This window comes from Myotis yumanensis, unplaced genomic scaffold (assembly GCF_028538775.1).
Source record: "Myotis yumanensis isolate MYYU_CA2020_CCGP unplaced genomic scaffold, mMyoYum1.0.hap1 SCAF_3, whole genome shotgun sequence".
NCBI lineage: Eukaryota > Metazoa > Chordata > Mammalia > Chiroptera > Vespertilionidae > Myotis > Myotis yumanensis.
In genome coordinates, this window is record NW_027223754.1 from 166,376,057 (window position 1) to 166,499,906 (window position 123,850).

Sequence of the window (123,850 nt, forward strand, 5' to 3'; positions counted from 1 at the left end):
AGTGATAGCAGCAATAATTACAAGCAAAACATCACTATCAAATTTCTAGTTTAAGTTGATGCCAAAGTCTGAAAATAGGAACACTAGTTGTTCTGTCAATCAACACCATCTAATGAACACTTCTTAAGAGCAGACCTGGAATTAGCAGGGGAGAGAAGAAAAAATAATGCAAAAAGTCTTATAGAGATACAACACATTAAAAAACAACTTATGGAATTACTTATAATCAAAATATGAAGAACAGAAATAAACTGAAATATATAAAGATGAAGTTGGAATATTAAATGCAAGATCCATGGTATATAATCAAAATATAATTTTACTTTTTGGCTTTTACTATATTTTAAAAATAGTTATTGGGAGGTGATAATCTTCCAATGCCCCTGAATGGAAAATTGAGCAGATTCCCTGACTTTTTAGTTCATTGTTCTATAATTGACAGTTGCTTTAACTAAAAAAAAAAGTCTTAATTTAGTAAATAGAATGTTTCCAGTCCCAGATGGTAACCAAATACTTCAGTGTTCATTCTAAGGTACTAGTCTAAGACTTTTCCTTCTCCCCCGCCCCTGCACAAGGCCTTCTGTGGCTAGTGGCTGCCAGCCTCCGGCTTTCTCCCCAGTTTACTTCCACCCCCATTAGCTAACTGCTATCTGATCTGCTGTGTAAAAGTGGGAGGAGGCTGGACAGCTGAGGGGATAGGGCAGATCTGTTTTGATAGAATGGGTCTGTACTGCCTGGGTCTGGCAGACTGTTCAAGTTGACTTTCTTGTAGAGTGCTATTAAAGGTTCTTTGGAGATTACCATCATCAAAGACCTCTCACTTGAGTCCCTTTGTCCTAGATAGACACAGATGGTTGCTTGTGACAACCTCTATAGGTTCTAGGATTTCTGTGTTCATCTCTAACTTCTGGTCACTGGGTCCCTCCACATCTCCAGACAGCCCTTTTGAATAGACCAAAGGCAACCCCATGCTGACTGCCTTCTATGTGACCCACATCTGGTCCAGGGAAACATTTACTCATTCATCATCCTGATCAAATCTGGGAGTATTAGTGGATCCCAATGCAGCCACCTCTGCTTTATGGCTACTGCCTTCTTCAAGTTTGTAGGTAAGAGTCAGTGCAGTTCTTGTGTTTTACAACTATAGGGAACAATTTCCAAGCTCTCTAGTCCCACACAAGGCCCTCTTTATACTTGAGGAGAGAGTACAGCACAAGTACTGTCTCTTCCTCTGTGTATGAGGAGAGTGGGAACTCAACAGCACAAGCAAATTTCTCCCCAAGAAACATCTTCACAGACCCTCCCTCTCTACACTATCTTGATCTCACCATGAAGTAGAACTGTTCTTCAACATTGACTTTGTACATAAAAACTTCATTGAAATAATCATCTTTAATGGCAATTATCCATTTGCAACTCTCTCTCCTAGCCCTTGATAGAAAGGGAATTATCTTTCCATCTTCATCTTCCCTGCCTGCTGAGCACAGACCTTTGAACAAAGTAGGTGCACAGTAAATGTTTGATGAATGGATGAATGAATGGATCTGAACTCTCTTTTGGTTGTGCAGTGGATTCTCAAACACTGTAAAATAATCTGTATAGATGGCCTATTTTATCACTCTCTGGGAGACTAATCATTCTTATATTTATAATATGCTTGGAGTTTTCCAGAATTTATATACTCTAGCATTTATCATCCAAAAAATTTTGAGAGATGACACAACACAGGGAAAATGTCATCTTTTTTCAAGGGAGAGATGAATAAATAAACATGAGATAGCTTAGGTTTGTAGAAAAGTTATGCGATGTCAAATTGAAACACATAAAAAAATTTAATCAAACCTGTGAGAACTGCAGATATTGTTTGAGTAGTTCATTTCAAAACCCTAAAGCTGGAAAAAAACAACAGAGAAAAAATTAGATTAAAATATTTAGCAACCTGTTAACATGTTAAACATAGGTGATGGATATAATGAGTTCACCATACTATTCTTTTTAGTTTTTTGTATGCTTAAACATTTTATCTTCTATATGACATTAAAAATTGGAGCTGGAAATCACCAATGTCTTTACCCTATTTTAGAAATGAGGCGCCAGGAGAAGCAAAAATATAACAGAAACTATGGAGACTTGGCCATCTTATAATGAAGCCTTCACAGGTCCCATTAATATACAGTATTAGTATTACAACAGCCACAAAGCTGTTCTTATTTGGACAAGGGAATGAAAAATTTGGAAGCAGGAACTTTTGCTTAGGAATTAGGTAGATTCAGAATTTATAGAAATAGAGGAATATAGAAATAAAGGGATACTTCAGCCTGTGCTCTCACTTTACAAATGAGAATACTGATATAAACCCCCACGTCCTCCAAAATGGAATGAAATAACTACCAATCTCAGAGCCAGGGCAAAAATCTAGGTATTCTATATTATGCTTTTTCTTTCTATCATCCTGGTTGGCACATGACATTGAACAAGAGCTACTTTCTTTTGCTGGGTCCTTTTGGCTCTATCATTTCTGTTGTGTACAGGCAGGCCTCCTTCTTTTGTGCAGTGGATTCTCTGAGACAGAGCAGTAGATCCACTAGAGCTAGACTTAACAAAATGAAGGCCATTTATTTCATCTCTGCCTCTCATCACATTAATTCCCCCAGCCAAAGAGGATCTAAAGCAGCGGTTCTCAACCTGTGGAGAACCGTTCTCAACCCATTGGGGGTCGAATGACCCTTTCACAGGGGTCGCCTAAGACCATCGGAAAACACATACATAATTACATACAGTTTTTGTGATTAATCACTATGCTTTAATTATGTTAAATTTGTAACAATGAAATTGGGGGTCACCACAACATGAGGAACTGTATTAAAGGGTCGCGGCATTAGGAAGGTTGAGAACCACTGATATAAAGGGTTCAGGGGAGAATATATCACTGGGGTATTAATGTGAGTCACACAGTTCTGGACACAAAAATGGGAATTTGAGAGGTACTGACTGAAATGAGATTAGGTCCGGACAGGACATGCAGGTGGTTTGATTTTCCTTATGATTGTCCCTGTTGGTGGTCAGGAAAGACTAAGTTTCTCAGGTAACTCCTCTATTTTGGATCAGCATGATCCTGTGTTTAGAGGTCTAATGTTCTTTAGGGCCCTAATATAGTTTTCTAGTTTAGAAGCAATGGACATAGAATCAAACTATTTCCAGGTTAGTGATCTGATCCAAAGGCCTTAGAGCAGTTTGGTGGGTAGGGGTGAGAAAGTCTAGCTTCCGTAAAGTCTCATTCAAACATTCCCAAGTAAACCTATGCATTAAAAAACAACAGACTTAATATGTAGCTACTCCTTCAAATCAAGTCTCCAGACTCGCTCCCAATCAGAGGCCTGCCCCCACAGAGCTGTCAATGATCAAAACTGCCTTTAATCCTGAGTCTGGAATTGGTGGTTTGCAGGCTGAATGTTGCCTGCTTTTAAAAACAATTATGAAAGAAAAGAAAGAAAGAAAGAAAGAAAGAAAGAAAGAAAGAAAGAAAGAAAGAAAGAAAGGAAGGAAAGAAAGAAGAAAGAAAGAAAGAAAGAAAGAAAGAAAGAAAGAAAGAAAGAAAGAAAGAAAGAAAAAGTTGCAGCCCTAGCCAGTTTGGCTCAGTGGATAGAGCGCAGGCCTGCAGACTGAAGGGTTCCAGGTTTGATTCTGGCCAAGGGCACATGTGCCGGTTGGGGGCTCGATCCTCAGTAGGGGGCTGCAGGAGGCAGCCAATCAATGATTCTCTCTCATCATTGATGTTTCTACCTTTCCCTCTTCCTTCCTCTCTGAAATCAATATATATACATATAATTTTTTTAAAAAAAAAAGTTGCCAACATTTGCAATTTGGGAGAATTCACTTTTTAAAAATCTGGGATTTCAGCTTCTTTTGAAATATTAGGCAATCTCACGGTAGCGGAGGGGCGGGAGATGGGAGACATTTCTGCATGGCAAAAATCCTTTGCGTTTGGCATTTAGAGGAGGCACACTCAGACTGGGCGTGAGCTTTTCCAGTTCACCACCCCCTCACTGTTGTACATGGATGGTCGCGCCCCACTTTACTTTTAAATATTGTTGCTAAGAGCAAGCTTTGGAAAGTGGGTGCTGGGGCACTCTTGGTTAGAAAGGCTGCCAGTGGACCACAGCACTTACAGGCTGTGTAGGCTGCTTCATTCTTTGTGTGCATCACTATACTATGTGCTACTGGCTTCGAAGTGTGTATGCTTTATATGGAAAGTACATCGCAGGCATCTCTCTTGGTGCGACCGGTTATTGTTAGCATGAACCTCGTTTTCAGGCCTCAGCATTTGGGCTACTGCACTCCTTAGGTGGTTGTTTACCTTTGCTCCTTCTGAGTGAGGGCTGACAATATTCAGGAGGGTTCCGAGGAGCATGAATGCGTTCCAATGTTATGAATAATTCTGGAAGTCTCTTTGCCAAAGACACTTCTTACTAACTGGTCCGTCTCCTAGACAACTGAACTAGTGTGGCGACTTTGGGAATAATCTGGGAACGAGGTGCTCAGGACTGATCTCAGATGGAGCAGTGGGAGGCAGCGGGGGGGCATGGAGGGACCCACTGCAGGCCAGGTCTAGGCAGGTGCGGCCCCACAGAGTGGGTCCCACAGCCCGCGAATGAGCTTGTCCCCACCGCGGCGGACCCGAGCCCCGCGGCTGCGGCCGAAAGCGCCACATTGCGCCTGCGCGCAGAGCCTCCGGGCCGGCAGAAAGAGCGACGGGTTCATTAGGCCTGGGAAGGACCGGCTGCTTCACGAGTCTGCGCAGGCGCGGCCCTCCTACGGACACTGGTCTGTGCGCAGGCGCCACCTAGTCGCTCTTTAAGTCCTGTAAACAGAGGAGCCCTCTGGTGACAACTTCTGCTTCCGGGTCACTCCTTGACAGCCGCTCTCACGACCCAGATCTACCCCACGGTTCGGTGAGTGCGGCCCTCGCTGCGGGAATGCTTGCATCCAGGTTCCCTAACCCGGGCACCAAGCCCGGTAACGCTTCCTCTACTGTCCGCTCGGGGTCCGCGAGCCCTCGAGCCTGAGATCTCGTCCCGGCCTCGGGAGACCAGGGAAGGGGTTGATCTGCCTCTGGGGCTCCCGCGGCTCAGTTTATGCGACCCCCTCAAAGTACCGACTCCGGGAGACCTGCCGGGATCGCTGCAATTTAGGGGGAAGACATGCGGAAAGTGACACCTCACGTCCTCGCATTTCGTACCCTTACCCTCCGCCCCCTGGTCTCGGAGGGACAAAGCTGCCGCGAGCCCTCCCCCAGCAGGTGCGGCGGGGTTGGGGTCCCCTCTGGCTGGGCCGAGGGTCTCCCCTCCCCGCGGAAGCACCAGAGCTATTAAGTGTCGCCTCCGACGTTGCTTCTAGCTTCGCAATAAAACCCCCTTGGTGTTTTCTCTGGATTTGAAGTGCACGTAAATGGGGGAAAGAGGGCTTTCAGCTCCAGGAGAGGAAAGGGGTCACTTGGGGGTCAAACCGTGCATGGCTGCAGACTGGAGATAGGTCGAGTTTAGATTTCCTGGACCCTTCCTGACAGTGAATGTTGTCAGCGTGCCCCGGAGTTTCACTCTTCACCAGGAATTGGAGGCAGCAGCAGAGAACCCCTGGTCGTATGCTGAGTTAGGAGTTCCATGAGCACCTCCACAATGATTGCAGGGCTTATTTAGCATCTTCAGATGATCGTGGCCCAGAATCGGTTAACAGAACCACTCGGTCTAAGCCAGTGGTTCTCAACCTTCCTAATGCCGCGACCCTTTAATACAGATCCTCATGTTGTTGGTGACCTCCAATTTCATTGTTACAAATTGAACATCATTAAAGCATAGTGATTAATCACAAAAACTGTATGTAATTATATATGTGTTTTCCGATGGTCTTAGGCGACCCCTGTGAAAGGGTCGTTCGACCCCCAAAGGGATCGTGACCCACAGGTTGAGAACCGCTGGTAAGCCTTCCACTTCAGATGCTCTGTCTTCTGTCTGGATTCTTGGAAGCTCTGATTCAAATGCACCTCTGCCTTTTCCTTGCAACAAAGAAATATAAGATACTGACCCTTGTCTCTGAGGAGTTTAGCGGCTGTTGGACAGATTATGCTAATTCTAAACTATCTAGAAAATTTCAGAGACATATAAAAAAGTGTGTGAGTATATTCATAATAACATAGGGGAGAGGAATTCCCAATTTGAATCATTGGTACCTACGAATTGAATAATTTTAACTTGCATTCTATTAATACTGTATGTATTTAAACAGAAATGGCTAGTGATTAGCAAAATAGAAACTATTAGAGTTTGTAGTATGTTACATAATGTATGAGGGGATAGAGCAAAAATTATATAGTATGGAATGACCAAAATAATTTTAGGATTTTTCCCTTAGTAATCATCATATGCATAACGTTGTTTAACTACAGGTCTTGAATTTTTTAAGATCCAAAGTAATAAGCTTTACATTGGTTTCAACAAATATTTATTGAGAACCTATCATGTGCCAGGCACTATTGAAAATAAGACTATATTTACTCCCAAGGAACTTACAGTTTAATAATATGGATTCTAAATAGTTGCACATAGAGGGCTGATACTGCATACTATATTTTCTCTATAATTTTTGATATATGCTTGATATATACAGCCAAAACTTTGATCATAGTTGAATTTAAGTATATTACATTATTTTCTTCTTCCATCCTAGAACTCTGTCATATGGTTTCAATATATATTTGCCCAAATCTGTTTCTCAGTTGTCACAAATGGCCAGTTATTAACATTTTTAATTCATTTTGCACTCAAATCTGCTTCTTTCCCTATAACTGCATGTGTCATTGGTGCAATCTTTGAATTATTTTCTAATTTAATATAATTGACTCTAGAATTCTACTTTTGCGTTTCTTTCTTATTTTAGAATATTACCTCAAATATTTCCCATTTTTTCTGTTAAAAACATTTTAAACTTTTTCACAGATACTTTGTCATTAACAAACTGTAGTTGTTCGAAAGTCTTTTCCCTCTCTTCTCACAGGTAACAATCACTTCCATGCCCTTTGGTCAATCAATCAACCAATATTTATTAAATACCTACTTTTTGCAAGTCTCTGTGGATAGCCTTACATGGGCAAAAAAAGTGGAACACAAAGGTCTTGCCTTCCAATTGATTACAATTTCTTTTCTTTTTCTTAAAAAAATATTTTTATTGATTTTAAAGAGGAAGAGAGAGGGAGAGAGAGAGATAGAAACATCAATGATGAGAGAGAATCATTGATCGGCTGCCTCCTGTATGCCCCCAACTGGGGATCAAACCAGCAACCTGGGCATGTGCCCTGACGGGGAATCGAACCCATGACCTCCTGGTTCATAGGTCAATGCTCTATTAAAACCCCTTGGTGTTTTCTCTGGATCTGAAGTGAAAGTAAACAGGGGCTGGGATAATTACAATTTAGTTGGAGAAAACATATGACTATAAATATACTTCAAAGCCAAATAACCTAACGGTGGTGCTGATAATAAAGACACAAAAGTCAGAGGAGGAAAATAATGTTTTGTGGCATCTTTAGCCTTTAAAAAAATTCCCTTCCTTGTGTACACTTGTTTCAAATCACACCGAACTCCATGGGGTTCTTGGGGAAATCTTGTGCTAGGTTAGGTCAGAGAGTAGAACTGAGGTTCTAATGGTCAGGTCATCTGTGTCCAGGTTTACCCAGCTCCCTAAGCAATTATTATTAATTTTTTTCTTTAGATTAAGAGAAAATTATATTAACTAATCATTGATCTCTTTGAAATCTGCTTTTGGTATTAGGAAGGCCTCAGAGGACTCCTACCCCTAAGGACAGGTAGCTCAGTGATATTGTGTATGCCTAAAACTTCTTTGTTTCAGGCAGTTTGGAGCATGTGAACATACCCTGAGCCTTGATGAGTTCCAGTATGTGGTATATTATGCAGAGCATTCAGAGCAAATACTCTCTCTCAGAGCGCTTAATCCGAACAATTGCTGCCATTCGTTCCTTCCCACATGATAATGTAGAGGACCTCATCAGAGGGGTGAGTGTGCTGTTACTGACACAGAGTCCTTGGGGAGGTGAAAGTTCCTGGGAAATCCTAATAGATTATAGATTTGTAGCTTTGACTCAGCTCAAGATCACAAAGCAATTTTACAGTATTTTTAAATGTATTAATTTGACCATTGAAATATATTTTCCCTATTTTTTGCTTCTCTTCCCCTCTCCTTTTCACTTTGAGCATCTGATATTTTCCTTCAGAAAATAGGTTCTAGATAACCCTGGTCTCATGTTCTTTGTGAAATCCCTGTCTGGATATGGTGTCTATCGGATCCAGCAAGCTCAGTCTTCTACACATGTACTGAGGGAGGAAGGAGACCAGCAAAGCAGAAGTGGTTTTCAAATCTTTGTGTTTTATGATTACATGGAGAGATATCACCTGCCTTCTAACAACAGCTACCACTTCTAGTTCTGTAAAGAACAGTATCAACCCCTAAAACACATGGTAATTCTTGACTTAAGAAAACACCTTAATATCTGATATTTAACCACTACTGTTCAATAATTCATGACTAGTGTATCCTAGAAGGTCTCTGATACTTTTTTCTGCATATTATTCCTGTTGAAAAGAAGTTACAGTATAATTTTTTAAAAATACATTTTTATTGATTTCAGAAAGGAAAGGAGAGGGAGAGAGAGATGGAAACATCATGATGAGAGAGAATCATTGATCGGCTGCCTCCTGCATGCCCCCTACTGGGATCAAGTCTGCAACCTGGGCATGTGCCCTTGATGGGAATGGAACCTGGGACCCTTTAGTTCACAGGCCAACACTCTATCCACTGAGACAAACCGGCTAGGGCTACAACGTAATTTTTCAATCACTAGAAAATATGTCCAGATGGTTACTTCTGTACATTCTTTTTAACAACTTTAGAATCCTTACTTACAGCCTAGAGCTCTGTAGCTGCTTCAGAGTTGTATGGCATAGCAGTGAGAAGAAAAAGTCATACGGTATTAGCTTGTTCTCAGCAAAAGTGATATCCGAAGGTCCACAGTAGAAATTTTGTCACGTTCTAATTCTAGCTCTGCTGCTGAGTCATTCGGTGACTTTGGTCTGACTATAGTAGCTCTATCTCCTTGGTCAGATTTGGGGGGGAAAAGTACCAGCAGGGCTAGATGGCAGAGAATGCTGACACTAAGAGGCTACTTTGAAAATGTTTGTAAACAAAAAGATAATGTTAAGGTGAGCTTACTGCTAGTGATGGTCATCTGTTGAATGGCAAAAGGAGCGTGCTCGTCCTGCTGGCTTTAGTCTGACCTCCTGACCTTTTCAGAGCTTAGTGCTCACAGAAAGCTTTTCCAGCTTTCCTGCCTGCTGATGAGGTTCCCACCGCTTTTACATGTCAGCTTATGTCCTCAGTGATGTCCAAATGACCTGGCAGGCTCTCTTGTGAGGAAATAACTTGATTTAAGGAATTGACAGTCCCTTTTCTTTATCATCAGTGCTTTTGTTTGCTTTGTATATTAACAATATTATTTAATTAATAGGAATAGAAACTGGGACCACTAGTCTGTTTACAGTTGTTAGAACCCTCTTCCCCCTGGACCCAGTTCTGAGATCTGTCCTGCTCGATGAGCCAGAGCTGAGCACACTGACTGAAGTTTCCCTCTGCCGTAGGGAGCAGATGTGAACTGCACCCATGGCACGCTGAAGCCTTTGCACTGTGCCTGCATGGTGTCCGATGCCGACTGTGTGGAGTTACTCCTGGAAAAGGGAGCTGAGGTAATATTCTTAACACTGTCACATAAATGATTTACTAAAACTGGAGCTTCACATTTTCTTAAAATTTCTCTCTCCTCCCATCTCTTCCCACCTTCTAGCTCCTGGTAATATTGGCATAGCCAGTATGAAAGCAAAATGCAATGGCAAATATATGAAATCATCCTAAGGATTTCATTCCTTTGACTTTCTTTTTAAAGTTGCCCAGAAAGAAGGAATCTTATCTCCCCTTTCTCTCCCAGCCTCCCTTCTGGTGTTGTTTATACTACCATTTAATCCTTTTGCTGCCTATTGACTGTCCAAGAGCTGTAAGTGCAGAGGTCCCTGGACTCTGATTAAATCTAAACCACGTGAGACCTGTTGCTACCAGACGTGCACTCTTTTTTTTTTCCTTTCTCTATTTGTTTTTATCTTTTTTTTTATTGCTTAAAGTATTACAAAGAGTATTACACAGGTATCCATTTTTTTTCTCCCCTTGACATTCCAGAAGTGCACTCTTAATACCACTGTCACTGGGAGATACATATCACTCAGCAATCCCTTCCTCAATATTGGGTTACTTGTGCTATTTCTGCCTACCAATTATTTTGTTTTAGTATATCTTGCTTCTGTAAAAACCATAGATTAATTCATGCTGGCATTAGCAAGAAGCAGCATAGTATACCGAGTGATTAAAAGAATAGACTCTGGAGCAGGACTTCATGGATTTGAATTCTAGCTGTCACTTCTTCCTGCTGTGTGACCTGGAACAAGTTACTTAACCTTTCTTTACCTTAGTTTCCCCACCTGTAAAATGGGGATAATAATGGTATCTTCTTTATAAGGTTGTAAAGTATTTAGAACACTGGCATGTCATAATTGCTAACTGCTTGTTAAATAATTATATAAGCAGTTTGGCTCTTGGTGAGCTCTCTTCACGTGCATATGCTGAGGTACTAATTTGAATCAGACATGCCATGAAGCTGGTGTGGAGGCTCCAAACACTAATCAGTGAGCCCAAAGGGCAGCCCCAGCATCTGATCTCCACACAGCTGTGTTGTTCTCTACTGTCATTATATTTTCCATAACTTTTTTTTTGGTCAGTTCTCACGGAAGGATATTTTCCCATTGATTCTTAGAGAGAGTGGAAGGGAGGGGGGAGGGACACAGAGAGAGAAACATTGATGAGAGAGAGACACATCGATTGGTTGCCTCCTGCACGCACCCCAACTGGGGCCAGGGATCAAGCCTGCAATCAAGGTACGTGCCCTTGACCGGAACCGAACCTAGACCCTTTAGTCCATGGCCTGATGTTCTATCCACTGAGCCAAATTGGCCAGGGCTCCGTAACACTTTTGTGAGTGACCCTGAAATAAAAGCCAGTGATTAATGTCAGTGATGAAAATGAAAATATCTTGGGGGAGAAAAAGAGAGTTTTTATCTAAATACAAGGTTGAACTCAGTTTAAATGTTTCCGTTTTTTCTTTATTGCATATAGGGGCAAGGAGGGGCAGAGGGAGAGAGAGAGATTGAGTAGTTGCCTCTAACCACTGAACCTTAGTAGCCAGGGCATATCTTTCTTTAGCCCTTATTCTCCGGTAGAGATTCTAGTGCATAATAAATGATAACAGCAGCAAGCACCTAAAGAACGCAGGCCAGTCAGGAAGTACACATAATAGTGTTGCTTGGGGACAGTTCTTTTCCTATTTGCTCCTAATCTCCTGTGATATCTCTACCTTGATCACTAAGGCCCCCCTGGGAATTGCTTGTTGACTCTCTTGTTCAGAACAGTACGAGCCAAGGTAGTGGATAAACATGCATGCTTCTTTGCCCACCTATCGTCTCAGTAGTCCATGTACTGTAATATAGTTCCTCCCTCTCTTCAGGTGAATGCCCTGGATGGTTACAACCGAACAGCCCTCCACTATGCAGCTGAGAAGGATGAGGCTTGCGTGGAGGTCCTCTTGGAGTATGGTGCAAACCCCAATGCACTGGATGGCAACCGAGACACCCCCCTTCACTGGGCAGCCTTTAAGAACAATGCTGAATGTGTGCGGGCCCTCCTAGAGAGCGGGGCCTCTGTCAATGCCCTGGATTACAACAATGACACCCCACTCAGCTGGGCTGCCATGAAGGGAAATCTTGAGAGCGTCAGCATCCTTCTTGATTATGGTGCAGAGGTCAGAGTCATCAACCTAAAAGGCCAGACACCTATCTCCCGGCTGGTGGCTCTGCTAGTCAGGGGACTTGGAACTGAGAAAGAGGACTCTTGCTTTGAGCTCCTCCACAGGGCTGTTGGACACTTTGAATTAAGGAAAAATGGCACCATGCCACGAGAAGTGGCCAGAGACCAGCAGCTATGTGAAAAACTGACTGTTCTGTGCTCAGCCCCAGGAACTCTAAAAACACTCTCTCGCTATGCTGTGCGCCGAAGCCTGGGACTCCAGTATCTGCCAGATGCAGTGAAGGGCCTTCCCCTGCCAGCTTCTCTGAAGGAATACCTGTTACTCGTAGAATAGCCTGGAGGAGATGTTTGCACCATCACGCAGGCACCTCTGGGTCAGGTTTTCCCTGCACTGCTGTCTCTTTGTCTTGGAAAACAGGAAAAGCAGCTGTTCCTGTTGTGTTGTTTATATTTTGAGGCAACATGTCACAACAGTAACCTCCACACCACCTCCTCTCCCCAAACCAAGCAACCAAACAACAAGAAAAAGATATCTCACTTTTGTCTTCTGTTTACTTATTACATTGCACCCTGTGAAGAGGTCTCCCATCTCTCCTCCTCTTTAGGGAAAAAGCCAACAGTGCAATCTAATTTTCTCTAGGAAGATGAAAAGTACAAAGTACTCAAAGAATGTGTGTTTGGTTTTCCTTTGGGGACATAATCAACACTTTGGAACAATCCTCTAGAAGCATTTTAATTGATCTGTGAAGAAGTTTAAGGAAATTCCATCTAACTTTTGCCCAAAGATGAAGGTATTATATAGCCTCAAGTAGTGTGCAGATGGAGAATTGGGCTGGATGGTATCCCTAGAGTGTCACCTCAGGGGGCATTCAGAAGGGACTGGCTCCCTTTCTCACCATCAAAAGAAACAGCAGTCTTTGCCTCTTTTCCATGGTTGTGCCCAAGGATTACAATAATCCAGCAATTTAATTCAGAAAGATTGTCTCGCTGCTTTCCACATAGTAGAAGAGATAGCAGGTTCTACGCAGTCCTAAAAATTTTCTTGTAATGCCGTTCTTTCTCTTCCTGAAAGCCAGCTTGCTCCAATGGTGTAGCAGGCATTTCCTGCACTATAGGCGAAGGTGTTTGCTCTAGTAGGAGGAGTGGGGCTGCCTTTCCTCGTGGGTCTTCCTTATTCCCTATGTGAAGCTCACTTTGCTAAGGGCTTGGAATTATTTTTCTTTCATTTGTTTTGGAAAATTGGCTCTTTACTGATCTATACAAGACATTGGTGGAGGGGATGGAGTGGGGGCTGGGGGAAGAGCATTATACAAGCCTCTTTTGAGAAGGTCCATCTACCCAAAAAAGACCTGTTTTAGTGAATAATACTTAGTCAACAATACTCCTTTCCATGTCCCTAACCTAGATCAAGTTATTTTTTTAAATTTATTTTCAGAGAGGAAGAGAGAGATAGAAACATCAATAATGAGAGAGAATAATTGATTGGTTGCCTCTTGCATGCCCCCTACTGGGGACCAAGCCCACAACTCGGGCATTTACCCTTTACCGGAATAGAACCTGAGACCCTTCAGTCCAAAGGCCGACACTCTATCCACTGAGCCAAACCAGCTAGGGGTAGATCAAGTTATTATTGGTCTTAGATGACCTGTATGCAAATTTGAAAAACCTTTTTAAAAAAACAATTGGGAACTACAAATAAAAATGAACAATCTGCTGACATAGCTAATTTGAACAAGTATACTATCTGCTTTTGCTCTTTTGCTATTGGTGTTTTTGCTTCCTTAAAAAATAAACAGTTCTGAAAGTAATCGGTAATTTCTGCTGTTCTTACTTTTCTCCACATTATTTAATCACCCTGAACTCATCTCTGAAATGGGACTGTCACCCTCCCTCATAGGTTATTTTGAGGATTCAGTGATAATAATGCTTGATATTTATTGTTAGTTCCTGTACTAGTATAAAGAGCATTTGGCTGCTTTAATTCTGGACTCTGACATGCCTTCTCAGTCACTACACCTAGATGATTTTTTAAGGTAAAGAAGTAATACTTTGGACAGCCAGCAAAACTGACTTATTAGAGATAATTCCTTCCTCCACCCCTTGTAAACCTGAACCTGCTTCACCAAGCAGGTGAGGAAACTGGGTTGGGAGGAACATGTTTGCCTGTGCTGTGAGCCAGGATCTGGTCATTGAAGGCTAAGCTTACACCAGGGCACCATCCTGACCATTTTGGGTATAATTTGTAGTCCCAATCCTGAAGACCGACTGCATTACATGGGCACTTGGCTAATGAGGAAGAAGAAGCTGTTGTTATGGGACAGAAAACAAACTAAGCTGAATAAGAACGGACATCTTTCCAAAACAGTATTGCAACCAAATCAGGTCCCAGATTAGCTGTCTAAATTTCCCAAGCTTTCCAAATATACATGGCTCCCCACAAATGGAGTCTGGCTTTCACCCAGGAAGGAGTACAGGGGAAGAGTTGAAAAGGGAGAACCCTGGGTTGTCAGTGGAGGAGTAGAGATCATGGGATGGCCGGGGAAAGCAGCTCTGGGTAATGGGTATATGATCAAAAAGAGAAACACAACTTCAGCTTAAGGGAGTCGGGAGCATCGTACTGACTGCAGAAGCAGCTAGTGCAGATGAAGGTGAGGACCAGTGAACTATGCTCCTAGGATCTGGTGTGCAGAGCCAGGAGATGCTGCACAAGTCCATGGGCTGTTCACACCGGCCGCATGTCCCATGTGTCCGGTCTGGGCAGAATCTGGTAGTGCTATGCTCTACTTGTGAAGATGACAGCAGGAGACCCAAAAGCACAGTGACCACTTGGCATTTATTAGTGTAGTTACTGTCTGTCATTGCAGCAAACACAGTAGAGGAACCAAGACTTTGTTATCACAAAGAAATAAATAAAGCTTATTTTTAGGAAAATTCTAACCGAGTAACTGAAATCTAGCAGTAGAGGAGCCCAGCCTGTGTGATGGATGAAGCTGGGGTAGAAGTCTTGATAAATTCTACCTGAAAGGAGCTTTCACTCATTGCCCCCTAGCCAGAGCTGATCTTGGCTGCAGTTAGAGAATAAAAGGAAACCTAATGAAAAATGAGCTAAAACACTTGAGAATATGTGGACTTGGATCTATCAGGGGGTGAGCTGACCATGATCAGACAATCCACCCCCTTCCCTCCAAAGATGTTTAGACAGGAGCTTCTCCAGACCGCTTCCGATTGATGTGCTCCAGGTGCGCATGCTCTGAGGTATCCAGGTCAATCTCATATTTGGCTAGGATTTTGAGGATGGGCCTCAGCTTCAGCCACCACTGTTCCTTGGGGATGCGGTGCCTACAGAGGAATGAGGTAGATCAGGGGTAGGGAGTGTCCAGCCCGCGGACCGTATAAGGCCCACGAAGTCACTTGGTCTGGCCCTGCCAAGGCATTAGGGTGAGTTAATTAAATGTTTGGCCAAATATCGCAGGCTAATTTTTAAATTGATAATTCTGTATGGCCCATGAATGATGTTATAAATATCCAAATGGCCCTTGACAGAAAAAGGGTTCCCCACCCCTGAGGTAGATGATGATTTAATCTATGAGCAGGGCAATCAACTATCAAATGCTTATGGGAAGAAGTGGAGCAAAAGAGGCTGGATTTAGGGCATGGGCATCGGATCCTAGGTAGGTACAGCAAAGATGTTACTCCTAAGAGAAGGACGGAAGGCAGTGAGCAGACTGGGAAAAGCAGACCATAAAACTACCAGGGAGGGAATCACTCCAGGAAGCAGATGTACTCACTCAAAATCGGTCTGGTCCTTCAGCTCAGCCACTGGTTGAAAGACCAGGGCCCTCTTACGCATCCCTAGAACGCAGCCCGAGTCTGGAGTATTGGCAAAAATCCGTCCTGCAATAAGACATGGTCAGTCAGCTTCTATACTGGGGAGCCTGCCTCTTTGGAGGGGCCTTACCCTCTTACCCCACCTACCATTACGGTAACTCTCTTTGATTTTCCCAGTCATCCAGTTCATGGCCTTGGCACCCATCTTAGTGGCAAAATTCCTGTCAAATGGAGTTGGGCTCCCACCCTAGAAAAAGAATCATAAAAATTACTGAGGGAAAGGCTCTAAGTAGCAGAGATATCTGAAAACAGAAAAAAAGGAAAGAATGGACCCAGGTTACTGCCAGAAACAGAAATCTAGAAATCTAATTATGAAAGGAAATCCTGAAATAGTTCTGGGAACCAGGGAGAGCTGGCCAGGGATATTTGGCCATTTGTCAGGTATAAGAGTTACTAATTAGGTAAAGGGATGACCGGTGTCACAGTGGCCACTCCTAGCTCCACAGCTCCCAGATCTTGTTCATGTACTTCTAGTCTCATTGGCCACTCGGTCACCTCCCTACCCCTCTTCAACCTAGCAGCTTTTGTCATCATCATCAATGACATTGAAGTGTTCCTTGTAGCCCAGTCTGGATGCTCTTGGTAGCTCCTCAGAATAATATAAAACACTAGAAGCCCGATGCATGAAATTCATGCAAGAGTAGGCCTTCCTTCCCCCCGCTGCCGGCACCGGCTTCCCTCAGGCCGCTGGCAGGCACCCGGGACCCAGGCTTCCCTCACAGCCCTGGCTTCATCCCGAAGGTCGTCCAGAAGGATGTCCAGAAGGACATCTGGTCTAATTAGCATATTATGATTTTATTATTATAGATTATTATAGATATAGATTTTTTTCTGAACTAAGAGAAAGTAGGTTGGAAAGTGGGAAGGAAAAACAGGAACGAGGTCTTCATACTTTCATATAATAGTACCCCATTCCTGCAGGTACTCATTCAAACTGAGATACTAGGAATTCATCTGTGGGTCGAGGAAGGTCAAAGGGCAATGCTTAGATAGCATCAGCTGGGGACATTTTGGATGGGGGAGGTCTCTAGTACCATAAGTGAGTGAGGCTGACCTTGGGTGGGGATTGAATGTGGGTGGTAGAAAGGAATTCCTTTTCCCTTGAAACTCAGTTAGTGGAGATGGAGCCCAACAGCAGCAAGGTGCCTGTACTCATATTCCACAGGCTCCGTCGGAAATGGTGTGGAGGGAAAAGCAATGGCTGACGCTCATTCTGGCTCTCATCCAAGCTTAATGAATGGCCCTGAAAAAAATGTTTCTCCTCTCTGGGCCTCATTTTCTTCATTGCAATTAGTGGTTCTCAACTGGAGACAATTTTACCCTCCAGGGGACATTGACAGATTTTACTTGTTATAACTTGGGGTGGCAGTGCTACTAGTGTCTCGTGGGCAGAGTCCAGGGTTGCTGTCAAACTGTTCTACGATGCACAGAACAGCCACTACGACCGAGAATTATCCTGCCCAAAACTGCAATAGTGCCGCGGTTGAGAAATCCTGCCCTAAATGAAGAGGATGGGCCACGTAATCTCTAAGGCCATTTCCAGGGTAAAGATGGTTTGGTTCTATGACTATAAAAGGCTGTAGGCTCATGCTCTATGTGGCACCGACAGCCTCCAGCAGGTCAGAGGCCAGTGGGAGCCTCAAGGCTGGGAGGGTTATGGTTGCCTGGTGAAGGGCATGACTGGGGCGTCTTCCCTACCTGCTGCATGTGGCCAAGCACATTCTTCCTGCTGTCGAAGATGCCCTTCCCCTCCTCAGAGTACAGGTTGAAAATGAAGTCAGTAGTATAATTCTCATTGCACTTCTCATTCCTGCCAGGTAGAGACCAAATGCCTGTGACTTTGGTTGTCTCCCCACCCCAGCACCCTCTTTCTGCCTCTGTAGGCTCTGCTCTGCCCTCTGCTATCTCCTCCCATGATTCAGGTTCCCTCCCTTTGTATCCAGATTCCTCAGTGTCCCAACCATGGACCCGTTCTGTGGGCTAGGGCCAAAGCCTGGCAATTTTCTCTCTTCAGTTAGGAGCACACCGTGGATGAGGTACCTTAACACCAAGCCCCTTTTCACAGTTGTTTTCATCTTTTGCACCAGATGTTCAACATTCGCCTAAAAATGAAACAGTAAATCCTAAGTCTGTGAGAGTGGATAAGGTCGGGCACGTGCAGAGACCTCTCCCCCACCAGGCTGCTCCCGGAGGGAACTGGGCCTGATCCCTTTATGAAGTTCAGTGCAGACTGAAATCTAAATGAAGACCGCAAATCGGACAGGCAGAGGAAGAAGTTGGAAACAGCTGTGGTGACTATCAGTTTTAGCCCCCTGGCCACCCCTCCCCTTGCCCCTTCCTAGGGGTTTCTGGTTCCCTCGGGGGGCTGACTCTGCTCTCAGCATCAGTCTGTACATGAGTTGCTTGTATGTACAGCAGTGATTCGCCTGGGAGGAACCTGTTCCTTCACTTGGGCTTTGAGTTGGGGGTGGGAGAGAAAAAGTCCCACCCTCCACTCCTGGCGGGGGCTGGCTGCAGTCTTGGATTAGGGAACTCCTTCAGTATCCACTGTGTGGCTCTTCTGCTCCTCCAGGGAACTGGGATCTTGGGAAGTAAGGGCCATATGGTCTCTCTGAGAGAGAGGAGTCAGAGCCTCATCCTGGAGGTGAAAGGGTATCCCCTTCTCAAAACTGGAATGAGAAGAGCCCATGTTGGTAGCAGGGGAAATTGGGAAGGGCAGCGCGATGTCCTAGAAAGGTCACCAACTTTCTCAATCAGTTCTGAGCTTAGAAAAGTTTCTAACCTCTCTAAACCTTTCTCGTCTGTAATATGAAGATAGTATTGCCCTAGCATGTCTGTTGTGAAAATAAAATGAAAAACACACATAAAGGTCCGAGCAGCATGCCGTCCTTCTAGATCAGTGGTTCTCAACCTTTCTAATGCCGCGACCCTTTAATATAGTTCCTCATGTGGTGGTGACTCCCAACCATAAAATTATTTTCGTTGCTACTTCATAACTGTAATTTTGCTACTGTTATGAATGGTAATGTAAATATCTGATATGCAGGATGTATTTTCATTGTTAGGAATTGAACATAATTAAAGCATAGTGATTAATCACAAAAACAATATGTAATTATATATGTGTTTTCCGATGGTCTTAAGCGACCCCTGTGAAAGGGTCGTTCGACCCCCAAAGGGGTTGCGACCCAGAGGTTGAGAACCGCTGTTCTAGATGAACGCTCCAACAGTAGGCGCTGTGGTCATGTATGTGAGGTCACGCTAAGGAATGCCTGCTCAGTGCTCTCTCTAGTCTCCTCGCAGGACTCCCAGACCAATCAGCTCTGTCCTCATCTTGAGCTCTCTCAGCTCAGGTCGCTGTGGGGACGGTGGGGACAGACTGGGGCAGGGGAGAGCCACCTAGCAGGCTCTGGGTGGTGTCTACCTGCAGGTCTCGAATGGTGAAGGGCTCCTCAAAAATGTAGGCGGCATCGGCCCCAGCCGCCAGGCCTGCCATGGTGGCCAGGTAGCCGCAGTAGCCACCCATAGTTTCAATGATAAACACCCGACGCTTGGTGCCTGCTGCTGACTGCTTGATGCGGTCACAGGTCTGCAAAGACAAAGGGTCATAGAAAGACACAGTCAGGGATCTGATTCTTGTCATTTTCGTGGCCCTTGTCGTAACCTAACCCTGGAGCTATCCCCTCCTGGGGCACCTTAGGTTCCTGCCTGCAGGACGGCAGGCACACTTGCCACACACACTGCAGAGCTACCCTTTCCATTGCTCAGAGAACGGAAATTAGGCTGTGACCTCAGAAAGGAAAAATACTTTTGTTATCAGAGTCTTGACGCATTTCTCGGTCAGAGGACTCACAGATGAGGAGAATAAACACATATGAATGGTTACATAGTCTGTGCAAATGCCTGGACTTGAAGAAGCATTTTTCAAATACTGCCACTTGGTTGGTACAAAAAAATATACCTCACTTTCCAGGACCAGACTCAGTCCAGGGCTTATAATGTTGGCCAGAGGCATGGGTGGGGGTGGGGGGCTCTCACCGTGCAAATGGTATTGAGCGCTGTGTCAGCCCCCACACTGAAGTCTGAGCCAGGGACATTGTTGGAGACGGTAGCAGGAATGATCACAAACGGGATGCAGAGCTCGTCATACTGCTTCCTGCCCTCCATCAGTTCCAGGCCCCCTGTGTAAGCCTGAGAAGATAGTGGTAGGGGCAGGATGAGGGGAGAGAGGGAAACGTAGGAGGGAGGGAGGGAGGGAGAGGAGGAAATGGGACTGGCACTCACCTCAAAGCCCCCAATGATGACAAGGCCCTGAATGTTAAACTTAGTGATGTTGGCACTGATCTGTTCTAAGCTCTTCTTGGGCAGAGTCCTAATTGGGGGTGGAAGTGGGTGGGAAGAGGTGTGGGGGTGGGGAGGGAGGATAATGAAATTTGGGGAAGAGACAGCAGAGAGAGAAAAGTTAGAGGACACTTTACTTTTAATTTCTTGATTTGTGTCCTCTTCCCTACCCCACCCCCACCCAAGAACACACACTGGGGCTCTAAACTGCCAGAGCTGGTAAAAGGGGTGGGGTGGCCTGTCTGCTCTCACTGAAGCAACTGTAAGAATGGGGGGAGAATCCCAGACAACAGCAGTGGTCCCAGCAGACCCTGACCTGACGAACTGACTCCCAGGAAGGGGGTGCTCCTGCAATGCCACTTACCTTTTAGTCCCAAGTTTAGACCCACCCTGGCCAGTCCAGCCTCCAACATAGCTCCAGCCAGCTTCCTCAATCTGCAGGGAAAGGTCAGATCGTACACTGACCCCACCTGAGTTCTGAGCCCACCCTGACACCCTCTGGTTGGAAGAGGAACACCAGGGATTGGTTTTTCCCCACCTCGTTGGACATCTTCCACCCTTTCTGCTCATTCCCAAATGATGAGCACCTACTTATGTGAGGCACTGTGTTGAGCTTTGGGATTTAGAATTAAATGAGACGTTGCTTGCAAAGGGTTCGACTCAGTGGCCCTTGCCTGTTTCTACTGTCCTAAAATTAAATATCTGCTTCTGCTCAAACTATGAGACAGAAAGGTAGTGAGGGGCAGGGGAAGAAAAGAGAACAGACAGATGACCCCCTGCTACACTTATCCCCCATGACTGCTCCGTGGCCCCAGAATACCACCCTCTTTCCTGTTGGCTCCCGTACCTGACCCTTGGCCAGGCCCTCGAAGCCGTCATGCACAACCAGAACTCGGTTGCCCTGGATGAGGCCAATTCTCACGGTGGAGCGGACGGCAGCATTCATGCCTGCTGCCGGGGCCCCCACATTCATCACGGCCACTGTGTGCAAGCCCGTCTGTGGAGAAGCAAGCAGAGAGAGAGCAGGGGGGAAAGGGGGGACAGGTCAGAAAGGAAGCTGAACTAAGTCCCTTGTGGTCCTTGAGTCAGGACATCTGCCTGACAATACACACCCCTCTCTCAGGGAACTCTTGCATAGCTTGCTCCCTCATACAATAGAAGCAAAATTCCGTATCACAAATCAGTCAATAAAGCTGCTGTCCCTGACCCCAGATATCCTATATAATAAAAGCCTAATGTGCTAGGTGTCCGGTCAACCAATCAAAGCATAATATGCTAATGATATGCTAAGACCACTCAACCGCTTGCTATGACATGCACTGACCACCAGGGGGCAGATGCTCCGACTGGTAGGTTAGCTTGCTACTGGGGTCTGGCTGATCAGGACTGAGCGAGAAGGGCCGGTCATGCCCTGGAGCCCTCCCGCGGCCCCTCCCCGGCTGGCCAACCTCGCGGGCCTCTAGTCATTATATAATGAATAAGACCTTCCAGAGCAGCATTTTCCAAAGTGAGATCCTCGGACCACTTGCTTCAGAATCCATCTAGGGAGCTCATTAAACCCACCTCTTCCTAGGCCCTGCCCCAGATCTAAATCCCATCTGGAGGAATGACCCAGGAATCTGCATCAGCACCAGGGACTCTGATCTACATAAATATAGAGAAACACTACTCCATGGAAGAGGTGGCTTAAAAGCACTTAGGTGTGACTAGTCCCAGATTTGCCCAGAGAAAACAATACCTAAGCCCTCTTTCCTGTTCCTTGCATGCTATCACGTTAGCTCTGAATTGGACACGGGTCTTGGTCAGAGATACCCAGGGCATGCTAAGAACACAGGGCTGGTACCTGGGCGTGGCTAACAGAAAACTATCTTTGTAGGGTCAGGGACTCGGCACTGAAGGTGATAGTGGGGCAAAGAAACTGGCCCTTGGTATCAGAGTCTTGACGCATTTCTCAGTCAGAGGACTCACAAATGAGGAGAATAAACACATATGAATGGTTACATAGTCTGAGGTACTAGGAACTGGGAGAAGCACTTCATAGAGGGAGACTGGGGGCACGCCAGGGTGAAGTAGGGTGAATAACTTGCCAGTACCTTAGACACTGGGGGTCTGACATGAGCCAGAAGCTTGTACACCTCCCAGTTGTTCATGAAGCTCCTGTAAAAAGTAGTGAGAGGTGTCTTCCATCCATTCCCCAAGCCAGCAGCCAATGGGATCTGGTCTGAAGTTTTGCTCCCAATGTGAAACACCACAGGACAAATCTCAAAGGACATAAGTGGGGCAGCAGCAGGGACTGGGCAGGGTCTGCAAAGGGGGCACTAATTCATCAAACCCTCCAGAGCACTCTTTTCCCCAGGTTCAGCAGAGACTGCCCCTTGCCTAGAATCTAGCCAGGCTCCACAGAGAGAAATACAGATTATAAAAGGCCAATCTCAGGGAGGGCATCCTTGGGATGAACTGAGCCTCATGGTTACTTCACAGCTAATTCTCTTGGGGAAGAAAGTTTGCGGAGACAATAAGAAGAGGAAGAGGCAGAGGCTCATATTTTAGGTCAGAAGCTCTGTGACTTTTGGCTTCATTTGGCATCTCACTGCTGTAGCTAGTGAGCTTCCGGTCGTCTCCTCACCGGCCTCTCAGCTTCAGGGCTTCATCAAACTTCTTCTCGCTCATGGCCTTGGTCACGTCTTTGGTCTGAGGGAGGAGCACAGCAACAATCACGAATCCAGGGCAGGTCTAGCACAGCTGGAGGCCCATCCCACAGGGAGACTCTGCCCATCGCTGGCGTGTGACTAGGTCTTGCCCACCCTGCACCCCACCTTTCCTCAAACTTTCACAGAAGAGGTATTTTTATTTTTCCCTTAATTTTCTGAGTAATGAGCAGCAATAGAAGAAAGCTGATCCAACGCTCTGATTATTAGAAGATGGGCAGAGTGGAGCAGTGCTCACATATAAAACAGCACCTTCCTCCACCACACACTCAGGGCCCAGCCTCCCAGTGGCCCCTGAACCAGTGAGTGCATGAAGAAGACCCTGCAGATGACCCAGATGGGGAGAAAGGCTGACCCCGGCCATGTGCTCCCCCACCACTGACTTCTGCTCTGGGAGCCAATGCTTTAGCTCTAAGGCTTTTAGAGATCCAGTTCCGAGCAAGGCTGGAGCCTGTCTGGGCTGTAGGTCACTGGAACCCTGAGGGCCAGCCCTGAGCATTCATGCCAGACACGTTAGCTCTCAGCCACGATGTTCGCTCTGTGGTATCAGTGATTCCTCTATAAGGGCCACACCATTTCCTGAGCATGCAAGTTTCCAGGCACTGCATCAAACCCTTCATGTAGCTTCTCTCCAATCCTTACACCAGCCCTCCAGGTGGGTATTAGTACCTCATGTTGGTTCAGAGAAGCATGTCCAGGGTAGAAATCAGAGGAAGATATAAGCTACCCAGCCAGACCTTAATAATATCCCCTGCTTTTAATAAAGTTTGGAGAGCCCTAGCTGGTTTGGCTCAGTAGATAGAGCATCAGCCTGTGGATCCCAGGTTCAATTCCGGTCAAGGGCACATGCCAGCGTTGTGGCCTCAATCCCAAGTAGGGGGCGTGCAGGAGGCAGCCGATCAATGATTCTCTCTCATCATTGATGTTTCTATCCCTCTTTTCCTCTCCCTTCCTCTCTGAAATCAATAAAAATATATTTAAAAAAATAAAGTTTGGAGAGCCTGGTTGGTGTTGCTCAGTGGTTGAGCACTGACCCATGAACCAGGAGGTCACAGTTCAATTCCTGGTTAGGGCACATGCATGAGTTGCAGGCTCAAAGCACAGTAAGGACATGCAGCAGGCAGCCAATTGATGTTTCTCTCTCATTAATGTTTCTAGCTCTCTATCTCTCTCCCTTCCTCTCTCTCTAAAATGAATAAAAACATATTTTAAATAAATAAATAAAGTTTGGAGAGATATTGCATTTCTCTTCTAATAGACACGATGAAGGGGTTTGAGGTTGGATGTCATGAGATAATGGGTCTCCTTACTAGGCAAGATGTAGAGTCTCCCATTCTTTAGGAACATGTCACAGATGGGGAAACTGAGGCTGGGTTGGAGAGGTTATGGCCGCTATGCAAAGCCCATGGCGTCCTTTCCCCAGACGTCTCTTACTCTGCCGTGCTGCCTTCCTTCTGCTCCTGCCCCCAGCAGCCTTGGAGTTGGTCTCCTTCCCCATAAGCTCCAGCTCAGAGACGGGTTTGGAGCATTAGGAAGGGGCACTGGAGTCAGTACTTACCACCTGGACACACTCCATGAGAGGCAGGCGCACAGCCTGGTTACCGGAGAGGCTCACCACACAGGCTGGGGTGTCTGGGGTCCCCTCCAGTAGTGCCATCACTGCTTCCACACCCATCCTGCTGCCCTGTAGGAGCCCAAGGAGCAAAGTCTGGTGCAGGCCTCCCTATCTTGGCCTGGCCTGGGGAACCAGGGCACTTTGCGCCCTTTCCATCTCACAGGGTGGAGTTCCACATTTAAAGACTGTAGCCAGGAACTTCCTGGGCTTTACCTCCCTACCCAGATTGCACCTAAAGCTTCATGACTTCATCCTCTTGTCATCAGAACCCCAAGGATACTACTTGATTCCAGAGAAACAGGTCCCACTGTAGTGGTCAAGGGGATCGATGAGGCTTAATAATATTCCTTTCTTATTGATAAAACAAGGAAGGATATTGCCTCTCTCTTCCAATGAAAGTAGGATAAGAGGGTTCAAACTGAGTGTCTGAGGTTAGATTAGATCTTAACAACTGCACTGATGCTCATAGCTCTAAGATAGGAGACCTCACCATTGGGGGAGCATATAGTTTCCCATCATTTTTTGCAACAGAAAAGAACTCCCGAGTGTAAGGGAATGGGTCCAGCCACTGCAGAGGCTGGTGGCGAGACAGCGTGACCAGTGGTTTAAGGCCCTGTGCTGGTGAGGTCCAGTCCTGCAGGGGAAGGACAGCAAGCTGAGGGTTCTAAGGCAGGAGGGCCACCAAGCCCCAGGACTTACCAGGATGCGGTCAAAGGCTGATGGTGTCCCACCCCGCTGCACATGCCCCAAGACAGTGACCCGGGTGTCATATCCCAGACGCTTTACCACCAGCTGAAGAGACCAAGAGAGGAACAGAGAAAGGGATATACAGAGTCAAAGAAAGAAGAGACATAGATAAAGCATGGACAGCTTATCTTCTTATCTTATAATGATTCCTGGTGGGAGGAAACCAGGGGGCGGGAACCCTGGGAGAGATGTGCAGAAGGATTAAGGAGAGACTCAGAAATCGTTAGGGAATGGGCCCGGGGTGGGTAAGGTGTTCGAGACATCTCTGACTTCATGCATACTAACGTTCTTGACGTCTTCTGAGGTGATTGGTTTCCCATGTTTGTCAATCGCACCCTCAGCCACAATGATGATGTTCAGACGAGAACCACGGGTCCTTGTCTGGCCAAGCACAAAGAGGGAAATGGTGAGTGAAACCCATGGAGGGGAAACGGAACATCAGTGAAACAGGGTGAGGAATTTTATTTTTTAAGGGCAAAGAAATAGTGCCAGTACCTCGCTGAGCCGGCGACAAAGGTGCTCCTCCCAGTCATCATCTGGTGGACATTCAGGAATAAAAACCCAGTCGGCGCCACAGGAGAGAGAAGTGACAAGGGCGAGGTATCTGAGATGAGAACCAGAGGCATCACGCTAGGAGCTACGCTTCACAGATAGCCTCCCCTGTACCCAACAGGTTCCCCAGTCCCCATAGTTGGTGAAAGCACTGAGGATCCTCAGTTTCATTCTTGGGGTGAGGGTAACCCTTAAGACAGCTTCTCAATAGATTCTGCCCCTGCAGGGCACTTTCTATTCATGCTCACCTCCCACAGTGGCTTCCATCTCAGAGCACTGCCTGTTCTTTCACACTGCGTGTGCCTGTGCACGTGCACACATGTACACTCATGCACGTGTAGGTATGCATGGGAGGTGCAGTGGGGACAGGGAAAGGGGCGCGTGTGCACCTCCAGGTCTGTACCACTGGAGGCCTCTCTGGACTCCACAGGGAGAAGGAAAGGGCTAGTGCTGGGTCCATGGAATAAATGAGTCAAGATGGGGATCTTACCCACAATGCCGGCCCATCACCTCTAGCACAAACGTTCTCTGGTGGCTGCAAGAGATAGACACTTACACTGTCCAAGCGTCCCTATGGTCAAGATCAGCTGTACCCACTTTTAGACCAAGTAACCCCTCTGGAAGATGTATTTATGCCGCTAGGCCTTCCAGCAGGTTTCCTGAGAGAACAGGAAGACTACGGGAAACACTTTAGCCACAGGGTGTCCTTCCTAGGCCTAAGAGAACACAGCAGTAAAAGGTGTCAGTACTGCCCAGTGGATAGAGTGTCGGCGTGCAGACTAAAGGGTCTCGGGTTCAATTCTGGCCAAGGGCACATGCCCGGGTTGTGAGCTCGATCCCCTGCAGTAGAGGACGTGCAGGAGGCAGCCAACCAATGATTCTCTGTCATCACTGATGTCTCTATCTCTCTATCTCTCTCCCTTCCTCTCTGAAATCAATAATATATATAATTTTTTTTTAAAAAAAGGTGTCAGTACTAAGGCTCTGTTCCAGAAAGGATGGGGCTCAGGAAAAGGAGAGAAAGGGAAAAGAAGGGAAGAAGAGAGGACTTGACTAACCTGGAATCCTCTAGGATTCCCCTGGGATGAACTGTTACCCTTAGCCCTCCCATTCTCCCACACTGCCTCGAAGCCCCCTAACCGCTGAGCGGTGGTGGTAATGGCCTCTACAATCTCTATGATGTGGTTGGAAAGGGCGGCTCAGGTTTTGGGCTCCCTGGATTCACCTCAGTCTAGACACTAATTATGTGGGAGACTCAAGAGGTATAAAGACTTCAGAGCTACATGTTTGGACAGTGGGCTAGACAGAGGCAAGAGGCAAATCTTGCAGCATTTCAAGAGCAGTGCAATTTCAATGCTCTAGGGATAATTCCTAGTTAAAAATGTGTTCTAGCCTCAGGAAACTAGTCATTATAGTCACCATAGCTCAAACACTCCATCTTCTCTAGCTCGGAGCTCTTAGCCTGTCTCAGCTGCCATCCTCCTACATTGCCCACCCCCAGCCCCTTACCTCTGAGCAGTAGTAGTGATGGCATCTACAATCTCTATGATCCGGTGCAGGGCAGAGTCAGTGCCAATGGTCATATCGGTGCCGCAAAAGTCATTGTCAATTGATCCAACCAGACCCACGATGTTCAGGTAGCTAGACTTCTTTGCTTCCTCAGCTGTGATCTTACCTGACAATGGAAAGCAAACCAGGAGCCCTGGGTGAGGTGCCCGGCATGCCAAAGAGCAGATGACCAGAGAGAGAGGGAACTGGAGCTAGTGGGAATTGTAAGCTACGGCAGAAAAAGGAGGGCAAAGACGGCCCATTTTGCCTAGGTAAGGACTTTCTCCAAGGGAAGGGAAGGGGTGTGTGTGCGCACGCACAAACAATACCGATGAGAAATATGTCTCACCCTCTTTCTGGAGGTCACTCAACAAGCCACTCCACTCAGAACGGAAGGTGTCAGCTCCAGTGAGGCTGCCATCACCCCCAATGACACACAGATTGGTGATCCCACGCTTCACCAGGTTGTGGGCAGCTCGGAGTCGTCCCTCTCGTTCCCTAAAGTCCTTGCACCGGGCACTGCCAATCACTGTGCCTCCCTTTGGGGAAGAGGGAGAAGTCAGCTCACCAGATGACACAGCCAAATTTGGGCTTAACATGCTCAGATTCCCCTATTCCAACTCTGTGATGGGCTGACATAACCATGTGGTCCCTGGGAAGTTTCCTGACATCCTTAAGAGTCATTTGTTTCTTTGAAAGGAAAGGGCAACAATGCTGGCTGGGATGTCACGGCATCATTCCTACTTTCTGCTACACCTCTTTTGGAAGGCTGCTAAGGTCAACCCATTTGTTTGAAGGCCTTGTTATCAACATGATTTTCCTCAAAGAGAATACATAGATGTCTGCTGGCTTTTGAAATAATCTCCACCCTTTGGAAATTCTCCCTACTGGCCCGACATTAAGGATTGTATCATCTCCATGTGCTTGGTAGTGTTCTCCTCTCTCCACCACACTGGGAGTTCTAATTGTAACCTGGCACTGTCAGTCTTTTCCCTTCGCTCTGTGGGATCTATGGTGCTAGTGGAAAGAGCCGCAATACCCAGGTATTCACAGGAAAAACAGCTTTGGATATAGAAAGCCTTAAATTTCCAGGGGTTTACAGAAACCCCAAGAGGTAAATACGCTTATTTTCAAAAATCATATAAGCTCCTGATATCCAGAACTTTGGGGCACTGATGGAGACTTCTGGCTCATTCCCAGACCACGTTATGGCAGGCACCATCACTTGCCTAGAACTGTCACTACGCCCTGGACATTAAATTTCTTTCCATGGTGTGGTAAAGGATTGAGGCAAAGGATGGAGATATAAATATAATTTGTAAATTTTTCAGTAAATCAGAAAATGAGTATATAGTAACTTAAAGAATGACTTAAAGGCACAGGGTTATGGATATGATCGGGGTATTTTTAGTTTTTCATTTGTTTGGTTGGTTGACTTTAACTCTGAAAGGCTCTCTGGGTTCCTCCCTCCCTTAAATGGTCTGGTTTCAGGTCACCTCATCCCATCACATGAGGACTAGCATATTTCAGCCTTACTTCTGGCTCTGGCTCCAGTCCTCTGGTAAGGTTATTTTCAGGGCCAGACCTTCCCCGTGACCCCAGAGCAGGTCTTGCTTACATGCCAGGTCCCCAAGTATTGCCTATGACCTTTATATACAGAGCAAACTGTCCTATGAGCACATCCCCACTCTCTATCCCACTTTAGGAAACCAGGGTGATACTTTCAAATGCAAAGAGTAAAGGGCAAGCATAGCCCCTACCTTGTCACTGAATCCCTTCCCATCACACCACATGGCAGGGAACTGGGGAAACCATGAGCCCAGAGCAGCATGGTTTGAAACAAGGACAAAACATGGGACAAACGTCTTCTAGAACGTACCAGCTGAAGCATCATCGAAACGCTCTCCCAGGTGGCTTCCCTGATGTTCTCGCCACCATCCACCAGGCCTTGATAACCCTGTGGGGCACATTAGACCCATTCAGTCTCTGCTAGGCTTCCCCCTAAACTCCCAGGATCAAGACAGAAACCTGGGAAGAGGTTCTCAGAGAATGAAGTCACCTGCTCCCATTACAGATTCCTGGATACTTGTAAGACCAAGATAGTCCAACTTTTTCAATACTCTCTTCTAGTTTCTCCCATTTTTTATGTCCTTCCTAATACTTAATCTTAATTCCTCTTGTTCTTGGCTCATCCCATTTCCTCTAATCCGCTTCCCAGGGGAACTAGATAACAGATGGTTTTGGTAACAGTGGAGGAAAAGAAAAGGGGATGTTGGAGGGAGGGAGAGGAATATGACTTGAAAAGACAAGAAGCTATTAAATTTAAGAGAAGACAGCTAGACTTTACCTAAAGAAGAGTGACAAAGAACAAGAGGAAACGAAAGGAAGGGAAACAAAGAGGAATTAGAACCTCAGAAAGTTGGGCAAACTACAGAAATCTAGTGAGACTCTTTCCTCCTATGGCTCTATCTCTGGATTTACTCAATTTGCTGTGAAATGCTAACTCATTTCAGCTTCTCTCTCTGTTTTGGAGGGAGGTGGAGGGAAGACAGGTACTTCTTCCTTTAAACTGAACAGGCAACATGAGGACCCGATCCACAGATCCCTGGGTCCTACCATCATTACTGAGGCTGAGAGTGGGGAGGGAGCCAAGACAAATCAGACACAGCAATGTAACTGGGAGGTAAGGAAAGAGAAAGTGGGGAGAGGAAAGGAGCAGGTTAAGCATATAGCAAAAAAAGAAATGGAGAACAAAGTAGAGAACCAACCTCATGGACAAAGAAGACACGGGCACCAGTAAAGATACCAACTCGGACCACAGCCCTGACAGCAGCATTCATTCCTGCAAGGAGAAAAGAAAGAAGTGAGAAAGAGGTTACTCCTAAGAAAAGCAGCCCTGGAATCCAAGATAGGAGACAGCTCTTTTCCCTATTTTATTGTATTTTATTTTGTTTTATGTATTTTATTGATTTCAGAGAGGAAGGGAGAGGGACAGAGAGATAGAAACATCAATAATGAGAAAGAATCACTAATAGGCTGCTCCTTGCCTTCCCCACACTGGGGATTGAGCCTGCAACCTGGGCATGTGCCCTGACCAGGAATCGAACCGTGACCTCCTAGTTCATAAGTCAACACTTAACCACTGAGCCACGCTGGCCAGGCTTTTCCCCTATTTTTTAAATATATATATTTTTATTGATTTCAGAGAAAGGAAGGGAGAGGAAGAGAGAGACAGAAACATCAATGATGAGAGAGAATCATTGATCGGCTGCTTCCTGCACACACCCTACTGGGGACAGAGCCGCAACCTGGGCATGTGCCCTGACGGGAAATCGAACCATGACCTTCTGGTTCATAGGTTGATGCTCAACCCCTGAGTCACACTGGCTGGGCTAGGCTTTTTTCTAAATCTAAAATATTCCTCTCATCCAAGTCTCAATGTTAATGTAGCTCCAGATACCAGCCTCATCCCCCCCCCCACCCCCCTATATGAATTACCTTAGGTAATTCAGTATTATAAAGAATAAAATATAAAATAGGAAGTGGTGAGCGATGAAGCTACACAGGTGACCAATTTCCCCCGCCCCAAATCCTATCTTTCCTTGCCAGGGCAATCTGGGGAATAATAATCTTGAATGCTTATTGTGTTAGACACTACTAAGTGCTTATCAAACATCATCTCAATTAATCCTATCCACAACCCTAGAGTTGCCTCCATTTTACAAATTTTGGAAACTGAAGTTCCAAGAGGTCAAGGTCAGAGCTAGTACTCTTAAAAAGCTCAGATTTAAATCCAAGTCCTAAAATGCTTAAACCAACATTACTGACCTCCATGCTATGCCCTCCTAATCTCAATGGCTGTCCTAGGTTTTTCTTTGTCTTCTCCACTGAATCTAGACATACATCCAGCTTTGGTAAGCTTTTCAGGACAAAGACATGACTCTCTGAGGCTCAGTGACCTGTCTTCACACATATACAGCTTTTTATTGTCATTTGAGTTGGTGTATGTTACAATGTGTACCACACAGTTGAGATTCTCTGGCTTATAATGTGAGGAGGGACTCAAGGTGATGTTCAAGGAGTGATAGCGCCATAAGAGATCAACTTCTTATTCAAGATACTCCAGTATGTGTTTTTGTTTCAATTTAAAATCTACTTGCATCTTCCTTAACCCTACCTGGGGAAATACCATCTTACCAGTGAGCACTAGAGAAGCCAGAATCCATCACAAACTACTGGAAAGGAAGAGAATCAAAAAGACCAGAATATCTTCTTCTGGTTGTTGTTCTGTTTTTTAGGCTGATATGGCTGTAAGCTCCAAATCATATTGGAGGTCCATTCACTCACTGAACAAATACTTAGTGAATACATATCATGTTCCTGGCGCTATGTAGGCACTGGGTACACAGTAGAGAAGAACACAGAGTTAGGGGATATAGAGATAAAGTGCTTGGTAATGGTCCTCAAGACCTGTGAAGAATTATAATATGGTGACAATATGGGTCCTTATGAAGGAGATTTGTACAAAGTGCAGTGGGAACAAGGAGAAGGAGCATTTCGGCTACGAGGAGGAAGTCTGTATAGAAAAGACCATTTGTGCTGAGACCTAAAGGACAATTTTCCATTTAATCTTTTTGTCAGGTGGACAAATTTGGGGGGACATGTTCCAGGCAGGGAGGATAACACAAATAAAGGTGAGTTTCAGTGAATAACCTTAGGTAATTCAGTATTATAAAGAATAAAATATAAAATAGGAAGTGGTGAGCGATGAAGCTACACAGGTGGGCAGGCACCTATAAGCTCTGAGAAAGTGGCCTTCATTCTGTAGGCCAGTGTTTGACTAAGGATCCATGAGTAATGCTTTTGCGGGCATGGGCACTTCTTTTGGGACAAGGTCCACAGCTTTCATTTGAATCTTAAAAGGATCTGTGACCAAAAAATAAAGTTACAGACTCTGGAGAATGATTGAAGCACCGTGACAGTAGAGGGACAGGATGAGATGGACATATCAGAGTATGGCTTTGGCAATGTGGAGGACAGACTGAAAAAGAAGTCACTAGGATTAGATGGCCATCAGATAGCCTAGACAAAAAAAATGATGAGGTTCTAGACTTGCGAGAGTGACATTTGTTGCAAAACAGAGATACTGGACAGGAGACACTCAGGAAATGGAAGCAATAGGACCTATAACTAATCAGCAATGTGATTAGATTTCCAAGTTTTGTGGAAGATGAGGAAATGCCCATGACTGACTTTCACAAAGGGTAAATTGTCGTGCAGTTAACTGAGCAGAGGCAGGTTTTGATTTGGGAAGATGGGGTGGGGATGACACACTCATATTTTGAGTTGAGTTCCTGTGGGACAGCATGTGAACTTGGAAGAGGCTGTCTCAAGAGAATATGAAGAATTTGAAGGGAAAAGGGCAAGGAAAGAAACCCTGAGGAAAAGCAACATTGAAGGAATGGGCAGGGGATGAGGAATCCATGAAGGAAACTCCAAGGAGCAACCAGAAAGACAAAAGGAGACCAGGGCTTAGCAATGTCTTCGAAGCCATAGGGGACAGTTTCAAGACGTGGAACAGTGTCGAATGCTTCTGATAATTAAAATAACAACCGCAAGGTTGGGCATGCCAACAAGAGGTCATTGGTGAGCACTGATATCAAAGCTTATTTATGACATCACTGAGGCAAAGCCCCGTGAAGGCTAGAGGTCTGAGTTAACAATCTCAAATTGAAGGAATCAAAACTGAAAAGTCTGTGAAGAGAGGGGGCTTCTCAGAAGCTTTAAGAAAAGCCTGTGTGTGCCCGGCCGGTGTGGCTCAGTGGTTGAGCGTCGATCTATGAACGAGGAGGTCAGGGTTTGATTACCCGTCAGGGTACATGCCGGGGTTGTGGGCTCAATCCCCAGCAGGGGTGTGCAGGAGGCAGCCAATTAATGATTCTCTCTCTACAGGGATGTTTCTATCTCTCTCTCTCCCTCTCCCTTCCTCTCTGAAATCAATAAAAATATATTTAAAAATAAATAAATAAGTAAAAGGTTTTAAGTGTAAAGGACACAACAGATGGTGGGTACAAAATATCCAAGTCCATTGAGCAGAAGAAAAATCCCACAAGAAAAGAAGATTCTTTCTCTTCTCTCCTCCCTCTGCCTTCTTCTTACCTCAACCCTACCAACTTCTAGAGATCATCTTTCCTGCTTCTAAATGGGATAGCTGAGTGTTTTCTTAGAAATCAAGGTTTAGGACCCTCTTTGTGTCCCTGGACCTGTGTCTAAAACTCCTAGTTCCCTAGAAATCACAGACCAGGATGTATAGATAGTTTATATCAGAGAGTCCCAGTAATTCTTTGGACTCTGGTATCCAAACTCATTGGCCTAGTCTGGCCCCAGGTCAGTTCTGGCCAGGCTCCCCTTGGCTGTTCCATGCTGTCCTAAATAGCTCTCTATGAGCAGCTGTCTGACCTATTAGAAGCAAGATGAAGGATAAGATTGCAGGCAGCATCCAAGGGGGTATTCTGGGTACAGCTAGGAGGGGCTCTGAAGAACGTCAGAAGCATGCAACTTTTTAGAGTCTCCAATTACAGCCTGCTGCAAAGAGGCTTTGGGAAGAAGAACTATGAGTGATGGTTCTCTACAAGATAGAAATAAAACTAATATATGACTTGATCCCTATCTTTTTTAAAGCGGAAACTAAAATGTTTCTTTCTACCTTAACTGAACTTTGAATAAGAGAAAAATTATTTAACTCCAAATAAGAGGACTAAATGTTTGTTAGATATGAATTACTCTTTCTGATGAATATGTCACTGAAAATTATAACTCCTAGAATAGCAATCAGAGAGATAATAGAATCCCTGCTCTTGTAAACATGTAAAAATAGAATGAGCATGCATTTATATGAACTGCCTAGCCCTGGCTGGTTGCTCAGTGGTTAGAGCATTGGCCCACAGGCTGAAGGATCTTGGGTTCAATTCCCAGTCAAGGGCATGTACCTCGGTTGCAGGTTCAATCCCCAGCCCTGGGCGGGACACAAGCAGAAGGCAACCAATTGATGTGTCTTTCTTACTTCATGTTTCTCTCTCTCTCTTCCCCCCTCCCTTGCCCTTTCCTTCCACTTTCTCTAGAAATAAATGGAAAAAAAAATCCTTATTCCTCAGGTGAGGATTAAAAAATATAATAATAATAATAATAATAATAATAAAATAAATTAATTAAATGGACTGCCGGTCTGAAGACAGAGGGCTAGAGCAGATGACTGAGGTCCTTTCTGACAGAACATGCCGATTTCCTAAAGCCAACGGTGGCATGGTTTAGGGGGGCAGGGCTGGGAAGAGAATTAGGATTTGGTATCTAATCATCCCAACTTTTGAGCTCAGGATGTCTCCTCACTCCTGGCCACTCTTCTACTTTAAGAGGTTACTAGCTTTGCTAAGGCTCAGGGAATGACAGAGCTACGACTTCCATGGATTTTACAGAGCCCAACCTCACTTTCCCATGTGATCCTAGCCTCCAGGGGAAACACACTTCTGTGCTCTCTCCCTGAGAGAATAGGCACCGTTAAACTTATCCCTGGGCAGGCCGCCTCTGTGTCTGTATCAGTTGGGACCTCTCAGCTCTACTGTGACTTTTCTGCTTTGCTTCCTCGCCTTCCTAGAATTTCCCTCTACCACTTTCAGTGCCTACTGCTATGCACCTGTGATGTTACTAGTATGTGGACTCGCAGTGAGATATCTCCTTGGGTACACTGATTCTGTCATAGAATCCCATGGGCTTTGTCCTCGGTGGGCCTTCCGGAAATCAGCCTGTCAACAGCCCCTGCCTTCACGGAATATGACCCTTCCCTTCACACAGGTTTAACACAGGGGATGGTCATTTCTAGAACAGGAGAGTCTCTCTGCTCAGGAGCAGATGCCGAAAGGGCTCTGTTGCTCTTAGACCCACGTTAAATCCTAAGCCTTTCCCCCCCTCTTACCTCTTTCCCTTCCCAGAGAAATCTTCTTTTTCATAATGTCACAACTCTGTGTGACTCACTTGGGACTTTTACCAGGTCCTCATTTCCTATAGTCTGACCCATTCCACAGGCCATCCTATCCAAGTTTTAGGATCAACACTCAAAGTTTATGTTGAAGAGCTCAGTACTGGCACAGGATTCTTTCCAGGAGAAAAGAGTGAAGCGGCAGGAGCCAGGTCAACAGTCTCTACAGCCTCAACTTGGGCTCTGCATTCTAATCTCCCCACTATTCCTAAACTCGGGCTTCTGTGCCCCCATTCCTCAGCTTCCTCATTCTAGCATTCTCCTATTCATAATATATATATCCAACTATAATTAAATAAATGTTAGTTTAAAAAGATGCTTACAGTCTAGCATACTAATAAGAAGGACCATTGCGCAAAGACAATGTGTGATTTCTTCATTAATGTAGCCTTAGTGCTTAGCATCCTGCTTGGCACACGGCAGATGCTCAATTATTCACTTTATTTAATTAGTAATACATTTATTGAGTACTTACTATGTACCAGGCACTGTTCTAAGCACTTTAGCTGAATGAAGAGTTCAGTCTCTTGAAATCTATCTTCTCTGTGAAGTTTCCCCTGGTTAATCCTATCTTTTCATTGTATAAGTGGAGTCTACTGGGTTAAGCCCACTTGATAATTGCTACTTATGTGTCCTACATAGGCGTTCTAGTAATGTATGACATCTTTTCTCATTAAACTGTAAGTTCCCAAAGGAAATCACCTTCTTTACAACATATGAGACAGGGCTCTATACAAAGTGCATGCTTACCACAAAGTCTCGGAAAGCCTAGGGAGAGTAGTGTGGAGGAAGGGGACACTAGCTAAAATCTCTTTCTTTCTCTTTCTCATCACAGTCTCCGTGTCCTGGTGTCCCTTTCAAAGAGATTCTGCCTCTCTTCAACGTATTAAGTTAGAATATACAAGATCATCAAAGGAGGGGAAAAAGTAAAATAAATCACAAATCCCCTATCTCCCACTTCATTTTCCATATTCCTGATTTTTCTTATACGTAACTCAGCAATGGGTTCCCTCTGGCTTTCTGCCCACTGCCCACCCCCACCATGGATCTGCACTGAATGACTGCTGCTGTTCTGTGTGTTCAAGGGCTAAAGGGATGGAAGGGGAGGAAGGCCAGAGAAAACAGAGAATGGAGCAGAACTCTGCCTCGTAGAAGGACATGTGCTGTAAGAGTGAGGTGCCTGACCCTGGTCAGTGCAGGAATTCTGTAGACATCAGAGTTAATCCTGAAACTCTAGCTGGAGCCCACCAAATACCAATTCTGGGTCTCCTCCTTTTCCCAACATTCCCATGGTACTTGAAGTGAATCTATTTACTGCCTCCTCAATCGCTTTATATCATCAGTCCCTTTCTTTCCAATGTTCCTTGAGACAAAACCAGTCTTTTAGATACCAAAGGACCAAAATGGACCACATTTTCAGAAAGAAGTTTTACGAAGATTTTAGGTAAATAAAAGTAGAGAAGATAAAATCCAAAGCAGTTGAGGGATTTTTAGGAAAACCCAAGATTCCAGTGTGAACCTGTAACAGGAGGATAGTTCATTCTACAGGCTAAGGGGAGTCAAGAAGCTCAAGGGGGCCCATCAGCCATGTTTTTGTCTCTAACCAAGCAGGGCCCTCCTCCTTACCTTGGGCATCTCCACCAGAGGTTAACACGGCGATGGCTTTGCCGACCCCCAGGGTTCTGGCTGCATGATGCTCTTCATGGGTCATGATCCAGTCTAGAATGCAAATAGAGATCAGTTAAGACACAGCTGGACCAAGGTACTATGAGCTCTGGAAGTGGCTGTTAGACTGGACAGAGCCACTTCAGTCAGGCTCTCTCACTAAATGGAGTCTGGGCTTTGCAGCCCTGAGAGCTTGAACTTCTTCCAAAAGAGAGGCACACACCCCCAGAGTGACAAGCTGAAATGTCACAGTCATCAAGCCCGAGACCACAAAAGTCCTGGCTGATCCTGCCAATTGCAGCCTATTTGTAGAATAAGCAAAGGTCAAGGAGAAGAGCAATTGACTGGGCAGAAATGAAAAAGGAAGGAGAAAGTTAAGTTAGCCTTAGGGATCCTTCCTTTTAATGAAGGGAAGGGCTGTTGCAGAGCATAGGAATCAGATGAGACCCAGCAAAGTGAAAGCAGAAAAACGAAGATAGGTTGGATTGTGCTTAAGATTAGGGCTGGGTGTTATGGAATTGGGCTAAGTGGAAACTGGACTTTAAGGTTTAAAGGTGCATTAGAGCTTGGGCATGTTAACAGTGTCAGGCTAAGGAATGGTTAGGGACTTATTTTTTATTATTATTTTTTAAATATTTATTTATTAAATTTATTGGGGTGACATGGGTCAACATGAACATACATGTTTCAGGTGAGGGTTTCTATGCTACAAGATCTGTATATTGCACCATGTGCCCGCCACCCAAAGTCGAATCTTCTTCCGTCATCATATAGTTAGGGGCTTTCTATGGTTTTTCCAATCTCCCTCAGGCTCTTCACCTCCTGAACATCTCTTGATCCTTTGTCTTCAGCCCTTACCCCTCACACTACATACAATCAAAGGAGAAGAATAACACAAAATCACTGTCACACATACTCAGATATGTGCACACAACATGTGAGCACCTTCATATTTTTGTCGTTGGGGCTTATCTCTCTCAAAGGAACACATAAGACATACTTTTGTGTCCATAAAATGCCAATGGAATCATCATTCTCCCAGTTATCCAGGCTCAAATCTTATATTTTAAAATTTATTTCCTCCTTACTCTCAGAATCAAAAGTTACCAAATCCTATTATTCTCCCTTCCTTTTTTTCTTTTTTCTTTTTTTTTTTTTGGTTAATCCCCATCTGAGGATATTTTTCCATTGATTTTTAGAGAGAGTGGAAGAGGGAGGGAAAGTCAGAGAGAAACATTGATGTGAGAGAAACACATCGACTGGTTGCCTCCTGCACGAACCCTGACCAGGGCCTGGGCCGGTGTGCGGGTGGGGGTGGGGGGAGGCGGGGGAGGGAGGGGGGCGCCTGCAACCAAGGTACGTGCCCTTGACCAGAATCCTACTGAGCCAAACCGGCTATGGCTATTCTCCCTTCTTATTATCACTCTAGTCTCTTCTATCCTCACTGCCTCTTTCCATCTGAATTGCCTGCCACAATAGCTGGTCTCCCTCTCCTTGTGTTTCCCTTGTCCACTCTATTAGAGACACAAAATAAACCTCCATGGAAGGTGATAGGCCTCTGAGGCCTCAGTGGAGAGAAGAATCATTCACATGAACAGTGGGTGGTGACCTTTAAGCACAAATCATGTTTCTGCTGTGCATCTGGGAAAGTAGGGTAACTGCCGATAAAGACATAGGTCACATAAACACAGATCCACACACTTGCCAATGAAATGCATGCAATGAGACTCATGAAGACATACATTCACACAGAATGTTATTAAGAGACACAGATTCACAGACATACTTCATATGATCAGTGCTGACAGATAAGTCCAGACTTCTTGGGTTGGCATTCAAAACTTCCAAGATCTAGCCCTTGCCTAGAGCTTGAACCTTTGCTCCCACGAATTGTTTCATCATCACCTGAATAATGCTTTGCTCCTTCCCACTTCTGTGCCTGGACACACTGCATTCCTTTTCCAGAAGACTATGCAGTTCCTTATTGATCTGTGGGCCTTTTCCACAGGTCAATATCCTGCTCCATCATGTAAGACCCATCTTAGTTGTACCCCTATCAAACCTATTTAGCCTTCACTGAGGACCATAGGTCAAGGAAGGCTCCTTTTTGGACCTCCTCTAAGTAACATATTGTCTGGACCTGGATCATCCATGTAGCACTTAATTACAACTTTCTGTAGTATTCTAATTGCACATTATTTATTGAAAAGAAGGTTAGACTAGATCAGGGGTCAGACGCAAATTACAACCCACAGGCCAAATCCAGCCCTTCTCATTTTAAAACGGTTGAAAAAACAATTTCATGACATGTGAAAATTATATGAAATTGTAATTTCAGTGTCCATACCACTCTCATTCTTTCATGTATCATCTATGACGGCTTTTGTGCTACAACAACAGAATATTAGTAGATCATTGCAACAGAGACCAGAGGCCCTGCATAGTCTAAAATATTTACCATCTGTCTTTTTACTGAAAAAGTTTACAGCCCCCTGAACTAGATGATTACTAAAGTCATTTTCCCTGACTAGACTGAAAACTCACCCAGGGAGGGTTCATGTCCATTTCTTAAAACTTTCCCACAGCCTGCCAAGGTCTAGCGAAGTCTATGCACGTAACAGGAGTTCAACAAATACTTGTTGAAAGCATTAGTGAACTGACGAACAACACAAAATGCACACAAATATATGAAAAATTTTAAATATGTTCAGATACAGATATAGCTTCATATTATCTGTACTTCTAACACATACAGCTACAAAAAGGACCAAAGAAACCAAATGCTAAAAGAAATATAAACACGTGGATAGAGACTATCTCCTATTTAACATTCACATCCAAATGTCTACTGTTCTCAAAAAAGGAAAGACTAAGTGGCTGGTGCAAATAGGAAAGTAAAAATTTGGAAAGACCAAAACACCTGAAGGCTTCAGTGAGGGAGAGAATTCACCATAGCAAGGAGGTTAGTAGTGCTGATCACACAAAAAAACTGCTCAGATTCTTCTGCATGTCTAAGTTATACAGGCACAGGACACAGAAATCACGCAGATTCAAATATAAGCATCCTTTATAGATCCACAGTGAGACACACGTAAAAATAAAGAAATATTAAAACCTAAACATAAAATCACGTGTGTAGAGAAGCAGGAGGGAGGGAATAGGAGTCAGCATCGTAGGTGCACTGATTTGAATTGGGTGAGTGCCAGGATAGGATCCTACCAGCCAAGAGCAACAAGGTCCGAGCACCTTGCACCCATCCCTGATTCCCAGGGAACGGGCTGTGTGTGGGAGCGGAGGGACGGGAGCCCAGGGGCTTAGGGTTCTTCATGACTGCTCTACCCATCCCCCCTCTGGCTTCAGATGCCACACCACCTCTTCTTCCCCTGCTGCTCCTTTCCGTTCTCCCCGCCGCCTCCTCCCAGAACGGGCATTTCCACGTCGCTCTCAGCTTTCCCCCTCGCCTGTTACCCAAGGGCCCCTCTTGCCTTTTTGTTCTAGCTCTTCTCGGACGCGGCTTGCTTGCACACTGTCCTTGGAGAAGGGGGAGGGGAGCTTGGCGAACAAGGGGAGGAGCCAGGTGGAGGCACCAGGGAGGGGAAGGAGGAGAGGCTTCCCAACCTCCACTGGCAGAGGCCCGCCAAGAGGCTCCGCCTCCTCCTGCTCGCCTCTCTCCTCCTCCCTCTCCCGCTATGAACGCGGCTCAGATGTGACAAGGGCTTTAATTTCTTCACTCTCCAGAGAGTTCTCGGGCCCCCACATCGCTCTGGGGAGCCATCAGCTCCTGTAGGAATCAGAAATTATTTAGTGGCTTCCCTTGCTGTCAGCAGAGACAACTTTTCTCCTAGCCCGGACTCTCCGAGACTTACTGCATTCTAGCATCCTCGGCAACTAACAGTCACCCCTCCCTCTGGCCCTATCTATGGTCTCCCACCTCAGTAAGCGAACACTTACTGGAAGGCTGTGTGCCAGGTTTTAGGTGCTGAGAGATGAAAAGATAAATGAAACAGAGTCCCAGCCCTCGAGGAACATTCAACACTGGTATTTACTAAAGAGGGACCTCAAACAGTCCCTTTACATGTGCGTTACCTTTCTCAGAGAAATACAGGAAAGTCAGCTACGGATGGTAGACCCCTGCGGGGATAACCCTGTCCCGAGTCTGCAGCAGAAGAGGGTGCAGGACTCTGGCGGCGAAGCCAGCATATCCTTTGGGCTTCAAAGCAAAGCGGATCCCCCTGGGAACATTGGTCAAGTACTCCCAGAGCAAGCGGTGCATCTTTCACTCAGATCCCCTTTACTCCTTCCTCTGCTCCACCCACGTCTTTGCATCGGTACCTCTCCTCAGTCGTCTCTTTTCTTGCGGTTTCTACAGCCCAGTCTAGCTTACTTTTGTTTCTGCCCCTACACCCTCTGGCCACAAATGATAGGAATGCAAGTCATTAGGAGATAAAACCATTGGCGACACAAAATTAACTTTTGTGCTGCAAATGTTACCATCAAAAAATTAAAAAGACAACTTATTAGAAGGAGAGTAAAACTTTGCATAGCGTATATCTGATAAGGGACTGATGGACATCCAGAATATATAAGTAACTCTTGCAACTCAATAATAAAGAGTTAATAACCCGCACTAGCTGGTTTGGCTCAGTGGATAGAGTGTCCCAGGTTCTATTCTCATTAAGGGCACCTGTCCGGTTGCTGGCTGAGTCTCCAGTAGGGGGCGTGCAGGAGGCAGCTGATCAATAATTCTCTCTCATCACTGATGTTTCTGTCTCTCTCTCTCTCTTCTGCTCTGAAATCAATAAAGTATTTTTTTAAAAAAGGTAATAACCCATTTTAAAAATGGGTAAAAGATCTGAACACATACCTCATCAGAGAAGACATAGAGATGTCAAATAAACATATGAAACGATGCTTACCATCATATGTCATTTGGGAACTGCAAATTAAATTGGTGAAATACTACCACCTGTTAGAATGGGTAAAAAACAAAAACCCTGGCAATACCAAATACTGACAAGAATGTGGAGGCAATTCTCATTCTTTGTTTGTAAAAATGCAAAATGGTCAAGTCACTTTAAAAGACAGTTTGGCAGTTTCTTACAAAGCTAAAATAGTCTAACCACATGATCCAGCGATTACCCAAATGAGTTGAAAAGTACATTCACACAAAAACATGAGCATGGATGTTTATAGCAGCTTTAGTCCTAATTGCAAAAAACTGTAAGCAACCAAAATGTCCCCTAAAAGGTGAGTGGATGCACAAACTGTGGTGCATCCGTACAGTGAAATATTCAGCAATAAAAAGAAAATCTAGCTAGGAATGGGAATACCAAGAGGCAAGACCTCCCCACCTTGATATGACCCCTTGAGCATAGAAAAGAATGGAAGAAACTTAAATACATATTGCTTAGTAAAAAGAGCCAGTCTGAAAAGGGTATATACTGTATGATTCCAACTTACATTACATTGTGGAAAAGGCAAAACTATACAGAGAGTAAAAAGCTTAGTAGTTGCCACGGGCTTGGAGCACAGAGGGAAGGATAAATAGGTCCAGCACAGGGGATTTTTAGAGCAGTGAAGTTAATCTATATGATGTTATAATGATGATTACACTACATCAGGGGTCCTCAAACTACGGCCCGCGGGCCACATGCAAATACAAATATTGTGTTTGTTCCCGTTTTGTTTTTTTACTTCAAAATAAGATATGTGCAGTGTGCATAGGAATTTGTTCATAGTTTTTTTTAAAACCATAGTCCGGCCCTCCAACGGTCTGAGGGACAGTGAACTGGCCCCCTGTTTAAAAAGTTTGAGGACCCCTGCACTACATCATGACTGTCAAACTTACAGAACTGTACAATACATAGAGTAAACTTTAATGTAAACTATGGGCTTTAGTCGATAATAATGTATCAATATTGGGTCATCAATTGTAACAAATGTACCACACTAGTGCAAGATGTTAATCATAGGGGAGACTGAACAGAGGAGAGAGGATATATGGAAACTCTGTACAATCTGCTGAATTTTCTGTGAGCCTAAAATTGCTCTAACAAATAAAATTATTAATCTAAAAAGTATATTCTGTTCATTGAATATAAAAAAGTTGTGATATTAAAAACAAACAAAAAAAATGGGCAAGGGTTTGAATAGACATTTCTCTAAAGAGGAGATACAAATAACCAATGAACACATGGAAAGGTTCTCAACATCACTAATTGTTAGGGAAATGCAAATCAAAACCACAATGAGATTCCCTTTTACACCTATTAGGATGGCTATTAAACAGAAAAAAAATAAAAAGGAGCCCTATCCTGTTTGACGCAGTGGATACAGTGTCAGCCTAAGGACGAAGGGTCCTGGGTTTGATTCTGGTCAAGGGAACATACCTCAGTTGCAGGCTCCTTCCTGGCCCAGGTCCTGGTCAGGGCTCATGCAGGAGGCAACCAATTGATGTGCTTCTCTCACATAGACATTCTCTCTGTCTTTCCCTCTCTCTTCTACTCTCTCTAAAAATCAATGGAAAAATATTGTTGGACGAGGATTTTTTTTTTTTTTAAAGGAGCGCATTGACCTGTGAACCAGGAGGTGATGGTTTGATTCCTGGTCAGAGCATATGCCCAGGTTGTGGGCTCCATCCCCAGTGTGGGGCATGCATTAATGATTCTCTCTCATCATTGATGTTTCTATCTCTTGCCCTCACCCTTCCTCTCTCTGAAATTTATTTTAAAAAATATATTTTTTAAAAAAGAAAACAAATGTTGAAGAGCATGTGGAGAAATTAAAATCTTTGTAGATTAGCCAATATGGAAAACAAGTTGGCAGTTTCTCAAAATGTTAAACATGGAGGATGCTCATTAGCAATTTTATTCATAATATGCAAAAAAAAAATGGAAGCAGCCGATATGTCCATCAACTGATGAGTGGATAAATAAAATGTGTCATAGCTATACAATAGAATGTTACTTGGCAATTAAAAGAATGAAGTACTAATACATGCTACAACTTAGATGAGCCTTGAAAACATTATGCTAAGTGGAAGGAGCCAGTCACAAAAACCCACATATATAATTCCATTGATATGAAATGTCCAGAATAGGCAAACCTATAGAGATAGAAAGTAGATTCACAATTATATTATGCAAGGCTGCAGGGAAACAAGGAGTAACTGCCAATGAGTAAAGGATTTTTTTTTTTTAAATGAAAATGTCCTAAACTTAGAGTGACTGCACAATTCTATGAATATACTAGTAGTAAAAAAATTAAATTGTATACTTTGATTTTAATGAAGTTGTACTTATCAATTATTTCATGTTGTATGTAAGAAGCCATCATCAACCCAAGGTCATTTAGGTTTTCTCCTATGTTATCTTCTAGAAGTTTTGTAGTTCTGCATTTTACATGAAGTCTAGGACTTGTTTTGAGTTAGTTTTTGTGAAGGGTGGAGTTCTATATATGGATTCATTTATTTTTGTGCACATGTCCAATTGTTCCAACACCATTTGTTGGAAAGATTATCTTTGCTCCATTGTATTGTCTTGGCTCCTTTGTCAAAGAATAGTTGCCTATATTTCTGTAGATCTGTGGCCGGCTCTCTATTCTGTTCCACTGCTCTATTTATTCATTCTTTCACCAGTACTACACTGTTTTGACTACTGTAGCTCAATAGTAAATCTTGAAGTTAGATAGTATCAGGTCTACAACTTAGTTTTCCTTCAATATTGTCTTGGCTCTTCCATATAAGCTTTAGAATTAGTTCGTTGATATCCATAAAATTACTTTCTGGGATTTTGACTGGGATTGCATTGAATCTGTAGATCAAGTTGAGAAGAACTGACTTCTAGACAATATTGAGTCTTCCTATCTGTGAACATGGAATTTATTTATGTATTTATGTATTTACTAGAGGCCTGGTGCATGAAATTTGTACACGGGTAGGGCCCCTAGGCCTGGCTGGTGATAGGGCCGATTTGTGGGGTGACTGGCGGGGTGATGATCAGAGGCAGAGCTGGCATCCGCCTTGGCTGGCCTGGCACTGCTAGCTCGCCGGCCCCCACCACTGCTGCCAGTCAGGGCCTGAGGGCTGGGGGCAGCTCCTGTGTTGAGCATCTGCCCCCTGGTGGTCAGTGCGCATCATAGAGACTGGTCATTCTGCTGGTCATTCCTCTGTTCGGTCGATTTGCATGTTAGAGTTTTATTATATAGGATGTATTTATGTGTTTATTTTATTTCATTCATCAGTTTTGTAGTTTTCTTCATGAAGATCTTATATATGTTGTTAAATTTATGCCCAATTATTTCACTTTTGGGCTGCTAATAAAATGGTATTTGTGTTTTTAGTTTATAATTCTATATGTTCATTTTTGATATATAGGAAAGCAATTGACTTTTACATATTAACCTATCATGCAAACTTCTACAGATTTTCTACTTAGATGATCATATCATCAGTGAGAAAAAAACAGTTTTATGTCTTCCTTCTCAATCTTTACACTTTTTATTTCATTTTATTGCATTGTTGAATTAGCAAGGGCTTCCAATAAAATGTTGAAAAGGAGCGATGAGAGGGAACATCTTTGCTCTGTACCTGATCTTAGTGGAAAAGCTTCAAGTTTTTCGCTAGTATGATGTTAGCTGTAGGTTTTTTGTAATCTAGCAAGTTGAGACAGTTCCCCTATATTTCTAGTTTACTGAGTATTTGTTATGATTTGGTGTTGAATTTGTTAAATGACTTTTCTGCATATATTGATATGATCAAGTGATTTTTCTATTTTGCTTTGTTTACATGATGGATTATATAAATTGATTTTTGAATGTTTGCATTCCTGAGATAAATCCCCTTGGTCATCACGAATAATTCTTTTTATACTTTTTTGGATTTGATTTGCTAATATATTAAGGATTTTTGTGTTTATGTTAAGAGATGTTGATATATAGTTTTTTGTGATGTCTTTGGTTTTAGTATGATAGTAATGCTGGCCTCATAGACTGTCTTCCTCATGAGAATGTAAGCTCCATAAGGACAGTCCTTGGGCCTAGTTATGAAACCATTGTCTGCACTGGAGAGTCATCTTTAGCTCTAACTGGGAAGGGATGACTCCTGGAGACAGCAGCCTCCACCAGGCACTAATATCTAAGTTACTGACAAAGAGCACTGGATTAAGACAATGGTTCTCAGTTCCAGTCCAGTAGATTAAGCATCACCTGAATACTTGTCAGAAAAACAAATCTTGGGCCTACCTGGGACCTACTGAATCAGAAACTCTGGGGGCGGGGACGGCAGTGGGGGTAGCAAGCCCTGCAGGTGATTCTGATACACAATAAGATTTGAGAACCACTGTTCCAGGTTGTGGAGGTCCAAGAACACCATCACGTGGGTAATCTACATGTCTCAAAGGCCTAGATGGCTCCTAAGGAGTCATTTCCACCAATTAGTAACAATTCTTGAGAAAGTTAGCTCAGAGAAGAGATCACAGTTAGTAAGACGATCCCTACTGCAGGTCAAAGGCACTACTTCAAGTTTTGATTAGGGCAGAGGTAAATAAACTCTTTAGCTGAGGTATGCAGCCTCCAGCTTAGAACAGATAATCTTTTTCTTTCCTTAAAGAAGTAAACTTTTGGGGATATCAGAGCAGAGAAGATAAATAATCATTTTGTAAGACAATCCTGGGAGTCTTCTTCAGACCTGCTAACACCTCATCAAGACTAATGTGGAAGGCTTAGCTGTTTAGTAAGCATATGGGTCAAGGGATATACCTTTATGCTCTTAAATACATTTTCCTGGGTTAATTGAGAGGTAGTTTAATGAGGATTGCCCAGAGTACAGTGGTCCAAGAGGAAATATAAGATCATCGATGAAAGGTAAGTGTTCCACAGTTCTAACTGGTATGCTTGCAGATTTGACTAGAAGAAAAGCATTATCCACTCAATTATCTTCCAAATTCAATTGACATTATAAGAGTCCTGGGAGTTTTAGCTTTAGGAAAACTCAGGTTCTCTGGAGCTGGTTCTGGAAGTTTAGGGTCAGAAGCTCAAAGTTGAGATTAAGGTCATCTTGATAGAGACAGAACTCCACTGATTTTCCTTCACCAAAAATGCAGGTTCTTGGATCACTATAACATTGCATCTATATACGGGGAACTTGTGTACCTGCTTAGGAAGAACTTGGGCTATGGGGAGCAATCATCTCTACTTATCAGTTGTTCTCACAATATTAGGGTAACTTTGCATCTCAGTCTGCATAAACCACCTATGTATGAGTACACTGTCACAGGAACAGAAGCTGGTGGGGCATGGGCAATGCTGATGACAGGTAGCCTGTATGAAATAAAGAATATGATAGTAAGGTCTTGTGCTTTGGGGAGAAGCTGTGGCACAGATGGCAGATGGGTGTAACTCTGCTATCTTGGCCTGACCCTCCATTTGCAGCCCAGAAAGTAGTCTTCTCAAGAGTCACAGGTTACCAACCAAGGCCTGTTGCTCGTCAGTGAATAGGAGAGGTTTATGCATAGGAGAGGTTTTAAAAAAATATATTTATTTTTAATCCTCAGCCAAGGACATGCTTAGAGAGATGAGGGGAGGGAGAAGCAAGGGAAGAGAGAAAGATAAATATCCATTTGTTATTCCACTTATTTATGCATTCATTGGTTGCTCCTTGTATGGGCCCTAATGGGGGATCAAACCCACAATCTTGTCTTATCGGGACAATGCTCTAACCAACTGAGCTACCCAGCCAGAGCAGGAGAGACTTTTGATAGCAGTTGGATCTGCTGGTCCAGAGCCTGGCCCACAAAACTGCCCCTGAACCTTTGTCCTGGAGGTAGTTGTCCCCCATGAGTGGCTATCTGAGAATGCTAACCACCTTTCTTTGCAAAGGTTATGGGCCTAGGTGACTCATTCCTTTGCTGTGCTCCAATGCAAGATCAAATGCCTTCCTTATGTTGGAAGTTGATCCTCTATTGGCCAGAAACTGTCTATAGTACCAAGCATGTCAAACTCAAAGGCTAACACAGGCCAAATAAACAAGGTTTAAGTTTATGTGCGCAGCAAAAAAACAAAAGCTTCAATTTTCATAGAAACATAGGTTTATTTTGATAGAAACATGCTGAAAACAAAGGGCTGAAATAAATGAGTAATCATTAACATAAAATCATGGAACATTTTAATAAAAATTAGTATTTTTTCTTGAACATTAACTTACCAGACACTGAATAACTGCACAAATTAATAAGTGTAATGCAAATAAACCTATTTTTCTTGTTTTACGAAAGCGAAATAGTTCCTGTTGCGCACACCAAACAAGTCAGTCTAAGACTAATGACGTGGCAATCGGCTGCTAAAATAATCATTGCTAGTATTAGTAGAGAGAAATGGTGTGCCTGCGTGTAAGGCGCATAAGGGAAATGAATGCAACATGATTATAGTAATCAATCATTAGTGAACGTTGTAGTTCATTATTAATAATTATGTATAACAGGATATTGTAAAAATTAAGTTAAGAAATTTTCATTAAAACATTTCTTACATACTGTTATATTGGCTAGGCTGCAAAAATATTTGTTGTGGGCTGCTTGTGGCCCGTGGACTGAGAGTTTGACATGCTTGGTCTATACTGATTGGCAGGGAGTTGGAGAAAATTGCAGCTGTAGCTGCTTCCCTGCCAGGTGTATGACTAGAAACAAAATGTTTTCCACTTTTCCAGCTTCTCCATACATAGCTTCACTTAGAGCAAGGAGCAGACATCCTACAGGGAGTCCCTATATTTTTTTTTCAGGCTGGCAACAGCGGCAGAGGGACACTGGGCCAGGATTTTGGGGTGTTTGGGCATCAGTAGCTCTGGGCTCACCTCTGCCAACAGAATTGCATTGCCTAGATTTGAGAAATGGAGCAAGGCAATGGCATTACCACCACAGCAGGTAACTACTTTTCCCCTTCCAATCCATCCTCAATCCACGAGCCAAAATGACCTTTTAAAAACACAAATATGACCCTCTTTAAAGATCCTGTCACTCTTTAGTGATATCCCATAGCTTGGGAATGGTAGGACCTAGAAGGTATATTATCATTTGGCTCTAATACAATTGTTTTTTTTTTCTTAATATGTTCTTACTGATTTCAGAGAGAGAAAGGGAGAAATGGATAGAAACATCAATGATGAGAGAGAATCACCCATCAGCTGTCTCCTGCATGCCCCCTACTGGGGATTGAGCCCAAAACTTGGACATGTGCCCTGACAGGGAATCAAACCATGACCTCCTGGTTGATGCTCAACCACTGAGCCACGGTAGCCGGGCACCAATACAATTTTTATAGTTCATTCTCCAGCTATTCTCCCTCTCACTCATGTTGTATGGGCCTTCTCTATTCCTCCAATGAGCCAAACTCCTTGTCATTTCAGAGCTCACAGTCCCTTTTTTCAGAAAACTCTTCTTCCTTTGTTGCCTGTCTAATGCATACTCATCTCTCAGGTCTTCCTGAGAAAGGGTTTTTCTAACTTCTCAGTCCAGATTAGGTCCCGTTTTATACTTTGATTACATGGTAGGTATTATTTTCCTTCATTGGCCTAGCACCATTCTAATTATCTAACCACTAGAGGCCCAGTGCACAGATTCACGTACTGGTGGAGTCTCTCAACCTGGCCTGCGCCCTCTCGCAATCCGGGACCCCTGGCGGGGGATGTAGTAGTGCGCAAAGTGGTAGGTGGCTGGGGAGGAGCCTGAGTCCCGCTCCTGCTCATCCCAGACCCGCTGCTGCACCTGAGCCACCACAGCTGCAGCAGGAGAGGCTCGTGCACTGCAGCTACACTCGCCAGCCATAAGCCTGGTGTCTGGCACCCATTGGTCAGCTGAGTGGCACTCCTGCTATGGGAGCTCACTGACCACCAGGGGGCAGCTCCTCCATTGAGCATCTTCCCCCTGGTGGTCAGTGAGCATCATAGTAAGTGATCCACAGTCGACTGGTTGAACGGTTGCTTAGGGTTTTATATATATACTGGAGGCCTAGTGCACAAATTCGTGCATGGGTGGGGTCCCTTGGGGTTGGCCTTCGGGGATCTGGCTGAAACCCACAGTCCAACGCCACCTGCTGCTCCTGCCTGCTGCTCCCACTCATCCTGGCCCCACTGCGCCTGCCTCTGGCTCTCGCCCAGTCAGTCCCAATTGGGAAAGGCTCATGTTGCCACAGTGGCCGTGAGCCCTGAGTCTGGTGCCCGTCTGGAGGGAGGTGAGGGAGGCTGGGACGCAATCAGCCCTCTGGGCAGTCGGTGGGGTGCCCTTGACAGCCTGGGATCCAGATCTGTCCTGCTGACTTTTGCGTTGGTTGTCGGGAGCCACCTGGCGGAGGCTTTTATATTGTTTCTTCCTGTGGAGTGTCTAGGGAAGGGAAGCGGCCGCAATGCCCAAGGCTTACTTCCAGGAGGCCAGCGGTGCTGTCAGGATTGTACCTGGCCTGTTCTCTGGAGATTGGACCTGTGAACTATTGAGGGAGTGAGTGGCTACCACCAGGCTGGTGGGCCACTGGGACGGTGGATCAGTCAGCTGAGTGGTGCTCCTGCTGTGGGAGCACATTGAACACCAGGGGGCAGCTCCTGCATTGAGCATCTGCCCCCTGGTGGTCAATGTGCATCATAGCGACCGGTCATTTAGTCGTTTGGTCGCTTAGGCTTTTATATATAGAGTAGGCATATGTGTGTGTGTGTGTGTGTGTGTGTGTGTGTGTGTGTGTTATTTGATTACTATCTTACTCCCACAGACTATAAATTTCATGAGGGTGGGCAATGTATCTATTTTGTTTACAATGCCTGACACAGTGTGTGCAAATTTTCTTGGAAGAAATGAAAAGAAGGAGGGAGAAAAGGAGGGAGGTAAGAAGGAAAGAGGAAATGTAATAGGGAAGCAGGCAGAGAGAAGACAGAAATAGAGGAAGGGAGATCCCCAATGGGGCTAATAGGTAAGATGTATATTTGATACTTCCTCTTTAGTGGGAAAGTTGAAAGAGTTAGATATAGCTCTTATCTGAGGCCTTAATGCTTAAAGGCAGAAGTTGAACATCAGAATTTTTTCCATGGGATACTGCTGAGTTCAAAACACAGAAATAGGTCCAAATGGGTCATCAGAGCAAAGGGAGTCTGAGGAGAGTATTAGGTATAGAGCAAAACGAGAATGGGAAAAGCAGGAGAGTTGAGGGAAAATAAGAAAAATCTAGCCCTGGCCGGGTGGCTCAGTTGCTTAGAGTGTGGTCCCAACACTCCAAGGTTGAGGGTTTAATTCCCTGTCAGGGCACATACAAAAATCAACCAATAAATGCATAAAGAAGCAGAACAATGAATCAATGTCTCTGTCGCTGTCTCTCTTTCTCTCTAAAATAAAAAGAAATAATCTGTGCAAATTCAAAAGAAACTGTAGGACAAGGCCACCAGCTGGGTTTATTTCTTGTACCTCATGGCTTTTCATTCATGGGCAAGTAAATCTGATTAAAGGGACATAAACCACACACACACTTGATATATATGAACAAAAAAGGAGCCACATACTAAACCTGATAAGCTAAGAGGAGGCCAGCATCGTAGGCCCTACAAACTCTAAAAGTAACCATATCAGATGGTCTGAACATAAGAATTCCTAACTAAAAGGGGCTCATGGCAGGTCCTAGGCCTGTAGCTTCCTTGACAAAGATAAGTCTTATTTGAGTAAGCCTGTCTATGGCCTTTCTGCATCTAAGATAACATACCTCTGGGTTGTTTCTGTTGTGTGTTTTTTTTCCTCTTTGGAATGTCAGAGTAATCTCTTTTTCCAGACCCCTCAGGGCACCAGAGTAGAGACCACAGAACCCCTCATTGTTATGTTGTTCCTGAATACCATCTCTCTGTGCTATAAACGTGAATTGCTAACTATCCTATAGCCACCAATGTAAAAGATGTGTCTCTCCATTTTACTCTTTATCCAATCTGAGATTTCCCCACTTTGCTTTCTCCAGTAAATTTCATGTAAACCCCCTTAGGGCTCCTACTTTGATTCTAATGTATAAAATAAACTGTAAAATTGCCATTCGCCAGAGCATTTTCTCAAATTGTTGAGATTTTGCTTCCTGGCAACTATGACATCTCTTTTGAAATTCAACTTTTTGAACCAAAGTAATCAAGCTCTTAATTTAACATTGACTTCTATTATTTCCCTCCTTAACCTGCAGCTCCTGGAGGACAGGGAGTCTCCAGTTCATTTTCTCATCTCCTGCTGAGTCTAGTACAATGACTTCAAATAGTAAATGCTCAAAAAGATTAGTTAATAAATAGTACTACATTTTTCACAGGTGCTGGGAGTAATTACTCCAATGAATTTAACTTCTTGAGGAAAACCTTTGTAGATCTGAATTCCTTCTGAAAATATAAAGAGTTGGAGTAAATACACTCTAAGGCAGAGGTCGGCAAACTGTGGCTCTCGAGCCACATGAGGCTCTTTGGCCCCTTGAGTGTGGCTCTTCCACAAAATACCACGTGCAGGCACGCATGTACAGTGCGACTGAAACTTCGTGGCCCATGCGCAGAAGTTGGTATTTTGTGGAAGAGCCACACTCAAGGGGAGAAAGAGTCACATGTAGCTCGCGAGCCACAGTTTGCTGACCACTGCTCTAAGGCATTTCCAAAATACAAACTATTGGGACAATGGTAAGGTTATGTCATATACAGTGGGGCCTTGACTTACGAGTTTAATTCGTTCCGTGACGGAGCTCGTAACTCAAATTACTCGTATGTCAAATCAACAGTGAATGAGTGAGACACGTGATGCTGGGCTGATGTTGTGGCGTTCACTGTGACGTTCGCTGCGCCATCTAGTGGTGGGGTATCTGAAGCTGGCTCGTAACCTGAATTTTAGCTCGCAACTCAAAGCAAAAATTCGGCCGAGAGACGGCTCATATCTCAAAAAACTCGTTAGTAGGGACACTCGTAAGTCAAGGCCCCACTGTATATCCTATATAATAAAAGCCTAATATGATAAGTGTCCAGTCATCTGGTCATCTGTTCAACCAATCAAAGTGTAATATACTAATGATATGCTAAGGCCACTCAACTGTTCACTATGACATGCACTGACCACCAGGGGGCAGACACTCCAACTGGTAGGTTAGCTTGCTGCTGGGGTCTGGCCAATGTGTACTGAGTGAGTAGGTCTGGACACGCCCCGGAGCCCTCCTGCAGTCTCTCCCCAGCTGGCCAACCTCCCACATCCCTCCCTGGCCCGAATTGTGCCCCAGTGGTGTCCCTCGGCCTGGCCTGCGTCCTCTCGCAATCCAGCACCCCTCAGGCAATGTCGGAGAGCTGGTTTCGACCTGATCCCGCAGGCCAGGCCGTGGGACCCCACTGGTTATGAATTCGTGCACCAGACTATATATATATATATATATATATATATATCCTCTCTATCATTTTTAGTATATTACTGGGTACACAGTGGGAACTCAATAAGTGTTTGCAGTGAACTGACTCCAATATAGACATATTTAAGTTGAGAAGAAACAAAGATGTGTTTCTGAAGTTTCATATAAATTGCTTATGAAATGAACACTATGTAAAACATACAAGAGAAATTTGTTATTAAATGCTTCCTAAGGTGAATATTTTTTACAATATTTGGAATTACTTTGCAATATAATAACTCCTTAATCTAATCCATTTTAAAAGTTCACATTTTTATGTGTCAAGGTTGCTGATAATAGGATAAACCAGATTGGTAGCTTACAATTATAAGGGCACCAATCTACTTAACTATTGACTAAATCAAGCAATTATTCTGAGAGAATTGTCCCTCTTTCTAAAGTTCCCAAGATGGTATCTATGTATTTACCTCTCTCTCTCTCCTCCCCCCTCCCTTGTGTTTTAACTCATAATTCAAATTTGGTAGATCTATCCTAAATTATAATGCTATGCATAAATTTTTCACTTTCCAATACTCCTTTCCACATTCCTCCCCGTTTAACCACACGCCTCACCATTTGCGAAAATAGGTATGCCTTCCATGGTGTCTGGATCATCCACAGTATCTAGATTCTTCGAACCGTCTGCCTCAGGTGGTGGCTTTTGTATGAGCATGCTGGAAGTTGAAGCTTCCTCACTTTCCTTTTGTATGAGCATGCTGGAAGTTGAAGCTTCCTCACCTTCCTTTTGTATGAGCATGCTGGAAGTTGAAGCTTCCTCACCTTCCTTTTGTATGAGCATGCTGGAAGTTGAAGCTTCCTCACCTTCCTTTTGTATGAGCATGCTGGAAGTTGAAGCTTCCTCACCTTCCTTTTGTATGAGCATGCTGGAAGTTGAAGCTTCCTCACCTTCCTTTTGTATGAGCATGCTGGAAGTTGAAGCTTCCTCAGCTGAGAAACAACATGTTTAAGTCACCCTCATGGTGAGATTCAGGGAAGGCAATGCTCCTTATTCACTTTTATTCTCTCTATGCCTCTCAGGCCCTCTTTCCATAAATCCAGAGAAAAATTAGAAAAGTAACGACTCTTCTCAACAACTATCTTATCTCAAAAAGGTTCTACTCCTTTGATACAAATGGGGGAAAGCAGAAAACATAACTAGATTCTTTGAGACTGGGGTAGAAGAGAAAGTCAGTTTTCTTTGGGACTCTTTATTTTACAACTTTCGGAGTATCAATTACAATGGGAACAAGGACCCCCATAGATGAGCCCAGAAAGATTAAAATAATTCACAAAGGACAAGAAATCAACTACTAGCTCATGTACTATAAATCTCATTCCCAAGTCGTCCTCATCTGCCTAGGGCTTATCTGCACGTATCAGGCCAAAATCTCACCTGATACTTGTGCCAGGAAATAAAACGACTGAGTGACAAATATTTTATCATGGAATAAATGTCAGTTGACCCCTAAAGCCTGCATTTACATTATTAGTAAGTCTCACAACCTGTATTGAGCCTCCATTCAAGAGACAAAGGTACCTGTTCTCTGAGGAGTCCTGACTAATTGGCGAGATTGAATCACGCACATGAAAAATTTCAGATGCAGTTCCTCTTTATGCATAGCTGACTCCTAGAAATAGAGAGAGTTTAATCCAAATGAACAGATTTGTGAAATGAGTAAGATGAACAAAAGTGACACAGACCAGGTATGTTCACTGCTAACAGGACTTATGACCTGACAGTCTAAACTTCAACCTACAAAGTGATACAAAAAATCTACTTTTATACACATGACAGAGCAAGATCCCCTGAACTCAGCAAGCACTCCTTTCCCAGCTGCTAAGAGTAGCTAAGAGGTTGGGGGCCTCCAGCGGCTTCCATTCTTCAAGTCTGAGCTCAGACTGTGGCTATCATTTGGGTCTAGAGTACCTACTTAGGAGCATTTCTGCTAGGTTTCTAGGCAGGCCCCCAAAGCTGAATGAACAAACATATTTCTCTCCATTATTTTCTCTTAAAAAGTAGGACACATTTAAATAGACCTATAATATTTTATCTAAAGAAAAAAAAAAGTATGGCACAGATTACAGGTTAATCAATTCAGTCACAGGAACACCACCAGGGCCATTTACTTCCTCAGAGGGCAGACCCTTTGGTCCTTTCCTCTCTTTATTTAGAAAAGTAGATCTCTGGTGGATCCCCAATAGCTTTCCTCACACCTACACCCCTGTTTCAAACTCCTCAAAAGTTCTGGGCGTTTTTACATGCTTAGAATCTAACCTATGCCAATACGAAGCTCTCTTCCCCTCCCCTTCCCCCATTTTTTTTCTTTTCCCTAATGGCCAATCAAGCATGATGTGGTGCAGAGTACCGGTCTGGAAGTGAGGAAACTTATTTCCTAATCCCAGATCTGCTATACACTTTATAACTTTGGGAAAATATTTCACTTTTCTGAAACTGCTAAACTATCTCCAAAATCCTCTACAATCACTAACGTTCTGTGATTCTCAAAACACAATATAGCCTGAGCTTGATTGAGCTCTCAGGTCTGCATCTGCCAAGGTGGCAACAGGTTCCAGCAGATAAAAGGCCAGGAGAAGGCTGCCATGGAAACTGGAGCTGTAAGCAATAATCGCCCACCGGAACCAGAAGACGGCGGGTGAGGGGGTCGGGGGAACAGAGAAAAGCGAAGGACGGAAGGCACACGAACAGTATTCCGGGAACAAGAAAAAGCCCAAACTGAAAGATCAGAGAAATTGTGACTGCAGCCTCAGATGCTTCCTAGGTTTCTGAGCCTCGTCACACTGCGCAGGCGTTCCGCGGGTACTTCACTGTGCTCTTTGACCTCCCGCCCCAACCCCCTTCCTCCTCAGCCACCGAACGGCTCTTCCGGTGTTGGGGAGGCGGTTCCGGTTCGCGGCCGTTCCCGGGTTTTACGTTCCGCGCCCGACCGGAAACCCCTTCGTATAGCAGCCGGTTCCGGTTCGGTGAGTGGCGGCGGGAAGCTGGGGGAGGGGGAGGATGGAGGGAGCTTGGGCCGGGAAGTTGTGCTGCTCCGGGCCCCGCAACCTGGGCTGGGCTGGGCGGAAGCGAGGACGGCTGTGGGGACGGCGCTGTTCCCTCTGCCCCGCCCCCTGGGACCACCTCCCCTCCCCGGAGCTGTCCACCGGCGACCCGGCCGGCGGCCGTTAGGCTCCGGGAGCCGTTCCTTCAGGCCTTTTCCCCTTGGGCGGTGGGGAGGCGGTCTCCCCGCCCTTCCGGCAGCCCCCGTCTCGGCGCCCAGCTCTCCTTGTGGGGAAACAGGCCGGTTGGGATTTCGGGGCTTTCCCGCCAGAGCCGGGTCATCTCACGGGAAAGCTGTTATCGCCGGGAAGATCAGCTTTTCTTTTCTTTTTTTCCCCACCTGCTTCCTCTCCCGCCTTCCTTGAGACCTGACTGGTATTTCTCGACTGCTTCTGCGTCTCCCGTAACCATTTCTCCCACTCGTTTACTCTGTGGTATCTCCCCGAGATGTGAGGTCGCTAGTGCCACCGCCAGAAAGAAACGTCCGGACCCTCCCGCCCCGGCCATGAACCCCCCTACCCGCCGCGGTTTGCTTACTTGGCTCATCGCCTCCCGGTAATTCGCCGAACCGCCTCTGCCGGTGCCCCCTGCCGTGGTCTCTCTGGCTGTGCGCCCAGCGCCTCCCGAGCTTGGTGATTTCTGGTTATCGCCGCCGCTGCAGCATCGGCGCTATCTTGTTGGCAGTAACTTGCTCCTTTATCGCTCTCCACTCAGCCTTGTTAAAGGCACTTCGCGTTTGCTGCGCTGACTCTAATCGGGGTGATGGTGATTCTTACAAAACGTCTGTAAAACCCTCTGTAGCCCACCAACCATTTGACTTGGGCTTCTTGTTCTAATTGGGTATTGTGGATGGAATAGGCCGGACCTTTACTCTTTATAAAGATAATTTGTGTTAAGGACGCCTATTGAAAGGTAAATTACACTAAATTGGAAATTACATTTACAGTGAAACTTTAAGCATCTCTTTAAGCATGATTCCTTCACTTTCTTCCAATTTAGAGATTTTCTTCCTTACCCGCCCCTCTCCAGTGCCATTTTTTTTTTTTTTTGCGTGTGTGTATATTTAAAGAATTAATCTTTTTGTTGTTGTTGTTAATCTTCATCTCTGGATATTTTTCCATTGATCTTTTAGAGAGAGTGGAAGAGAGAGGGGAAGACATCCATGTGAGAGAAACCCATCGATTGGTTGCCTCCTGCACACACCCAGACCTGGGCCCCGGCAGGGGAGGAGCCTGCAACCAAGGTACCTGCCCTTGACCGGAATCAACCCGGGACCCTTCTGTCCGAAGGCCGAAGCTCTATCCAGTGAGCTGAACAGGCTAGGGCTCGGGCTCTAGTTCCAGTTTGGAAACCTCATTCATTTTTTACCTGATTACAATTAATTATCCCAACCGGCTAGGGCTTTAGTTCCATTTTAGAAACTTCATTCATTTTTATCTGATTACAATTAATATGGTCTTCATATCACCCATCTGATGAGTCAAATCTAGAGGAGCAAATGGATTAAAAACAGGTTCTGCTACTTCAGGCTAAGATGATGTAACTCTTAACTACTGCTTTGCAAGCCTTTCCTTTACCTGACTCCCACATCTACCAATTGCATTAGCTTTATTGTCTTGCTGTAAATATCCATTTATGGATCTTACTTCCCCCAGTAGACAGTGCTCTTCTCAGCAGCAGGGACCAGTTCTTATTCTTCATATCCTCAGTATCTTGTGTGTGTGCAATTGGTGCACAGTAAATGTGTGTGTGTGCAAGAAGTTTCTTAGTGTATAAGGTGTTAGAGTTTAATTGGGAGAGAATACATGTAAAAATACCAAAAACAAAAACATGATGATATAGTACAAACTGTATCATATACAGAGTTTTCCAGAGCACAAGTAGGGTGATTCACATGGTTACTTCCACACCCTTTTCATATCATAAATGGTTCTAACCACATCGTGGCCCTGGCTAACGCTAATTGTACAGTGGTTCCTACCGTATATACTTTCTAGTAACTTCATAGCTCTAAACATTCTCTTATAATCACCTCTTTGCATGTATGGAAGCACATAAATGTTTTGTTATACTTGTTACATTCTGTTACTGTCAGGACTTTGCCGTTTTTTTCTTTCAGATTTCCTGTTATCTTCTGTTCAGTTACTAAATTGACTTCACATGAATATCTGTAACTATTTATGTTCTTTCAGTAAAATAAATGACCAATGTGAACTAGGAAATGAGTTATTAGAATACTTTTCTAAAAAGGAAAAAATGTTTATGCTTATAAGAATTTTGGTGGTACCAAGGGTTCCAGATCCAGCATTTCATGTTGAATCTTGGGTTAAATGTCCCTTCTCCCGCTGCTACTGCAAAGTGGCAAAATGAAAGTACCATAAGCACACTGAAGAAGCTGGATATATTTGTATGAAAATGTAAATTTAGGGCTTTAATTATTAAAATCATAAAACAGCATAGATTCCCTAGAATTAGCTAGGGTTTGCTTTTATCTTGCTAAAGTGTATGACTCCTTGAATTGAGGGTATGTTAAAGGATGAGAAGTTTTGTGATGTTTGTTGAAAATCACATTTGCTTTTAAGTCAGGATACCTGGGTTTTTGCTTTCCCTTTGCTCCATCTGTGTGATTTTAGGCAAGTCACTTAACCTCTCTGGACATAATCTCTCAAATTCTTTGATGTCTTGTTTGCTGAAGCAGCCTTTCTTTGTGTGTGCACTTTGTTGTGATCATAGCGAATACCTGTTACCACTCTGTAGTTGATGACATGTTCAATCTTTTTTAAAAATAATGGTGATAGGAGTATGAGTAATGTAAGTGTGACTATCATGCCTAGTCTTCTCTTGGAAATCTGCCAAGAAGTATGTGTGCCGAGGGTATGTTTATTAACCTAGTCCCAAGCAGTTAGGCCTTTAACTTCCTTTTCTGGGAAAATTAGATCCACCAGAGGAGAAAGTAATTTCATATAAGCAAAAGAGCTTTGAATTCTAGCAGTTTGAATAACTATGGGGAGAAAGTATTTAGTACTACTGGGACATTCCTTGACTGTCCTCAGAATATCAGTAGCTTTATGTTTGGCTTCTGAATAAGACGTGTATGGAAGACAAGTCTTAATAGGACCACCACAAGATCTATCACTTGTTTATGAAATAGTTTAGCATGAGATAATAGCAAGAGCAATGGGTTGGGAATTTCAGTGTAGTCACTAGTCAACTTTATGACCAAATGCAAATGAATGTCCAAAGGGTTGGCTCTCCTAATTTGCTTCTTGATGTAATATTCTGTGATTCTGTGGGTAGTCCATACTTGCTGTTTAGTATAGCACAGATTGTAGAAATGTTTGGAAAGACCTCCGGCTAGTTATAGTTCTCATTTTCTTCCTATAAACTCAATTCTCCTTATTACCTTATATTTTTCTCCACTAAAAACACAAATTTCACTTCTGAGTGGTTTCCTGTTTTATAATTAAATGAAGGAGATATTGCAGTGTATAACCTTTCTGTTTTCTGCCTTCTTTTACAGGACTTTGTATTTCTGCTAAAGTCAGTGATGTGAAAAGACCTGACATGGGTAAGACTGATTATGAAGTGATCATTCAGTTCTTCTAGTTGTAGTTACTCTGATTAGTTAAGCTAAATTGGAAGAATGGGTTTCCTTAACATTTTTAATATTTGCATTTTTGTGCTTAATAATTTTAAGGGAGATCTCATACTAATTATGTAATACAGTACACCAAACATAGTTGAGACTTGGTCTATAGCAGGGGTGGGCAAACTTTTTGACTCCACAATGGGTTCTTAAACTGGACCGGAGGGCCGGAACAAAAGCATGGATGGAGTGTTTGTGTGAACTAATATAAATTCAAAGTAAACATCATTACATAAAAGGGTACGGTCTTTTTATTTTTTAGTTTTATTCATTTCAAACGAGCCGGATCCAGCCCGCGGGCCGTAGTTTGCCCACGGCTGATCTATAGGATTGTTGGGAAGCATTTTCTCATTCATTGTATTGAAAAAGCCAAATAATACACACCAGCCTTACTGTGTGCGAGGCCCTGTTCTAATTACTTAAGATGTATTTATTTAATTTACAATCATCTTACAAGGGTACCTATGGTACCTACAAAATAGGCACTGTTATCCCCATTATATCGACAAGGAAACTTACACACAGAGCTTAAGAAACTTGCCAAGGGTCACACAATTATAACTGGGAGAGCCAGGATTTAAACTCAGGCAGCTTGGTTCCAGAGTCCTTGCCCTTTAGTACTGTTATATTTCCTTCTATATGATAAATAATTTGATTAGGGTAAATTTTAAGTTTTATTTAGCTAGTGGCACTGACAGTTGTGACTGGAACATTTTCCACTATTCAAGGTACTTTATGTCTGTAAAGGGGGGGTCAATATAAGGTCAAGACTAGTAGCCAAATTAAGAATAGATTGAGAGCTCTGGCTGGGTAGCTCAGTTCGTTAGAGCATCATTTATTAGTAGAGCAGGGGTGGGGGACCTTTTTTCTGCCAAGGGCCATTTGGATATTTATAACATTCTCGGGCCATACAGAATTATCAACTTAAAAATTAGCCAGCTATATTTGGTCAAACATTGAATTAACTCACCCCTCATGCCTTGGCAGGACCAGACCAAGTGATTCCAGGGGCCTTATGGGGCCCAAGGGCTGGACGTTTCCCACCTCTGATTTAAAGCATCATCCCGATACACTAAGGTTGTGGGTTTGATCCATGGTTAGGGCACATACAGGAATCAACTAGTGAATGCATAAATAAGTGGCCCCCCCCACTTGTCGCTCTAAAATCAATAAATTTTTTAAAAAAGAGTAGGCTGAAAATCTATACAGTTAGATCTTAAAACATTCTATCTGCTCCTTTTAAATTCACATTGGTCTTCTCTCTTGTTTATGTTTTTCCCTTTTGCTTTGTGTACATTCTTGTCATTTGTTTCCCTTTTTTCTCATTGCTGATATTATAAGTAATTGAGTTCCTTTATTATTTGTTTCTATTCTACTCTTTTATAAGAAAGTAACAAAGTTCTCAAAAAATGGTTGTAAAGTAAGATTCTGCCATAATATTACAGTGATTGAGCTGATGTCTGTTAACAGCCATATGAATAAATGTTTTTGGCAAAACATTTTTAGGTAGATTAATTTTTTTGAATTAAAACAGAAGAAATAAACCACTGTTAACTAGTGTTTGTTTTTTGAATTGTGAAATTTTGCTCCATTCTTTTTTTTTTTTTTTTTTTTTTTTTGTTTTTTTTTTTGTTTTTTTTTTTGTTTTTTTTTTTTTTTTGTGTCGAGGGCTGACTTTCAATAGATCGCAGCGAGGGAGCTGCTCTGCTACGTACGAAACCCCGACCCAGAAGCAGGTCGTCTACGAATGGTTTAGCGCCAGGTTCCCCACGAACGTGCGTTGCGTGAAGGGCGTGGGGGCGGCCCCCTTTCCGGCCGCACTCCATTCTTATTATATTAAAATTTTTCCTACAGTTAAAACATTCAAAAATTTATTTTGGGGAAATGTCATTATTTTAAAATTTTGCATTTAACTCTTGACAGTTTTGAGATTTCTTGCCAATGGTTATTTATGAAGGAGAGGTCTTATTACATGGCTGGTCTTTGGGAATTATTATTGTTATCATCCTTACCCGAGGACATGTTTTTATTGATTTTTAGAGAAAGAGAAAAGGAGGGAGAGAAAGAGAAACATCATTGTGAGAGATAAAAATCAATCAATTGCCTCTTGTAATTGCCCCAAATGGGGATTGAACCTGTAACCTTTTGGTTTGTGGACTGATGCTCCAACCAACTGAGCCACCCGGCCAGGGCTGGAAATTACATTTATTAAGTGAAAAGACTGATGTATAATAAAGTACTTATTAAAGCATTATGTGACTTGAACTAATCCGGACTCTTTCTCCAGATGATATTGCTGATGGGATGAGAATGGATGCTGGAGAAGTAACTTTAGTGAACCACAACTCCATATTCAAAACCCACCTCCTGTCGCAAACAGGTTTTCCAGAGGACCAGCTTTCACTTTCTGACCATCAGGTTAGAAATAATTTTCTTTTGTCAGTTAATGAATTATTTTGGCTTAAGTTTTCATCTTATGTAGTTTAACGGCAAACTCAAAAGAACAGGCATATGTATAACCTCTTTAGAATCAGTGACTCTAATGTTTGAAATTCTGTTTGATATATTAAAGTTAAGACAAGAACCAGACTATGCATGAGTTCTTTGACAACAGTACCTTTGAGAAAACTCTTTGTTATTCCTCTGAATTTTACAATTATCAGTACCCAGATCTATGTTGTTTTAAACTGTATCTTGAAATTGCTGAGCATTAAATGGGGTGTGTATATTTGTGAATATACAGCACTTCTGAGATTTTTCCATGCTATAAAGCTTTTATTCTCAAAGGACCAGCAGCAGCATCATCACCTGGGAGCTTGTTGGAAATGCAGAATTTCAGGCTTCACCCATACCTACTGAATAAGAATCTACATTTTTAAAAATCTCCAGCTGATTTATATGCACATTAAAGTTTGAGGAGCAATATTAATAAAGCAGTCTTTTTCAGTAGGAAAGCCATTACTAATTTGAATAAGGTGATTCTTTGCTGTGTGAATCTGATTTAAGCATAGCAGAATGTTTAGCATCCTTGGGCCCTGTGTACTAAATACCTGTAGCATCTTCCCTTAAGAATTATTTTAATAACTGAATATATATGCACACATTTCCAGATTTATACTGGGGAGCAGCACCACCCCTGATTAAAAACTTTGTAAAGTTTTCAAAAAAATGTCAGATTGACTTTGTCTGCCTTTTTGATATATGATACACTGGTTTTCTGCTGGAAGCCGGTCCATCCTTGCTGCTTGACACAGTCGCTGCAGGAAAGAAACATCTGCACAGCATATGTTTCAAGGGACCTGGCATATATAGCATATTGTTCTTAATATGTTTGCTCTCCTTAGTGCCATGTGTTTTAACCAAGGTCACCTCTCCGAGAAAGGTTGTTTCCTAAGGTGGGGATTTTTCCCTGAGGTTAGGGAGGGAATACAACCTTTTAACTAAGTGCCAGGCGGGTAGTTAATCACTTTAACTACAAACGATCACGCTTAAGCTACATAATCTTTACTCCCTGGAATGGAGATAAGAAACGCCCTAACCTTTGCAATAGAAATTGACAGGATTAAAATCGACTGGTATAAATACAGATGTAACAAGGCAATAAACATCAGATCCTAACCAGAACTTTGGCTGGAGATCCTGGCTAGAGGTCCTGACTAGGCTGCTGATCAACTGAAGGCTGTCTCCGTGTCATTCCTTCTTCGCTGACTCCGTCCACACCTTTGGGGACCCCTGGACCTGCTGGGGTTGGACTCCAGCAGTTTTCAGAACAGGAAATACTAAATGTATAGTTACCTTCTCATGAGCAGTTTTTGAATTAAATTGTATAACAGATATTTTTGCCTGTTTTTTCTCCTTGAAGCCTCATTTTATCAGACTGTCTATGTTTTTCTTACTTAGTAGTATGTTGTTTAATTTATAATATGTATAAATATAATTAGTTATACAGGGATGGGCAAAAAAGTAGGTTTACAGTTGTTCATATGGAAAATAACACAATAATTAATAAATAATAATACAAAAATAAACTGTGTTTCATGTGCTCACAACTGTAAACTTACTTTTGCCCTACCCTGTATTGAATTCTGAAATAGGTCATAATCTTGTTTAATGATACATATTTTTCTAGTATAAATTCTTTAATACATTTTATTGTCAGAATATGATTTCAGAAAAATCTTCTGCTTTGTTTAGATATTACCTTCCAGGCAAGGAGATTTGGACGGATCTTATACATGTTCTACAAGAAGTGCAGCTTATAGTTCAAATTATTATTCAGGTATGATACATTACGGAATCAAAACCTACATACCTTTCAGATTTCTTCCTAGTGTATCATTTGTGTTTGCCATCTGTAAAAGTGAAAGCATTGTCAAAAGCAAAATAGTATTTTCTCCACTAACACATCATTTTAGTAAGCTGTGTATGTGTGTATGTGTATGTTGTTGCTATGATATTTAACTGATCTAGTCTCGACTAAATATTTTTTAATGGAAAAGTTGTTTTGAAATCCATTCTCCTACTTGTTCATTATGTCATTGTAAAAAGCACTACAGTGTTTTGTTTTGTTTTAGATATGTCTGTGTGATGTAAAGGTTATTTTATTGATTTAAAGCTCAAAGTTAGCCTATTTCAATTCTGCTTGAAAGCATGAATTCTGAAAATTTATTTCTGCCCAAGTGTATCCCTCCATCAGGGCAGGAAATGTTAACTACATGTCTCTATCTAGCACCTGCCACAGCCATGCTTGCATATTTAAGGGCTTGCCTATTCAGCTTGTGATCCATGACAGAAGTCAGCATTCTCTAGGCTATTCTAGCCCCTGGGCTGCCTGACTTTGCATCTCCCCTTCCTAAGATTTGGACTTCCAAAGATTTTCTGGTTCTGTCTTGGGGAAACGAAGAATTTTTGCTCGTTAGCATCTTGGCAGACTCAGGAAGATATTAGTGTTTTCCTATGTCTTTTCACTCCTGCTTCAATCTCCCCATGTTATCACAAATATGGGAATATTAGTAATACCACTGAACCTGCCTCAGTGAGATTTTTATAAGGATAAACATAATAAGTATGAAATGCAAGTAATAATTATTGTTGTTATTTGGCTTTCTCAGGATTCTTTGTCAGCAAGATGAGATCTCCTCCCCTAAAAAGACGTTAGTATGATGCTCTTTTAGATTTATATTATATTTAAATGTCATTTAGGTGGGTGGTAATTTATCCTGGGCACTGGATTTCCTCTACTGGGATGGAAAATGGTCTCCACATAGTATGTGCATAATTTGTATAGAAAAATCAGTTGTCATGGTTCTTATTATTGTTTTTTTGTTAATCCTTACCTGAGGATATTTTTCCATTGATTTTTAGAGAGAGTTTAAGGGAGGGGGAAAGACAGAGAGAGAAACATCGATGTGAGAGAATATCAATGTGAGAGAGACACATCAACTGTCTGCCTCCCGCATGAGCCCTGACTGGGGCCAAGGATGGAGCCTGCAACCAAGGTACCTGCCGTTGACCAGAATCGAACCTGCCACCCTTCAGTCCATGGACTGATGCTCTAAGCACTGAGCCAAACCAGCCAGGGCAGTCATCATTATTATTGAAAAATCCTTTCTAATGAGCAAAGAACCTGAAAGCTGGTTTGATAGCTCATTATTAATCCTTAGGGAAGGGTAGTTGAGTGGATAATGAAATCAGATAATTAATATTTCCATTTGAACTCAGTTTGTGTTTCCTTGTAATTTCACATGCTGATTTACCATTGGATGGAATATTTGCTTTTAGTTAAAAATAATTGCTCAATAATAAACAGTTTTATAGGGAAAATTATATTCACAATCTCCTATAATTCAACTCATCCTTAACTCCTCTCAAATTATCATGTTCTTGACTATAGTGATATTTGGCCAAATTCCTGGCTTTTATCTCAGTTAAATTATTTTTGAGAGTTACATTTTTCCTATATTTGTCCTTATCTACAAGACCTCTAAGGTCATTCTCTGAAAATCAGAATTTTAAATCTTGAATGTCAAGGGTCTATATACCTTTTTCTTATAATAAAGTTTTTCATTTAAATCTACTTTTTACCATGTACTTTTTAAAACTTTCTTTGCCATACTTATTTCAGTTCATTGCATGTCCTACAGAATTTTGTCTCTGCTATCTCCTTTGGATGTATTATTTTCTGATAATCTCCACATTGATTTCTGTGGTCAGTCACTTCGAGCTTTGCCTCTTAATTGTGCTAGACATGGGTCCCAAGTTTACCTGCTTTAGTTTTCTCATTCTGACTGTATTGGTATTTGTCTCCTCTCTTACCCTGCTATCCTTTCCTCCACCAAAATGAAAACAAACACAGGAAAATCCCAAACTTTAGAATGTAGGGTCTGGAGCTTTCTGTTTATTGCTTTGCTGGATCTGACTCTTGATATACGAGAAGCCCTCTCAATGGCATGTGACAGAGAGGCATATCAAGCTTTTAAAAATCTACTTCTTAACCCATTTAAGATTTAACTATTAAAAACATTGATTTAAAAATTTTTTTAGCCCTAACCGGTTTGGCTCAGTGGATAGAGCTATTGGCCTGCGGACTGAAGGGTCTAGTAGATGAAATGATTTAAAGCATCCTGCTATTTATAATAACTAAATAAATCCCAAAGGAAAGCAGGAACTACATACTGTTGGTTACTTTCATAGTAAGTGATTGGCAGATACACTTTTTTTTAAGATACCCATAAAAATACTGCCTGTTCTTATAGAGAATTAATAGAGAAAAGTAGGAAAATACCCATCATTTTATTAGAACACAACCAAAATTAAAATTTGGTTATATTTTCTTATAGTTTTATGTGTGTTTATATACACATGATAAGTAATCTGATATGTGGCATAGGCAGTCTCATTTCTTAATGATGACAGAAAACCAGGCTAAATCACCAAAAAATGAGTGTCTGTTATATCATTGGTCCCTCTGTATCTTTGTTTGGTCACATCAGCAATAGAGGACTGTTCAGTGATTTCATTGAGTAAAGATGGAACCACCTTATTCTGGTTAAACAGACTGCTTGATTCTGTGCCTTTCCCTTGCATTTTAAAGCTGAGGTCTCTGTCACATGCCCTTGAGAAAGCTACTCTAGTTTATCCTTAATCTCAAATTTCATACCTGTTAGGGTAATTTTCATTTTTTGGTAGACATCTCTAGTGAGATCATTCCCTAATCAAATTTTAGCAAAAAAGTATGAGAGACAAAAATGTCTATTGCTTTGCATTTAATTTGATGATAATTTTCTGGTCCTTTAATGAGACTCATTTTCATTAGCCTCATGTCTCTATCTTGAAAGTAATGGTAAAAGATGCGAAGCATAGGTAATGATTACAAAGGAGAAAGGTTGTAATTCATTTTGAAAGTAAATTAAATTATTAAATTAGGTTTATCCACTGGTGAATCAACTGGTACTAATATCACTCACCCTGACTGCTGCTTTTTTTATATCGTATTTACCCTAAATCCTGATAATCCTGATCAACTGGAAAAAACACACACAACACAATACAAAACTTATACTTTTGTCAGCTGCCATACTTTGTGGAGAGAATATCAAAGGCTACATTAAATATTTTAAATAACATAAATATGTAATGTTAAAAGTCCTATAGTAATATGCTTTGAAAGAGGATCTTCAATGTGATATTGACAGACCAAAAAATGTAGGAAGCAGAGAAATATCATTCTCGTTTTTCCACTGATACTCCTTAGAGTTCCATAGCCTAACATCTGAAGTTATTTTGAAGGCATGTAAATTGTCCAGTCTTGATGATTAGGAGAGGAAGGTATAGAAATTATTCTGTTCTTAGCTGAAACTTGGAAATACAGGGTGTCAAAAAAAAATGTATACATACTTTAAGTTGAATTTTGAAAAAGAAATGTATTTTAGTAAACATTGCCTTTATAATTCTTCAAAGTGTGTGTATACATTTTTTGGGACATTCATTTTGAAAGTAAATTTAATTATTAGATTAGGTTTATCCACTGGTGAATCAATTGGTACTAATATCACCCTGACTGCTGCTTTTTTATATCTCATTTACCCTGAATTCTGATAATCCTGATCAACTGAAAAAAATTCATAATCCTTGCTTATAAGCCACAAGTCAGAAAATTCAAAAAAAATAAACAAATAATTCTTAGCCTGATTGCAGCAGAAAGCATTGGAGTATTGATATGTCTGTTGATTATGGCATTAAGTGACTGAGATACTATATCAGAACCAGATGAACATGATGGGTCATTCTTGCCATAAACTGGCCAGAATAAGCAGCAATTAAGTTATCTCTGCTCTTAGAGAGAGCCTCTGAGTTGTGAACATGGTAATTAAAAACAGGAGATACCAGCTGCTTATTAAGCAATAACTGTTGTTCATTTGAATTACAATTCTCGGCCCTCCACCTGCTTTCTTACTGGTCTGGCCTACCTTCTTTCAGGCCCAGGCCTGGGAGTGCTTGCAAGATATAGTTGGGGTAAAATGTTGACTTTTGGTGGACACCACGGAGTCACATTGATGCAGATAAGGCACATGGCTGTGGCAGGATTCAGCTCCTTCAACAATTTTCAGGTTAGTATGGCTGAATCAATTATAGTTTGTAGAAGTTCCCTTACTGCAGACTTTACTGGCAGTTGAGACTGGGATCTTCCATGAGAGACATGGTAATATGCCACATTACTTTAGAATTCAATGTTGGACATGGTTGCAGTCAAATGGAGAACCACAGTAGGTATTTAATTTATTCAAACTTTTATTCCTTTAGATAAACCTTCCTCAGACAGTTTTCTTGGCTCAGGAGACTTAAGAACCTTTGGTCAGAGTGCAAATGGCCAGTGGAGAAATTCCACTCCAGCATCAGGTACAACTTCACAAAAATCAAGAAACAGCCGAAGTCTTTACCTCGAAACCCGAAAGACCTCAAGGTAGGTATTCTGGTTGCTTAGTTCATAAGTCCTTTCTGTGATATAAGAGGAAATGGCTATAAGATAGTTGTTACATTGGTATTTTAAAAGAGTAACACCATTTTTGAACTTTAAACCATAGAGATATGGACAAGTCCATTTTAAACTTTCAGCTTTTACTTGGTGTTGAATTTTGATGACAGCCAAATCATATTAAAGGAGAGAGCTTTTTTAAGATATATTTTTATTGATTTTAGAGAGAGGAAGGGAGAGAGATAGAAACATTGATGAGGACATCAACATCAATCGGCTGCCTCCTGGGGTTTGAGCCTGCAACCCAGGCATGTGCCCTGACCGGGAATCATTCGGTGACCTCTTTGTGCAAAGCGGCTGGGCTAGAGGAGAGTTTTGAGGGAAATCTTGGTAGATATGAATATATTAGGACCCTTGAGGATCTATATAGCTATTATGAATCTCAAAGTGAAAACCAGTATCTGCAACTAAAGTAGCAAATAAACTAGCACATGTTGTGAGCTCTTACATAACAGAGACTGCTTAAACCAAGGCAGCTCTGTACCTCATGGCCTTAGTCATCTAGACATAAGCTATTTCTGTTAGAAAATAGAGTCACAAAGTACTTGCTCCTATTTACTATTTAGCCCAACTTCATAAGCCCTACCTATCCTCTCACCAAGTTTATACTGATTATTAAAGGCAGATGAAATTTGGCTTAGAAGCTTTGCCATCAGGCGCTTTACTATATAAGTAAAATATTTATTCTTTAAAATAGTATTTATGACTTCTTAAATTTTACAGGAGTGATGGGTTTTAGGCATGTTATATCATTTAATTTCCTGCTTAGTCAAGAGGAAGCTTTCTAGTGTTGATTGAAAGCCACCAATAAGATGGCTTTTATTTTATGATTATTGGCACATGGACTGTGGAAACATGTGTCAGTACTCTCAGAATCATCTTCCCACTTCTTAATATTTTAAACAATTATACCTGAATTCATGAATACATTCACAAAATTAAAACATTACTCATAAAACTAAAGACCCATGACCACTACCCACAGTCTCATTCTCCTTCCCTTAGTGTATTTCCTTCCAAATATTTTCCTATGCTTGCTCTTCTTTCACTATCTCTTACTGATATATAGCATAATATATATGCTATGTATACGATGATGAAATGTATAATATCATTTTGTCTTCATTAAAGATACTGCGTCTCTTGGCAGGTTGCTTTTTTTGCTAAACAATGCCATACTGTTATTTTTTTCAAGTAACATTATTGCAAAAATAGTACATGTGCTTTGTAAAAAATTGGAAAATGCAGATAAGCAAAAATAAAAAATAGGAGCCTCGCATTCCCACCAGTCAGAGTTCACCTTTGTAATATTTTAGTATATATCCTTCCAGCTTTTTTCTCTGCATTTACACACACCTTTTTTCCCCCAAAATGAGTTTATACTGTGCATATTCTTTTGTTAATCTGTTTTTTCAATCATCTCCTTTTTACCACTCAGTAAATTTTATCTTATACTCTAACTAAATTATATTTAAGTTTTCCTAGTTGACCCAAAGTATCCTTTACAGCTAATTTTGCTCAAACCAGTTTCCAATCTCGGATTGCGTCTGGTAGTTATTGCCCTTCAGTCTCTTACAATCTAGAACAGCCCCTTTTATTAATGACATGACTTTTTTTTCTGCAGAATGTCTCACTTTTTGGATTTTACAGATTTTTTTGTCATAACATCATTATTTTGTCCTTTATTCTCTGTATTTTTTCTAAACTAGGTTTTTGACTTGAGTAAAAGATGATGCTGTCTTATTTCACATTTAGGAAACCTCTATCTGGTTCTCCTGTCATTAGTGATAATGGATTGATCTCTGGATTAGAGAGATAATAGTCTCGTCCTTATTTGTACAGTTAGGTTTCATTCCCCCTTGTGACTAGAATGTAATCTAAATGATGTTACTTTGGCATTATATGAATGACCAGTTTCATATCACTCTAATAGTTATTAATCTCAATTGATAACTCTTATCTGGTAGCAGTTTTTTTTAAATTGAGGTATAATTGACATAGCATATTAGTTTCAAGTATACCACGTAATGATTCGATGGTGAAATGATCACCATGGTAAGTCTGGTTGACATCAATAACCATACATGGTTACAGAAATTTTTTTTCTTGTGGGAGAACTTTTAAGATCTAATCTTAGCAACTTTCAGATATGCAATACAGTATTATTAACTATATTCACCATGCTGTACATTACATTCCTATGACATTTTATAACAGGAAGTTTGTTTGGATTTTATAGATTTCTTTTTCATAACATCATCATTTTGTCCTCTAGTACAGGAAGTTTGTACCTTTGGGCCTCCTCAGAACGTATAATAATTTTACTAGAGTTAATGAGATAATATTTTTCTAATTTTATTATTTTTTCCTACACTTATTAATTGGCACTCTGTTAAAGAAGAGCTCATCTTCCTCATTAGCTGGGGCTATTTGGTGACTCTGAAATACATTTCCTACTGGGAAGGCAGGATATATGATTAGGTCTTCCTTTTTTATTACCTATTTTCAAAATAAGTTTATTTTTATTGATTTCAGAGAGGAAAGGAGGGAGAGAAATAGAAACATCAATGATGAGAGAGAATCATTGCTTGGCTGCCTCCTGCATGCCCCCTACCGGAGATTGGGCTGACACCTGGGCATGTGGCCTGACCAGGAATTGAACTGTGACCTTCTGGTTCATAGCTTAATGATCAACTGCACTGGCTGGGCTCCATTGATTTTCAGACAGAGTAGAGGGAGGGGGAGAGACAGAGAGAGAAACATGGATTGGTTGCCTCCTGCGTGCACCCGACCAGGGCCAGGGGTCAAGCCTGCAACCGAGGAACGTGCCCTTGACTGGAATCGAACTCAGGACCCCTAAGTCCAAGGGCTGACGCTCTAAACATTGAGCAAAATTGGATAGGCCAAAGAAAGTTTATTTTTTTCTGTTCATCAGATTATTTATTCACTTGATTTTTAGATTCACTTGTTGATAGATGTGTATTTGTTGTTCATAATTTGTATCTTTACCTTTTTCTTCTTCCTCTTCTTAAAGGATACCTTTCAGCATTTCATATAATACTGGTTTGGTGGTGATGAACTCCTTTAGCTTTTCCTTATCTGTGAAGCTCTTTATCTGACCTTCACTTCTGAATGATAGCTTTGCTGGATAAAGTAATCTTGGTTGTAGGTTCTTGCTATTCATCACTTTGAATATTTCTTGCCACTCCCTTCTGGCCCACATAGTTTCTGTTGAGAAATCAGCTTACAGTCGTATGGGTACTCCATTGTAGGTAACTGACTGTCTTTCTCTTGCTGCTTTTAAGATTTTCTCTTTGTCTTTTGCTCTTGGCATTTTAATTATGATGTGTCTTGGTGTGGTCCTCTTTGGATTCCTTTTGTTTGGGGTTCTCTGCGCTTCCTGGACCTGTAAGTGTATTTCTTTCACCAGGTAGGGGAAGTTTTCTGTCATTATTTCTTCAAATAGGTTTTCAATATCTTTCTCTCTTCTTCTGGCACCCCTATAATTCGGAAGTTGGTATGCTTGAAGTTGTCCCAGAGGCTCCTTACACTATCTTCGTATTTTTGGATTCTTTTTTCATTTTGCTTTTCCGGTTGGGTGTTTTTGCTTTTTCGTATTTCAAATCTTTGACTTGATTCTTGCGATCCTCTAGTCTGCTGTTGGAACTCTGCATAATATCCTTTATTTCAGTCAGTGTATGCTTAATTTCTAGTTGGTCCTTTTTCATAACCTCGAGGGTCTCACTACATTTATCTGCGGTCTCATCAGACTTTTTGAGGGTCTTACTAAATTTATCGGCGGTTTCTAGAAAGTTCTTGAAAAACCTTAAAAGTGTGGTTTTGAACTCTATATCCAGTAGTTTGCTTTCCTCCATTTCTGATCTCTTTCTTTGTCTCCACATTTTTTATGCTTCCCTGTGTTGGTAGAGTGGCTTTGTGTGCTAGGTGTCCTGTAGGGCCCAGTGGCTCAGCCTCCCCAATTACCTGAGGTGGACACTCTTGGTATACCCCTTTGTGGGCTTTGTGCACAGTCTTGTTGTAGTTAAGTCTTGATTGTTGTAGGTATCACTGGGAGGAATTGACCTCCAGGCCAATTGGCTGTGAGAGTCAGCTGTGTCTGCAGTGGGAGAACTTCTGTGCTGGAGACACCCTTCTGGGGCAAGACTTGCTTCAGTGGGGCTTTGGTGCTCACTGAGTCTGCCCCCTGAGTGTGTCCCTTATGTATCTGAGGAGTTGTAATCTGGAATGTCTCACTCTGACCACTGGGTACACTGGCTCTTGGATCTAAGGAGGTGCTAATTTAGCCTCTGCCTGAGGCTACCCAGCAGGAACTATGAAGAGATCTGCAGATTCCCCTTCCTTGTTTGGGGTTTGGAGGTGCCCAAATGAGGCCCAGCTGTGAAGCAATGCAAGCTGCTGTGGGGCCTTGGGCCTTCTCTTGGACGTTCTGGGTCTGTCTGACCCAGCTGCAGTTTGTTATGTAATTTTCAGATTGCAAAGGGCCAGGGCATTCATTTGCAAAAGCCTCTGCCACAGCTCGGGTGGGGCGGGGTCTCAGGGAATCAACAGGGCAGAGCAAGCAGCTATGGCTGATCCTCAGCTCTGCCCTAAGAGGCCCCGAGTCTCAGTGTCCCGGTAATGGCTGCAAGCACCTTTGAGAGAAAGCCGCCCTTGAGTTCTGAGTTCTGCCGGCTGCCAGACAGTCCAGTTTCTCCCCGTATGAGTCTGGGTCCCCAGAGACTCACCCGGAACTGGAGTTCGGTTGGGGGCTTGTGACTCCCTCCCGATTCAAAAAGACAGCCACGTCCTCAGTTGCCAGCCCTTGCCTCGTGCGCCTCCGTACCTCTGCACTTCTGCACCTCCTCTGAGTCTCAGTGTGATTTTCTCTTTCCTTCTAGTTGTAGAATTTCCACTCAGCCAGCCTTCCTGTGGTTCTGGATGATGTCCGTTTTGTCTTTTAGTTGTATTTTTGAATTTGTTGTGGGAGGCAGCAATTTCCGGTGTTTACCTATGTCGCCATCTTGGTTTCTCCCAAGAAAGTTTATTTTAATAGCCACTTCAAGTGGTTCAAATATATATATTTTTTGTTCTTTTATTTTTTTTAGTGTCACTATGGCTTTAGTGTGTTTTAATGCACTACAATCATTTTTTGATGCTTACATTCTTGCAACTTTAGCCAGTGGGAGTCCAAGCTTACTTCTGTGTCTGACCCAACATTGTTAATTGTTGGTAGTACGCTTGCTGTCTGGCATTTCAAGATGACCTTCTACTGTTTCTTTAGAAAAAAGAATCTTTTATTAAAAGCACAGATACAATACACTCTCTAGGAAGCATAAATACAAAAGACATTGAGGGGAATTCATTATATCTTCACCAAACAAATTATATCATCCTTGCCATCTTTTCCTAGCTGTGTCCACCCGTCCTAAGAAAATAAGCCAGTTCCTGAAATTCTGAGTCCTTGCTCCTTTCTCCACTCTAACACACATAGAAATAAATCATTAGAATTTGAAGAGTTAGAGTATATGTGTTTTTTTATTTTCTTTAGACCTAGTCTGATTCATTTGTGCCCAAACCACATATACTGATTTAAAGAGTTGATTTTATTGAATTCAGTTTAGTCAGCTCTGTAACTCTATTTTGCATTCTCAGCAAAAAAAAAAAAGAAAAGGAAAGAAAATTCATTATATTGATAGCAAATACTTAAGACTTGTTTGGTAACAATAAATGAGAAAGAGCAAATTTTAAAAAATTTTAAATTATTTACCTGTCCTTAGAGATAAGACTGGGTTTGAGTTTACAAAACTATTTTTCCTGCCAACTTTTCACATTATTTGGGGTGCAAATAATATAAAGAAGCAAAAACAAAATTTCCTTCAGAGGAGGTACACAGTGAGGCCAGAGGAGAGTTCACAGAGAGTGTTACAGTCTAATAAAAGCATCTGGTTGTTTATAATGAAGGATGGGAGCCCTCTGTTGGTGTTTTAGGAAATGTTAAAATTCAGTTTAAAAGCTTTGTTGAGAGGCTTTGGTTTTATCCATCTCTGCAAATTGAAGCTTAAAATAATTCCCTCCAAAGGTCTTGGGGCAGGGGGATGTGAGGAGTAAAATGGAAGTGTATTGTGTATGTTAGTATACCTAGAACTCAGATTTTCTGAAGGGGTCTAATATGATGTGCTTTCTGTTATACCACACAAGTATGTAGTTCCTGACTAAAGGAACTTATAGATCCTGAAGCTGAGACATACAATTTTAGGTGTTTGGGAATTATATAGTTTGGCAATCTAAGACCTCTTAAGTGGCAGAGCCTGATGCAGCAACCCATATATCATTTTTTATATATTTCCCGTAAGTGGTATATCTGTCATTCTACCTGCTAATTTTTGTTGTGTTGTTGTTATTTTATGAAAGTGGAATAATACCTGGGTTAGATTTTCTTACAAACTTTTTTTTGTTTTGTTTTGTTTTAGTGGATTATCAAACAGTTTCACGGGAAAGTCAAACCATCACTGCCACGTGTCTGCATATGAAAAATCTTTTCCTATTAAATCTGTTCCAAGTCCATCTTGGAGTGGTTCATGTCGTCGAAACCTTTTGAGCCCCAAGAAAACTCAGAGGCGACATGTTAGTACAGCAGAAGAGGTAAGGAAAACCTGCAACAAGACCTACGGTTAGAATCTTTGCGTACATTCAGCCATTTCTCCCCTCCAATTTAGATGTTTATTAACCATTCCATTTACTTAATCTTTTCTATGGTTTTTCTTTCTTACTCTTTTTGAATGCTGGTATCTCTTCTAAAGAAATTAAAGAGATATTTTAGTGTAGGACTTTATTATTTTTCTTACTGTCTTCTATTCCTGTTGGATAGTAGACTTAATCTTCATTATTGTCTGAATACTTCTCATACATCAAACTATCTCTCTTCTTTCTTTTTTGGACCCTTTGGAAACTTGTTTCATGTGGCAAAACTGTTAACCTTGCTGGATTTGATTAAATACCCACCCTTTTTAAAAAATATATATTTTTGTTAATTTCAGAGAGGAAGGAAGAGGGAGAGAGAGGGAGAGATAGAAACATCAATGATGAGAGAGACTCATTGATTGGCTGCCCCCCCTGCACGCTCCCCACTGGGGATTGAACCTGCAACCTGGGCATGTGCCCTCGACCGGAATCAAACCTGGGACCCTTTAGTCCGCAGGTCAGTGCTCTACCCACTGAGCCAAACCGGCTAGGCCACCCTTACTTCTTACTAGGACAATTTTTTCTCAATATAAAAGAAAAATCAAGAAGCCAGCTAAATAATTTCTACCCTTTCATTATGAGTAAGATCTTTGAGATCATAGATTTTCCCCAAAAGAAAGATGTTCTCTTGATAGTTGGGTGGTTATATTTATTCAATAAACCTAAAGGAAAAAAAATTCTGAAAATATCACAGTTTAAAAGCAATCTTACCTGTTCCCAGTGTTGCCCCTCCATCACTTTCTATTATTTTCTTATCTTTAATTTTGTTCATACTATCGACTGTTTTGTTTTTCAATCCTTTAACTGTAAGATAAACGCCATAATAGCAGATAATTTATACTATAGGAAATGTGCTTATACCTGTCCAGTTAAATATTTTTTATGCATCTCAGCTTTGTACTGATTGCTGTGGAGATACAAATGAGTAATAATGACCTTACATTTATATAGCATTAGAGTTTCCAGTGTGCTTTCCACATGTATTATTGTTTTGAATCTGTTTAACCCTGTGATACAGGTAGAAATGAGGTAATATTTACATTTTACAGATTTGAAAAGTAAAAATCAGAGGTCATACAACTAGTAATTGGCCAGCCTGCAACCTCGGTCTTCTGAAGGAGTCTAGTCAGTGTGCTTTTTTGTTATTCAACCTGGTGATGTGGTTCCTGCCCATTGCAGCTTACATATTGTGGAGTCAAGAATAATTATATAATTTGGTAATGAAGATATTTTAGGTGGCAAGACTTAATTATTTGTGACTTAGTATAAATGCTATAAATTTTTTTGGTTTGAAGTTTGGATTCTAAAATACTCAAGCAGAGGGTGGCAGGACTAGTAAATCATAGTAGGAAAAGGATAGACAAACTGGCAAGTGTATGTGATAAGAGCTGAGCAACAGTTACAAAATGGACTCATTGCTCTAGCCAGTTTGCTCAGTGGATTGAGCATCAGCGTGCAGACTGAAGGGTCCTGGGTTCAATTCCAGTCAAGAGCATATGCCTGGGTTGCAGGCTCGATTCCCAGTAGAGGGCATGCAGGAGGCAGCCCAATGATTCTCATCATTGATGTTTCTATCTCTCTCTCCCTTTCTCTTTGAAATCAATAAAAATATATTTTAAAAAAGATAAAATAAATACTGTAAAAGAACCACTAGCTATTCTACCATAGAGGGTAAGCATAGAAACAGGAAAAACAGGAGGTTCTTAAATCGTTCCAGAGTGAGAGATGTTCAGAGTAGAAGGAGTGACAAATTTCAAATTTGTAGCAAAAAAAAATCAAGAAGGAAAAATTTAGTCTCTACCTTTGTATAGATTATTGCTTAGTTCATTCTGTCTTTAACAAACACTTGTAGCTAAATAAAATGCTTATGTGAATATCGAAATGGCACAATGGAAGATGCTGCTAGCCCTGGCACAAAGTATTATAATTGTTTTGTGAAGATTGGTGTGTGTATTAGATTGTATATAAGATTTCAAGGAAGAAAAACACTGGGTATATATATTATTTAGTGAATGCAGCTTATTGCTAGGGGATCTATATAGAATAGTGCTTTACCATGGTTACAAGTCCTTATGTAATCTGTTTTTCTCTAAGTAACCTCATTTCTTTTTCTTTTAAAAAAATTATTATGTATTTTTTTGTTGTTAATCCTCACCCAAGGATATTTTTCCTTTGATATTTAGAGAGAGTGTAAGGGAAGGGGAGAAACAGAGAGAAACATCGATGTGAGCTAGAGACACATCTTTTGGTTGCTTCCTGCACACACCCCCACTGGGGCTGGGGACCAAGCCTGCAAGCAAGGTACCTGCTCTTGACCAGAATCAAACCCACAACCCTTCGGTCCATGGGCTGGCGCTCTATCCACTAAGCCAAATCGGCCAGGGCTAAGTGACCTCATTTCTTACTATTATTTTAATTCACACTGACGTTGCTCTTCCTTGAACACATCAAAGCACATTCCTGTCTCAGGGCTTTTGAATTTGCTATTCCTTTGTATGAAATACTCATTAATTTTTTTTACTTCCTCCCTTGATTTAGGTTTTTGTTGAAATATCACAGTTTAAGAGCAGTCTTACCTGTTCTCAGTGTTGCCCCTCCATCACTTTCTATTATTTTCTTATCTTCAATTTTGTTGATACTATCTGACTAATGTTTTGTTTCTCAATCCTTTAACTGTAAGGAAAACTCCATAAGAGCAGGAACTTTATCTTTTTCAGTGCAATAACTCTACTGACTGGAGCATAGTTGGTATTTAAGTCAATAAAGAAATGAATGAATCTTATGGAGCATGTGCTTTCCCTATGTTTTTGGAGTTAAGAAAAATAAATAAATATGTGTTGGAGATGAAAGCCATCTCCGGAAAAAAGCATTCTTAAAAATTTAACGGAGTAGAAAATTGTTAGAAAGTTATTGCACTCAGATTTTGACTGTTCTGATTACTTCCTTGTGATTTTCCTAGCAGGTATCAAGAACCAAGGGTTTTGTTAGAATCTTAATTTAGAGGTCCTCAAATCTTTTATTTCTGGGACTCTGTCAGTTGACTCAGAAATAGTTGCCTGTTGGCCTTCTGGTTTCATATTCTATAGCTTCTTTGCACTATTGTTTACATATATGCCCCACAATTCTCGGAATTACTATCTGGAATTTATTTCACTAAACTCCTCTTATATGTATTATATCATTTTCTAGAATATCCTTAGTCAACCATAATTCTTAATTACCTTGTGGACTCTGCCTGAGCTTTGGCAAGGCTTCTGGGAATCTAGATGCTACTTTGAGAAACACTGGCCTCATTGAATGTGTTTAAGATTATATTTTTTTTTTCTTTTACAGACAGTTCAAGAAGAAGAAAGAGAGATTTACAGACAGCTGCTACAGATGGTCACAGGGAAACAGTTTTCTGTAGCCAAACCCACCACACATTTTCCTTTACACCTGTGAGTCACAAAACATATTTCAAATGAATTTAATTCTGCATGCATTATATGATATTGAAATATATTCTTCTCTTGCTAGATCTCGATGTCTTAATTCCAGTAGGAATACTTTACAAGACACACTGTTTCAAAATGGAAACTCTTGTGCAACTCAGATTATTGGCTCTGATACTTCATCCTCTGGATCTGCCAGCATTGTAACTACCCAGGAACAACTGTCTCACAGTGGGTTTCCCTTATCGTCTTATACGCCAGATATTTCATTCGGATCCAAAGATTCTGATCTACTCCATCAACTCCAACATCACCACTCTCTTCCACATCAGCCAGATAACTCATCAGCTTCAAATACACAATCCAAAGGTAAAAATGGTATTGTATGCCATATTTTCAATATAATTTAATTATACTTCCTAATAGCCAATTTATTGGCTCTGTGAATTATAATGCAAGGTTGTAATGCACATGTAACTTAGTTAACATAGACATACCTTAAGTACATATAATTCACTTAGCCATGCTACAGGTAAACCTATAAGTAACTTTTTTCTTATATGGAAATGCAAATGATTTTATATAGTATGTAAAAGATTAACTTCCGAAGCAGTGTCTGGAGTCAAAGTTCATTAAGCCCAAAGACTTCAGTACTTTCTGTTTCTCATATTTTATAATGATTTGAACAACATGGGGGGTAGAGGGTGCTGACCACCCCCACTCCATGCACTCGAAAATCCATGTATATGACTTTAAAAAATATATATATTTTATTGATTTTTTACAGAGAGGAAGGGAGAGGAATAGAGAGTTAGAAACATCAATCAGCTGCCTCCTGCACTCCCCCTACTGGGGATGTGCCCGCAGCCAAGGTACATGCCCTTGACTGGAATCGAACCTGGGACCCTTGAGTCCGCAGGCCAACGCTCTGTCCACTGAGCCAAACCAGTTAGGGCCCATGTATATGACTTTTAACTCCCCCCAAACTTAATTGCTAATAGCCTATTGTTGACCAGAAGCTTTACAGATAATTTGAAGAGTTGATTAACACATACTTTGCATGTTATATGTACTATATACTGTATTCTTACAATAAAGTAAGCTAGAGAAAAAATGTTAAGAAAACCATAAGGAAAAGAAAATACATTTACAGTATTTATTGAAAAAAAAAATCCACATATAAGTGGACCTGCACGGTTCAAACCCATCTGTACAAACCCATCTGAAGTGTCATCTGTACTCTGATGTTCTAGTTGTTTTAGTAAATCAATTAAGTATTGAAGTAACAGTTCTTAATAAGCTAATATACAACCTGGATAATAGGTTTATACGTTTTAGAATGGTCGTCAGCAAGTTTTGGAAACAAAAAGAGTTTTTTGCTTAACTTTCAGCTAATAAATATATTCTTTCCCTTAGCATTCTAGTTAAGTGAGGTTTTGCTATGATAATTTTTTTCTTTGCTTAGTTTGCCCTTCTTTAGGTATGTTATATACTAGTAGTTATTTAAGGTATTTAAGGTATGTATTTAGGTATGTTACTTATAAAATAAATTTTAGGTTAAATGGTTAAACATTAGGGATCTTTCGATAGATACATCTCGAAGACTATCCTTCCTTAGGTCATTTGATTATCTTTTTCTTTTTAATCTATTCCTCACTTTCTTAAAATTCTCACTGGGGGTTTAAAATTGTTGCATCATTATATAGCTATACATATTCATGAAAACTTACATTAAATTTTTTGAGGTGATTTACCAAGAACTATCACTCTTTTAAAAAGCCTTTAACCTCAGAAGCATACATTGTATGGCAGATGCTTAGGTAAAACTAAACTGGGACAGATGTATTACATCGAACTGTTCCATTACTTGTACTATTTAATAAATATTATAAATAAGGTTTTAATCATAGTGCTTTATTATCAACACAGAAACTAAGTGATAGAATGATAGAGTTTGTACTTTTTGACTCAACTGCTTCTCCTATAGCTGTTTCTTTTTGTGTTTCCATCCCTTTTACCTCTCCCTCCCCTTTGCTCTTTCACTTTGTTCAGTCTCATGGTAGTTCATGAGCTAAAGACTTTTGAGATATCTTGGCATGTTCTTGTTTCCCAGGAATAGAAAGAGGAATCTCAGGAAACAGGCATAGCCCAGGAGTAGAGGCTGAAGCTATATACACTGAGTGGCCAGATTATTATGACCACCTGACGTTTGTAAGCAAATTAGCCGTACACTGCATCGTATGGGATATGGAAGCCAAAGGCCTGTTAGAACACCTTTGCTGTCTACAGTTACCAAGATAAAACGTCGCCAATTCACACAGGAACACAAGGATTGGACAGTCAAGCATTGGAAAAAAGTCATGTGGTCCGATGAATCACGTTTCCAGTTGCATCATGCAGATGGCAGAGTGAGAATTTGGTGGAAACAGCATGAAAGCATGTACCCCACATGCATGAGTACAACCCTTCAAGCTGGTGGGGGCAGTGTTATGGTTTGGGGCATGGTTTCCTGGCATGATTTGGGCCCTTTAATTCGTGTGGAACAACATCTGAATAGCACAACATACCTAAGGACCATTGCTGATCAAGTTCATGCTATCATGTTGATGGCGTATCCCAATGGAGATGGCTTCTTCCAATAAGACAATGCACCATGCCATGGTGCTCGTATTGTGCAGGAGTGGTTTCAAGAACATGAGGGAGACTTTACCTTGCTTAGGTGGCCCCCACAATCACCAGATCTCAATCCAATTGAGCATTTGTGGGACGAAGTTAAAGAGCCATCAGGCAGCTGGTTCCACAACCATCAAATCTCACAGAACTGGACAGTGCTATTCATCAGGCATGGTGTCAGATTCCTCGCATCAACTTTCAACATCTCGTGGAGTCAATGCCAAGAAGAATCGCCGTGGTATTGAAGGCAAAAGGTGGCCCAACGAAGTACTGATGGAGTGGTCATAATAATCTGGCCACTCATTGTATACTTGTATTTCAGAGTAACTACTGTATTTGTGGGGCAAGCTCTTCACTAAGCCCTATTCTTGGCTCAGTCTCTCTCTCCCACCTTATCTTTATTTTTATGCTGTGTTTTTATGAAAATAGATTGTAACAAAGTATGGGAACTTAAGCCACAGACATCTAGGATGTATAACTGCAGTTTTATCAGTAATAATATGCTCTTGTGTTTCTTGTTTAGGATCAGACTCTGTGATTTTACTCAAAGTGCAAGATTCCCAGACTCCAGCTCCCAGGTAAACTTTGGAAAAAGCACATTTTTAACATAATCCCCCTTTTAATTAGTTTCTTTACTATGCGTTACATAATATAAAACTAAAATTGACTCTAAATCTCCGCAGTATTGACCTCTGTCATGTGTCGTTTGAATTATTTCAGTGACTTTCTAAGTAGTCTTCCTTTCTCCAGCTTCCATTTTGTTCTTCATTCCATCTTCCACCATGTTTTCTAGTCCATTCTTTGAATTGTTCTTTAGTCCTTCTTCGTTCTTCAACCAGAGTGATCTAAAAGGCATAGCTGGTCATTCACTAAACTCCCTCAAGGGTGGTTTATCAGACAGAGAAGCAAGCCCAGACTTTTTAGTGTGGTAATCAAAGCACTTTTTTCATAAACCCACTTCCAATCACACATTCTGTACAAGCAACTAGCACACAGTAGGCTATTAATAAGTAGCCTACTGTGTGCTAGTTGCTTGTACAGACACAGGATAACAGCAGTGAACAAAATGAAATCTCTTCTGTCAAGCAGTTGACATTCATGGTATTGTTTTATGTTGATCCAGTTTCCTTTGCTCTTTACCCTTTAGCTTCTAGAGAATTTGATTCATTCAAATCTAGAGTATTTCCAGGAGTGCAGCAGGGGTAGAGTGAACTGGGGTAGGATGGGGGTCTTGAAATCTACACACTTCTATTTAATTAAAAAGTGTGCAGCTCTAGTAAGTCGTCTACAAATATTGAACATGAATAATCAGATAAGACACTTCCTAGTATAAAGAAACCAATAAACTTTTTGTGGTGCAAATTCAGATAAAATTTTTAAATTATAGCATAGCCAGAGTATCCATTTGATAGCTATGTATAAATTTATGTTAGAGTTGTACAAACACAAATCATGGAATGCCAGAGCAAGTTGATTTAGGCTGCTTTTTCTCTAATATAAATAATGCAGAATGCTGCAAACCTTCGAGTACACTTAACTGAACATAATTTAAATATTGGAATATATTTTGAAAATAATTAAGTAGTTAGAAGTATCTGTAATACTAATTCAAAGTGATAGTATTATGGTGACTATATTATGTAGTTTACCCAGTATATCTGCTTTAAAGTACACTAATAAAATTTGCATTTAATAAGAAAAATGGAGCTTGCATTCTAGCTGTAGATGGTGTAAGGGGAGGAGTGGTGGACAAATAGTGAACAAATAAATAAAAATACATGTCTGGTGATGATAAATGCTGTGAAAGAAAAATAAAGCAGGCAATTATATACCCTGGCAGGAGGGACATTATTTAGGATGGTCTTGGCAAGGTGACAGCCAAGGGACATGATGGAGGTGAGAAAAGCCATAAGGAAATATGGGACTCTTTCATGTGTTTATTATATGCTGAACTATAATATGATGCCTATTTTCTTACCTTCATATTCAGTATTCTTTCTGCTGTATGTCCTTCCTACCTCAACTTGTCTATCTAGCAGTGGTGCTTTCTTATCTCTTAAGTTTCAATTCAGATTTGATCTTCTATATGAAACTTGACTCCTCAGGGAGATATTGAGTACTTCTTCCTCTGTAATCCAATAGGTTACTACTTAGATTGCTATGTCCTTGCCATATATGGCATTAGCAATTTAATTGCTAGGATGGTAATAGTATCAGTTTTCTATTGAGAAGGTTAGGGATAATAAAATGCTTTTCTCATCTCAGTCCCCCTACTTCTTTGCAGTTCTCCGCTATGTTCTAAACTTAGATATTTAAAAAAATTATTTATTTGTTATGGTTTCTCAAGGAGATTTTAAAGTTTGGATTTTTTTTTTTTTTTGAGTCACATCTGGGTTCTGAGCTTGTCTTTTCCAGGCTTCATGTAACTTTAACAGGTTACTTTTCTGAATTTTAGTTTCCTTATCAATAAAATGCCAGTCTTAATACTTTACTCTTGAATTGTTGTGAAGATTAACTTACAGATAAAGCATTTATAAAAGTTTTCCACAGGTACTACACAAAAGTAGGAATTCTTTCTTGGGAAAAAGTTGATCTCATGTAAAGAGTGCTTTCAGTTCTGCAATGGCTCTTCACTAAGTCTGCCTTTCCTTTATGAAGGATTTCTCCTAGTAATAACTGAAGAATAAGATGGAAGGAGAAAGATACACTGGGTAAAACTGATTAGACAATACTGTTCATGGAAATTGGAGGTTACTCTCACAGGCTTGGTTGATTGGCTTTTTAGTCTTAATTTCCTACCAGCAGTGAAGATTTGCCCTTATTTCCCAGAATATGCCATGCCATTTCATGCCTCTATGTCTGGAATTCCCTTTCTATCCTTGTCCACTTGTTAAACTCTTACTTGGCTTTTTAAAACCTGATGGGGGTGTTATTTTTTCTCTGACTTCTCCAGGTAGCATTAGTGTATCCCTTGAGCACTTCTATCCCTGTACCTTGTTAGTTACTAACACCTTTGCATTTATCGCCCAGGGCCAATCATAGTACATAATGTGGGCACTTAGTAAATAAATCTTTGTTAAATAAATGAATTTCCCAGAAAGCCTGCAGTGCTATCTTGACTAGCTCAGGTATTTATCATCTTCATTTTGGTTTAATGTTTTGATTTATTAAAAGGCATTTTACAATAATAGAAAGAACAGCCTTTGGAATTGGACAGACATAGTTTCTAATCCTGGCTCTTCCAAGACAAATTATCCTTCTGGACCTCAATTTCCTTTTCTGTATAGTATGAGTAATAATTCCTTACTATCTATTATTGAGCTTTAATTAATAGAGCAGAGTTTTACATATAGAGCATTAAGAAGATGTTCAGTAAATAGTTGTAGTTATTATTATTGTATGCTTCAATTATATGAGGAACAATGTATAATTTACTCTTTGAAAAGTGAAGAGATTTTGCTTTTCCCCCTGAATTTTACTTTCCTAAGCCAGGAGATACCTCGATCCATTGAAGAGAAGTGCTTGTCTTACACTATTCATTTATTTAATAAATACTGAGTGCCTGCGGTGTCCCAGGCACTATTCTTGGTGCAGAGGATATAGTAATAAATTCAAAAGACAAATTTTGTCCACATCAAATTTATGTTCTAATATGGAAGTGGACAAATTTGAATAGCATAAACCAGTGCTATGCAGTTCTGTGTGATTCTTGTCAACTTTTTATATTGTGCAATATATGTGTTCTCACGTTTTTAGTATCATACACTAAGTAGCCCCTCGCTGCTGCCACAGATCTCTGTGGCTCTCTGTGTTGGTTGTTATGTCAGTTGTTCACTGCACACCTCCTCTTATGTTCTACCTTTATTAACCTCAGTGATGGTGGAGAGGCAATAGAATAGCATTTTCATTGCCAAACCCCAGCCTAAGGATGATTAGGAATACTAATTCTCAAGAATTAGGCTAAGAAGCAAGGCATACCCTCTGAGCCCATGCTCTTGCCTTAACTAGGACAGATTGTAGAGATTTAAGAACTGAAAGGGACTCTAATCTCCAGAATTTACAAGTCCTAAAACTAAGTCTCATAGAAATGACTTGCGCAAAATCACAAAATGTAATTAGGGACAGCTCTAGGAGTTCCAGGTCTCTAACTCCCAGCTTGTTTATTTGTTCTACGTATCTAAAAGTTTTCTTTGGAAAAGAGTTTACTCTTCCATTTGTGTCTGTGAGAGGTCCTTCAGTTAGGGCTTGGTAAGGAGATGAAGTTTGAGAAGAGCAAGACCTAGGACTTACAGTTAACATGGCTGTGACTCTGCTAAGCATTATTCACTCAGGTTGTCAGCAAGAGCTGCATCAAATAGATTTGATCTCTCATGTTTGGAATGGAGTTGTGTTGCTGATTCTTTGTTTTGGTTTATTCATTGACTCATTAGCTGTTTCATTTGGATTGTTCTGTGGGTGGGGAATTTCAGTGTCTACTTTGATTTGGTTGAAAATATATATATATATATGATTTGTTGTTGTTCCAAATATACTTTTTTAAAATGTCAAGCCGCTCCCCCCTCCCCCAATTATGGTTGACATTCAATATTATATTAGCTTCAGGTGTACAGCATAGTGGTTAGACATTTATTTAACTTATGAAGTGTTCCCCCCAATAAGTCTAGTACCCCCTTGACACCATACATAGTTATTACAATATTATTGACTATATTCCCTATGTTGTACTTTACACCCCATGCCTGTTTTGTAATTGCCAATTTGTACTTCTTAATCCTTTCACCTTTCACCCATCCTCTTAGTCCCACCTTCCCTTCTGGCAACCATCAGTTTGTTTTCTGTATCTATGAGTTTGTTTTTGTTTTGTTTGTTTGTTGGTTGAATATATTTTGATTCAAGTGGACAGGCAAGAAGTCTAAGAACCCTTAAGATTTGACTAAATTATTAATAAATCTGTCAATCTGAACCATTTGGGAAGAGTAACATTCTAGCTTAATGTATTATCTTGACAAGTGATGTACTCTTTCACATAATGTTGGTCTCATGCAAGTAAGGAGCTATGCTAAACTTAGTTTCTCTGCTGAACTTTGGGTCATCTTTTTAACTATAGTACAGGTGTAGAAGAAAATAGAAAAGTAAAAACAATAACATGACAATTACATTCAGAAGGGTTTCTTGGCTTCAAGAGTGTCCAAATACAAAAGCAGTTTTGCTGAAATCAGTGGGATGCAGCACAAGAGAGGTAGCTTTGCATGTCATAATATCTACTGATGCAAAACCCAGAGCTGGACCAAGAACATGAGTCATAAAGTTTCTCAGGCATGAAGGAAACCTGTTCTATTGGATCTGACCTCATCTGTTTGGGAAGTCCTCTTCACTCATGCCGAGGGACAGGACACATTTGTCAGGCATGTTACTGCTATGTTCTTGCTTAGAAGAGCTGCATTTTATGAAAATGTGCCTGAATATCATATTGATGCTCATGAATAAAAGCAGGGACATAACCTAATCTCCTATCTGCAAGTTCAAAAACTCACCCTTATTCAGTAGTGAGTAGCTGTGGAGCTAGTTCATAAGAGGTAATTGTTAAATTTCAAGGAATTTTGAGAGCTAGTTATTAAACACAACCACTATTTCAAAATGTAATTATATAAACTTGCAGTTACATAAATTATATTGGAAACAAAGGTAATAAGTATTCAAAAGTCATCATTTCCTACTCATTTTACTATTATCCATCTAAGGTTATTGGCATGTATCATATCTGTATGGTGGAAATACTATAGAATGATGTGCTATTGCATACCTCTTCCCAATTCCACATTCATTGATGTCATTTTGGTAGGTTGAAGTGGGCCATGGTGGGAGCATTTACATCTTGGAAAATTCCCACACCACAAATCAGTGCTTGACTTACTATTTTGTTGATGGACTAGCCTTAAAGTGATGGAGAAAATGTCAATAATGCCAGTTAAAAGTGTGTCATGTTTGCAGTGATTACATTGTGAATAGTACAAAAGATTGAAGATAAATTCTACCATTACTTAAAAACTATTATCTGATTTAACAAAGAAACTGCTCACATTATTATTGACAAATACTGAAGTTACGATGTGTCCTTGTTACTTTCATCTTACCTGTTAACATAAATGAAACTATCAACCACCATGCATGTTGGACCTATCTATACTCATTTGTCAATTGCCACCACAAAGTTGCTATGGATACAGAAGTTTGACAGAAATCAAGGAATGCATTCTGTAAGAATCAGTTATCATGCAATCAGTAAAGTGTATTTTATTATGAAAAATGTATGCAAATGACTCATTTATATTTCTTTAGTTCCCAATTACAATTTTATGTAATTTAGTCCTTGTATTTATTCAATACTTGTAAAGCATTCTTGTAAATTATTTAAATGATTGGTTTTTCTGTTGACAATATTTGAATTTTCTCATAAGCCTCCTGCTCATATTTTTCTTTTCCCACCCATAGTCCTACTTTTTTCCAGGCAGAGTTGTGGATCAAAGAATTGTAAGTTATTATTTTTGGTATCATTTTTTTCTTCTCCATCACTTCCTAATTTTAGTTAGAAGAAATCGATTAGCCAATCATCCTACCTATGTTTAATCAGTAAAAACTCCCTATTTATAGCTATTTATTAAACAACTTTTAAGTTTTGGGTGTTTTTAATTCTATTGGGACATTTCTATGTTCATGTTTATTAAATTTACTAGTGGCCTGGTGCATGAAATTCATGCACTCGTGGGGGGGTGTCCTTCAGCTCTCATGCAGTCTGGGAGCCCTCGGGGGATGTCTGACTGACTGCTTAGGCCCGCTTCCTGCGGGGAGTTGGCCTAAGCTGTCAGTCAGATGGCCTAAGCTGTCAGTCGGACATCCTTAGCACTGCTGCGGAGGTGGGAGAGGCTCCCGCCACCGCCGCTGCGCTCGCCAGCTGTGAGCCTGGCTTCTGTCTGAGCAGTGCTCCCCTGTGGGAGTGCACTGACCACCAGGGGACAGCTCCTGCATTGATCGTATGCTCCCTGGTGGTCAGTGTGCCTCATTGCGTCGGGTGGTTCCATGGTTCTGTTGATTTGTATATTTGCCTTTTATGATATAGGATAATAGTTGAAGTTAACTTGAATTGGAAAAATATTTCAAAATTAGCAATTATATAGAAAGGAAAATAAATGCCCTTATTTTCACATGGATAAAACTAATTTATTGACTAATTTCTATTTCTGGAGTTTGCAAAATCACTAAAAGCTTTTAGTTTCCAGTTTTAAGAACTCACTTTAAGTTATCCAAACCCCCTAGTGTTGATTTTCTTAAAAAAACAAAAAACAAAAAAAACCCATATTTTTTTCTTTTGGTTCATAAATACAATATTTGAATTAAAACCTCAATGACATTTTGTATTATTTTCTCCTTTGGGGTTCAGTCTCATTTTTGGGTTTCCAAAATAAAGCTTAATTTTCTCCATGATCTTAGAAGCATGTTGTTTATTTTTTTAAATATATTTTTTATTGATTTCAGAGAGGAAGGGAGAGGGAGAGAGAGATAGAAACATCAATGAGAGAGAATCATTGATCGGATGTCTCCTACACACCCCCTACTGGGGATCAAGTCCGCAACCCAGGCATGTGCCCTGACCGGGAATTGAATTGTGACCTCCTGGTTCTTAGATCAATGCTCAACCACTGAGCAACACCGGCTGGGCTTACAAACATGTTTTTAGAAAAAGACTACACATTTACAAATATCTGCAAAAGCCACCTGTTCATATTTGGCAACAAACTAATAATTTTCATTATTTTAATAAAAACAGTAGGAAAATTTGAATAATACCATGTGGTTTCACTTATAGTGATAAGTTAGTGTCAGGATTTTAGACTGTGTGTATGAGGGTTTCATATTTAATGCTCACTGTACATCAACAGTGGGCTGATATTAAGAGAGTGGTCTGCATTTGTGTCACATTTCTTTTCACTTCTAGAACTAGTGTTTATGATTCTCGAGCACGGGAAAGATGGCGCCAGATTGAAGAGCAAAAAGCACTGGCATTACAGCTTCAAAACCAGGTAAAAAGAATTGGGATAAGATTATAAGTAAATAGCATATCCAAATTGAAACTAATTTGAAAGGTTATCTGTATTTAGGGGTCAAAGCTGTTGTAATTGCAAAATAGTATGGTACCATAGCATTGTGTGATAAATGCTAAATGTTCTTGGTCTATTCAGCTAGTACTAATCAGTTTACATAGAGAGATAGTATATTTCTGTATTCCACTTATTCTGAAGTTCTGTCTTTCAGAGATTGCAGGAACAGGAACATTCAGTACATGATTCAGTAGAACTGCGTCTTCGTGTACCTCTTGAAAAGGAGATCCCTGTCACAATTGCCCAAGAAACAGAAAAAAAAGGTCGTAAATTAACTGATAGTGAAGATGAATTTCCTGAAATCACAGAGGTAAATTATATAATTCCTGTACTAGCAAGTGTTGTATTTAGAAAGAGTTCTCTGGACAAGTTTAAAACATAAATGTAATAGAGCATGTGGTATTTAAATTGTATTGCATATGCCAGAGGGGAGGAGAGTTGGGGGACTGGGTGAAAAATGTGAAGGTATTAAGAAGTATAAGTTGGTGGTTACAAAATAGTCAAGGGGAAGTAAAGCACAACAGAGGGAACATAGTCAATGATAGTGTAATAACTGGGTATGGTGCCAGGTGGGTACTAGACTTATGGTGGGAGGATTCATAAATTATATAAATGTCTAACCACTGTGCTGTACACCTGAAATTAATACAAAATAATATTGAATGTAAGCTGTAATTGAAAAATAAGATTTTAAAAAATGAAAAAATTGTATTGCATACTTGTGCTTTCATTTGTATTACAGCCCAGTATTGGCTTTATTTTTAAATGATTATTGCACATTGAGGAAAGAATTATGGGTGGCTTTTAGCAACTTCAGTGAAAAAGCATTTAATAAATTTATGTTTCATTTCATGTAGAGTAAGCTGAGGCTTACATTTTTTTATAAGTAATAAAAACTCAGTATAAAATTTAGAAAATACATAGTCTGTGTACATTTTAAAGTAATCTGTTCCTTAATCTAGCCTACTGTTTGAGAAACTCACATAGCTGGTGAGTATAATACATGTTTTATAGTTGTATTGGATTCCATGTTTTACATTAAAAAAGAACAAACAAAAAATCCAGGAAAATGTTTCTACAAGAAACTACCTTTAAAGAAATGACATAAAATAAGAGAGACTACCTTTACTTAGCTCTTCCTACCTTTGGGGAAATATTCTATTTCTCAGAAAATTGTTTGGATCAAAAATATAATTAGATCTTCTCATAGACTTAGAATACTTTTCATAGACTTATGAAATACTGTATTTCATAGCAGGAATAAAATGAAACAAGGGTCTGAACTGTTGTGCTGAAAAAGAGAGGGGGAGGACAAGGTGAGGTAGAAGGAAGTAATCAGAGAGATTACTACTGGAAGGAATAGAAACCAAAATGTTAAAAGTAAACAGTTGATTAATGATAAATTGTCTGGGGATAGTGTGGACTTAGAAGAAATCTAGTGTATCTGAAGCCATGTATGCTTAATCTCTGACACCTCTTGCTTCTCTAGGAAATGGAGAAAGAGATAAAGAATGTATTTCGTAATGGGAACCAGGATGAAGTTCTGAGTGAAGCATTCCGTTTGACCATTACACGAAAAGATATTCAAACTCTAAACCATCTGAATTGGCTCAATGATGAGGTAATCTTGCACCTGATTTTATGTTCAAACTAGAGGCCACTGTATGAGATTCGCAGTCCCTCTCACAGTCCGGGACCCCTTGGGGGATGTCCGCAGGCCAGCTTAGGCCCAATCCCTCGTAAGCGGCAGTCAGACATCCCTCTCGCAGTCCAGGGCTCTCGCAGTCCTGGACAGCATGCTCCTTACGGCCTGCCTGCAGCGAAGATGGGAGAGGCTCCCGCCACTGCCACTGCGCTTGCCAGCCATGAGCCCAGCTTCTGGCTCAGCCGCACTCCCCCTGTACGAGTGCACTGACCACCAGGGGGCAGCTCCTGTGCTGAGCGTCTGCCCCCTTGTGGTCAGTGCGCATCATAGCAACTGGTCATTTCCCTGTTTGGTTGATTTGCATATTATACTTTTATTATATAGGATAGTAAGTGGAAATTAAATCAAAGCATTATCACACTGTTTGAGTCTCAAAGTTTGGTCCTTGGATGACCTGGATCAGAATCAACTGTCACAATTCTCAGTTCTCCTGAATAAGTATGAAGCAGTGTGGTAGAGATATGCATTTAAAAAAAAATCTCAGATGATTTTTATGTACTTTAAAGTCTGAGAAGTGCTCATTTACCTTTTTATATATTGACAGTTTGTACACTGAGGGAGAGGACATTCACTCATTCATATTGTTTCTGTCTTTAAGGCAGCTCACATCTTCAGAGAAAATACTTAATAGCTGACTATGTTGTAGCATGAAGGAATGGTTTCCATCTGGAATTCATTGCTACTTCCCCTTCTATCTCTACTTGTTTTTTGTCACTGAGGTTATTATATATAAGCTTTCCAAAATGGCCTATTTTTAAAACTGACATTTTTTAAAAAGTTATATTATTAAATATTTGATATATTGGTTTAAAAAAAGTTATGGCTCTCAGCTTTTGAGAGTTCAGATTATTTTAAGTAAATATATTACATTATAGTCTTTATTTTTTTTTTTATTAAATCTTTATTGTTCAGATTACATTTGTTCCTCTTTCCCCCCCCCCCATAACTCCCCTCCTCCCAGTTCCCGCCCCACCCTCTGCCCTCACTCCCCACCCACTGTCCTCATCCATAGGTGCACGATTTTTGTCCAGTCTCTTCCCGCATCTCCCATTCCCCTTTCCCCCTCAAGAATAGTCAGTCCATTCCCTTTCTATGTCCCTGATTCATTATAATCACCAGTTCATTCTGTGCATCAGATTATTTATTCACATGATTCTTAGATTCACTTGTTGATAGATGCATGTTTGTTGTTCACAATTTGTACCTTTACCTTTTTCTTCTTCCTCTTCTTAAAGGGTACCATTCAGCATTTCGTCTAATACTGGTTTGGTGGTGATGAACTCCTTTAGCTTTTCCTTATCTGTGAAGCTCTTTATCTGACCTTCAGTTCTGAATGATAGCTTTGCTGGATAAAGTAATCTTGGTTGTAGGTTCTTGGTATTCAGTACTTTGAATATTTCTTGCCATTCCCTTCTGGCCTGCAAAGTTTCTGTTGAGAAATCAGCTGACAGTCGTATGGGTATTCCCTTGTAGGTAATTGAGTCTCTTTCTCTTGCTGCTTTTAAGATTCTCTCTTTGTCTTTTGCTCTTGGCATTTTAACACTTGGATTGCGGGAAACGAGTTAAGTCGGCTCGCGTGAATTGCGCGTACTCCGCGGGAGCCGTCTTAACTCGGTTCATATAGATTTGCGGTGGAGTGCGGGAAACGTGTAAACTCGGGCCGATTGTAACTGCGTATTACCAAATATTTGTTTGTTTGCCGTTCACAAAGATACCTACCTGCGTATGCGAACCGTTTCATACCCATTGGGGTAATAGGTATCATAAAAATCCCTTGTAAGTAGAGAACACTTTATGGCGCTGGTCGAGTACAATACCGTTAGGGTACCAATGTATTGTTTTCTCATTTTATAACCGATATCCCTGGATATCTCACCATGCAAAGAGAATAGTTATTGAGAAATACTTCTTGTGTCCGGACGTCTTTAGTTTTGAGTTTTGTGAATATTATTACGTGTTTAAACTAACTCTGATTTTGCGCGGGAAACCTAAATAATTGCCCGCGCCATCTTATATTTTGGCGGGAAATTCACCCGACACCGTAGTGTTAATTATGATGTGTCTTGGTGTGGTCCTCTTTGGATTCCTTTTGTTTGGGGTTCTCTGCGCTTCTTGGACCTGAAAGTCCATTTCTTTAACCAGGCGGGGGAAGTTTTCTGCCATTATTTCTTCAAATAGGTTTTCAATATCTTGCTGTCTCTCATATTCTGGCACCCCTATAATTCTGATATTAGTCCGCTTGAAGCTGTCCCAGAGGCTCCTTACACTATCTTCGTATTTTCGGATTCTTTTTTCATTTTGCTTTTCTGGTTGGGTGTTTTTTGCTTCTTCGCATTTCAAATCTTTGGCTTGATTCTTGCGCTCCTCTGGTCTGCTATTGGGTATAATATTCTTTATTTCAGTCCGTGTATGCTTAATTTCTAGTTTCTTTATCGTAGCATCGAGGGTCTCATTAGTTTTCGTGAGGCTCTCCTCAAGTTTATTGCAAGCCCTCAAAATTGCGTTTTTTAGCTCTATAGCCTCCATTTCTGTCATTTTTTTTTTGTCTCCGCATTTTGTATGCTTTCTTGGTGCACACCCTTGTGGTCTTTGTGCGAAGTCTTGTTCTAGTTAAGCCTTGATTGTTGTAGTTAATACTAGAGGGATTTGACCACCAGGCCGACTGGCTGTGAGAATCAGCTGTGGGAAAACTTCTGTCCTCTGGGGAGGTGCTAATCTAGCCTTTGCCTGAGGCGATCCGGCAAATGGCTCTGCGCAGGGCTTGAGCGGGGCGGGTCGCACGGGATCTACAGGGCGGGCGGAGGGAGCAGTTATGGCTGCTCTCAGTCCCGTTCCCAGAGGCTCTGCTTCTCAGAACCCCGGCAACCACTGCAAACCTCGGAGAGAAAGCTGCCCTCACGTTCCAACTGATGCTAGACAATCCCACTTCTCCCGTTTGAGTCTGAGTCCCTAGAGACTCGCCCGGATCTGGAGCTCAGAGTCTGAGACTCCCTCCTGATTGAAAACGACAACCGCGCCCTCAGCCACCAGCCCGCTTTGCGCACGCACCTTTAAATTTTCCACACTGCGCCTCCTCTGAGCCTTGGAATGCTGTTGTCTTTCCTTCTAGTTGAAGAGTCTCTCAGCCAGCCTTCCTGTGGTTCTGGGTGATGTCCGTTCCGTCTTTTAGTTGTATTTTTGAAGTGGTTGTTTGCGGCAGCAGTCTCCGGTGTTTACCTATGCCGCCATCTTGGTCAGAACTCACATTATAGTCTTTAAACTGATCTGTCCTATTCCTATACCTGGAGGTGCTTGTTTTATTTCAGAAGGATATTTCATAGCAAAAGAAGAAAATAGTTTGCTTTTTTCCTAAGTCCCTGCCCCCTTTCTTAGGCTCACTAGCAGCATCCCTGACTGGTATTTTGGGGTATATTTAAGCTTCACAACTATGGAGGATTTTTAGATACTCAGAATAGAAAGCACTGGATAGTCACATACGTGTATCCTTGTCTTGTATACTAAGGACTTTCCAAATAATAATATTGGTTAACATCTATTGAGCATTTGTCTCATGTAGGCACTGTTCTAAGTGTTTTATGCTTTCTGCTCATGTAATGGCCACCACAACCCTTGAAGTTTATTATTTTATCATCTCTATTTGATAGATGAAGGAACAAAGTATAGAAAGATTAAGAAACTTGTGGGGTTATATGGCTAGTAAATATCAGAGCCAGGATTCAGACCTAAGCATATATCTACACTAATAAAAGACAAAGATGTTAATTGACCATACCTTCACCACGCCTATCAGCCAATCAGAAGAGTATGCAAATTAACCCAACAAAGATGGCCGTTAAATTTGCATACTGCAGGCGGGGCGGCACAGTGCGATCCGCCCACCCCGCCGCCTGCCAGGCCTGCTGTCCATGTGCGCAGCCCAGCGGCCGGTGGAGTGGGACGCGGCGAATCACCATCCGCCCCACCGCCTGCCGGGCCTGCCGTGTGTTGCGGGCAGTGGGGCAGGGTGGCACGGCAGAGGGCCTGCCATCTGCGACCCAGCATGGGATCTGGGCCTGCCATCTGCCACCCGGGGAGTGGGCCTAAGCCAGCAGGTGGTTATCTCCCGAGGGGTCCCAGACTGTGAGAGGGCACAGGTCAGGCTGAGGGACACCCCCCTCCACCAGTGCACAAATTTTTGTGCACCGAGCCTCTAGTTATATCATATTGCCTCAGAATCTTAAATTGGATCCTGTTTTAGGATTAGATGTATGGAGTTTGAGAGCCATATGTCATGCCCAGCATGTTAATTTTTTTCTGGAGCCAGCTGGACTGGCCCTTTTCTCTTTGCCTCTGTGAATTTATAAGATACAAATTTTCATCAATTTCTGAATAATATCTTTGACCAAGAATAGTAAGGAATGTATGGTTTGATACTGCTTTGCAGTGGTTCTCAACCTGTGGGTCGCGACCCCTGAAAATACATCCTGCATATCAGATATTTACATTACAATTCATAACAGTAGTAAAATTATGAAGTTATGAAGTAGCAACGAAAATAATTTTATGGTTGGGGGTCACCACAACATGTGGAACTGTATTAAAGGGTCACGGCATTAGGAAGGTTGAGAACCACTGCTTTATGGGCTTTAGGGAAAACCACCTTTGCTTCTTTTAAAAAATATATATATATTTTTTATTGATTTCAGAGAGGAAGGGAGAGAGAGAGAGAGAGATAGAAACATCAGTGATGAGAGAGAATCATTGATCATTGATTATGCTTTCTGCATGCCCCTTAATGGGGATTGAGCCCACAACCTGGGCATGTAGCCTGATCAGGAATGGAATCAGTGACAAACTTTTGGTTCATGGGTTGACGCTCAACCACTGAGCCACATGGGCCATGCCACCTTTGCTTCTTTTGGCTCAAAATAGTGATATTTAAACATTGAAACAAATAGAGAAGAAAAAAAGGCTTACCAGATCAAAAGGCAAAATGAAAATCAAGGACAGTCAAAAGTATCCACCAATTAAGTGTTTTTGATTTGGAGTCATTAACCTCTGGTCTCTTACCACTTTTTGCCTGCTACTGCTAACTGGGAAGGGGTCAGTTATTCTACAGGAATGTGACCTGTTTGTTGTAGATTATGCAAAACCTTCTAGGGGGCAGCAATGAGTAGGCTATGAGCTAAGTTCTTGCTATTTTACTATGGCAGTTACCTCAGTGAGGTCCCTTACAGAGGCAGCATTCACCAGGACATATTTTCCATTCCCTGGTCCCCTCAGAGGCTGGATTTTTAGCAAGCAAAGTTAATGGAAATTACATTATTTAGAAGCGATGAGGGGAAGGAAATATTCTTTGTCTACTTTATCTCTGTCAAGCCTACCTATAACTTGTAGGGAGTACTTGTCTTCTGAGTTCAGAATAATGGTAACCTTAAAAGCAGGTGCCAAGTCACATGTCCACAATGATGATGAGAACCATTTTAAAAAGCACCATTTTTTAAGTACCTTACTTCTCAGGCTTTCAAAGTTATTGCCTGTTAGAAACTAACATTCTGATGGGGAATTAGTAGGTTTTCTGAAGTATTTGTATTCATTTAAAAACTAGAGGCCTGGAGCACAAAATTCATGCACTAGGGGAGAGGGGGGCCCCTCAGCCTGGCCTGTGCTCTCTCACAGTCCGGGAGCCCCACAATTGATCACACCAAAGAGGTAGACCCTGCCCACCCAGCTGGGCTCCGTGATGGATCGCCCCAGCAGAGGGAGGCCCAGGCTACCTGCCACAGTGCCAATGGCCAGGTAGACTGGGACGAAGGAGGAGGCCCCATCCACCCATTGCAGGGTAGCCTGGGCCTCCCTCTTTGGGGCGATCATGGAGCCCCCCCCGACTTATCGATCGCCCTGGTGGCCTGGGCCTCCCCCTCTACGGCGATCATGGGGCAATGTTGGGGCCCCCCGACCAATCGCATCACACCTGCCTTGGCTGGCCTGGCGCCAGTGTTTGTCGTCGCATGGTCGACCAGGCCATCTGGATGGTCATTCTGCTGTTTGGTTGTTTGGTCAATTTGCATATTATGCTTTTATTATTATAGATACTTATTTCAGTTGTGAACTCTCAGTCTTCTTTTGCAAGATTTAATATCATTATAGTTTACTTATTTAAAGTATTTCTTATAGGACTAGTCCTTTTAATTAACCAAGGACTTATGTGGGTAATACGGAGAATTGTAATTACAGTTATCATGACTCCATAAAAATTGATATTGCCTACCTTTCTCTAAAACTTTAGCAAGTAATTATAATAATTTGTTGCTTGAATTTCCATGTGAGAAAAAAATGGGGCACATGTTCACAATGAGGAATGCAATACACAGAACTTTATGTGAAGTCTGCCTTTTTGGTTTTAATAATATTATTAGGTTAAATCTTAGGCATGAATGACCTTCTGACTCATGATATTCAGGTGTTGCTGCTTGGTTAGTCTTTTGGGCTTTGTGGTTGGCTAGGATAGGTTTAATTTAAAGATCAGAATAGTCCCAGGCCCCTGTTGCTCAGTCATTAGAGCAGTGATGGCGAACCTATGCGTGTCAGAGGTGACACATGAACTCATTTTTTTGGTTGATTTTTCTTTGTTAAATGGCATTTAAATATATAAAATAAATATCAAAAATATAAGTCTTTGTTTTACTATGGTTGCAAATATTAAAAAATTTCTGTATGTAACACGGCACCAGAGTTAAGTTAGGGTTTTTCAAAATGCTGACATGCGGAGCTCAAAAGGTTCGCCATCACTGCATTAGAGCATTGGCCCGCACACTGAAGGGTTGCAGGTTCGATCCTGGTCAAGGGCAAGTAACTGAATTGCAGGTCAATCCCCGGCCCCAAGTCGGGGTGTATGCGGAAGGCAACCAATTGATGTATCTGTCTTGCATCAATGTTTCTCTCTCCCCCCTCCCTCCCAATTCTCTCTCTCTTATATATATATTTCTTTTATTGATTTCAGTGAGGGGGAGAGGGAGAAACATCAATGAGAGAGAATCATTGATTGGCTGCCTTCTGCACACCCCCTACTGGGGATCGAGCCCACAACCCAGGCTTGTGCCTTTGGCCAGAATCGAACCCGGGACCCTTTGGTGCACAGGCCGACACTATCCACTGAGTCAAACCAGCTAGGACCCTCCCTCCCAACTCTTTAAAAATAAATGGAAAAAATAACCTTGGGTGAGGATTAATAAGAAAAATAAAATAAAAATCAGGATTGGAAGACCAAGGTGAAAAATCTAGGAGAGGTAAAGTAGGAAAAACAGCTTTGTTTCCCCTAAAAGTTATCTTGATCTCTGCTCAGGAACACTGTCATGCCCAGAACTTTTAGAACATTTTTTTCCTAAGCCAATTTGAGGGTTTCAGAATGTAACATTGGGAAGGGTTAAAAGTCAAGGTTTTACTGTTAGTGAGATGTTTTACTTCTAAATGCATGAGAAAACAATAGCTTGGCTGGTTTAGTGGGCAAAAAGGAAGATACAAATAGCAGTGGCCATTTATGTCATTGTGGTAACATACAGGAAAAGGATTGAGTTCTTAGTTTGAAAACATTGTAGGCTTTTCTTTTAAAGAGAAGCTTTTTTTCGGCTTTATCCTGGCTGCTCTTCAAATAAAATCACAAAGGAACAAGACACTATAAACAACCATCCACCCCCAAACAGGACTGCATAGACAAGCAGGCGCTCATGGCCAAGGCTGTGAAGGCAGCAGGAAGGGCAGCTCCTTGGGCAAGTGTGGGTCCCAGAAAGAGTGACAAGTGGACTAACACTGGCTGTCGTCCTCAGATGTTGATATATTGGCAAGACAAACAGTAGGCGCAGGGCTGATTTGCTACTTTTAGCCCCTTATTTCAAAGGCAATTGAAGATCTTCTGGAGCTAAGAGAGTCGTGTGTAGAAAGGCTCTCTCCATGGGAGGGGAGGAACCCTTGTCTTCACAAAATATAAGCAAATACTCTGACCATCACTACTTCTTTTTCATCTTAAGTACTGTGATCCCTTCTCTCATTTCTTTCTCCTTCATTTTCAGCCCTCCTCTGTGAGATGACATGTAGGGATTCTTTTTGTTCTCTAATTCCTAGCTTGTTTTTTTTGGTATGATTGTGTCTTGGCTGAACTATGGCAATTTTCTTCATTTGGACAGAGTAATAGCCGAAAAACCAAGGAGAGAAACTTGAATCTAAATTCTGCCTCAGATGTCAGATTATACATTTTCAGCTAATGGGAGGGAACATCGAGGCCACCACACTCCCTCCTACTGGGATTCAAGAGAAATGAAAAAGAACCCACATCACTTCTTAGAGCTAATTAATAAGCTGACTTTGGAGGAGGCCATTTCCCTCTCAGTGGAGAAATGTCGGTTGGAGGCAGAGCTAAAGCAGTGGAAGAGGGATTCTTAAAGGAAACAGGCGGTGTTAGGTATCCTTATTGCTAGGTCTTTGTTTCTGTTTGGAGGGGTTGGTCTGTAGTCCACTCTTTCAAAAGAAACACACACACACAAAAGAACCCCAAACAACTCAGGCAGTGTAAGCCCAGCTAAACTTCATTGGTCTGTAGCATTCTTTCCTCCTAAAAAATAGGATAGTCATATGTAGCTTGACATTCATTTATGTCATACTTTTTTACTTCAGGGTAATTATCCCAAAGGTCACAATTATGGGCATCTGGGGAAGAAATATCTCCATGGCTTTCATTTGCTTGGCTGTCCTTATCTCTGTCTGATTCCTTCCACCTTTCCCTTGAGTCGTTATTGCCTCAAATATGTAACTTGCCTGCCCCATAGAAGGTTGGCTTACAATGACTGGCAGGTCATCTTCCTATTCACTTCACCCCTTAGACTGAAGGATTTAGTGTCATAACATGGCTAATATTGTGGGGTGGGTAGAATGCCAGAGGAATCAGTCCCTTCTTGCTGGTTTTCTCTCATTAAATAATGTAGTTTATAGCCTAATTAGAGCCTAATCTGTGCTTGCTGGGCAGACCCTTCTGTGTTCCTGGCTGCCTTCATTCCTACAAGCATCATTAGCACCATTGTCCTTGGGGGCAGAATTATATAGGAAATCTAGATTGAGAAAGCTATAATCCTATTTGTGTCTCAATTCATTATCATTATTTAAAATAACTGAGTTCTAATTATCTATTGGGAATCACACTAGACAGAGAATTAGCCACAGTCTAAGCTCTCTCGGCCTGCTGGGCCCATTGCTCAGTCTTCAGAGATGTAGGCAGAACAGTGTCTTTCTTCAACCCTAGTCATCCCCTCTCCCTCATGCCTCCAGTTCTGCCTCATGGCAAGTGTGGTTTCTCTGCAACTGCCTAGGCATCCTCATCTATAGGCCCTTTCTCTAGTCCAGACCATGCTCTGGTGTGTTCCTGGCAGTGGTCCCTGCTGCCTGCCCGGTATGTAGGTGCCTACTGTTGGGCAGTAGCTCATTGCTCTGGCATCCTAATGTGTAAATATTTGTCAAAGGACCGGGGCATTTTCCCATTCCCCAAAAAGCATTCTGAAAAACATGCCTGTTTTCTTAGTCATATTTCCAAGCTGTGGATCAGTTAGCCCATTCATTCCTTGCAGTTGACAGACACTGGCCTGGCCTCATCTGACCACATAAAGTAAGTATGCAGTAACTTCTGGCCCAGTAACTTACAAGCTTTAGTACCAAGGAGCCCTGGACCTCAAGGAACCATAGACAACATAGTCACAATTAGAGAACACATTGCTTCATTAATAGAAAGAATCACATATTTCCTGTTCAAGTATTTTAATTTCTTTCATTCATACTTGACATTGAAGGCATAAATGGAATCAACAAAAATGAGAAAGCTAATCATACAGATTCTGGGGAGAACTTTACTCTTTGGTGTGTAACTGTACTTCCAGGTCTTATGTTATATTGGTTTTTATACTATATTCAAGTGTGCCTCTATAAAAGGTAACATTGCTCAACTACTGTCATTTTATAAGTGTTTTGTCCAGTATAATTGATGATTTATCCTGTTATTCAGGTCTGCTTGAAACCAAAACTGTTTGTCTCTGCAAGCTAGCTTAAAGGCTAAAAGACAATCTTTAGCATTGAACCAAAGTTTTCTATCTTTGTGTAAAAACAGGTGACCCACGTATAAGAACTGAACTGTTGGTCTTAGCCTTGTTAACAGATTTGACCCAATCCTATCTTCTGGCCAGCATCTGCCCATATGTATCCCCAACTCCATTATATTTATTTATATATATATATGACCTCAGCTTTTTGTTTTCACTGTTTATAACCACCTCACTGTTTATAGCCTCCCTTCTAGTCAGAATTCAATATAGGGACATGAGGCTGTTGCATGTTAAAGTCTTAATTGAGTTAATTAGGAAACAATAGCATATGTTGTACAATACAACACTGCTTTTCCTTCATATAACAATTATTATGAAAGGCCTGATATAATACATACATATAATTTCTTCCCACAGATCATCAATTTCTACATGAATATGCTGATGGAGCGAAGTAAAGAGAAGGGATTGCCAAGTGTACATGCATTTAATACCTTTTTTTTTACTAAGTTAAAAACAGCTGGTTACCAGGCTGTGAAACGCTGGACAAAGAAAGTGGATGTATTTTCTGTTGACATTCTTTTGGTGCCCATTCACCTGGGAGTGCACTGGTGTCTTGCTGTGAGTACTCACTTGTTTTTGGTAAAATTTTATTTTTATTTATTTATTTATTTTTTAAAAATATATTTTATTGATTTTTTACAGAGAGGAAGGAGAGAGATAGAGAGAGTTAGAAACATCGATGAGAGAGAAACATTGATCAGCTGCCTCTTGCACATCCCCCACCGGGGATGTGCCCGCAACCCAGGTACATGCCCTTGACCGGAATCGAACCCGGGACCTCTCAGTCCGCAGGCTGACGCTCTATCCACTGAGCCAAACCGGTTTCGGCTGTTTTTGGTAAAATTTTAAAAGAATTTATATAATTATAGAATACACAGAGAATAGTGAGTATTAGTTCTACTTCTTCACTGGATGATTGAGAGAACAGTAGTATTTAGTTGGCTAGAAATTGGATAGATCAATGAACTTTCTGTTAAGAGTGAGAGATACTTAGACTTTGAAGAAAGCTGTGGAATTTCCTTTTCTGGAAATATTTAAAAAGGAATTATAAGTCTAAGCAGCCTCAAGGCAAAAGCATGGGGAGAAAAAGTGACTTTTTAAATTTTTACACTCCCATTCTCTTTATTATGCAGAGCAATTCAGTAATTTCTGCACTGCATCTGTCTTTTCAGGCTCTGTCCCATCTTTTAAAAAGCTACATGTGTCTTTAAGGTATTTTCCTAAACAAAAAGAATTCCCTCCTGCAGAGGAATTTTTTTTTTTTAGTTTAATTTTTTATTTCCTTCACTTGTACTTAGATCATGCTTGACAATTTTGGAACTCTTTTTAAGGACATCAATAAACTACAAGGCAAGAGAATCAAAATAAAATTTAGCTCAATTTATCAAAACCTGTATAAAAAGTAACTTCCTAATGATGCTGCCAGTTGAGATCCCGTGGCTATTATTTTCTGCCTAATCATGACTTGGCCTTGCATACTTGGTAATTGAATATTTTTTATGACTCTGAGAACATGGCTTAGCGAATTAATGAAAGTATGAGAGTTATTTCACAGTCTTTTTTTGAATTACATTTTAAAAACATAAAGCCAAAGGAAATTCTCCAGGTAAAGAAATGACACCCATAATCTATTATCATCTTTCTGAAACTGTGGAAATGACTTCAGTGAACTTACATTCTCTGAAGAACATGTTGTGTCTTCATTGTTGCCCACATTGTGGATGGGGACCCTAAATACAGAAAAAGGTTTTAGGGCAATTAATGGGGTCAGCAGTTGATCAGCCCCCACTGTAGTTCTGTATTCTTCTGTCTTCTGCTGATTAAGCATGGTGTGATGCACAGTATCAATCATACATGTTATGATTTCACAGGAAATCTGGCAAAATGTTCCAGGGAAGGGAAAAGCTGAGAAAGCAGTCTTCTTCACTTTATAAACACATATTTTTTTTTCTTATTCCTAGGTTGTGGACTTTAGAAAGAAGAATATTACCTATTACGACTCTATGGGTGGGATAAACAACGAAGCCTGCAGGACCCTTTTGTAAGTAAGGAGTTGAGGACGGAAGAGTATGGTGTCGGTATATATTGTCTTCCAGCTATTGAACTCAGTTATTTTATACCTTCAGTGAACTAATTAATAAAGGAAATTTTCATATTAAGTAAGAATGGATATTTTACATCTAAGTAAAGTTTAATAATGTACTAATACCAAATATATGCCCTAATGGGGACAATTACTGTGCTAGTGCACTAAAATATAGAGTGGGTATGTACATATAGTTAGAGAAACTATTTAGAAATCATCTAATCCAACCTCCTAATATTACAGATGAAGATACCAAACCCACAGAGTAATTTTTATTTTCCCAGGTCCTACTAGATAGTGGCTTAACTGGGAACCAGAATGCAAATCTGTTTACACCCTATCTGTTTCTCTTTCCAAAATGCTTATTCCTCCCTGTACCACTCTGGTAGATAGGTTCCAGAATGGTGAGCAGGTTGCACTTATGAAGAATGCTCCATATGAGGTGTATCCTCAACATATTGTTGGCTTGGATTGAATTTTTGCACAGGAGACTCAAGACTAATAGTAAATAAATAGTTTGTTGTTGCTAGAGAAACATTCTTCTTCCATTAGATTGAGTTTGAAAGGACCATATAAACCAAGGAAACGAATCAAAACTCGTTCCTCAGGAGGAACAGTAGATAGAAGGAACCCTGGGTATCAGAGAAACATCATATTTCTCTTGGGTGGACAGGGTAGGCATGAATTGTGGGAGTCCCAAAGGAGGTTTAGCAGTATAAAGATACCCCCACCCAACATTGTATACTGTTTTTTCTCAGAAGCATATATGAAAACTCTTCCTAAGGGTTGTCTGCTCCATTCTTTGGGTGGCAGCGGTCATCCATGTTCTCCACAGCTCATCTCATTCTCTCCCAATACCTTTAGGCAATACCTAAAGCAGGAGAGCATTGACAAGAAAAGGAAAGAGTTTGACACCAATGGCTGGCAGCTCTTCAGCAAGAAAAGCCAGGTACATTTGATCTTGATGAGATAAAAGTTCCTGACAAGGAAGTGGTTGGGAAGGAAAAGGTATTACTGTTTGATTCCCAGGGAGCTTCTTAGTGTCTGTCCTGACTACAGCTTGGTTGTTTTGTTCCTCGGGGAAGATAGAGAAAGCTATTTGTGGGAAAACTGGTAATGTGTTTGTTATGTAGAGCTAGGTTTTCTAAATGCCCGGCTATTTTGCTAAGCTTTTCACTCCTGTAAGATGTGTTTGCTGATTGTTTGGCCCTACTGGGAGGGACCAGATTTTACACCCTTAGGTGCCAAGGAAGTCTGAGATAGTTTCCTATGTGGTTAATATAAAGTCCACAGGCCCGAGAAGCTCTATTTTTTCTCTGAGCCTGTGTTGTTCTGAGTGGGGAACGAGGGGTCATCTCTTCAAAATTCAGGGAAACCTGTAAAATTTATCTGCTTTGGTTCTTATTTATAGTCTAACAAGAAGGAAGGAACCTTGGAAAGATGTTACCTTTTCATTGTTTTTGGTCTTTTAGGAAATTCCACAGCAGATGAATGGAAGTGATTGTGGGATGTTTGCCTGCAAATATGCTGACTGCATTACCAAAGACAGACCAATCAACTTCACACAGGTGAGCTGAGGCCTCAGGGGTTAGGGAGCTCTCTGTCCACCCTGTCTCCAGGTGCCCGCCAGGTGTTTTTTTTCTCTACTTGCTCTGATTAGGGGGCTCTGCTTCGGCCTGTAGCTTGTAACACCAGTGGTTACTGCCTGCCACATCATAAGACAAAGAAGGATAATAATAGATCACATCCTGGGTTTCCATATATCACATATTGAAGTCAAAGAATCCTGGGCAATAGCAGAGCCATCTCCCCCACCTACTTCAAAGCCTGTGAAAAACGGAGAACTGGGACCAGAGCACATTTTCTTCAGTTTCTTTATACTTTGTTAGCACTCAAGTTTTGCTAACCTAACTAATTTTTTACTTCTGTTTGAATTAATAGCTTTACTGGATTTTTCCATCATAGTTCCTGACTCTTAGAGTTCCCATAACTCTTCCTCTAAAAAGTGACTTTTAGATTTTCAGGCCTCAGATCTTACATCCTCAAGATTTCAATGTAGAGGACTTGATAGACATTCTCAGAATTCTTAAGAGACATTTAGGTATAGCCGGGGGATACCTGGAAATACCCAATAAAACTTCTGAGGACACCGCAATGGAAAATAGCAGTGGATGCCTGGTCGGTGTGACTCAGTGGTTGAGTATTGACATCTGAACCAGGAGGTCACGGTTCACTTCCATGTCAGGGCACATGCCCAGGTTTCAGGTCCAATCCCCAGTAGGGGACGTGCAGGAGGCAGCTCATCAGTGATTCTCTCTCATCATTGATGTTTCTATCTCTCCCTTCTTCTCTGAAATCAATAAAAAATATATATATTAAAAAAGAAAAGAAAATAGCAATAGGAAAAAGCAATGGAAAGGAAAAAGAATTACATGTAATCAAGAATGAGAAATTTGAAAGACCAAAAATGCAACTGAGACTATAGTTGAAGACCTCAAGGAGGAAAGGAATATGGGGAAAGGAGTGTTGGGTCTGGATTAAAGAAATGAAAATGAAGGTGTCTCTGTGTCCCTACAGCAACACATGCCATACTTCCGGAAGCGGATGGTCTGGGAGATTCTCCACCGAAAGCTCTTGTGAAGACTGTCTCAGTTAGCAGGCATTGACGGTGTGGGACCAGCTCTTCGTTGTCTACAGCCAGAGACCTTGGAGACAGCCACTCCCAACCCCTGTTCTTGTAAAGCCCTTGATCCTGGACCAGGCCCTGGCGAGATGCATTCACAAGCACATCTGCCTTTCCTTTTGTATCTCAGATACTATTTTTGCAAAGAAACTCTGGTGCTGTGAACGGGGTGAGGGACATCCCTAAGCTGAAGAGAGAGACTGCTTTTCACTTCTTCAGTTCTGCCATCTTGTTTTCAAAGGGCTCCAGCCTCACTTGGTCCCTAATTAGGGGCTGAGAGAAGCTTGGAAAGACTCTTGGTTTCATAAAAAACTCTTGTTGTTAGGCCTTACTAAGAGGTAGGAAAGGGCATGGGCAAAAACATAGGGATAAAAACCACCAGCATATGCACGCACACACACATACACACTTGGTTTTCAAGATGTTTTGTCAGGAAAGTGACTGTAAACTGGACTTTGGGGCACATGCCTAAGTCCCTCCGCTAGGATGTTTCCTATTTATATGCCCCATTGTAAAATCTGTCTGCTTCTATACCAGGCTGTTCTAACTGTAGCTTCCTCCCTCCTGAGGCACAATATATGAGCCCTGGGTGGACCCCAAAGTCCTGGGCAGTCCTTTTCTTAAAAGCAGGGGTTTGCATGTGTTCACAACACATGATACGGGGAAGACCCACCCAGGGAATGGTTAGTGGAGCAACAAGGCACCACTTTTACTGCCGCCTACTTCTGACCAAGAAGAAGGACCTCAGTCTTTAGCATAAAATTCCAGCATTGGATGAATGCAAGTCTAGTTTGGTCTGTGGCTAGTTCATTTAAATATGTTTCTAACCACAGAGAATTTAATATATATAAATATATATATATTTCACAGGGATATGCTTTTTTTTTTAAAGGCTGAATGTGTTCATCATTTTAGCCTGTAGATTTATTTCCATTCTCCAAATTTAGCTCCAGCACGCACAGATCCCAGCCCCTATGTGTAGGGTGTTTGTGGACTTCCTAACAGAATATTTTAAGACCTGGATAAACTTTGGCTTAGGGATAGAGGTTACAGAGGGAGCTGATATTTTCAACTGGAAAATGGGTGGAATTTGGACTGATCAACTTGAGATTGAAAAACTGCTATTCCTTTTGTTCTTTTTAGCACCACCCATCCCCTCTGAGAATTTCTCAGGCTAGCTAGTGAAACGATCCAATGCCAGTGTCATTTTTGTACTTAAGTTCCAAAATAGGAACGTTTTATACTTTTTTCTGTATTGTAATAGGTAGTTTTGTATGAAAGATTTTCTCCTCTTCCCTGGTACCTCATCCCTTCCAGCATTGTGCTTTCTCCCTAGGCTTATTTGAAAATTTTACTCTGTTTTATACCAAGCTTGTTTAGTACATTTTTCTATGTTTTACCGCAGGTTACAATTTGAAAAGAAAACTATTTTTTTTAAATATTCCATTGTTAACTGAATGTTACTGTTTCCACTCCAGCAACTAGATGTTCTACCCTTTTCATAACTGCCTGCCTTTTGGGGGGAAAACTATCTTTTGTTTGTTTTTCTTTTCTTCCTTTTTTTTTTTTTTTTTTGGTGTTTTCTATAGGAAATAAATAGCTTCCTATATATGAGTTGCTGGGACCTTACACATTCTCTTTTAGAAAGCAATGACATGCAGCCTCTTTGCAGGACTCCTGAACATTGACTCTGGTACTTATGTGTTTAAGTGACAACTTGAAACATGGCAGTATGGTATAGATTGGGACGATGATTCAGAAGACCTGCGTTTTTCAGGCTCTCTCACTATTTCCGGGGGACTTGGAACAAGATAGTTTTCTGTATTTATTGTTTGTTTAGATTACATCTGTTTTACCTTCCTCGCAGACTTTTTGTACAGACCAAAGCAACAAATATTTATTGCCATGTATAGCAGAAAATGAAACCTGCAACAAAAGCACTATGAAAAATACATAAGATATTGTTGAGTCTGTCTGAACTTGGCCCCCTTTTCTGACCAATGCAGCTTTATACAGGGAGGAGTTAGTGATCCTGAGACCACCCTTCATGGTAGGAGTGAGCTGAGCTGAGACCTAGGTTGTAGCCTAGATGGCTCATTGGGACCTAAATATAGACTGTTAGAGTGGGCTGTTCTCTCCAGAGGGCTCGCCAACAAGAGCAGGACCCACGTCTGGCAACTTACTTTTGCCTTCATTTGAGGGTGGGCTTTGATGACCAGGGGAGGGAAAAATACATTTCTGTATTCCATGGCCAAGGGCATGTTTCCAATATTTTGTTTAAAGTAAATAAGCCTATTGCTTTTCTTTTCTCCTATTTTTCTCTTTCCCCTGGGCTCAGTGCTCATGGTCACCTACCTCCCCTAAAAAAGGAATATTTGAGGGATGATAAGCTCTAGGTGCCAGACATCAAGCCTTCAGCAGAAACCATAGCCCAGCAGTCACTCCTGGGCCCTGTACAGAGAAAGCCAGACCATTCCAGCCCATTTGAGATAACATGGTCTGAAGCACAGGTTAGTTCCATCCCATTTGTCATCTGGGATCCATTGTTGCTTCTGGGAGTCCTGTTTAGGGTTGAATCTAAGTACTTTTTCCTCATCCAACCTGGAGACTTTGTGTAAATTAACTCTTCTATATATGAAATGCCTCACACTTCTCTGTAATATCAACTTCTCTTTAGCCCCTGTAATCACACTAACATCTATCCACTGTTCCTAGCAATATTGGCCCCAAGTTTTAGTGATGTTGAGTGGGAACAGATAACCTGGAAGAGCACTTCCAGCAGCTCCATCCCATAGCCTGTCCATCACCACCTGGCTTTACATGCTCATAAAAGGCTCTAGTGGGGAGAGGGAGAGGGTTCAGATAAGAGCCCCAGTGTGTTTGCTGTCCCAGCCTCTGGTCTTTCTCCTCAGCGATCCCTCCAGCTCTCAAATATGCCTCCCAGATTGAGAGAAATGACCGACACTCGACACTCGGGCTTTGTCTTCTCCCTTGCTGCATCTGCATGGGTCAAGGTGAAGTGGCATATGACACTTTCACCCCGTGACTTCACACACCCAAGAGTTAAAAGAGGAGGTGAAAGGCTATCACCTCCTGTTGTTGACTCAAACAGGCTGCATGCTAAGCTTGTGACAAAGTTGCCATATTTCCTAGAGCAATCTATGGAGAGCTTAAAATTCATCCAAAAATTTTGGGAAGAACAAGTAAGATTCAGCCCGGTTCCTTCCGTCCAGAGCCTTACTTCACCTGTGCTGAATCCTAACATCTGTTCTATTAAGAGCCCATAACTTTGGAAGTGGCGAAGAACATAAGAGCATGTGAGGTCATGCTGGTCACACATGAAGATAAGAGTGAACTTAACACATGTATCCTCTGAGAGAGAAAAGAGAAATTAGGAAACTGAGCTAGAAGATAAAGCTCGATGAAATATTCATGTGAGCTGCCTCTCTGCCCATCAGGGGTAGAGTAGGGATCATTCCAGCTGTGAGGGGTTGGACCAGATGTCTAGAGTCTTGTCAAAGTCTAAGATTCTGAAATGTTAGTGAGGACCACAATGCCGCTTGGAATAGAAATCAGTCAAGGTGAGAGGTTCAAGGTTAAAGTTTAAGGCCAATGTTATCATTAGCTTGGTCTTAGAGTTAAGGCCCAGGTCAGTCTTATCCTGATGGGACTAATAGCTGCTAACTTTTCTCTGTTCTCAGCTGAGCAGTAACATCCACTGCTTGATTTCTGGAGATTGTCCTTCCACCCTCCACAGAATATAAGTGCGAAAGGGAGAGGTGTGTGCCCAGGGAGCATAGTCTTCAGTCTGCTGGGTGCCCCTCATTCGGTTAATTACTCTTTTATTCCCTTCATAAATACAGAGCACACACACCCAAATCCCATCTCCTTGAAGCTTTACCTGATCATATTATCTTAATATCTCTTACCTGGGCATCTGCAGCCCTTATAATCAGAAAATAACAACTTCACATGGTGTTTGCATTGTAATCTGCCTCTGACATCAGAAATGGACTGAGACATGTCACCAGGAGGGCAGGTGAATGGTGCTTTTTTTTCCAAGCCAGGAGTGTAAGCTCTCTCTCTCTGGCCTGCCAGGGAGGAGTTAGGGATAACTAAAACATTTATTTAGGAAGAATACTGTAGGACTTGGGGGAAGAAGGGCCACTCATGGCAGCCTGCAGTGAGGCTGCATCTCTATGGACCCCAGCGGTTCATCTCCAGTCCCAAACCTAATGCCCACTCCACCCTTAACAAACAGGCCTTGCTCAGCAGCTCAGCATGGCCTTCAGAGGGCTCGGCCCCTGTCCTAGGGAGCTAATCAGAATAAAAGGAATTAAACTGAATGAGGGGTGCCCAGCAGACTGAAGGTTTTTTTTTTTTCCTAACTACATATTTTTAAAAAATATTTTAAAATTGATATTTAGAGAGGGAGAGAAACATTGATGTGAGAGTGGAACATCAATTGGCTGGCGCCTGCAGCCCTCCCACCCCCCAGGGGACAGCCTACAACCCAGGCACGTGCCCTGACCAGAAATCGAACCGGCAACCTTTTGCTACATGGGACAATGCCCAACCAACTGAACAACACTGGCCAGGGCCACATATTTCTATTATGTATAGTTTTCTCCATCTTTTTTATTTCCAGTGGTACTGTATAGCACTTACACATTGAGATTGTGGGTCCCTCTCTGACTGCCGTGTCCTTTAAATGGACTGTTTCACATGCTGCCTGCACTGAGTCTATTAGCCAGAGCTAAGTTCCTGGAGGGCATTTGCCTTATACTTCTAGGGAGCCCGTTACCCTAGGTGTTTAATAAGCATGTGTTTAAGCACCGAGCTTGGGGGCCCAGAAGCGGGGAATGAAGAGATGGTTTGACCAAGGAAATAAAAGCCATCTGTCCTCAAGGGCCCTATAGTCTAACACTTGAGAGTTCAGGAAGACACCAAGCAATGTACCTTATGGAGAAGGCAGATACCGAGGCACACAGTCAGTGTGAAGCTGGAGATGGGCAGTGGAGAGGCAGAAGTGGAGAGTCAGGGTTGCTGTTGCCTTTCTCTGCCAGTGAGTGTGTGTGTGTGTGTGTGTGTGTGTGTGTGTGTGTGAGAGAGAGAGAGAGAGAGAGAGAGAGAGAGAGAGACCCTAGTTTTTAAAAGTTGATTTATTTAAAATAAATTATGTGGATTTTGCTTTCTTGCTTTGACTGGAAACTCCTGGTAGAAAAGACTCTATGGTGTTTGTCTCTCTATGACTGTCTCTCTGTCTCTTTGACTGTTTGTTCTGTCTCTGCCTGGGTCTGTGTCTCCTGATCCAAGCTGAAGCAGTGATTGGATCCTCAGTGTGGTCTGGATTCCTGAGTCCACCCCTTAACCAGGAGTCTGAATGCTGTTCATTCATTCATTTCATTCCACATACCTGGAATTGAATCCTGAACGCAAATAACATGCAAATCCGTGGCTCCCTGGCACTTTTTAAAACCGGGTCTCTGTGGAACTGGCCAGAGAACCCTCCTGAGCCAAACACACCAGTCAAGACTCTAACCCACCCTGATCACAGCATCCCTTGTCTCCTTGCCCCTGTCCTGCACCCCTTTTCCTTACAATCTAACCTCAAAGACATGCTCCCTCTGCTCTACCTGTAAAGCTCTTCTCCAAAGAATAAGACATAAGAAAGCACCAACTTCTGAAAGATCTCCCGCTATGTTGGTGAAAGCATTTTTATCTGTGTTGAGTTAGAAGAAACCCTTGTGGTCTCCAGGATATTCTTGAGTTCTGACATTTTTCTAGGCCTGGTTAAGATTTTTCAGTCATTTGAAAGTGGTTGAAGCGAGGAGGAAGAGCTTGAGGCCACCCTATATTCTGGTTCCTGAATGTGGTTAAAGATAGCTGAGGATTGCCTGGGTCTGCATGTGTATCACCGGAGGGAGAAAACGCCCTCAAAGTGGGGACCTGGGCCCAGTTGTGAGTCAGAGTCAGTCACCTCTTTCCCCAGCTGCTCTGGGTGCCTTGTTTGGTCGTAGGTGCTGCAGACGTTGCAAAGGCAATGGGCCTGGGGCTCAGGTTCCTTGAGGAACTTGTGTTCTAGATGCTCTTCTTGAACCCCAGGAAAAATGCTTTGCTTCCTGTGTACCTCTGCCCCATTTACCACCAGCCCATCACCAGCCAATTGTGCCTACAATGGCCTAAGAGGCCCCACCGCCACCTCACCAACACCATCCCCTACCACTGTGCCCAGGCTCACTGGTCCCAGCCACACAGGCATTCTTAGGTGTTTGTCTAACAAACCAAGCTGCATCCATCTCACAGCCCTTCTACGTGCTGCTTCCTGTCTGGAAGGCCTTTCCCTGGATTTCCTTCTGACTGACGCCCTCATTCCCCTCCGGCTCTGGTGGGATATCAGCCCCACACCCCAATTCTTACACTCCCTGGCTCTCTTCGTTTCTTTCTCTGTAGTATTGATATCTGACTATATTATTTACTCATTTGTTTTGTCTGTCTCTCACTAAAATGTCAATTCTGTTCATACTGCGTCCCGGGTGCCTGGGATGGTCGAAGGTGAGAATTTGGGAGTGAATGGATTACCGTTACTCAGCATCTCTGAGTTATGCTTCCCTTCCATTTTGATAGCCTCTGCCTATTCGAGTCCTCATTTCCTCCTGTCTGGTTTACAGTGAGACCAGAGACCCTCTCCTGGGGTCTCTGGATTCAAATTCATCATTCACTTAGCAGTTAGAGCTATCTTCTTCCAATAACATTAGTAATAAGAGTAAGCATTTGTTGAGGCCCTGCCCCAACCTTATATACAAACACTTCATATACATTACTCATTTAATCCCTACAAGTCTATGATGTAGGTACCATTATTATCTCCATTTCTCAGATTGAATAACTTGCCCAGAGTCTCACAAATTGGTCAATGACAGAAATAGGGACTTCAAGCCAAGAGGAAATGTCTTCAAAGCCTTTAAAAGCCCTGTGATCTGCCGCTTCACACAACCAGCATTTTTCCTGTCAATAGGTCAAGTGCCTACCCTGGACATCGTGGGGTCACTAGTGTGAAACCAGGGAAGAGAACCTTTGCTGAGGTGCAGAGTCCAATCCTCCCACTTTTTTTCTCCTGAGCAGGACTGAGGTCCTTACTTAACTCTTCACCTTAGTTTGGAAGGTCAAGGGGAATGGCAGGGTCTCTCTGCCTTTGGGTTCATTTCCTCTTGGCTTCTCCAGAAAGGGGCACTAAGAAATTCCCTTCACCCTTCTCATGAAAACCCTTTCCCCAACTGTCCTCTTTCTTTCTGCTTCCCACTCTCCTCCCCAGCAATAAGCTACCCACATTAGCACACTTTTCCTTTGAGGTTCTCACCCAGAAAGGGGAAGGTCTAGGGATTGGGAGGGTGGGGAGGTAGGGAGTAGGGAGACACCATGAAGATCCTGATTACACCCCAGGGCCTCAGGAATCAGGTTGTATATTCAGGGACATGTGAAGGTCATGCCACAGGGCCTCAGGAATCAGGTTGTATATTCAGGGACATGTGAAGGTCACCCCCCAGGGCCTCAGGAATCAGGCTGTGTATGTGCAGGGACAGGCGAAGACACTTCTGGTGCTCCACAGTGTTCCATTTGATCTTTTCACTTCTGTGTCTCATGCTCTGTCCCCTCAGTTTGAAGCTCCCTTTGCCATTCCATTCAGGCTGGATTGAGAATCTGAGGAATGCACAGCGCTGTGCCCTCCTGCTCCCCCTCCCACCTCCATACCCAGTGCCCCTGGAGAGGAGGGACTTAGTTCCAGCTAGAGCCGAGGGGGGAGGGGTTCTTCTCTCTGGTGGGAGAAGAAAGACAGTCCCAGCCTTTCTCCAACCTCTCTCAGATTTCTTTTCCCAAATCAGTCTGCCACTTTCAGCTTCCTCTTAAACAGACAGCCTTTCCCACCCCCACGGGGAGGCCTCTCTTGATGCTAATTACTCCTAATCATTTTCCCTTGGCTCTCAATGACCTTCCCTGCCTGCCCTGAGCCAACAGTTCTGTGTCTGCTCAGAACATGGACTCAGACCAGAAGGAAACCTTTTGGGCCTCAAAGCCCAGGCTTTCCGGGTCTAATTCAGCTTTGCCCATGGATACGCTCCCACTTATCCAATGCAAGGCTCCCCTTGGGACTCTCCAGAGGCAGATTCCAGTGGGGAGCGGTGATCAAACATCAGGAGCACTTCCCAGCAGCAGGGCTGCTCAGGAGCTCTGAGCAGTTCCTTCCATGAAAATCTCAGCACCAGAAAAGATCTACTGGGTTTGACCTGGGGGACAGGACTCCTAAATGGGGTCTCTGAACCCATAGTTCTATCTGGGCTTGGTGGTGTGGAAGCTTCCTAATTTATTAGGCAAGCCCCCCTCCTCCCCACCAGCAGAACAGCCTTTACCCACCAAATTCCCTCCCCGACCCCCCTCACCCGCCATACATCATCCTATGCCCACCCGGCTGTTAGGTGAGTAGGCCTTTGCCAGAGCTTGTGACCATCTCTCTCTCTCTCCCTCTCTCTCCCTCTCTCTCTCTCTCTCTCTCTCTCACACACACACACACACACACACACACACACACACACACACAGCAGCAGTAGCAGCAGCAGCAGCTTTGCATTGCAACCTGCTGGTTGGCTGGAGGAGGAGGATGCGGGTGGAGGAGGACTGTGGATAGTAGGGGTGTAGATACACAAATTGTTCCTTTTTCCCAGGACAGGGCTGCTGACTGGTTCATTCCACCCCCAGAGGAAGGTCCTTAGTGGTCCAGAGCTTTTGAGAATCTATATATCCCTTAGGAAAGGATTTTGTTGGATAAGCCAGATAGAAGAGGACATAGAAATGTTTTATTCACCCATTTAACAAGGGCCTACCATATGTGTCAGGTGCTGGGAATGTACTCCATCCTCTGGTCCAAGCACACAGCACGACTCTAGCCGACATCATTTTGTCCCTGCCCCTGTTCCATGGCTGGCCCCCACACACACCTCTTTCCACCTGACTCAGTGCTACTTAGCTCAGCTGCAGAGTACCTTTTCCAGTGGGCAGAGCAGCCTGTACAGGAAGGAGCCTGAAGAGTGGGCATGAGGAGGTAGAAACGGCCAGTTTCACCTAACCAGATCTCCATGGGAGTCTCAGAGACACGCTACAAAGGATCTGGGCTAAGATACCGCCTTTAGATTCAGGGGAAAGATGGCTGCACCTTCTAGACTTCGGTTTCTCCTTCCTTCTTTCCCCATGTTTGACCAAGGAACCAGATTAGGTTTGTATCAGAATGTCTACTTGGATCTCAGAATCTTCATTATTTATTTATCTATTCATTTACCCAGCTACTCATCCATCCTATCCATTCATTTAACCATTCTCTCACTCTGTTAGGACCTATTCTGTGCCAGCCGCTGGGGGACAGGGATGAATGTGGTAGGTTGCTGGTTTCTGTAGGCCCAGCCTTTGGTCCCAGGTTTCTCTCTCAGCCTCAGCTACTTCCTTAGATCCCAGATCTCCCTTCTTTCCTCACATTGGAGGCCAGACTCCAACTGAGGAGGTCTCCCGATGGGTAACTAGAAGTCCTGAACTAGAGGCCACTGGTAATCAGAGCCAACCAGGGGAATGGAGGCCAGGCTAGTGGTTAGAGGGATGAGGAAGGCGCCCAGCCAGGCCACTGAGCCCATCAGTGTGGTTTGGCTCCTTTGGTGAAAAAATAGCAAGTTTGGACAAGTGTCTCCCTGTGTCCTGAGCTCTGGATTGCTCCCAGACAGGAGTTGCTCCATTAAACAAACCACCGCCAAGGGCAACAGGGGCCCAGAGGGGACTAGAAGAGGGGCTGGAAACATGGGGCTCAGGACAAGACTTGAGACAAGCTTGTCCATTACAGGCAAGGGTGCCATGAGGCCCGCTCACTGGGTGGGAGGTAGAGTGTGCGCTGCAGGTGAGGCAGGGGAAAGAGAAGCCACACCAGACACTCAGACACACATCGTAGAAAACTGAAACAGCCACAAAAGCAAATGGAGTCCACTCTCCAGAAACTGTTAGGACATTACCTGGAGATCCTTCCCCCAAAGCACCCAGATGAGTAACAGGAGGCTGACAATAGGGTTGAGGAAAAGAGTCTAATCAGAGGGTGTGTGTGTACTCTATTCATATGTGATTTGGGGTCTATATACTTCCTTTCTTCTGTGTCTTCTGCTTCATTCTCAAATCAGAAGGACTGGGTGGTTTGGGCTTCTCTGGGCCTCTCCTCCCCTTTCCACATGTGGCCGAGGGTGAATTAATGGACCTGTGCACACAGAGGCTCACACAGCCTTGAGGACAGAGGCCCATTCATACCAGGACACTGTGGCACCGCTCTCCCAGGCTGGCCTGCACCCCTGGTCCCGTAGCACCAACACACGTAATGAGAGACGTGCGCCTTTGCACATGCAACCTTGCTGTCGAACACACACACACACACACACACACACAGCCACACTCAGTTCTGTTAACCCTTCCCTGCCATGTGCAGGGGGCTCTTGGTTCTTAGCCTGGGCTCTGGCATTGCCTTTCTCAATCTCTTCTACCCAACCCTGGACCCACCTGAATTAACCTTGGAACAACTTCCTCAGGACCACAGGGAGCCCACTGTGGGCTTGCAAAGCCTCCCCAGTGCCTGGAGGGGGAAGGGAACATAATCTCAGCCAAAGAATAGGATGGAGGCATTTCCCTCCAGCGAAGGAAGAGAGATAACTGTTAAAGTCTGGGTTCAAGTCACAGCTATGTCACCTGCAAACTGTGGGTCCTCAGACAAGTTATTTAACCCCTCTGGGCTTTAGTCTCTGATTTGTGAGATGAGTAGGGTTAAACCTGAGGTCCATAGATAAGCCTGCTGAAGTTATATGCAAAATGTAGAATTATACATTCGTTGGAAAGAGGTTTCATGAACTGCCTCATAGGTCCCTTGAACTCCCTCAAAACTTAAGAACCAGTGAACTTCTTAGACATTCCAGGACTCTGAGTCAAATGCTTTGTAAGTGATGCAAACATGGCCATTGTAAGTCCACTGAATCATGCAAGGTCACTGTCAACTGCCCCCGGTACCTAGTGCCTAAGCAGTGGTTCTCAACCTGTGGGTCGAGACCCCTGAAAATACATCCTGCATATCAGATATTTACATTACGATTCATAACAGTAGCAAAATTACAGTTATGAAGTAGCAACGAAAATAATTTTATGGTTGGGGGTCACCACAACATGAAGAACTGTATTAAAGGGTCGCGGAATTAGGAAGGTTGAGAACCACTGGAAAGTTCTCCCACATGAACCCCACTAATATACCCCCAGATTGAGGAACTGTACACCACATCACCGCCATGAGGAGCCCAGCTCAGGGTCAGCTGAGGCTCTCTCATCTGATGGACCCACTTGCTGGGATGGGGTCAGACTTGGGTCAGGCTAAAGGTTCAAGCCCAGCAAAGGTCAAGGAGAAAGAGAATGGAGGATGGGGTGGATATTAGGAATAATAACCATGATACTGGTGTCTATTGAGTGTTTACTATGTGCTAGGCATTGTGTAATCAATCAATGAAGTGAATAAAAATCATTATCCCCATTTTACAGATGAGGAAACTGAGGCTCAGGGCCTGTCAGTTGCTTAGGATCACTCAACCAGTAAGTGGTAGAAACTAACACTGAAAGGAAGTCTGTCAGACTCCAAACACTTTTACTCTTAAAAGAGAAGGAATGAGAGGACATAGAGGAGATGACTTCCTCTCTGGTGACATTTCTGATGAATTGGGCACCTCACTGGAGAATTGGGAGGGAGAGCTGCATAAGGAATCCCCTTTTGGGAGAAGGGGCCAGAGCCAGCAGTCTGCCCAAGCCAGTCCTTGGGGGTATGCGGGCAGTAAGGAGGCTTGGCCGAAGGCTCTGGCTCTTCGTACTCTCACCAAGGCCTGGCTCAAAGGCCTCTTTGTTCACTGCTCTGACTTCTACCAGGAATTCTCCACCCAGGGTCCTCCATCTCCATCCTCAGGGAACTTGGGCTGCTCCAGCCATATACGGGGGCTCTTCAGTCCCTCCCACCCTCTGCTCACCCTGAGAAAAGATAGCTCCCATCACACCATGGGGTCCCTAAGGGAAGGTGGCTCAGGGACCGGGGGCAGGACTGCTAGGGAGGAGGGGTGGGCAGGAGGGACTGATTCTCTGTCAGGGAGAATCAGAGTGGAGGGGCTGTAAGCTGGCTGTTCCCCAGATAATGAAACATGTTTTACTTCTTTTGAGACAGAGAATCAAAGACTTATTTGCTGTTTATTTTTATATTAAGATTTTTGTAAATTATTATCGATTTGCTGTTAAGGCTCAGCATTTCCCCCAATCACTTGTGAACACTGATCCTCTATTCTCTTCTTTCCATAATCCTCCCATTGCCCCCTTCAGCCTCTGCGGGATCAAGAGGAGCAGGGAAGATGAGGAATCATGCCAACTGGATTATTGATGGGTTCCCTGAACTTTATTCCAGTCTTTTTGTCCTCAGACTGAAGTCTAGATGGACCCAGAGAACGCAGGAAGGCAACCTAGCCCTCAGGAGTCCTGGAGGATGGGGTCAGTTCCACCAGGGAGTGGGCAGTCATGAAAGCCCCAACTCCCTTCCTGTCCCCCTGGGGACACTCCTAAGGCTCCATTCCTCTCACTCCTTTCCCCTGGCCCTTTTGGATTTGGGCTCCACCTCCTTCCTGAGAGTAGGGACAACAGTCGTTGCTGCCTTTCCTGAGCCCGGGAGGAATAGGACTCACTGCTGGCAGGAGCCTCCATTTCTGTGGCCTTGTTTCCTTGCCTCCCTTTCTCTCTCAAAGGAGAGCATGAGGCTGATCCCAGATGGGCTTCGTTCCTGCTGCTGACTGGGCCCCCCTCATGGAGCACCCTCCTCAGGTGCCCCTGATCTTAGCAGTCAGCTACTGCTCCACCTCACGCATCTTCCTATCCTGGAAAAATCAGCCCTCTCTGGCCTCCAAAATAGCAGTGGGGAGACGGCAGTGTGCCATAGGAAAAGGGCATAGGATTTGGGACCAAAGAGTTTAGGTTTGAACCCCAGAGCCATTATTCACTACCTGAGGGACCTTGGGCTTACGCTCTCTGAACCCCCATTTTCTCCTCTCTAAGCTGAGTGTAGTATTATCTGACCGTCTACTTCAGTGGATTGCAATGAAGGTCAAATGGAACCACAGATGCCTAAGCACATTGAAAACAGTTCCTACGTCAACATTAGTCATCATTAGGGCACATAGGGAGGGAACATCCTGGAGAGACTGTATGGTGCCTCTTGTCTCTCAGTCTAATTCTGGCCTCACAACTCGGTGAGGGTTGTCTCTATGTTGCTGAAACACACACCTGTGTGTTATGTGAACAATAGTGGTTTAAGTTTAATTCAAGGCAAATTTCTAAAAGGACTCCCTTTGCTAATTGCAAACACAACTCCACCAGACCTCAGGTAGGGCTTCCTGGTCCCTATAGTGTCATTGAGGACTGTCATCTCCAAGCTCAGCCTCCTCCTGGCCGGGGCAGGATGTGGCCCAGTGTGCTGTTTCCATCGTTCGGGCACACCGTCGCAGCCTTCTAGTTGAAAATTGCCTCTCCTTGGACAGCCCTCAAGCATTGCATTTTTTTCAGCTACTCTCATCAGACCCACAGATGAATTTATCTTCTCTGCATGCACCGTTTGGCTGTTTCTGTTTCAGGGAACCGCGAGCTCAATAAGCTCCACTGTTCTACCAAGTTGGCCAAACAGCCGAGTCTCTGTTCTCCCAGCCAGACCCTGAGCCCTGGAGTCCTGCCTCCGGGAATTCCAGAATGCAAGAATGTTAGAGCTGGAAGAGACCTCAGTCCTCATCTAGTCCTGCCCCAGCCACTGTACAGATGGGGAAACTGAGGTCCAGGGAGGGAAAGGCTGTCAGGAGTATAGAACATTGGCCTTTGCTTTCAGCCCAGCACCTGCCTCGGGCAGGCGCCAGTTGTGTCCTGGCCTGCTGACCTCAGCCATGGAGAGTGACTCTCCCAGGCAGCCCACTCCATTGCCAGACCATAGCAACTCTCTTCCTACTGTTGGGCAAAAATTGACCTCCTGCCTCCTGTTAATGCTCACTTATTGGTGCAGTCTCCATGGAGAGAGAGGACCAACCTCTACAGAGCGACTGGAAATCGATTCATCCTCGAAGGGAGAGGAGCAGGCCATCCCTGGTCACCAGCTTGGAGAGACCTGGATGCTCTTGTTTAAGGGCTATGTGATGGTGAGCATGTTACATAGCCTGTGTACGTCTCGGTTTCCTTATCTCCAAAGGCTTTTGTGAAGATGCACTGAGATGACGTGAAAAGGAAAGACAAGTCTTCTCTTCCCTCATTATTAAATCAAGTTCTGCCCTACACGTCGTTTGGACCAAACTGAAGGAGTTCCCCTGGCACAGGTGATGGAATTATCCTGATTGGCCCAGCTCCACTAGGCCTGTCCTTGGAGCTGGAACTGGGGCCAACCCTACCAAACTGCAAGTCTGCTACCCAGTGGGGGTGGGTGTGACCGATGGCAAGGGAGGCAGCCACCATGCACTCTACAGAGGACATTTGTAAGAACTAAATGCGACAATTCGTGTTAAGTGTTTAGAGCAGTACCTGCCACACAATAAATGCTAACCCTTTGTCATTAACTACTATTGTCATGAGATCCTGAGCACACGCCACAAATCACTTTTCAAATACATTGCTGAGGGCTGGTTTGATTTTGGGGTCCACTCCCAGTAGCATCACCAGTGCTACCCCGCAGTATGTCACAGCAGCCAGGTGGCTGCAGCCCCCCTCTTTCTCTCCCGGGCCTCTGTTCAGCTTCCTCCACTGGGAATCCTTTAGGCCCTGTGGTGCCAACAGCCTGCTTTCTGTGGCTCCCTAGCCCTCTCCTAGGCTCAGTGGACAGCTGTGCTGCTTGGCTTTGTCCCCAAAGTAGAGCTTCCTTGATAGTCTCTCCACATTTTAATTTCTGCCTCCAAAAGTTGTTTTAAGGCATCATGGACCCCAGCTCTAGTCTCTCCTCTGAACTGTGTCACTCAACACCAGCTCTGAGCCCCAGGGGAGCTAACATGTCACCTTCTGCTGGCCCCATAAGTTATCCCAGGAGAGAACATCTTCCCTCCTAGATGAGTTTCAAGGGTGTCTTTAATGGCATGTGTCCTGCCAACCTCTGATTCTGTGTGGATCGACCCCAAGTTTGGATGATGAAAAACGATGGAAGATGTCTTATAGCAAAGGACTTCACTTATAGGGTTAACACCGGCATCTCCTCTTCTCCAAATGACGCTGTGGTCTTTTCTTTGACCTTCTTGCTACAGCAGAGAGAACCTTCCCTGCAGCTTTCAGGACAGACTGAGACTCTGACGACTTAGGTCAACGCCAGCCCATTGCCAGCGCCTGGAGACATGGGTCTGAATGGGGCATCCGCTCTGGTTTCTCCCTGGCACTGTACAGCTTAGCCCATTTGGATGCCCTTCCATGAATCTGCCCAATGGCTCTGGGTGGTGGTGGTGGTGGTGGTGGTGGTGGTGGTGGAGAGAGGTAATTGTTTATAGTTTATCAGTAAGAGAACCAGGCTGGAAGACCACAAATGGTTTGTACAAGACCACCCGGCTAAAAAGAGAAGGAGGACTCGAATTCAGGCCTCCTGAGTCTAGTGCCAGTTTTCTCTCACTCCTGCAGACTCACTTCTTGCCTTTGGGCCTTGCTCTTGGTGGGGGTTACCTTGAGAAACCCAATCAGCTTGTGTCTTCATGCCCAGCCCAGCCTGAGCCAGCGTGGGAGCCGGGCCATGAGGCTGGGCAGGAATGGCCCCTAGAGACTAGCTCTGACCTTTCAGGCCTTCTCCCTCAGTGGGGACACGGTGGGGACATGGAGGGACCGAATCCTTAGCTACATCTAGAAACACGTCTGCGGTCTCTTTCTGATCCCTTGAACCCTGTCTCACTGGGTGAGCATCTCCGGTTTCTTGACTCCAGCTCCCTCCTCTTGTCTCTCTTCTCCGTTGGACTTGATTTTCCTATCTCCTGCCTGGACTCTTTGTTTCTCTCTTGATAGCCAGTGTATCTCCGTTGGGTTTTATCTTTTGTTGATTGCTTTTTTTTTTATCCTCACCTGAGGATATCTTTTCCATTGATTTTTAGAGAGAGTGGAAGGGCGGGACGGAGAGAGAGAGAGAGAGAGAGAGAGAGAGAGAAACATTGATGTGAAGAGTCACATCAATTGGTTGTCTTCCACAAGCACCAAACCTGCAACCCAAGTACGTGCCCTTGACCTGGATTTGAACCTGTGACCCTTCCCAGGCTGATGTTCTAACCATTGAGTCCACTAGCCAGGGCTCTTTTTGATTTCTTCCCTTTCTCTTTCTCTTCCTTCATTCCTACTTAGGAACTTCCTGGGTCAAGCAGGCAGGGGGATGGTTTAGCAGGGCTTTCTCCTTTCCCTCCCCACTCCATCCTCTCCCTCCCCCAGCAGCTACCCTGCCCCCTCTCACTTGAGCCCTGGCCCCTCATCACCTTAGTCAGCTCCTCCTTGATGCTCGGGGCTGAGGCAAGGCACAGGGAGGCCGTTAGAGCCACTTCTCTGGATACAAAAGCCTCTTTCTCCCCCTCAGAGATGAGGTTTCCAGGCAGGTTATTTTTATAGCAGGGCTCAGGCAGGATCCTTCAGAGAAAATAAACAAAGTCACACACACCAGCCCTTCACACTCTTCAGCCCCTTCCCTGGAGAGGGGCCCAGCCTGGCTGTGCCGACTCAGGGACGCCCACCGCCCCAGAGGGGCCACAGGGGCTGCTGCCTGGATGGGGAGAGGCAGAGGGCAGAGGTTGGGCTGGGGGAGGGGCACCCCTGGGAGGGAGGCAGACAGAGGTCGCTGCTGGCCTGAGCGGTTGGGAGGAGAAGGTTGGAACTTGGGCCACATCGCGCACATAACCTGGTCCAGGGCCCCAGGCTCTGCATCTGAAGGGAGTCCGATTCAAATCCAGATTTAACTCAGATTTTCTAAAT

General features: G+C 42.6%; 3 protein-coding genes and 1 pseudogene across 9 annotated transcripts; 2 read left to right on the forward strand and 2 right to left on the reverse strand.

Annotated features, from left to right (window-relative positions):
• The window catches only part of LOC139006441 (ERO1-like protein alpha), a 13,693-nt pseudogene extending 8,461 nt beyond the window's left edge, over positions 1 to 5,232 (reverse strand).
• ASB8 (ankyrin repeat and SOCS box containing 8) lies at positions 4,865 to 13,778 on the forward strand. Of its 5 annotated transcripts, none has more exons than XM_070410341.1 (4): positions 4,865 to 4,952; positions 7,903 to 8,066; positions 9,705 to 9,809; positions 11,672 to 13,778. In XM_070410341.1, the coding sequence occupies exons 2-4, from the start codon at positions 7,938 to 7,940 to the stop codon at positions 12,302 to 12,304; spliced, it is 867 nt and encodes a 288-aa protein (XP_070266442.1). In that variant the 5' UTR covers positions 4,865 to 4,952; positions 7,903 to 7,937; the 3' UTR covers positions 12,305 to 13,778. The 5 variants fall into 5 exon arrangements, with proteins under 5 accessions (XP_070266442.1, XP_070266443.1, XP_070266446.1 ...); XM_070410342.1 differs by having other exon boundaries at positions 7,907 to 8,066; XM_070410343.1 differs by lacking the exon at positions 4,865 to 4,952 and adding an exon at positions 8,285 to 8,528 and having other exon boundaries at positions 7,985 to 8,066.
• A 1,006-nt stretch (positions 13,779 to 14,784) lies between these two features.
• Positions 14,785 to 57,087, reverse strand: PFKM (phosphofructokinase, muscle). 2 transcript variants are annotated; one of them, XM_070410338.1, is made up of 23 exons: positions 57,072 to 57,087; positions 37,028 to 37,120; positions 30,138 to 30,211; positions 29,249 to 29,326; positions 27,719 to 27,908; positions 27,331 to 27,496; positions 26,312 to 26,356; positions 25,765 to 25,873; positions 25,555 to 25,650; positions 25,222 to 25,314; positions 24,466 to 24,591; positions 22,826 to 22,890; positions 22,293 to 22,356; positions 21,047 to 21,196; positions 20,564 to 20,634; positions 20,143 to 20,230; positions 19,897 to 20,049; positions 19,283 to 19,447; positions 17,899 to 17,960; positions 17,557 to 17,668; positions 15,946 to 16,045; positions 15,759 to 15,864; positions 14,785 to 15,309 (listed from the first exon to the last, which is right to left on the reverse strand). In XM_070410338.1, exons 2-23 carry the CDS (start codon positions 37,110 to 37,112, stop codon positions 15,165 to 15,167), a joined length of 2,343 nt encoding a protein of 780 aa, XP_070266439.1. In that variant the 5' UTR covers positions 37,113 to 37,120; positions 57,072 to 57,087; the 3' UTR covers positions 14,785 to 15,164. The 2 variants fall into 2 exon arrangements, with proteins under 2 accessions (XP_070266439.1, XP_070266437.1); XM_070410336.1 differs by lacking the exon at positions 57,072 to 57,087 and adding an exon at positions 40,552 to 40,631.
• On the forward strand, positions 56,515 to 108,427 carry SENP1 (SUMO specific peptidase 1). Of its 2 annotated transcripts, XM_070410339.1 has the most exons (19): positions 56,515 to 57,089; positions 60,055 to 60,102; positions 62,468 to 62,598; positions 64,375 to 64,459; positions 65,292 to 65,333; positions 68,983 to 69,142; positions 75,685 to 75,856; positions 79,289 to 79,392; positions 79,472 to 79,755; positions 82,583 to 82,637; positions 88,552 to 88,590; positions 90,053 to 90,137; positions 90,370 to 90,525; positions 91,705 to 91,836; positions 102,399 to 102,602; positions 104,006 to 104,085; positions 104,995 to 105,079; positions 105,603 to 105,698; positions 106,708 to 108,427. In XM_070410339.1, the coding sequence occupies exons 2-19, from the start codon at positions 60,099 to 60,101 to the stop codon at positions 106,768 to 106,770; spliced, it is 1,977 nt and encodes a 658-aa protein (XP_070266440.1). In that variant the 5' UTR covers positions 56,515 to 57,089; positions 60,055 to 60,098; the 3' UTR covers positions 106,771 to 108,427. The 2 variants fall into 2 exon arrangements, with proteins under 2 accessions (XP_070266440.1, XP_070266441.1); XM_070410340.1 differs by lacking the exon at positions 65,292 to 65,333.
• Positions 108,428 to 123,850: the final 15,423 nt, after the last annotated feature.

What these genes read in the sequence shown, in the direction of transcription:
- ASB8 (XM_070410341.1), top strand. Translation starts at nt 7,938, where the DNA reads ATGAGTTCCAGTATGTGGTATATTATGCAGAGCATTCAGAGCAAATAC. An exon ending in TAGAGGACCTCATCAGAGGG is followed by an intron (nt 8,067 to 9,704) that starts GTGAGTGTGCTG and finishes CCTCTGCCGTAG; the next exon opens with GGAGCAGATGTGAACTGCAC. An exon ending in TCCTGGAAAAGGGAGCTGAG is followed by an intron (nt 9,810 to 11,671) that starts GTAATATTCTTA and finishes CCCTCTCTTCAG; the next exon opens with GTGAATGCCCTGGATGGTTA.
- PFKM (XM_070410338.1), bottom strand. Translation starts at nt 37,112, where the DNA reads ATGACCCATGAAGAGCATCATGCAGCCAGAACCCTGGGGGTCGGCAAA. An exon ending in TGCTTGGCCACATGCAGCAG is followed by an intron (nt 16,046 to 17,556) that starts GTAGGGAAGACG and finishes TTCTTTTTCTAG; the next exon opens with GGTGGGAGCCCAACTCCATT. An exon ending in CAAAGAGAGTTACCGTAATG is followed by an intron (nt 15,865 to 15,945) that starts GTAGGTGGGGTA and finishes GTCTTATTGCAG; the next exon opens with GACGGATTTTTGCCAATACT.
- SENP1 (XM_070410339.1), top strand. An exon ending in TAGTTCAAATTATTATTCAG is followed by an intron (nt 64,460 to 65,291) that starts GTATGATACATT and finishes TGGCTTTCTCAG; the next exon opens with GATTCTTTGTCAGCAAGATG. An exon ending in ACACATTTTCCTTTACACCT is followed by an intron (nt 79,393 to 79,471) that starts GTGAGTCACAAA and finishes TTCTCTTGCTAG; the next exon opens with ATCTCGATGTCTTAATTCCA.